General features: G+C 45.4%; 4 protein-coding genes and 4 pseudogenes across 8 annotated transcripts; all 8 read left to right on the forward strand.

Annotated features, from left to right (window-relative positions):
- Positions 1-4653: 4653 nt before the first annotated feature.
- On the forward strand, positions 4654-15718 carry LOC311428760 (zinc finger CCCH domain-containing protein 11A-like; annotated as a pseudogene). The gene is made up of 15 exons: positions 4654-4706; positions 5094-5268; positions 5469-5588; positions 6368-6491; positions 6922-7124; positions 7673-7792; positions 8298-8356; positions 9839-9941; positions 10145-10210; positions 10730-11221; positions 11445-11521; positions 12233-12425; positions 13066-13235; positions 13650-13711; positions 14256-15718. The product of its transcript is annotated as a zinc finger CCCH domain-containing protein 11A-like (transcript).
- An 8231-nt stretch (positions 15719-23949) lies between these two features.
- On the forward strand, positions 23950-35014 carry LOC311428761 (zinc finger CCCH domain-containing protein 11A-like; annotated as a pseudogene). Its single transcript has 15 exons — positions 23950-24002; positions 24390-24564; positions 24765-24884; positions 25664-25787; positions 26218-26420; positions 26969-27088; positions 27594-27652; positions 29135-29237; positions 29441-29506; positions 30026-30517; positions 30741-30817; positions 31529-31721; positions 32362-32531; positions 32946-33007; positions 33552-35014. The product of its transcript is annotated as a zinc finger CCCH domain-containing protein 11A-like (transcript).
- Positions 35015-43245: 8231 nt separating this feature from the next.
- LOC311428762 (zinc finger CCCH domain-containing protein 11A-like) lies at positions 43246-60160 on the forward strand (annotated as a pseudogene). The gene is made up of 17 exons: positions 43246-43298; positions 43686-43860; positions 44061-44180; positions 44960-45083; positions 45514-45716; positions 46265-46384; positions 46890-46948; positions 48431-48533; positions 48737-48802; positions 49322-49813; positions 50037-50113; positions 50825-51017; positions 51658-51827; positions 52242-52303; positions 52848-54624; positions 55235-55297; positions 60046-60160. The product of its transcript is annotated as a zinc finger CCCH domain-containing protein 11A-like (transcript).
- Positions 59123-66344, forward strand: LOC311428768 (zinc finger CCCH domain-containing protein 11A-like). Its single transcript, XM_084540058.1, has 8 exons — positions 59123-59177; positions 62533-62585; positions 62973-63147; positions 63348-63467; positions 64247-64370; positions 64801-65003; positions 65686-65805; positions 66311-66344. The coding sequence occupies exons 3-6, from the start codon at positions 63094-63096 to the stop codon at positions 64914-64916; spliced, it is 414 nt and encodes a 137-aa protein (XP_084396184.1). The 5' UTR covers positions 59123-59177; positions 62533-62585; positions 62973-63093; the 3' UTR covers positions 64917-65003; positions 65686-65805; positions 66311-66344.
- A 2303-nt stretch (positions 66345-68647) lies between these two features.
- Positions 68648-73730, forward strand: LOC311428769 (zinc finger CCCH domain-containing protein 11A-like). Its single transcript, XM_084540059.1, has 6 exons — positions 68648-69234; positions 69458-69534; positions 70246-70438; positions 71079-71248; positions 71663-71724; positions 72269-73730. The coding sequence occupies exons 1-6, from the start codon at positions 68733-68735 to the stop codon at positions 72534-72536; spliced, it is 1272 nt and encodes a 423-aa protein (XP_084396185.1). The 5' UTR covers positions 68648-68732; the 3' UTR covers positions 72537-73730.
- Positions 73731-78542: 4812 nt separating this feature from the next.
- Positions 78543-85639, forward strand: LOC311428758 (zinc finger CCCH domain-containing protein 11A-like). The gene is made up of 8 exons (XM_084540054.1): positions 78543-78598; positions 81957-82009; positions 82397-82571; positions 82771-82890; positions 83670-83793; positions 84224-84426; positions 84971-85090; positions 85596-85639. Exons 3-6 carry the CDS (start codon positions 82518-82520, stop codon positions 84337-84339), a joined length of 414 nt encoding a protein of 137 aa, XP_084396180.1. The 5' UTR covers positions 78543-78598; positions 81957-82009; positions 82397-82517; the 3' UTR covers positions 84340-84426; positions 84971-85090; positions 85596-85639.
- A 4456-nt stretch (positions 85640-90095) lies between these two features.
- LOC311428763 (zinc finger CCCH domain-containing protein 11A pseudogene) lies at positions 90096-91819 on the forward strand (annotated as a pseudogene). The gene is made up of 3 exons: positions 90096-90531; positions 90946-91007; positions 91552-91819. The product of its transcript is annotated as a zinc finger CCCH domain-containing protein 11A pseudogene (transcript).
- A 9434-nt stretch (positions 91820-101253) lies between these two features.
- Positions 101254-104978, forward strand: LOC311428765 (zinc finger CCCH domain-containing protein 11A-like; the record flags this gene model as incomplete). Its single annotated transcript, XM_084540055.1, is given in 8 exon segments — positions 101254-101306; positions 101694-101868; positions 102069-102188; positions 102968-103091; positions 103522-103632; positions 103635-103724; positions 104273-104392; positions 104898-104978. Coding segments are annotated over 7 exon segments (700 nt in total), but the record flags the coding sequence as incomplete, so codon positions are not given.
- Between the last annotated feature and the right edge of the window lie 37283 nt (positions 104979-142261).

The raw sequence follows: 142261 nt of genomic DNA on the forward strand, positions 1-142261 counted from the left end.
TCCATCCGTAACGTGTGACTGTACAGTGCTGTAAAAGAACTATTTTTTCACAGCTTTGGAGAAAGTGAAGCAGAGAAAACCACGCATAACCACTGATACCTGGACCCCAAACTGCCACAGGCTGACGGTGATGCCCACTGGATATCTCCTGATACCCTGCTGCCTTCTGACTGCTCCAGCAGAAGTCCTGTTTTAATTAGCCAGCAGGTCCCTCTGAGGGAGGGACTTTGCTAAAACTCCTGCCGTAGGAAGTATCCTACGGGAGCCAAGTTGCTAAACTGATGTGTGGTTTTCCCTTAACCCCCTCACCCCTGACTTTCCAGCTCCTGACAGCACTGCCAACGTGTGCAGTGTCACCGTGTGCCATCTAGGTGCCAGCTGCCATGGTTTATATATTGTAAAATTAGTGATTTGGGACTCGTGAGCACTGAGGAGAGGCTAGCAATTGCTTAAGAGCTTTCCTTGTGTCGCTCTGGGGCAGGGAGATGGGTGAAACATCTTAGGCTTGAAAGTGATTCCCTGCAGAGTGACGTGCTCAGATCTGCACAACAGATCTGTCGTTTTGGTCACCTTATTAGATCCCTGCTTGAGAGGTTGCTTGCAAGAATCGATTCCTCTTCACCTTGATGTGTCAAGCTAAAGACAAATCTGTGCCGAAGCACTGTTTGATCAGACGAGTGCCTCAGTTCAGGATTGTTCTTTGACAGCTACAGAAACAGCAGGACGATCAGCGCCTTCAGGAACAGATGAATTTGATCTTGAGGCTGTCGTAAAACAGGTCCCTGAAGTCTGAAGACTGTTCAAATAGTTTGGGCCAGCAAGGAGCAGCTGTACGTGGCGGCTGCGGTAACTCGGGGCTCCGAGTCTCAGAGAGCGTGGTGAAAGGTGACCCCCAGCTGGCTGCTGGAGGAAGCTGAGGCAGCGTTCAGCTCTAACCTTTGCCTTCTTGGCTGGCATCTTTGCACTCCTGCTGTCAGTGGGTGTTGAGTGTCCTTCCCGGCAGCCTCAGAACGTGCCCTCAGATGTAGGCAGCATTTAGCAGCTAGAATTCCCTCAAATAGAAAGAGTACAAATGATGCGTTTTCTGCTTTTGCTTTGGAACTCTTAGCTTGAGGTTTTCCTGCAGGCCTTAGGGTTTCTTGCAGCAGCAGGGATGAGTTGTGTTAGCAAGAGGCTGTTCTGTGCTTCGACTGTGGGAAGATGAATGGTTACGTGTGCACCGTTAAATATAACTTGACACCTAGCACACCGCACTTGCAGCCTGTGGGGTGCTTTAACAAGCAGGTAAATCAGCAGAGGCTGTTTTGCAGCCGGGGTGATGCTGGGTGATTAAAAAGCAGGGGCAGAACAAGGAGTTTCTAGTGTTTGTTCTTGCTTGTCATCCGACTCTCCACTTCCACTGTTCTTTAAAAAAAACAAAAACAAACAAACAAACAAATAAAAAAAAAAAAAAAACAAGCAAGGGGTAAGCATCTTAATATCTTTATTATAAATGGAAGGCACAAAAGAGGCCAGCAACAGAGACTGTCCAAGAGAAATGCTTTGTGCTTTATAAACAAACAAGGAAGTACCCTTAGGTGGGTGTGATAATCCTCCTCTAATGCGTTTTTGGGGTGCAAAAATAGATTTGTTCCTTTCTTGCTCTTCTCTGCAGGACAAAGGCAGAATAGGCACTGCAAAGTTAGACCAGGGAGGTCAGTTTGTTCCGTACTGAGAAAGACAAGCCTGTAAAACAAACTAGACAGATTTTCTTTGTAGTATTCATCTTCCTTCAGCAAAGGCAAAGCTTATGACACTTGTTGGTGTGTATTTCCAGACCCCCAGCTACTGGCACTGTAGCGCATCTCTAATTCTTTGGTACAAAAGGTTCAAAATCTCTTAATGCAAAAATTTTACCAGCACCCTGGAGCAAAAAAAAAAGAAATCTAAAACCCTTACCAACTTCTATTACAGACCTGCTGAGTGCACCAGAGTTACTCATTTTTATTCAGGCTTTCAGGGGCAACTTCAGTTGGTTTAGCGCTTGGATTGCTATGTTGGCAGATGTCAGTTTAAAAAAAAAAAAAGCTTTTGAGGTCCTTTTTAAAATGAGACTGCTTTTTTGGAATTTGGAATACTGCAAGGTATCGTTGGTTTTGCTTTCTTCCCATTCCTTAGACCAGATCCATTCAGATTCTGAACAGCGTTCCCGGTGTGTTCAGGAAAATGGAAGGCAACAAGCAAAATGATGAGCTCCTTGGGCAGTCAAAAGAGCTAAATCTGGAGAGTGTTTTGAGTCAAACTTCCATGCTAAGGAGCACCAGTAATTGTTAGAAGTAGCTGCAGAGGAACCTGCATGGCACTGGGTGTGTTTCTGAAGGTGCTAAAGGTCCGAAGTGACGATTCCTACCCATACTAAAGAAGAGAAGGAAACCTTGCACTTAACTACTGTTTTTATTCCCTTTGTCCAGCAGTCAAAAGCAGTAACTAATATGAGAACCCAACTTTTCCTCTCTTTATTTTAGATTTGGGAAAATTCCCTGCCAAAACAATATTTCCTGGAAAATTCACTAGTGTTTGTGTGAGTAAAAGCTTCCAACCTTTTATTATTAATTTGTAAGAACTATTTCATCCACTTTTGTCCAGAAGAGTCAGAAATAATTTGCACAGAAATGTGCAGCGTTTTAATGAAAGGATTCAGAATCACTCTGAATTGAACTTTATCTGGTCTGGTTGCAGGTTTTGTGACATTTAGTGTCTTTAAAAAAAAAAAAAATCAAAATTTCTGACTTCATATCAGAAAAAAAGAAAAAAAAATGCTTGTGGCGAAATAAAATCTGTTGCAGCTCTGCTCATCGAAAACTCATTGGCTGTTAAATTGGACCTAAGTCGTCTTCTCTAACCTTTCATGATCCTGCAGCAATGGCTGATGATGGATATATGGATTAGGGAACAGCACGTGATGGCAAACCTGTGGTATTTGCTACTGTACTGGGTCTGGCTGGAATGTTTACTTTCCCTGCAGCAGCCCATACAGTGCCGTACTCTGTACTTGTAGCAGGAACAGCAGTGTTATCACACCAGTGTTGTGTGTACTGCTGAGCAGCAGTGGCACAGCATTGGGCCTTTCTCTAACCCTCCTAGGGGGTGGGCAAAAAGGTGAGGAGAGAAACATCACTAGGGCAGCTGACCTAAACCAATCAAAGGGATATTCCATACCATGTGATGTCCCACTCAGCAATAAAAGGTGGAAACAGGAAGAAGAGGGGAGGGGTGGGCTCTCGTTGGGAAAACGTCGGTCCTCCTCTCGAACACCGGCTGCGTGCGTTGAGGCCTTGCTTCAAGGACGTGGTCAATCATGGCTCATTTGTGGGAAGTAGAGAGTAATTTCTTTCCTCTGCACTTCCATATAGCCTTCATTTATTTTGTTTGTTTGTTTTCCTCCCTTCTTTTTATTTTTCCTTTTCCCCTCCCCTTTCCCTTTTTATTTCCCCTTAGTTAAATTGTTTAGTTCATGGTAGTCTTTATTTAATTATTATAATTTTTTCCCTTTAATTAAATTATCCTTATCTCAACCCGTGAGTTGTTCTTTGCTTTACTTCTCCCCCTCCTCATCTAAAGGAGGGGGAGTGAGAGAGCGGTTGTGGGGTTTAGCTGCCCAGCACGGTAAAACCACCACAGCTACAGCGCAGAAAGAAAAACCAAATTGCTTCCAAAAAATCAAAGTAATTCAAAATCCTTGGTATCATGCAGCCGTGCCACTGGCAAAGTGAGCATTCCCCTGCCTCTCAAAGCTTGCTGTACCCTTGATCTGCTGTCTTGCTGCTGTTAATTGATTGCAACTCTACATGTCTGATCAGGGCTACGAGTTGTTCTCGATATGGAGATCATACAACATATACTGTGCACGCTTGTGTGTATAGATATGTTTATCCTGTATGCATGTACATCCGTATGCATATTTGTGTGCTGGCCCCCAGATCCCTCATGTTACAAAGCATCGGCCTCGAAGGCATACTCATCAAAATCTTTTGCAGAGCCTCCATTTTTTTCTAGTTCCCTCAAAATGAGAGAATTTTTACGCGCTCTCTGTGTCGAAAAGGCAAAAATTCTGATTTTCAGTGTCGCTCTCGCTAACTTTCTCTCACTCCCTCCTCGTGTGTGTATAAACACAGATGTGTGTATGCGTATGCACATCTGTGGATTTAGATGCACTGGTATGTTTTTTGCTGTACAGGTAATAAAGACGGGGAAAGGTTTTTGTGTTTTCTTAATAGGTGAAGAAATCTTGAAGACCAGAGATTGGAACATGCTGAATTTTAAATTAAAAAAAAAAAAAAAAAAAAAGTTAAATTGTCCGGCTGTGGAAGATGGAGCCTCATTTTTGCAGCCACTTTGAATCACGAGTTCATCTCTAAATGCGCTGGTTTTTTTTTTGTTTTTGTTTTGTTTTGGTTTTTGTTTTTTATTTTTTTGAAGAGCTAACTAACCGTGGCTGCATCCAGTCTGAGAGAGCATTCAAATGGACTTGCTTCCTCTCTTAGTTATAAGCTGTTTAAAAGCGCATCCTTTGTTTGAATTGTGGATGAGAGGTTCCCTTGGCAAAGTGAGGAGGAAAATTCTTCCTACCCCTTTATTATTAATTCACGGATTCAGTCTTGGTTCGGCCTACAGGAGCAGTTAACTGGAAGCCTTTGAAGATCGATAACTTTGCTGAGGTTGTCCAGGTAGGTGAAATCGAAGACCCACAGGGCCTGGAACGTGCTGTTTAATGCGTCCTTACTGTGTTCTAGAGAAGTTATTTGTAGCCATAGTTGATTATTGACTTGCATGTATCATCAGGTGGTTTTTTAAGGAGTGACTCCGTTTTCAGGCTTCCAGATGTGCTCCAGGTCATATTATTGAGGATGTGGAAGAGAACGCTTGCTGACAAAGCTCCTGGCAGCTTTACAGAACTTTAATATTTAGTTAGTTCATGTAACAGCTGATTTCAAGGCTTTGCTCTCTTTGAGAGACTGATAACTTGATTTGATTAACTGAAGAAAGCTGGAAAAATGTTTGTTCCTCATTATTTTTCACTTGTTACTTTCTTTCGGGTTACTTTTAAAAAGAAGATTTCACTGATCACAAGCCAGTAGAAGACTTTCAGCCCAAGCAAGGGTGAAGACAGCTCTCTCCAAGAGCAGAGGAAGTCCCTGTGGAGAGAACCCGAGCTTGTTAGCAGAACTCGTCGGCATGTCTAAACAAGGAGACGATTGCTACTTCTATTTCTATTCTACCTGTAGCAAGGTATGGCTGGCTTTCCTTTGCTTTGCTTTTTTTTTCCCCTTTTTTCAGGAAGGAGTAGATTAGGAGGAGGAAGCACACTGGTCTTTGGTTAACTTGAGAACCAGATAGATTGTGAATTCAGTTGTAGCACCATTAGGCAGCAGCATGGCCATTTTTGAGGCTGTACTCTATTTTCCTTGTTGGTTTCCTTTTGGTTCCAGGGAGACAAATGTGCCTACCGCCACTGCGAAGCTGCTCTGGGCAATGAGACGGTCTGCAAGCTGTGGCAGGAGGGTCGTTGTTTCAGGAATGTCTGCCGATTCAGACACATGGAAATTGACGTGAGTGCCTAACAATGTGTTCTCAAAATAAATCCACAAAAGCATTTTTCAGTGCCGTAGGTGTACTGATTGCGCTTTTGCAGGATAGATTTGTTTGCTTCAAAATCATACTGGTTTCTGTTACCAAGAGAGGGGGTGGGAGGAAGCAGAGGGAAATAAAATCAATGCCTTAGGTATGTCTTAGCAAGATATTTGTTTATTTTTTTTTATTAGATGCTGACAGTTTTCTCAAGAGATGCAGAATAGCTGTTAAATAGACTGCTAAAACGTGCTGGAGCAGGGGGGTAATAAACAGGCTGTTCTATCCTCATGGGAGCAGGCTTGATAATGAACTATCAGGTGTCTTCTGACCCACAGTCCTTCAGATAACGCTGTTGTAGCTGCCTGGGGTAGGAAGTGGGGAAAGTTAAAGGTGCAGCAGAACTAAGTCTCCAAGAAGTAGTTCTAGACAGGGTTAACCTAGGCAATTTCAGATGTTCTTTTTCCCTCTGAATAATCCTAGTATAATCCTAGGTGTATTAGTTTAAGCCACCCTCAAGTGATGTCTGAGAGTGCCTGTCTTCTCAAACTGAGTGATGACCAAACTAAATGTGCATAGTGGTTACAGCTTATGCAAACTTTGTGAATATGCCCAGAAATACTACACTTAACTGAGAAACTGACCTTTGGAATGCTGTTTCAGCACTGTGTTGTGACAGCTGTCACGATCTGGAGCTGTGCATCTCTTTGCAAGCCTCAGGTGCATGTTATCACGAGCTTTTCTTTCTTTCTGTCTTCAGAAAAAGCGCAGTGAGATTCCTTGCTACTGGGAGAACCAGCCGGGAGGCTGTCAGAAAGCCAACTGTGCTTTTCATCATGCAAAGGGACGTTACATCGATGGACAATTCTTACCACCAAGCAAGAGTGAGTTTAGGTCCTTTTTCTTTAAGCGCTGAAGAATTAATTTTGAGTATTACTTAGTGGGTGCCAATCCTGTAGGGGGCGTCAGGTAACTGTTCATTTGTGAGGGCAGGAAAAGGTCTGCAGTCATAGGTGTACTGCACCGAGTGTACTGCTGGTGTTTGTTTTCTGCTTTCGTGCTCAGCTTCTCTTTGCTTTGTGTGATGTTTGCCTTGCAGTTTGCTTCCTGTTGTTTCCGCTTTTGCTGGGTGGTAGGGAGATGTGTTGTTGTTGGAAGGGAAATCATTGTTCACGGTGTAAGCAGTGATGGGATGGGCAAAAGGAGATGCTGAATTCGTTGTCTGTGCGGGTTATCTGCCTTTGCTACCATCTCTTTGCATTGTGGTCAAAGTTTTAAACTGCCATATTACCGATGATCCTCCTCTTCCTCTAGCTACACTGCCAAGTCCGCCTGAGTGCGCGGACGATGATCTGAAAGTGGCTCAGATGTCACTGCAGCAAAACAAACTTTCTGTCCAGTCAAATCCCTCTCCACAGCTAAGGGGGTGACGAAAGTGGAAAACTCTGAAAATGTCCCAAGCCCTACACACCCTCCAGTTGTAATCAATGCTGCAGATGATGATGAAGATGATGATGGTGAGCATGTTTTGGTTCTTGGAAGGAATTTGTGCTGTAAATGAATGTGTTAAATCTTTGGTTCTTGGAAGGAATCTGTGCTGTAAATGAGTGTATAAATCACAGATGACCTGAGGTCTGACTAGCGATAGGGCAGGCAGTCTGGCCAGGTCCCTGGTGGCTTTGTCTGGCAGTCAGTGGACAGAAGCTGAAACGTTGGAGGAAAGCTTAGAACCACTCCTGGCTTTAGCTGGTCTTTTGTGTAAAGTTCTATGTGAAACTAGGAAGGAAATTTCTTTTTTCTGTCTGAAGAGCAATGTGTTGTGTAGTAGTTAAAGCTGCAGAGAGAATCTAGAGTCCTAGATGTTTTGTCCTAGTGTATTCTACTTAGGAGTTCATCAGGTCAGTGTAGCTGTTTAAAAACAAACAAACAAACAAACAAACAAACAAACAAAACAAAACAGCAACAAAGTTTTTTATATGAACCATGGGCTGAAGTGTCACTGCATGAGCTACGTAATCATGACCAACCTGGTCTATGCATAACTGAATCGATTTTTCCCCTTCAGACCAACTTTCTGAGGAAGGAGAAGAAACTAAAACTCCCGTCCAGCATCCAGCTGCGGAAGGCAAAAATGGATTACGGGTGATTTCCACTCGGAAAGGCAGTTCTATTACTACTAAACAAGGTATGCCAGCACCTTAGTAGGATAAATCAGAAGAACTTGACAGTTAAGTCAAAAGCAGCGTGGTGTAAAAACACAACAAAATGTAGGGGTGCTGAATGGAGTCGGTTATTTCCATGATCTCATTTCTGCCATTAATACCATCATGTGCCCATTGGGTCAGAAAGGTGAACTCCTTTTCTTTACTTTTGGAGAACAAAACAGGGCCACAGCATGGAGTTTAAATGGCTGCACGTGCAGCCTTGCAACCACTGTTGATAAGCCATATCTAACGATAGAGGGATCTAATATTGTGTAAATGGATTAAAATTAAAACTACATTTTGAACCCTGAAGGATGAAAGGAGGGGCAAAATGCCATTGGTTCTATGGCTCTTTCACTTGTGAGGAGTGTTGACAGGCTTTATTCGAAATACTTCAGAAAGTTCCTGAGCGCTAAGAAGCCTGAGGACCTGTGGTCCTCAGTGAGTGCCTCTAAGCCTGTCTCATGAACTGTTTCCTGTTTTCAGAGGGCAATCTGAATTTTGGAATAAAAACACTTGAGGAAATCAAATGGCAGAAGATGAAGGAAAAAAATAAGAGACACGGTGGTGAGTTAATATTGCCTACTTTCTTATCCTGTTCACGGCAGGTGATGGTGACTGGGAGCTGCTTGAGGGACAGACTTCCATTTTTAGCTGGGGGCATAAAGCAACCTGATTCTCAGCCAGCTGGTATTCTAAATGGGAGTCCAAAGGGCAACCAGAGGCAAATTAGTCACCTCTCTTCTTTACATGCTCTGCTTGCTGTATTTTTGACAGTAACAAATCATTTAAAGTTTTTTGTTCTTTGTGATAGTTTTTTACGTTGGGTAAACTTCCTTATGTTTTGGTTGCTCTGAACAGAAGGTTCTTCAAGATCTTCTCTTCGTCCCGTTGATTCTATGATTTTTCCTGCTCCAGAAGAGGAAAATGTCCGGACAGTGGTGAGAACTGTGACAGTGTCTTCCAAGAAAGGTAATAATGAATGCTTTTGTTTTGATTTCATTACTCCTAAACTGGAGGGTTAAGCAATAATTAAAACAATTCACCCATGTTAGCCTTCTGGTGCTGCCTTCTGTTCAAAACGTGCTTTTATGCTTAAAGTCCCTGGTTGTACTGGAAAGATTTGGTGCTCAGGTTAAGTGCAGTGGCAGGAGAAAAAAAAAAGTGTCAGTATGCCAATAGGGGGGTAACTGAAAAACAGAAGAGTAACGAGAAGAGCGAGCTGTAGAAGCCAGTGCTATATAAGAAGCAATTTCTGAAGCATTAAAGAGGCGTACAGTGGCAGGTGTGGACACAGTATGACAGGTGTTTGTGTATAAATTGTTTAGAGCTGTGCAAATGCCTTTTAAAGGGAAAAAAGTGTGGAAGTACTTTTACTCGTAGACATTCACCTTAGAAAGGAATATTTCTCAGCATTTGCACCTAAGAATATTCTGCTTGCTTATGCAGCTTTGTTCTGCACAAAGTATAGGTGTCAAGCAGACTCAGATTCACTCTCTACTATCTCAGCTGGAATTTGAAGCAAGCACTGAGACTATTAATATTTTTTTTCCATGTTAATTATAGTTAAAATATGAGTTTGTGTGGTCTAGCTGTCAAAACAGTGTCTGACTAGGGTTTTTTGGACATGGGCTAACAGGATAATATTTCTGTTGGCTACTGGTTTCTGTGAAATAGAAAAAAAAATTCCCTTTTGTTTTAGGGGAGGAACCTGTGGTTCGAGTAGATCTTGCTGATAGACAAGGAAAACGGAAAGCCTCCGCGGGTGAGAACTTTTTACGAGCTGTTACGTAGGTGCTGCCTTCTATATATGACTGCATTAAAGAGTATTTGTGATGTATGAAAGGAAAATACATTGCAGTGGAGATCTGTGTTGACGGCAGAAATGGAAAAAAAAAAAAAAAAATCATTTAGCAGCTGAAAGGCAATTCTATGAAAATATGCTTGAAAAAGAGAAGCTTATTGTTGACTGTTCTCAAACCTTCCTGCAAAGAAAAGTTCTTACAATATTCCTTGTTTTCTCTGAAGATGATGTAGGCAGCCTTCCAGTGAAGCGCAGCCTTGCTGAAAGGCTGGGGAAGAAGGTAGAGGCTCCGGGAAATGCTGACAAAGCACCCAAGAGAGAGACAGGTACTAAACGGGCATCTGGATTGGATTCCTGGGTTTCGTATTTAGTCTTTCTGTTTGTCCTTTTCCAGTGATGTTTCTTTTTGCATGTTGGCTGAGGTCGTAATCACTGGGATTCAAAGCTACCTTTCCTGTCTTGTTTTGAAATGTGAACCTGAAGTTGACATTATGCAGCCTCCCTAATTCGTTCTTTTTCTGTTTTGCAGTTCGAGTTCCCAAGTCTCTGAAGGACAGGCTGGGATTACCTCCTAAACAGACCAGTACTGAGAGAGGTAACAGCTAGATCTTAAATATGCTTTCTCCTCCGTCCTTTCCACGAACTTGGACTGCTTTCATACATCCCTACAAACTAATTTAAACGAAAACAAAGAACTGACGCCTCTTGGTTGAGTGCTGAAGCTCTTCTGACAGCCACTATCAGAACTCTGGCTCTAGGTGTGTGTTTATTTTCTACTTGTGCCTTGTCGAGGTTTTTAGCTGCTTCTGTGAACCGTTACGTACAATTAGAATAGAACCACTGCCAGGAGCAGGAATTTGAAATGCAGTCTGAAAAAGTAATAAAGTAAAGCAGCATTTCTGTGTAGCAGTTCTCTCTGGATAGGGCTGGTCTTCAAAATACAAGTGGCTCAGAGGAGGAGGAGAATGTTGTTCTAAGGATATTGTTCTAAGATGCATTATTGGGAACGCTCAAGATGAGTTTTCCTTAGTGCTCTGACAAATTTTGGAGACTTAAAATATTGCTGGACTCTCTTTAAATGTTGGTGCTTCTCCTCATTTCTTGATGATGACAGGGAAGGCTGCTAAGCCGATGGGAGAGATCCATGTGAAAACACTGGAGGAAATCCGTCGTGAGAAAGCTCTTCAGAGACGCGAACCTCAAGCCAAAGCCGAGGCTGAAGGGCACGGTAAAACTGAAGATTCCAGCGCAGGGGCAAGAGCTGCTCGTGCAGGTCGCATGCAAACTTTCTCTGAAGCCTTGTCTGAAAAAAAGAATAATCGCTTGGTAGAAGAGAAGAAAAAAGCAGGAGAATGCCATAGCAAGAGCAAAATTCAGGGTGAGTCCAAGAAGCAGCTCGCTCTGTCCGGGCCCAGCAAAGGGCAGGCGAAGGAGCCGGCAGGAAAAGTCAAGCCAGAAGGAGAAGTGCGTGTTAAAACCTTGGAAGAAATAAAGCGTGAGAAAGCTCTGCGGATGCAGCAGAGTGAAGGAGATGTGCCAGCTCCCTCAGCACAACCCGGACCTGCCCCAGCAGAGCAGAAATCTTTATGGAGCACAAAACTAACAGGTAATAAGATGCTTTAATGCCTGCCCCAGTGAGGTGCTTCCCATATTGAGCAAGTTCAGTTTGCTCAGGATCTGCTTCATGGATAAATGCTGAATGGCTTGCACATTGTAGCCTTTCTCTCTCTCTCTCATGGGACACAAGGAAATAAATGCACAAAGGAAACAAGTACCCAGCTTTCTTTATTTCTGCCGTTGACAACACTTTTTTTTGTCTTTTTTTAAAGCACCTGAAAAAGAAGAAAAGAAGGCAGTGGAATTGAACCGGCCTTTTCCTAAACTTTCCTCTGGACCTGATGTACAGGTGAGTCCTCTGTGAAGACACACATACATTCGTACAATTTCTGATAATTCTGACAAGTTTTGTTACTCACCGTGTGCCACCCTCTTGAGTGTGTTCTTACCCTTCAGCAGCTGGTAGGAGCTGCAGTGCAGTCTAAATCCTATCGCCAGCAGCATTTCCAGACAACTCTGTAATCCTCAAACTTGGAATCAGTCTGTTTATACCACAGCAAGAAAGAAACCCTGTTAGCACCAGCTGAAATCTACACAGTTAACGTGGAGGGAATTCTTTTTGTTCTTACTGACTTGATCTGTCAGACATGAAGGATTTAATACAGAAGGCCAGAGTTCTGTGTTCAAGGAAATCAATCTGTCAGTGGATACTGTATAGGGGAACTTGTATGACTTTCTGCTGCTTAAAAAGAATGTGATAAATAGATGTACAGCAGAACACCCTAGCTGTTTAAAGAAGCTTGCCATAGTGGATATTGCAGATATGTGAGACTGCGTCCATAGTAAAGCATGGCTCTTGTTACAGGCAGAATTTTATGGGAAAACAAACAAACAAACAAACAAACAAAAAAAAAACAACAGTAACCTGAACGAGATTAATATGCTGTTCCACATCAAGACCATTTTGGAGGGATTGCTGATCAGATTTTCTTAACGAAATCTCCACGGATTTTATTTATTTTTTTTGTCCTACTCATGCACTACTTTTCTTTCCTTCTAGCCCACTCAGCAGAGTGGAACTCGTAAATGTCCAGAGAAGAGCTTTGAAGAGAGACGGTGGGAGAAGTGGCAACAGAGAGAACAACAAGAGAAGCTTCGGCAGGAGGAAGCTGCTGTCAAATCTACTGCTGGCTTCTTTAATACTGAACCAGCAGGGAAAGTGGCAGCTCAATTTCAGGGCCAGGAAGCTAAAAGTAAGTGTTGAAGGTTAAGAGTTACTTAGGTTGTCTTCTGAAATACAGACAGAAGATGACAATTCTCATGCTGTAACTCTGGCTGGGTGCATTTTGCCACGCAGTGCTACGAAGCGAAGGGTGTACTTTCTTTTTCTTAGTTTGCTTCTTTTCCTGCCAGCCAGATGTTAGGTAAGGAACGGGAGACTAGAAAATGACACTACAAATGTGGACTTTGTAGAACAACTTAACTGTGGGACATCACTGCAAGGGAGAGGAAGCTGGTACAAGAGTTGCATACACTCTTGTCCTACTATAACTGCTGCTTTTTCCTTTCCTAGCGGGAGCGGGACTTTAAATATAAAAGCTGTCTATATTTGTGAACCTAGCTTGCACTTAGGATTGCTATGTGTCTGAGGTTTCCCTTGTCCTGGATTATTATTTACTGTAGCTCTTCGGTTTCTTTGTTCCTTTGTATGGCTTGTTGGTAGACAGAGTTTACTATGTGGAAAAGATTCCTGAGAATCCAGGCAATGGCGGTGTAATTGTGCTGGCCAAATGCATTTAAGTGTGTAGAAGGACTGTGGAAATGATTAAGAGAACCTGGATTTTTCCTGAGGCAGAGCAAGACTGTATCAGTTCTCTCTTCCTTTTACTCTAGCCAACTTTATGACATCTGCGAAGCCTTCGCGTGGGAAAGTCACTTTCCCCAAGAAGAAGGCACTGAAACGTAAGGCACCTGGGAGTTACCCGTCTGCCATAGCAGCTGTGGAACTACAGACTGCCTTTGATGCTGACATGATGGGACCTCCAGCCAGAAAAGCAGCCATGGTAAGGCCAGGGGCTAATGCAGCGATGGATCCCTTGTTAAATTTCTACCCTCCTCTATTTGAAAAGGTGGAAAACTCAAACGTTCTGCAGGCCTTCTGTTTCCTTAGAAATCCAGTAGCTGTCTCCAGGATGCTTGTAGAACCCTTCTGTATTTATGAGATGAATGGCACTCTTTAACCGGTACTCTGATGCTGTGATTTCTCTGGTGTGGGGGATTTTGTCCATTAATGCCATGTTCTTAAAAGACACCAGATCGTGAGTAACCTCCAGGTGAATGTGAACTTTCTTCAGGAGCACCTTGGTTTTGTATTTTGGCCACGGCTCCGCAATGCCAGAGGAGAAGCAGTGTGGAGGAAAAAGCTATTAAGGAATCTTTTACCCATGTGTCATAAATACTGTTTTGCTGCTTTCTAGGGTGTTTCAGACGTGCCGGAGCACGTCCCAGCCATCAGACTTGAAGAAAATCCCCAAAACAGGTGACAACCCCAACTTGTTCTTTTTCTTAATCAGTGTATATCCCCAGGGAAACATAAGTTCTGTCACATGTGGGAAAAAATGAGGGTTCTGAGATAATTGAAGCCAAAATCCATCAAAGGAATAAGTCACCTGAAACCACTTTCTAGCAGCTAGCAGGATTGCTTAATTAGGCTTTCTTGAAATGCTGCAAGTCAGCACAGCTTTCCGGTGACTTCTTGGGTTGTCTGAATACCTGAACGAGGATGAGGTGAAGTTCTACTTCCTCGTGAGGTGATAGATGATGAGTAGTGTCCTCTGCCTTTTGGTCCTCAAGAATGCCACCTCAACTCCAGGTGCCCTGGCTTCACAGATAAACCCCCAGACTGAAAAATGTACCTGGTAACACATCGGGCTCTAAATGTAGCCCTGGGTTGATTGATAACAATCCCTGTGTAAGATTGAAGCATAGGAGGGCTTGCCTACAGTTTTAAGAGCCGGTTTGCAGGAAAAGGATTTCCCGTTAAGAAATGGCATATCCTGATTGTTCTTTCTTGCTCTCCCAAGACCTGAAGTGCGTCTTGGAAGCCCGGAAAGATTTGAGGAGCAGATGGAGATGGATCTCGAGACCTCGACCTCAGCTTCTTCCCAGCCAGAAGAGGCACGGACACGCTGGCTGAGTTCCACAGGGAACGTGCCCTTATCTGCGGATGAAGATTTTGAGAAGCTACTTTGGGAAATCTCAGGAGGCAGACTGGAAGCCGAAATCGACTTAGACCCAGGGAAGGACGAGGATGACCTCCTCCTTGAACTCTCCGAGATGATTGACAGTTGAACTGCGTAGTCCTAGGGTATAATTAAAAAAAAAAAAAAAAATTAAAACTGTTCTTCTTGTTGGATACCCCGAGGTGATCCTTTTTCTAACTGAGGCTTTGCAATGAGACTTAAAGCACAGTCCGAAGTGGTAGAAATTGGCAGGATCTGCCCTCAGTTGTCCTAAATTTCCCTGCTGGTCAGAGTTAAGGTCTTGTGCATCCATTCTGTAACTATAGGTGGTTACCTTCGATATCGAGAGGACAAAGCACTTCTTTTGGCACAGAAAGATCTCCATTGGCACGCCATGGTGGCTGCAAATCGATCTTCTGATGGAGCGATGCTCTGAAGGCTTAAATGTAAAGCTTCTTCCTTCCTCCGCCCTTGGCACAACTCGATGTTGGGCACATTGTGAAGCTTCGGTGTTCTGATTTCTCGGACAGTTGATAGCCAAATCCTGGAGTTACTATGTCAACTCTTGACTTTTACTCGTGTATGCCATTGTTTTGACTGTACCCGTGTCAGATGATGAAGCTGTAGGGGTGGGAGGGAGCAGAATCGTTGTTCCAGTGTGTTGTGGACCAAACTTGCTGCCAGGAATGGGGGTGGGGGTCAGCCCACCCAGCCTTCCTTTCAATTATCAGGGAGGATCAAATGGTGAAAAGCAGCAGCTCTGCCATGCGGCTCCACTACCCCCACTCCCTTCTCTTGTGCTATACCAAAGTTCCCCCAGGCTTTGGTTGGTGCTTTTTGCCTGTGTGAGGACTCCGGGGCGAGCAGTCGGGACTCTGCCGCAGTCACAGGGTCGATGAAGGGTTGTTTAAGTGCCTCTTGGTTTTAAAAGTTGCTCCCCTGAGCTGCTGGCTCTGCTGCCTGCTACAGCAAATGTTCGGGTGCCATCAGCATCGCACTTGGGCGTGGGCACTGACCCTGCGGAGGACAGAGCTGAGATTCGGGTGTATTGTGTACCCTGCCACCAGCCATCGTTTTTTTTCCCCTAGCAGATCAATTTTGAATTATTTTCCGAACTTTTCGCGGCACGGTAGGCACTTCCCGCTATGATTTGTGAAGCTGTGGGGGCCCTCAGGCATTTGCTGCTGGCAGAGGAAAAGCGCTTGTCGAATTTGTTGTAAATACTTAATGTTTGGACAAAACCACGCGTCTCTGTGTGTGTGTGTGTGTGTGTGCTGTGACGCCCCGGCCCCACCAGGGAAAACCTCCGCCGACGAAACTGCTGCTGGAGCTCACGCAGGCCTTCATCGTGCCGAAGGACTTCACGGGGACTTCTGGCGGCTCAGAAATGGGGGAGAAAAAGCAAACTCAGGAGGAGGAGAGCTCAGAGACTGCGCCCACCTGCCCTCGCTTTCCCTTCACCCCAAGAAGCCCTGTTCTACCATCAGCCTTCGCCTCTTCTGGCTGCGGTGCTGGGAGCGGGAGCGGCGAGGCGGCAGCAGCCATGGCGTACCGCGGGCAGGGCCAGAAGGTGCAGAAGGTGATGGTGCAGCCCATCGTATCCTTCCTGCGGCTGGGGGGTGCCGGGGAGGTGGGTGGGGGGCGGCTCGGACCTCAGGGGGCTCGGCCCGGGCCTTGAGGCCTTGTCGCGGGGCCCTGAGGCCTCGCTGTGGGGTTTGGGGCCTTGTCCCGAGCCCGGAACTGTCGTCCCCGTGCTGAGCCCTTAACGCAGCGCCCCAGAACCTCATCTTCCGCTACCTGCAGAACGTGAGTACCGCGGGGAGGGGGCGGGGATGGGGATTTGGGGAGTGTGGGGGGAGTGGGGAGGGTCTGGGGATTCCCCTCGGTGAGTTTTCGGCTCCTGGCTGTGTCCCGGGACGGGTTTGTGGGGGATGGAGAGCTGTGCGGTGTGCTGGTGGGCACAAGGAGCCCGGCATTTCCCCCTCGTGTAGCCGGGCGTGCAGGGGTGTTCCCTTGTGACTGGAAACGTGTTCTTCACCAAACGTGTAGTATTCACCCGATGGTATAACGCTCAAATGTCAGATTGCACATTGGAACTGCCCCTGAGAGTTGCTCCTCGGAGCGTTTGGGAGCTGTCGTGGCTGTGGCTAGCAGGTATTTCTGAACACATGAGAGAACAAAAGTGCTCAGTGTTTGTGGCCCGACTTACTCTCCTCCTTCGTTCTGCAGAGGTCGAGGATCCAGGTGTGGCTCTATGAGCAGGTGAACATGCGGATAGAAGGCTGCATCATCGTGAGTATCCGCACGTCCCCATGTTACATCTTTCATTTTGCCTCATTCACAATCGTGTTTTTTGGTCAAGAAAAGTTATCACAAGGAAAAAGAGATTTGTACTTCTCTGCCTTTCCCCTCGCCCTGCCCTTCCCTCCCGCTCCTGAGCTCTTCGTCAGGCCTTGCTGGGCCCTCTGTCCGGCTGTCTGTCCGTCCATCCGAACCTCTGGCCATCTGTCCCACCACCCTGCCCCGTCCCTGCCCTCTCCCTAAGGAAGCAAAGAGTCCCCGGTCTGCCTTCATGGGGGGGTTGGGGGGGGGGGAGGGAGAGGGGAGGTTCTGCTGAGAAAAAAATGAAAGATTTCCCCCTTAACGGGCGCCTTGCTAGTTCTTTCGAGTTCCAACCTTCTGCCTTCCTTCCGTAGCAGTGCCTCTAAGGGGTGCGCTGTAAGGCAGCCCTCATCTGGCGCGTTGCTCCTCCGTTCCCCCAAGGAACTGCCTTCAGGATCTGACTAACTCTGGATGCACCCGGTTGTCGCCTTAATTTCTCCTTTAGCTTGCTGAAAACAAGCCGGTTGGGTGACCTTTTGCGTTTCTCGCTTAAAATTTGGATCGAGGAGGTCTGTGTTTCCTTACGCTGATGTCCACGCTGAAGGTGCAGAAGGGTTCCGTGCTGTTGCTTGGGTCAGCCTTGTTGCCAGGTTTGGAATGTTTAGCCTACCGGTGCTTCGGTGCTGTTGGGCTGCACTCAGAGTGTGAGCTCTGGGCGTTATTTCTCAAATACTGCGTTATTTGAGCGTACAGACCCGAGATATTCTGCGGAGAGGTGATTTAAGGCACGTCAGAACCACCGCTGCGGCGTGTGCCAGCGTCGGACGCCCGTTCGAGTGATCGGGCGGAGCAGGTGAATTGAATTTGGTGCTGGGTGGCGAGGTGGTGTTGGGGGAAGAGCTAGGCTAAGGAGAGCTTCCTCTTGCTCTGCCCCTTCCCATCTCAAATGGCCGCTTCCTGGGGAGATGGGTTCGTTGGGAGGTTAACTACAACGTTACAGTGGGGATGAGGAATCACCTTTAGTCCCGTAGGTATTTGCTGCCAGGCCGCAGCGTTGATTTCAGAAATTGTATTTAAAAAAGGGAAAAGAAAGGAAAGATGTATTCTTTAACATACTCTCTTTTCTCGGAGAGTAGATGGAGGAGCTTCAGCCGTGCCCTTCCTCCGGAAACGATTCCCAGTGTCTGCTCAGACACTGAGGAGGAAAATGGAGGAGAGCCACCCGATAGAAATAAAGGAAAGAAGGGGTCATGGATTAAGGAAAAGCACTACTTAAAAAATTGGTGCTCTCTAAAAACGGGTTAAGGGTTTGGGACCTGCAGGTGCTGCCTACACCTGTGTGCGTTGCAGTCGTGCCTGTTGCCACTGAGCAAAACGGGGAGAGCTGCTTTGTCGAACGCGGCGTGTTAAAGCACGTGCCACTGCCTGGAAGAAAAGCACGGACTTCCCTCGTGTGGGCCTTCTTCCCTAGCGATCTGTGGTTTACCTGATGGTTTCCCATAAGCTGAGAATGTTTAAAAGAAAAAAAAAAAAAAACAAAAATCAAAAACCAACACCAACGTTGAGAGTGGTGAAGCAGATCCTCACGTGGGGACTCAGAATCAGCGGTGACATCACCATGCGAAGCATTGTGTGTGCTTCGGGTTGGGGCTGCTGCGAGCCTCGCAGCGGGGAGGGAGAGCGGATCCGGGGTGCCTCTGTGTCAGCCCTCTGCCCTGGTGGCTTTGTGAGCACTGAGAGTTTGACTCCTGTGTTCCCAGCTTTCGCTTCCGCACCTGCGGTGTGGCAGAGCCAGCGAGCTGCTTGCTCAGCTGGAGGAGGAAGAGGAGTGACCTCAACATTGCCGAGGTAAAGCACAATTATTGAAAAGATTTGGCAAAGATGTGGGTTGTACCAGCGCGGCTCCTGCAGGTGCAGCAGATCCTGGAGCATTGGAGAAGATAGAGAGGGTTTTCTTCATGAAAAGAATGCTGTTAAAAGTGTTTTCATGCCAGAAATTAGGATAAACGCCTCTGTTGTTTGACATCCTCTATTGAGCTGGCACATTGGCATTACAGCGTACCTGGCACGCTGTTTGTATTAAAAAAAAAAAGGTATTTTATTCAGGGCAGGCCAGAAACCTGCCTTGGCACTTGCACATCGCAGCAATGCTTACAGACCCTGCATCCTGGCTGCCAGGCCAGGATCTAAATCCGATGGTGCTGTTGGTAAACTGAAGCTCAGGAAGCGCTTCTGGGTTTTTTTGTCCTTCCATGTGAATTTTTACCCTGTGAAGATGGTGTATTAAGCTATTTTCGTAACAACAAATAGGTTTAAAAGCAGTTTCAGTTTAACATCTACACGCTTGGGTGTTATTAACAGAGCTTTGTATACTGAGCTGGTGCTTGGTAGGAGAAAAAACATCAATCTTACCTGGGAAACCTGGACCCCCTCAGCTACATACTGCTATGAGGAAACTCAGATGTAAGAACACACTTAAATAACACCTCACCAGAGCTGTTGTGCTCCTGACCACCAAAGGCACCTTTTTCCAACACCGTCGTACTGGAAGTTGATGCAGCTGGTTCCATCCGTAACGTGTGACTGTACAGTGCTGTAAAAGAACTATTTTTTCACAGCTTTGGAGAAAGTGAAGCAGAGAAAACCACGCATAACCACTGATACCTGGACCCCAAACTGCCACAGGCTGACGGTGATGCCCACTGGATATCTCCTGATACCCTGCTGCCTTCTGACTGCTCCAGCAGAAGTCCTGTTTTAATTAGCCAGCAGGTCCCTCTGAGGGAGGGACTTTGCTAAAACTCCTGCCGTAGGAAGTATCCTACGGGAGCCAAGTTGCTAAACTGATGTGTGGTTTTCCCTTAACCCCCTCACCCCTGACTTTCCAGCTCCTGACAGCACTGCCAACGTGTGCAGTGTCACCGTGTGCCATCTAGGTGCCAGCTGCCATGGTTTATATATTGTAAAATTAGTGATTTGGGACTCGTGAGCACTGAGGAGAGGCTAGCAATTGCTTAAGAGCTTTCCTTGTGTCGCTCTGGGGCAGGGAGATGGGTGAAACATCTTAGGCTTGAAAGTGATTCCCTGCAGAGTGACGTGCTCAGATCTGCACAACAGATCTGTCGTTTTGGTCACCTTATTAGATCCCTGCTTGAGAGGTTGCTTGCAAGAATCGATTCCTCTTCACCTTGATGTGTCAAGCTAAAGACAAATCTGTGCCGAAGCACTGTTTGATCAGACGAGTGCCTCAGTTCAGGATTGTTCTTTGACAGCTACAGAAACAGCAGGACGATCAGCGCCTTCAGGAACAGATGAATTTGATCTTGAGGCTGTCGTAAAACAGGTCCCTGAAGTCTGAAGACTGTTCAAATAGTTTGGGCCAGCAAGGAGCAGCTGTACGTGGCGGCTGCGGTAACTCGGGGCTCCGAGTCTCAGAGAGCGTGGTGAAAGGTGACCCCCAGCTGGCTGCTGGAGGAAGCTGAGGCAGCGTTCAGCTCTAACCTTTGCCTTCTTGGCTGGCATCTTTGCACTCCTGCTGTCAGTGGGTGTTGAGTGTCCTTCCCGGCAGCCTCAGAACGTGCCCTCAGATGTAGGCAGCATTTAGCAGCTAGAATTCCCTCAAATAGAAAGAGTACAAATGATGCGTTTTCTGCTTTTGCTTTGGAACTCTTAGCTTGAGGTTTTCCTGCAGGCCATGAGGTTTCTTGCAGCAGCAGGGATGAGTTGTGTTAGCAAGAGGCTGTTCTGTGCTTCGACTGTGGGAAGATGAATGGTTACGTGTGCACCGTTAAATATAACTTGACACCTAGCACACCGCACTTGCAGCCTGTGGGGTGCTTTAACAAGCAGGTAAATCAGCAGAGGCTGTTTTGCAGCCGGGGTGATGCTGGGTGATTAAAAAGCAGGGGCAGAACAAGGAGTTTCTAGTGTTTGTTCTTGCTTGTCATCCGACTCTCCACTTCCACTGTTCTTTAAAAAAAACAAAAACAAACAAACAAATAAAAAAAAAAAACAAGCAAGGGGTAAGCATCTTAATATCTTTATTATAAATGGAAGGCACAAAAGAGGCCAGCAACAGAGACTGTCCAAGAGAAATGCTTTGTGCTTTATAAACAAACAAGGAAGTACCCTTAGGTGGGTGTGATAATCCTCCTCTAATGCGTTTTTGGGGTGCAAAAATAGATTTGTTCCTTTCTTGCTCTTCTCTGCAGGACAAAGGCAGAATAGGCACTGCAAAGTTAGACCAGGGAGGTCAGTTTGTTCCGTACTGAGAAAGACAAGCCTGTAAAACAAACTAGACAGATTTTCTTTGTAGTATTCATCTTCCTTCAGCAAAGGCAAAGCTTATGACACTTGTTGGTGTGTATTTCCAGACCCCCAGCTACTGGCACTGTAGCGCATCTCTAATTCTTTGGTACAAAAGGTTCAAAATCTCTTAATGCAAAAATTTTACCAGCACCCTGGAGCAAAAAAAAAGAAATCTAAAACCCTTACCAACTTCTATTACAGACCTGCTGAGTGCACCAGAGTTACTCATTTTTATTCAGGCTTTCAGGGGCAACTTCAGTTGGTTTAGCGCTTGGATTGCTATGTTGGCAGATGTCAGTTTAAAAAAAAAAAAAGCTTTTGAGGTCCTTTTTAAAATGAGACTGCTTTTTTGGAATTTGGAATACTGCAAGGTATCGTTGGTTTTGCTTTCTTCCCATTCCTTAGACCAGATCCATTCAGATTCTGAACAGCGTTCCCGGTGTGTTCAGGAAAATGGAAGGCAACAAGCAAAATGATGAGCTCCTTGGGCAGTCAAAAGAGCTAAATCTGGAGAGTGTTTTGAGTCAAACTTCCATGCTAAGGAGCACCAGTAATTGTTAGAAGTAGCTGCAGAGGAACCTGCATGGCACTGGGTGTGTTTCTGAAGGTGCTAAAGGTCCGAAGTGACGATTCCTATCCATACTAAAGAAGAGAAGGAAACCTTGCACTTAACTACTGTTTTTATTCCCTTTGTCCAGCAGTCAAAAGCAGTAACTAATATGAGAACCCAACTTTTCCTCTCTTTATTTTAGATTTGGGAAAATTCCCTGCCAAAACAATATTTCCTGGAAAATTCACTAGTGTTTGTGTGAGTAAAAGCTTCCAACCTTTTATTATTAATTTGTAAGAACTATTTCATCCACTTTTGTCCAGAAGAGTCAGAAATAATTTGCACAGAAATGTGCAGCGTTTTAATGAAAGGATTCAGAATCACTCTGAATTGAACTTTATCTGGTCTGGTTGCAGGTTTTGTGACATTTAGTGTCTTTAAAAAAAAAAAAAATCAAAATTTCTGACTTCATATCAGAAAAAAAGAAAAAAAAATGCTTGTGGCGAAATAAAATCTGTTGCAGCTCTGCTCATCGAAAACTCATTGGCTGTTAAATTGGACCTAAGTCGTCTTCTCTAACCTTTCATGATCCTGCAGCAATGGCTGATGATGGATATATGGATTAGGGAACAGCACGTGATGGCAAACCTGTGGTATTTGCTACTGTACTGGGTCTGGCTGGAATGTTTACTTTCCCTGCAGCAGCCCATACAGTGCCGTACTCTGTACTTGTAGCAGGAACAGCAGTGTTATCACACCAGTGTTGTGTGTACTGCTGAGCAGCAGTGGCACAGCATTGGGCCTTTCTCTAACCCTCCTAGGGGGTGGGCAAAAAGGTGAGGAGAGAAACATCACTAGGGCAGCTGACCTAAACCAATCAAAGGGATATTCCATACCATGTGATGTCCCACTCAGCAATAAAAGGTGGAAACAGGAAGAAGAGGGGAGGGGTGGGCTCTCGTTGGGAAAACGTCGGTCCTCCTCTCGAACACCGGCTGCGTGCGTTGAGGCCTTGCTTCAAGGACGTGGTCAATCATGGCTCATTTGTGGGAAGTAGAGAGTAATTTCTTTCCTCTGCACTTCCATATAGCCTTCATTTATTTTGTTTGTTTGTTTTCCTCCCTTCTTTTTATTTTTCCTTTTCCCCTCCCCTTTCCCTTTTTATTTCCCCTTAGTTAAATTGTTTAGTTCATGGTAGTCTTTATTTAATTATTATAATTTTTTCCCTTTAATTAAATTATCCTTATCTCAACCCGTGAGTTGTTCTTTGCTTTACTTCTCCCCCTCCTCATCTAAAGGAGGGGGAGTGAGAGAGCGGTTGTGGGGTTTAGCTGCCCAGCACGGTAAAACCACCACAGCTACAGCGCAGAAAGAAAAACCAAATTGCTTCCAAAAAATCAAAGTAATTCAAAATCCTTGGTATCATGCAGCCGTGCCACTGGCAAAGTGAGCATTCCCCTGCCTCTCAAAGCTTGCTGTACCCTTGATCTGCTGTCTTGCTGCTGTTAATTGATTGCAACTCTACATGTCTGATCAGGGCTACGAGTTGTTCTCGATATGGAGATCATACAACATCTACTGTGCACGCTTGTGTGTATAGATATGTTTATCCTGTATGCATGTACATCCGTATGCATATTTGTGTGCTGGCCCCCAGATCCCTCATGTTACAAAGCATCGGCCTCGAAGGCATACTCATCAAAATCTTTTGCAGAGCCTCCATTTTTTTCTAGTTCCCTCAAAATGAGAGAATTTTTACGCGCTCTCTGTGTCGAAAAGGCAAAAATTCTGATTTTCAGTGTCGCTCTCGCTAACTTTCTCTCACTCCCTCCTCGTGTGTGTATAAACACAGATGTGTGTATGCGTATGCACATCTGTGGATTTAGATGCACTGGTATGTTTTTTGCTGTACAGGTAATAAAGACGGGGAAAGGTTTTTGTGTTTTCTTAATAGGTGAAGAAATCTTGAAGACCAGAGATTGGAACATGCTGAATTTTAAATTAAAAAAAAAAAAAAAAAAAAAAAAGTTAAATTGTCCGGCTGTGGAAGATGGAGCCTCATTTTTGCAGCCACTTTGAATCACGAGTTCATCTCTAAATGCGCTGTTTTTTTTTTTTGTTTTTGTTTTGTTTTGGTTTTTGTTTTTTATTTTTTTGAAGAGCTAACTAACCGTGGCTGCATCCAGTCTGAGAGAGCATTCAAATGGACTTGCTTCCTCTCTTAGTTATAAGCTGTTTAAAAGCGCATCCTATGTTTGAATTGTGGATGAGAGGTTCCCTTGGCAAAGTGAGGAGGAAAATTCTTCCTACCCCTTTATTATTAATTCACGGATTCAGTCTTGGTTCGGCCTACAGGAGCAGTTAACTGGAAGCCTTTGAAGATCGATAACTTTGCTGAGGTTGTCCAGGTAGGTGAAATCGAAGACCCACAGGGCCTGGAACGTGCTGTTTAATGCGTCCTAACTGTGTTCTAGAGAAGTTATTTGTAGCCATAGTTGATTATTGACTTGCATGTATCATCAGGTGGTTTTTTAAGGAGTGACTCCGTTTTCAGGCTTCCAGATGTGCTCCAGGTCATATTATTGAGGATGTGGAAGAGAACGCTTGCTGACAAAGCTCCTGGCAGCTTTACAGAACTTTAATATTTAGTTAGTTCATGTAACAGCTGATTTCAAGGCTTTGCTCTCTTTGAGAGACTGATAACTTGATTTGATTAACTGAAGAAAGCTGGAAAAATGTTTGTTCCTCATTATTTTTCACTTGTTACTTTCTTTCGGGTTACTTTTAAAAAGAAGATTTCACTGATCACAAGCCAGTAGAAGACTTTCAGCCCAAGCAAGGGTGAAGACAGCTCTCTCCAAGAGCAGAGGAAGTCCCTGTGGAGAGAACCCGAGCTTGTTAGCAGAACTCGTCGGCATGTCTAAACAAGGAGACGATTGCTACTTCTATTTCTATTCTACCTGTAGCAAGGTATGGCTGGCTTTCCTTTGCTTTGCTTTTTTTCCCCCTTTTTTTCAGGAAGGAGTAGATTAGGAGGAGGAAGCACACTGGTCTTTGGTTAACTTGAGAACCAGATAGATTGTGAATTCAGTTGTAGCACCATTAGGCAGCAGCATGGCCATTTTTGAGGCTGTACTCTATTTTCCTTGTTGGTTTCCTTTTGGTTCCAGGGAGACAAATGTGCCTACCGCCACTGCGAAGCTGCTCTGGGCAATGAGACGGTCTGCAAGCTGTGGCAGGAGGGTCGTTGTTTCAGGAATGTCTGCCGATTCAGACACATGGAAATTGACGTGAGTGCCTAACAATGTGTTCTCAAAATAAATCCACAAAAGCATTTTTCAGTGCCGTAGGTGTACTGATTGCGCTTTTGCAGGATAGATTTGTTTGCTTCAAAATCATACTGGTTTCTGTTACCAAGAGAGGGGGTGGGAGGAAGCAGAGGGAAATAAAATCAATGCCTTAGGTATGTCTTAGCAAGATATTTGTTTATTTTTTTTTATTAGATGCTGACAGTTTTCTCAAGAGATGCAGAATAGCTGTTAAATAGACTGCTAAAACGTGCTGGAGCAGGGGGGTAATAAACAGGCTGTTCTATCCTCATGGGAGCAGGCTTGATAATGAACTATCAGGTGTCTTCTGACCCACAGTCCTTCAGATAACGCTGTTGTAGCTGCCTGGGGTAGGAAGTGGGGAAAGTTAAAGGTGCAGCAGAACTAAGTCTCCAAGAAGTAGTTCTAGACAGGGTTAACCTAGGCAATTTCAGATGTTCTTTTTCCCTCTGAATAATCCTAGTATAATCCTAGGTGTATTAGTTTAAGCCACCCTCAAGTGATGTCTGAGAGTGCCTGTCTTCTCAAACTGAGTGATGACCAAACTAAATGTGCATAGTGGTTACAGCTTATGCAAACTTTGTGAATATGCCCAGAAATACTACACTTAACTGAGAAACTGACCTTTGGAATGCTGTTTCAGCACTGTGTTGTGACAGCTGTCACGATCTGGAGCTGTGCATCTCTTTGCAAGCCTCAGGTGCATGTTATCACGAGCTTTTCTTTCTTTCTGTCTTCAGAAAAAGCGCAGTGAGATTCCTTGCTACTGGGAGAACCAGCCGGGAGGCTGTCAGAAAGCCAACTGTGCTTTTCATCATGCAAAGGGACGTTACATCGATGGACAATTCTTACCACCAAGCAAGAGTGAGTTTAGGTCCTTTTTCTTTAAGCGCTGAAGAATTAATTTTGAGTATTACTTAGTGGGTGCCAATCCTGTAGGGGGCGTCAGGTAACTGTTCATTTGTGAGGGCAGGAAAAGGTCTGCAGTCATAGGTGTACTGCACCGAGTGTACTGCTGGTGTTTGTTTTCTGCTTTCGTGCTCAGCTTCTCTTTGCTTTGTGTGATGTTTGCCTTGCAGTTTGCTTCCTGTTGTTTCCGCTTTTGCTGGGTGGTAGGGAGATGTGTTGTTGTTGGAAGGGAAATCATTGTTCACGGTGTAAGCAGTGATGGGATGGGCAAAAGGAGATGCTGAATTCGTTGTCTGTGCGGGTTATCTGCCTTTGCTACCATCTCTTTGCATTGTGGTCAAAGTTTTAAACTGCCATATTACCGATGATCCTCCTCTTCCTCTAGCTACACTGCCAAGTCCGCCTGAGTGCGCGGACGATGATCTGAAAGTGGCTCAGATGTCACTGCAGCAAAACAAACTTTCTGTCCAGTCAAATCCCTCTCCACAGCTAAGGGGGTGACGAAAGTGGAAAACTCTGAAAATGTCCCAAGCCCTACACACCCTCCAGTTGTAATCAATGCTGCAGATGATGATGAAGATGATGATGGTGAGCATGTTTTGGTTCTTGGAAGGAATTTGTGCTGTAAATGAATGTGTTAAATCTTTGGTTCTTGGAAGGAATCTGTGCTGTAAATGAGTGTATAAATCACAGATGACCTGAGGTCTGACTAGCGATAGGGCAGGCAGTCTGGCCAGGTCCCTGGTGGCTTTGTCTGGCAGTCAGTGGACAGAAGCTGAAACGTTGGAGGAAAGCTTAGAACCACTCCTGGCTTTAGCTGGTCTTTTGTGTAAAGTTCTATGTGAAACTAGGAAGGAAATTTCTTTTTTCTGTCTGAAGAGCAATGTGTTGTGTAGTAGTTAAAGCTGCAGAGAGAATCTAGAGTCCTAGATGTTTTGTCCTAGTGTATTCTACTTAGGAGTTCATCAGGTCAGTGTAGCTGTTTAAAAACAAACAAACAAACAAACAAACAAACAAACAAAACAAAACAGCAACAAAGTTTTTTATATGAACCATGGGCTGAAGTGTCACTGCATGAGCTACGTAATCATGACCAACCTGGTCTATGCATAACTGAATCGATTTTTCCCCTTCAGACCAACTTTCTGAGGAAGGAGAAGAAACTAAAACTCCCGTCCAGCATCCAGCTGCGGAAGGCAAAAATGGATTACGGGTGATTTCCACTCGGAAAGGCAGTTCTATTACTACTAAACAAGGTATGCCAGCACCTTAGTAGGATAAATCAGAAGAACTTGACAGTTAAGTCAAAAGCAGCGTGGTGTAAAAACACAACAAAATGTAGGGGTGCTGAATGGAGTCGGTTATTTCCATGATCTCATTTCTGCCATTAATACCATCATGTGCCCATTGGGTCAGAAAGGTGAACTCCTTTTCTTTACTTTTGGAGAACAAAACAGGGCCACAGCATGGAGTTTAAATGGCTGCACGTGCAGCCTTGCAACCACTGTTGATAAGCCATATCTAACGATAGAGGGATCTAATATTGTGTAAATGGATTAAAATTAAAACTACATTTTGAACCCTGAAGGATGAAAGGAGGGGCAAAATGCCATTGGTTCTATGGCTCTTTCACTTGTGAGGAGTGTTGACAGGCTTTATTCGAAATACTTCAGAAAGTTCCTGAGCGCTAAGAAGCCTGAGGACCTGTGGTCCTCAGTGAGTGCCTCTAAGCCTGTCTCATGAACTGTTTCCTGTTTTCAGAGGGCAATCTGAATTTTGGAATAAAAACACTTGAGGAAATCAAATGGCAGAAGATGAAGGAAAAAAATAAGAGACACGGTGGTGAGTTAATATTGCCTACTTTCTTATCCTGTTCACGGCAGGTGATGGTGACTGGGAGCTGCTTGAGGGACAGACTTCCATTTTTAGCTGGGGGCATAAAGCAACCTGATTCTCAGCCAGCTGGTATTCTAAATGGGAGTCCAAAGGGCAACCAGAGGCAAATTAGTCACCTCTCTTCTTTACATGCTCTGCTTGCTGTATTTTTGACAGTAACAAATCATTTAAAGTTTTTTGTTCTTTGTGATAGTTTTTTACGTTGGGTAAACTTCCTTATGTTTTGGTTGCTCTGAACAGAAGGTTCTTCAAGATCTTCTCTTCGTCCCGTTGATTCTATGATTTTTCCTGCTCCAGAAGAGGAAAATGTCCGGACAGTGGTGAGAACTGTGACAGTGTCTTCCAAGAAAGGTAATAATGAATGCTTTTGTTTTGATTTCATTACTCCTAAACTGGAGGGTTAAGCAATAATTAAAACAATTCACCCATGTTAGCCTTCTGGTGCTGCCTTCTGTTCAAAACGTGCTTTTATGCTTAAAGTCCCTGGTTGTACTGGAAAGATTTGGTGCTCAGGTTAAGTGCAGTGGCAGGAGAAAAAAAAAAGTGTCAGTATGCCAATAGGGGGGTAACTGAAAAACAGAAGAGTAACGAGAAGAGCGAGCTGTAGAAGCCAGTGCTATATAAGAAGCAATTTCTGAAGCATTAAAGAGGCGTACAGTGGCAGGTGTGGACACAGTATGACAGGTGTTTGTGTATAAATTGTTTAGAGCTGTGCAAATGCCTTTTAAAGGGAAAAAAGTGTGGAAGTACTTTTACTCGTAGACATTCACCTTAGAAAGGAATATTTCTCAGCATTTGCACCTAAGAATATTCTGCTTGCTTATGCAGCTTTGTTCTGCACAAAGTATAGGTGTCAAGCAGACTCAGATTCACTCTCTACTATCTCAGCTGGAATTTGAAGCAAGCACTGAGACTATTAATATTTTTTTTCCATGTTAATTATAGTTAAAATATGAGTTTGTGTGGTCTAGCTGTCAAAACAGTGTCTGACTAGGGTTTTTTGGACATGGGCTAACAGGATAATATTTCTGTTGGCTACTGGTTTCTGTGAAATAGAAAAAAAAATTCCCTTTTGTTTTAGGGGAGGAACCTGTGGTTCGAGTAGATCTTGCTGATAGACAAGGAAAACGGAAAGCCTCCGCGGGTGAGAACTTTTTACGAGCTGTTACGTAGGTGCTGCCTTCTATATATGACTGCATTAAAGAGTATTTGTGATGTATGAAAGGAAAATACATTGCAGTGGAGATCTGTGTTGACGGCAGAAATGGAAAAAAAAAAAAAAAAATCATTTAGCAGCTGAAAGGCAATTCTATGAAAATATGCTTGAAAAAGAGAAGCTTATTGTTGACTGTTCTCAAACCTTCCTGCAAAGAAAAGTTCTTACAATATTCCTTGTTTTCTCTGAAGATGATGTAGGCAGCCTTCCAGTGAAGCGCAGCCTTGCTGAAAGGCTGGGGAAGAAGGTAGAGGCTCCGGGAAATGCTGACAAAGCACCCAAGAGAGAGACAGGTACTAAACGGGCATCTGGATTGGATTCCTGGGTTTCGTATTTAGTCTTTCTGTTTGTCCTTTTCCAGTGATGTTTCTTTTTGCATGTTGGCTGAGGTCGTAATCACTGGGATTCAAAGCTACCTTTCCTGTCTTGTTTTGAAATGTGAACCTGAAGTTGACATTATGCAGCCTCCCTAATTCGTTCTTTTTCTGTTTTGCAGTTCGAGTTCCCAAGTCTCTGAAGGACAGGCTGGGATTACCTCCTAAACAGACCAGTACTGAGAGAGGTAACAGCTAGATCTTAAATATGCTTTCTCCTCCGTCCTTTCCACGAACTTGGACTGCTTTCATACATCCCTACAAACTAATTTAAACGAAAACAAAGAACTGACGCCTCTTGGTTGAGTGCTGAAGCTCTTCTGACAGCCACTATCAGAACTCTGGCTCTAGGTGTGTGTTTATTTTCTACTTGTGCCTTGTCGAGGTTTTTAGCTGCTTCTGTGAACCGTTACGTACAATTAGAATAGAACCACTGCCAGGAGCAGGAATTTGAAATGCAGTCTGAAAAAGTAATAAAGTAAAGCAGCATTTCTGTGTAGCAGTTCTCTCTGGATAGGGCTGGTCTTCAAAATACAAGTGGCTCAGAGGAGGAGGAGAATGTTGTTCTAAGGATATTGTTCTAAGATGCATTATTGGGAACGCTCAAGATGAGTTTTCCTTAGTGCTCTGACAAATTTTGGAGACTTAAAATATTGCTGGACTCTCTTTAAATGTTGGTGCTTCTCCTCATTTCTTGATGATGACAGGGAAGGCTGCTAAGCCGATGGGAGAGATCCATGTGAAAACACTGGAGGAAATCCGTCGTGAGAAAGCTCTTCAGAGACGCGAACCTCAAGCCAAAGCCGAGGCTGAAGGGCACGGTAAAACTGAAGATTCCAGCGCAGGGGCAAGAGCTGCTCGTGCAGGTCGCATGCAAACTTTCTCTGAAGCCTTGTCTGAAAAAAAGAATAATCGCTTGGTAGAAGAGAAGAAAAAAGCAGGAGAATGCCATAGCAAGAGCAAAATTCAGGGTGAGTCCAAGAAGCAGCTCGCTCTGTCCGGGCCCAGCAAAGGGCAGGCGAAGGAGCCGGCAGGAAAAGTCAAGCCAGAAGGAGAAGTGCGTGTTAAAACCTTGGAAGAAATAAAGCGTGAGAAAGCTCTGCGGATGCAGCAGAGTGAAGGAGATGTGCCAGCTCCCTCAGCACAACCCGGACCTGCCCCAGCAGAGCAGAAATCTTTATGGAGCACAAAACTAACAGGTAATAAGATGCTTTAATGCCTGCCCCAGTGAGGTGCTTCCCATATTGAGCAAGTTCAGTTTGCTCAGGATCTGCTTCATGGATAAATGCTGAATGGCTTGCACATTGTAGCCTTTCTCTCTCTCTCTCATGGGACACAAGGAAATAAATGCACAAAGGAAACAAGTACCCAGCTTTCTTTATTTCTGCCGTTGACAACACTTTTTTTTGTCTTTTTTTAAAGCACCTGAAAAAGAAGAAAAGAAGGCAGTGGAATTGAACCGGCCTTTTCCTAAACTTTCCTCTGGACCTGATGTACAGGTGAGTCCTCTGTGAAGACACACATACATTCGTACAATTTCTGATAATTCTGACAAGTTTTGTTACTCACCGTGTGCCACCCTCTTGAGTGTGTTCTTACCCTTCAGCAGCTGGTAGGAGCTGCAGTGCAGTCTAAATCCTATCGCCAGCAGCATTTCCAGACAACTCTGTAATCCTCAAACTTGGAATCAGTCTGTTTATACCACAGCAAGAAAGAAACCCTGTTAGCACCAGCTGAAATCTACACAGTTAACGTGGAGGGAATTCTTTTTGTTCTTACTGACTTGATCTGTCAGACATGAAGGATTTAATACAGAAGGCCAGAGTTCTGTGTTCAAGGAAATCAATCTGTCAGTGGATACTGTATAGGGGAACTTGTATGACTTTCTGCTGCTTAAAAAGAATGTGATAAATAGATGTACAGCAGAACACCCTAGCTGTTTAAAGAAGCTTGCCATAGTGGATATTGCAGATATGTGAGACTGCGTCCATAGTAAAGCATGGCTCTTGTTACAGGCAGAATTTTATGGGAAAACAAACAAACAAACAAACAAAAAAAAAAAAAACAACAGTAACCTGAACGAGATTAATATGCTGTTCCACATCAAGACCATTTTGGAGGGATTGCTGATCAGATTTTCTTAACGAAATCTCCACGGATTTTATTTATTTTTTTTGTCCTACTCATGCACTACTTTTCTTTCCTTCTAGCCCACTCAGCAGAGTGGAACTCGTAAATGTCCAGAGAAGAGCTTTGAAGAGAGACGGTGGGAGAAGTGGCAACAGAGAGAACAACAAGAGAAGCTTCGGCAGGAGGAAGCTGCTGTCAAATCTACTGCTGGCTTCTTTAATACTGAACCAGCAGGGAAAGTGGCAGCTCAATTTCAGGGCCAGGAAGCTAAAAGTAAGTGTTGAAGGTTAAGAGTTACTTAGGTTGTCTTCTGAAATACAGACAGAAGATGACAATTCTCATGCTGTAACTCTGGCTGGGTGCATTTTGCCACGCAGTGCTACGAAGCAAAGGGTGTACTTTCTTTTTCTTAGTTTGCTTCTTTTCCTGCCAGCCAGATGTTAGGTAAGGAACGGGAGACTAGAAAATGACACTACAAATGTGGACTTTGTAGAACAACTTAACTGTGGGACATCACTGCAAGGGAGAGGAAGCTGGTACAAGAGTTGCATACACTCTTGTCCTACTATAACTGCTGCTTTTTCCTTTCCTAGCGGGAGCGGGACTTTAAATATAAAAGCTGTCTATATTTGTGAACCTAGCTTGCACTTAGGATTGCTATGTGTCTGAGGTTTCCCTTGTCCTGGATTATTATTTACTGTAGCTCTTCGGTTTCTTTGTTCCTTTGTATGGCTTGTTGGTAGACAGAGTTTACTATGTGGAAAAGATTCCTGAGAATCCAGGCAATGGCGGTGTAATTGTGCTGGCCAAATGCATTTAAGTGTGTAGAAGGACTGTGGAAATGATTAAGAGAACCTGGATTTTTCCTGAGGCAGAGCAAGACTGTATCAGTTCTCTCTTCCTTTTACTCTAGCCAACTTTATGACATCTGCGAAGCCTTCGCGTGGGAAAGTCACTTTCCCCAAGAAGAAGGCACTGAAACGTAAGGCACCTGGGAGTTACCCGTCTGCCATAGCAGCTGTGGAACTACAGACTGCCTTTGATGCTGACATGATGGGACCTCCAGCCAGAAAAGCAGCCATGGTAAGGCCAGGGGCTAATGCAGCGATGGATCCCTTGTTAAATTTCTACCCTCCTCTATTTGAAAAGGTGGAAAACTCAAACGTTCTGCAGGCCTTCTGTTTCCTTAGAAATCCAGTAGCTGTCTCCAGGATGCTTGTAGAACCCTTCTGTATTTATGAGATGAATGGCACTCTTTAACCGGTACTCTGATGCTGTGATTTCTCTGGTGTGGGGGATTTTGTCCATTAATGCCATGTTCTTAAAAGACACCAGATCGTGAGTAACCTCCAGGTGAATGTGAACTTTCTTCAGGAGCACCTTGGTTTTGTATTTTGGCCACGGCTCCGCAATGCCAGAGGAGAAGCAGTGTGGAGGAAAAAGCTATTAAGGAATCTTTTACCCATGTGTCATAAATACTGTTTTGCTGCTTTCTAGGGTGTTTCAGACGTGCCGGAGCACGTCCCAGCCATCAGACTTGAAGAAAATCCCCAAAACAGGTGACAACCCCAACTTGTTCTTTTTCTTAATCAGTGTATATCCCCAGGGAAACATAAGTTCTGTCACATGTGGGAAAAAATGAGGGTTCTGAGATAATTGAAGCCAAAATCCATCAAAGGAATAAGTCACCTGAAACCACTTTCTAGCAGCTAGCAGGATTGCTTAATTAGGCTTTCTTGAAATGCTGCAAGTCAGCACAGCTTTCCGGTGACTTCTTGGGTTGTCTGAATACCTGAACGAGGATGAGGTGAAGTTCTACTTCCTCGTGAGGTGATAGATGATGAGTAGTGTCCTCTGCCTTTTGGTCCTCAAGAATGCCACCTCAACTCCAGGTGCCCTGGCTTCACAGATAAACCCCCAGACTGAAAAATGTACCTGGTAACACATCGGGCTCTAAATGTAGCCCTGGGTTGATTGATAACAATCCCTGTGTAAGATTGAAGCATAGGAGGGCTTGCCTACAGTTTTAAGAGCCGGTTTGCAGGAAAAGGATTTCCCGTTAAGAAATGGCATATCCTGATTGTTCTTTCTTGCTCTCCCAAGACCTGAAGTGCGTCTTGGAAGCCCGGAAAGATTTGAGGAGCAGATGGAGATGGATCTCGAGACCTCGACCTCAGCTTCTTCCCAGCCAGAAGAGGCACGGACACGCTGGCTGAGTTCCACAGGGAACGTGCCCTTATCTGCGGATGAAGATTTTGAGAAGCTACTTTGGGAAATCTCAGGAGGCAGACTGGAAGCCGAAATCGACTTAGACCCAGGGAAGGACGAGGATGACCTCCTCCTTGAACTCTCCGAGATGATTGACAGTTGAACTGCGTAGTCCTAGGGTATAATTAAAAAAAAAAAAAAAAATTAAAACTGTTCTTCTTGTTGGATACCCCGAGGTGATCCTTTTTCTAACTGAGGCTTTGCAATGAGACTTAAAGCACAGTCCGAAGTGGTAGAAATTGGCAGGATCTGCCCTCAGTTGTCCTAAATTTCCCTGCTGGTCAGAGTTAAGGTCTTGTGCATCCATTCTGTAACTATAGGTGGTTACCTTCGATATCGAGAGGACAAAGCACTTCTTTTGGCACAGAAAGATCTCCATTGGCACGCCATGGTGGCTGCAAATCGATCTTCTGATGGAGCGATGCTCTGAAGGCTTAAATGTAAAGCTTCTTCCTTCCTCCGCCCTTGGCACAACTCGATGTTGGGCACATTGTGAAGCTTCGGTGTTCTGATTTCTCGGACAGTTGATAGCCAAATCCTGGAGTTACTATGTCAACTCTTGACTTTTACTCGTGTATGCCATTGTTTTGACTGTACCCGTGTCAGATGATGAAGCTGTAGGGGTGGGAGGGAGCAGAATCGTTGTTCCAGTGTGTTGTGGACCAAACTTGCTGCCAGGAATGGGGGTGGGGGTCAGCCCACCCAGCCTTCCTTTCAATTATCAGGGAGGATCAAATGGTGAAAAGCAGCAGCTCTGCCATGCGGCTCCACTACCCCCACTCCCTTCTCTTGTGCTATACCAAAGTTCCCCCAGGCTTTGGTTGGTGCTTTTTGCCTGTGTGAGGACTCCGGGGCGAGCAGTCGGGACTCTGCCGCAGTCACAGGGTCGATGAAGGGTTGTTTAAGTGCCTCTTGGTTTTAAAAGTTGCTCCCCTGAGCTGCTGGCTCTGCTGCCTGCTACAGCAAATGTTCGGGTGCCATCAGCATCGCACTTGGGCGTGGGCACTGACCCTGCGGAGGACAGAGCTGAGATTCGGGTGTATTGTGTACCCTGCCACCAGCCATCGTTTTTTTTCCCCTAGCAGATCAATTTTGAATTATTTTCCGAACTTTTCGCGGCACGGTAGGCACTTCCCGCTATGATTTGTGAAGCTGTGGGGGCCCTCAGGCATTTGCTGCTGGCAGAGGAAAAGCGCTTGTCGAATTTGTTGTAAATACTTAATGTTTGGACAAAACCACGCGTCTCTGTGTGTGTGTGTGTGTGTGTGCTGTGACGCCCCGGCCCCACCAGGGAAAACCTCCGCCGACGAAACTGCTGCTGGAGCTCACGCAGGCCTTCATCGTGCCGAAGGACTTCACGGGGACTTCTGGCGGCTCAGAAATGGGGGAGAAAAAGCAAACTCAGGAGGAGGAGAGCTCAGAGACTGCGCCCACCTGCCCTCGCTTTCCCTTCACCCCAAGAAGCCCTGTTCTACCATCAGCCTTCGCCTCTTCTGGCTGCGGTGCTGGGAGCGGGAGCGGCGAGGCGGCAGCAGCCATGGCGTACCGCGGGCAGGGCCAGAAGGTGCAGAAGGTGATGGTGCAGCCCATCGTATCCTTCCTGCGGCTGGGGGGTGCCGGGGAGGTGGGTGGGGGGCGGCTCGGACCTCAGGGGGCTCGGCCCGGGCCTTGAGGCCTTGTCGCGGGGCCCTGAGGCCTCGCTGTGGGGTTTGGGGCCTTGTCCCGAGCCCGGAACTGTCGTCCCCGTGCTGAGCCCTTAACGCAGCGCCCCAGAACCTCATCTTCCGCTACCTGCAGAACGTGAGTACCGCGGGGAGGGGGCGGGGATGGGGATTTGGGGAGTGTGGGGGGAGTGGGGAGGGTCTGGGGATTCCCCTCGGTGAGTTTTCGGCTCCTGGCTGTGTCCCGGGACGGGTTTGTGGGGGATGGAGAGCTGTGCGGTGTGCTGGTGGGCACAAGGAGCCCGGCATTTCCCCCTCGTGTAGCCGGGCGTGCAGGGGTGTTCCCTTGTGACTGGAAACGTGTTCTTCACCAAACGTGTAGTATTCACCCGATGGTATAACGCTCAAATGTCAGATTGCACATTGGAACTGCCCCTGAGAGTTGCTCCTCGGAGCGTTTGGGAGCTGTCGTGGCTGTGGCTAGCAGGTATTTCTGAACACATGAGAGAACAAAAGTGCTCAGTGTTTGTGGCCCGACTTACTCTCCTCCTTCGTTCTGCAGAGGTCGAGGATCCAGGTGTGGCTCTATGAGCAGGTGAACATGCGGATAGAAGGCTGCATCATCGTGAGTATCCGCACGTCCCCATGTTACATCTTTCATTTTGCCTCATTCACAATCGTGTTTTTTGGTCAAGAAAAGTTATCACAAGGAAAAAGAGATTTGTACTTCTCTGCCTTTCCCCTCGCCCTGCCCTTCCCTCCCGCTCCTGAGCTCTTCGTCAGGCCTTGCTGGGCCCTCTGTCCGGCTGTCTGTCCGTCCATCCGAACCTCTGGCCATCTGTCCCACCACCCTGCCCCGTCCCTGCCCTCTCCCTAAGGAAGCAAAGAGTCCCCGGTCTGCCTTCATGGGGGGGTTGGGGGGGGGGGAGGGAGAGGGGAGGTTCTGCTGAGAAAAAAATGAAAGATTTCCCCCTTAACGGGCGCCTTGCTAGTTCTTTCGAGTTCCAACCTTCTGCCTTCCTTCCGTAGCAGTGCCTCTAAGGGGTGCGCTGTAAGGCAGCCCTCATCTGGCGCGTTGCTCCTCCGTTCCCCCAAGGAACTGCCTTCAGGATCTGACTAACTCTGGATGCACCCGGTTGTCGCCTTAATTTCTCCTTTAGCTTGCTGAAAACAAGCCGGTTGGGTGACCTTTTGCGTTTCTCGCTTAAAATTTGGATCGAGGAGGTCTGTGTTTCCTTACGCTGATGTCCACGCTGAAGGTGCAGAAGGGTTCCGTGCTGTTGCTTGGGTCAGCCTTGTTGCCAGGTTTGGAATGTTTAGCCTACCGGTGCTTCGGTGCTGTTGGGCTGCACTCAGAGTGTGAGCTCTGGGCGTTATTTCTCAAATACTGCGTTATTTGAGCGTACAGACCCGAGATATTCTGCGGAGAGGTGATTTAAGGCACGTCAGAACCACCGCTGCGGCGTGTGCCAGCGTCGGACGCCCGTTCGAGTGATCGGGCGGAGCAGGTGAATTGAATTTGGTGCTGGGTGGCGAGGTGGTGTTGGGGGAAGAGCTAGGCTAAGGAGAGCTTCCTCTTGCTCTGCCCCTTCCCATCTCAAATGGCCGCTTCCTGGGGAGATGGGTTCGTTGGGAGGTTAACTACAACGTTACAGTGGGGATGAGGAATCACCTTTAGTCCCGTAGGTATTTGCTGCCAGGCCGCAGCGTTGATTTCAGAAATTGTATTTAAAAAAGGGAAAAGAAAGGAAAGATGTATTCTTTAACATACTCTCTTTTCTCGGAGAGTAGATGGAGGAGCTTCAGCCGTGCCCTTCCTCCGGAAATGATTCCCAGTGTCTGCTCAGACACTGAGGAGGAAAATGGAGGAGAGCCACCCGATAGAAATAAAGGAAAGAAGGGGTCATGGATTAAGGGAAAAGCACTACTTAAAAAATTGGTGCTCTCTAAAAACGGGTTAAGGGTTTGGGACCTGCAGGTGCTGCCTACACCTGTGTGCGTTGCAGTCGTGCCTGTTGCCACTGAGCAAAACGGGGAGAGCTGCTTTGTCGAACGCGGCGTGTTAAAGCACGTGCCACTGCCTGGAAGAAAAGCACGGACTTCCCTCGTGTGGGCCTTCTTCCCTAGCGATCTGTGGTTTACCTGATGGTTTCCCATAAGCTGAGAATGTTTAAAAGAAAAAAAAAAAAAACAAAAATCAAAAACCAACACCAACGTTGAGAGTGGTGAAGCAGATCCTCACGTGGGGACTCAGAATCAGCGGTGACATCACCATGCGAAGCATTGTGTGTGCTTCGGGTTGGGGCTGCTGCGAGCCTCGCAGCGGGGAGGGAGAGCGGATCCGGGGTGCCTCTGTGTCAGCCCTCTGCCCTGGTGGCTTTGTGAGCACTGAGAGTTTGACTCCTGTGTTCCCAGCTTTCGCTTCCGCACCTGCGGTGTGGCAGAGCCAGCGAGCTGCTTGCTCAGCTGGAGGAGGAAGAGGAGTGACCTCAACATTGCCGAGGTAAAGCACAATTATTGAAAAGATTTGGCAAAGATGTGGGTTGTACCAGCGCGGCTCCTGCAGGTGCAGCAGATCCTGGAGCATTGGAGAAGATAGAGAGGGTTTTCTTCATGAAAAGAATGCTGTTAAAAGTGTTTTCATGCCAGAAATTAGGATAAACGCCTCTGTTGTTTGACATCCTCTATTGAGCTGGCACATTGGCATTACAGCGTACCTGGCACGCTGTTTGTATTAAAAAAAAAAAGGTATTTTATTCAGGGCAGGCCAGAAACCTGCCTTGGCACTTGCACATCGCAGCAATGCTTACAGACCCTGCATCCTGGCTGCCAGGCCAGGATCTAAATCCGATGGTGCTGTTGGTAAACTGAAGCTCAGGAAGCGCTTCTGGGTTTTTTTGTCCTTCCATGTGAATTTTTACCCTGTGAAGATGGTGTATTAAGCTATTTTCGTAACAACAAATAGGTTTAAAAGCAGTTTCAGTTTAACATCTACACGCTTGGGTGTTATTAACAGAGCTTTGTATACTGAGCTGGTGCTTGGTAGGAGAAAAAACATCAATCTTACCTGGGAAACCTGGACCCCCTCAGCTACATACTGCTATGAGGAAACTCAGATGTAAGAACACACTTAAATAACACCTCACCAGAGCTGTTGTGCTCCTGACCACCAAAGGCACCTTTTTCCAACACCGTCGTACTGGAAGTTGATGCAGCTGGTTCCATCCGTAACGTGTGACTGTACAGTGCTGTAAAAGAACTATTTTTTCACAGCTTTGGAGAAAGTGAAGCAGAGAAAACCACGCATAACCACTGATACCTGGACCCCAAACTGCCACAGGCTGACGGTGATGCCCACTGGATATCTCCTGATACCCTGCTGCCTTCTGACTGCTCCAGCAGAAGTCCTGTTTTAATTAGCCAGCAGGTCCCTCTGAGGGAGGGACTTTGCTAAAACTCCTGCCGTAGGAAGTATCCTACGGGAGCCAAGTTGCTAAACTGATGTGTGGTTTTCCCTTAACCCCCTCACCCCTGACTTTCCAGCTCCTGACAGCACTGCCAACGTGTGCAGTGTCACCGTGTGCCATCTAGGTGCCAGCTGCCATGGTTTATATATTGTAAAATTAGTGATTTGGGACTCGTGAGCACTGAGGAGAGGCTAGCAATTGCTTAAGAGCTTTCCTTGTGTCGCTCTGGGGCAGGGAGATGGGTGAAACATCTTAGGCTTGAAAGTGATTCCCTGCAGAGTGACGTGCTCAGATCTGCACAACAGATCTGTCGTTTTGGTCACCTTATTAGATCCCTGCTTGAGAGGTTGCTTGCAAGAATCGATTCCTCTTCACCTTGATGTGTCAAGCTAAAGACAAATCTGTGCCGAAGCACTGTTTGATCAGACGAGTGCCTCAGTTCAGGATTGTTCTTTGACAGCTACAGAAACAGCAGGACGATCAGCGCCTTCAGGAACAGATGAATTTGATCTTGAGGCTGTCGTAAAACAGGTCCCTGAAGTCTGAAGACTGTTCAAATAGTTTGGGCCAGCAAGGAGCAGCTGTACGTGGCGGCTGCGGTAACTCGGGGCTCCGAGTCTCAGAGAGCGTGGTGAAAGGTGACCCCCAGCTGGCTGCTGGAGGAAGCTGAGGCAGCGTTCAGCTCTAACCTTTGCCTTCTTGGCTGGCATCTTTGCACTCCTGCTGTCAGTGGGTGTTGAGTGTCCTTCCCGGCAGCCTCAGAACGTGCCCTCAGATGTAGGCAGCATTTAGCAGCTAGAATTCCCTCAAATAGAAAGAGTACAAATGATGCGTTTTCTGCTTTTGCTTTGGAACTCTTAGCTTGAGGTTTTCCTGCAGGCCATGAGGTTTCTTGCAGCAGCAGGGATGAGTTGTGTTAGCAAGAGGCTGTTCTGTGCTTCGACTGTGGGAAGATGAATGGTTACGTGTGCACCGTTAAATATAACTTGACACCTAGCACACCGCACTTGCAGCCTGTGGGGTGCTTTAACAAGCAGGTAAATCAGCAGAGGCTGTTTTGCAGCCGGGGTGATGCTGGGTGATTAAAAAGCAGGGGCAGAACAAGGAGTTTCTAGTGTTTGTTCTTGCTTGTCATCCGACTCTCCACTTCCACTGTTCTTTAAAAAAAACAAAAACAAACAAACAAATAAAAAAAAAAAACAAGCAAGGGGTAAGCATCTTAATATCTTTATTATAAATGGAAGGCACAAAAGAGGCCAGCAACAGAGACTGTCCAAGAGAAATGCTTTGTGCTTTATAAACAAACAAGGAAGTACCCTTAGGTGGGTGTGATAATCCTCCTCTAATGCGTTTTTGGGGTGCAAAAATAGATTTGTTCCTTTCTTGCTCTTCTCTGCAGGACAAAGGCAGAATAGGCACTGCAAAGTTAGACCAGGGAGGTCAGTTTGTTCCGTACTGAGAAAGACAAGCCTGTAAAACAAACTAGACAGATTTTCTTTGTACTATTCATCTTCCTTCAGCAAAGGCAAAGCTTATGACACTTGTTGGTGTGTATTTCCAGACCCCCAGCTACTGGCACTGTAGCGCATCTCTAATTCTTTGGTACAAAAGGTTCAAAATCTCTTAATGCAAAAATTTTACCAGCACCCTGGAGCAAAAAAAAAGAAATCTAAAACCCTTACCAACTTCTATTACAGACCTGCTGAGTGCACCAGAGTTACTCATTTTTATTCAGGCTTTCAGGGGCAACTTCAGTTGGTTTAGCGCTTGGATTGCTATGTTGGCAGATGTCAGTTTAAAAAAAAAAAAAGCTTTTGAGGTCCTTTTTAAAATGAGACTGCTTTTTTGGAATTTGGAATACTGCAAGGTATCGTTGGTTTTGCTTTCTTCCCATTCCTTAGACCAGATCCATTCAGATTCTGAACAGCGTTCCCGGTGTGTTCAGGAAAATGGAAGGCAACAAGCAAAATGATGAGCTCCTTGGGCAGTCAAAAGAGCTAAATCTGGAGAGTGTTTTGAGTCAAACTTCCATGCTAAGGAGCACCAGTAATTGTTAGAAGTAGCTGCAGAGGAACCTGCATGGCACTGGGTGTGTTTCTGAAGGTGCTAAAGGTCCGAAGTGACGATTCCTATCCATACTAAAGAAGAGAAGGAAACCTTGCACTTAACTACTGTTTTTATTCCCTTTGTCCAGCAGTCAAAAGCAGTAACTAATATGAGAACCCAACTTTTCCTCTCTTTATTTTAGATTTGGGAAAATTCCCTGCCAAAACAATATTTCCTGGAAAATTCACTAGTGTTTGTGTGAGTAAAAGCTTCCAACCTTTTATTATTAATTTGTAAGAACTATTTCATCCACTTTTGTCCAGAAGAGTCAGAAATAATTTGCACAGAAATGTGCAGCGTTTTAATGAAAGGATTCAGAATCACTCTGAATTGAACTTTATCTGGTCTGGTTGCAGGTTTTGTGACATTTAGTGTCTTTAAAAAAAAAAAAAATCAAAATTTCTGACTTCATATCAGAAAAAAAGAAAAAAAAATGCTTGTGGCGAAATAAAATCTGTTGCAGCTCTGCTCATCGAAAACTCATTGGCTGTTAAATTGGACCTAAGTCGTCTTCTCTAACCTTTCATGATCCTGCAGCAATGGCTGATGATGGATATATGGATTAGGGAACAGCACGTGATGGCAAACCTGTGGTATTTGCTACTGTACTGGGTCTGGCTGGAATGTTTACTTTCCCTGCAGCAGCCCATACAGTGCCGTACTCTGTACTTGTAGCAGGAACAGCAGTGTTATCACACCAGTGTTGTGTGTACTGCTGAGCAGCAGTGGCACAGCATTGGGCCTTTCTCTAACCCTCCTAGGGGGTGGGCAAAAAGGTGAGGAGAGAAACATCACTAGGGCAGCTGACCTAAACCAATCAAAGGGATATTCCATACCATGTGATGTCCCACTCAGCAATAAAAGGTGGAAACAGGAAGAAGAGGGGAGGGGTGGGCTCTCGTTGGGAAAACGTCGGTCCTCCTCTCGAACACCGGCTGCGTGCGTTGAGGCCTTGCTTCAAGGACGTGGTCAATCATGGCTCATTTGTGGGAAGTAGAGAGTAATTTCTTTCCTCTGCACTTCCATATAGCCTTCATTTATTTTGTTTGTTTGTTTTCCTCCCTTCTTTTTATTTTTCCTTTTCCCCTCCCCTTTCCCTTTTTATTTCCCCTTAGTTAAATTGTTTAGTTCATGGTAGTCTTTATTTAATTATTATAATTTTTTCCCTTTAATTAAATTATCCTTATCTCAACCCGTGAGTTGTTCTTTGCTTTACTTCTCCCCCTCCTCATCTAAAGGAGGGGGAGTGAGAGAGCGGTTGTGGGGTTTAGCTGCCCAGCACGGTAAAACCACCACAGCTACAGCGCAGAAAGAAAAACCAAATTGCTTCCAAAAAATCAAAGTAATTCAAAATCCTTGGTATCATGCAGCCGTGCCACTGGCAAAGTGAGCATTCCCCTGCCTCTCAAAGCTTGCTGTACCCTTGATCTGCTGTCTTGCTGCTGTTAATTGATTGCAACTCTACATGTCTGATCAGGGCTACGAGTTGTTCTCGATATGGAGATCATACAACATCTACTGTGCACGCTTGTGTGTATAGATATGTTTATCCTGTATGCATGTACATCCGTATGCATATTTGTGTGCTGGCCCCCAGATCCCTCATGTTACAAAGCATCGGCCTCGAAGGCATACTCATCAAAATCTTTTGCAGAGCCTCCATTTTTTTCTAGTTCCCTCAAAATGAGAGAATTTTTACGCGCTCTCTGTGTCGAAAAGGCAAAAATTCTGATTTTCAGTGTCGCTCTCGCTAACTTTCTCTCACTCCCTCCTCGTGTGTGTATAAACACAGATGTGTGTATGCGTATGCACATCTGTGGATTTAGATGCACTGGTATGTTTTTTGCTGTACAGGTAATAAAGACGGGGAAAGGTTTTTGTGTTTTCTTAATAGGTGAAGAAATCTTGAAGACCAGAGATTGGAACATGCTGAATTTTAAATTAAAAAAAAAAAAAAAAAAAAAAAAGTTAAATTGTCCGGCTGTGGAAGATGGAGCCTCATTTTTGCAGCCACTTTGAATCACGAGTTCATCTCTAAATGCGCTGTTTTTTTTTTTTGTTTTTGTTTTGTTTTGGTTTTTGTTTTTTATTTTTTTGAAGAGCTAACTAACCGTGGCTGCATCCAGTCTGAGAGAGCATTCAAATGGACTTGCTTCCTCTCTTAGTTATAAGCTGTTTAAAAGCGCATCCTATGTTTGAATTGTGGATGAGAGGTTCCCTTGGCAAAGTGAGGAGGAAAATTCTTCCTACCCCTTTATTATTAATTCACGGATTCAGTCTTGGTTCGGCCTACAGGAGCAGTTAACTGGAAGCCTTTGAAGATCGATAACTTTGCTGAGGTTGTCCAGGTAGGTGAAATCGAAGACCCACAGGGCCTGGAACGTGCTGTTTAATGCGTCCTAACTGTGTTCTAGAGAAGTTATTTGTAGCCATAGTTGATTATTGACTTGCATGTATCATCAGGTGGTTTTTTAAGGAGTGACTCCGTTTTCAGGCTTCCAGATGTGCTCCAGGTCATATTATTGAGGATGTGGAAGAGAACGCTTGCTGACAAAGCTCCTGGCAGCTTTACAGAACTTTAATATTTAGTTAGTTCATGTAACAGCTGATTTCAAGGCTTTGCTCTCTTTGAGAGACTGATAACTTGATTTGATTAACTGAAGAAAGCTGGAAAAATGTTTGTTCCTCATTATTTTTCACTTGTTACTTTCTTTCGGGTTACTTTTAAAAAGAAGATTTCACTGATCACAAGCCAGTAGAAGACTTTCAGCCCAAGCAAGGGTGAAGACAGCTCTCTCCAAGAGCAGAGGAAGTCCCTGTGGAGAGAACCCGAGCTTGTTAGCAGAACTCGTCGGCATGTCTAAACAAGGAGACGATTGCTACTTCTATTTCTATTCTACCTGTAGCAAGGTATGGCTGGCTTTCCTTTGCTTTGCTTTTTTTCCCCCTTTTTTTCAGGAAGGAGTAGATTAGGAGGAGGAAGCACACTGGTCTTTGGTTAACTTGAGAACCAGATAGATTGTGAATTCAGTTGTAGCACCATTAGGCAGCAGCATGGCCATTTTTGAGGCTGTACTCTATTTTCCTTGTTGGTTTCCTTTTGGTTCCAGGGAGACAAATGTGCCTACCGCCACTGCGAAGCTGCTCTGGGCAATGAGACGGTCTGCAAGCTGTGGCAGGAGGGTCGTTGTTTCAGGAATGTCTGCCGATTCAGACACATGGAAATTGACGTGAGTGCCTAACAATGTGTTCTCAAAATAAATCCACAAAAGCATTTTTCAGTGCCGTAGGTGTACTGATTGCGCTTTTGCAGGATAGATTTGTTTGCTTCAAAATCATACTGGTTTCTGTTACCAAGAGAGGGGGTGGGAGGAAGCAGAGGGAAATAAAATCAATGCCTTAGGTATGTCTTAGCAAGATATTTGTTTATTTTTTTTTATTAGATGCTGACAGTTTTCTCAAGAGATGCAGAATAGCTGTTAAATAGACTGCTAAAACGTGCTGGAGCAGGGGGGTAATAAACAGGCTGTTCTATCCTCATGGGAGCAGGCTTGATAATGAACTATCAGGTGTCTTCTGACCCACAGTCCTTCAGATAACGCTGTTGTAGCTGCCTGGGGTAGGAAGTGGGGAAAGTTAAAGGTGCAGCAGAACTAAGTCTCCAAGAAGTAGTTCTAGACAGGGTTAACCTAGGCAATTTCAGATGTTCTTTTTCCCTCTGAATAATCCTAGTATAATCCTAGGTGTATTAGTTTAAGCCACCCTCAAGTGATGTCTGAGAGTGCCTGTCTTCTCAAACTGAGTGATGACCAAACTAAATGTGCATAGTGGTTACAGCTTATGCAAACTTTGTGAATATGCCCAGAAATACTACACTTAACTGAGAAACTGACCTTTGGAATGCTGTTTCAGCACTGTGTTGTGACAGCTGTCACGATCTGGAGCTGTGCATCTCTTTGCAAGCCTCAGGTGCATGTTATCACGAGCTTTTCTTTCTTTCTGTCTTCAGAAAAAGCGCAGTGAGATTCCTTGCTACTGGGAGAACCAGCCGGGAGGCTGTCAGAAAGCCAACTGTGCTTTTCATCATGCAAAGGGACGTTACATCGATGGACAATTCTTACCACCAAGCAAGAGTGAGTTTAGGTCCTTTTTCTTTAAGCGCTGAAGAATTAATTTTGAGTATTACTTAGTGGGTGCCAATCCTGTAGGGGGCGTCAGGTAACTGTTCATTTGTGAGGGCAGGAAAAGGTCTGCAGTCATAGGTGTACTGCACCGAGTGTACTGCTGGTGTTTGTTTTCTGCTTTCGTGCTCAGCTTCTCTTTGCTTTGTGTGATGTTTGCCTTGCAGTTTGCTTCCTGTTGTTTCCGCTTTTGCTGGGTGGTAGGGAGATGTGTTGTTGTTGGAAGGGAAATCATTGTTCACGGTGTAAGCAGTGATGGGATGGGCAAAAGGAGATGCTGAATTCGTTGTCTGTGCGGGTTATCTGCCTTTGCTACCATCTCTTTGCATTGTGGTCAAAGTTTTAAACTGCCATATTACCGATGATCCTCCTCTTCCTCTAGCTACACTGCCAAGTCCGCCTGAGTGCGCGGACGATGATCTGAAAGTGGCTCAGATGTCACTGCAGCAAAACAAACTTTCTGTCCAGTCAAATCCCTCTCCACAGCTAAGGGGGTGACGAAAGTGGAAAACTCTGAAAATGTCCCAAGCCCTACACACCCTCCAGTTGTAATCAATGCTGCAGATGATGATGAAGATGATGATGGTGAGCATGTTTTGGTTCTTGGAAGGAATTTGTGCTGTAAATGAATGTGTTAAATCTTTGGTTCTTGGAAGGAATCTGTGCTGTAAATGAGTGTATAAATCACAGATGACCTGAGGTCTGACTAGCGATAGGGCAGGCAGTCTGGCCAGGTCCCTGGTGGCTTTGTCTGGCAGTCAGTGGACAGAAGCTGAAACGTTGGAGGAAAGCTTAGAACCACTCCTGGCTTTAGCTGGTCTTTTGTGTAAAGTTCTATGTGAAACTAGGAAGGAAATTTCTTTTTTCTGTCTGAAGAGCAATGTGTTGTGTAGTAGTTAAAGCTGCAGAGAGAATCTAGAGTCCTAGATGTTTTGTCCTAGTGTATTCTACTTAGGAGTTCATCAGGTCAGTGTAGCTGTTTAAAAACAAACAAACAAACAAACAAACAAACAAACAAAACAAAACAGCAACAAAGTTTTTTATATGAACCATGGGCTGAAGTGTCACTGCATGAGCTACGTAATCATGACCAACCTGGTCTATGCATAACTGAATCGATTTTTCCCCTTCAGACCAACTTTCTGAGGAAGGAGAAGAAACTAAAACTCCCGTCCAGCATCCAGCTGCGGAAGGCAAAAATGGATTACGGGTGATTTCCACTCGGAAAGGCAGTTCTATTACTACTAAACAAGGTATGCCAGCACCTTAGTAGGATAAATCAGAAGAACTTGACAGTTAAGTCAAAAGCAGCGTGGTGTAAAAACACAACAAAATGTAGGGGTGCTGAATGGAGTCGGTTATTTCCATGATCTCATTTCTGCCATTAATACCATCATGTGCCCATTGGGTCAGAAAGGTGAACTCCTTTTCTTTACTTTTGGAGAACAAAACAGGGCCACAGCATGGAGTTTAAATGGCTGCACGTGCAGCCTTGCAACCACTGTTGATAAGCCATATCTAACGATAGAGGGATCTAATATTGTGTAAATGGATTAAAATTAAAACTACATTTTGAACCCTGAAGGATGAAAGGAGGGGCAAAATGCCATTGGTTCTATGGCTCTTTCACTTGTGAGGAGTGTTGACAGGCTTTATTCGAAATACTTCAGAAAGTTCCTGAGCGCTAAGAAGCCTGAGGACCTGTGGTCCTCAGTGAGTGCCTCTAAGCCTGTCTCATGAACTGTTTCCTGTTTTCAGAGGGCAATCTGAATTTTGGAATAAAAACACTTGAGGAAATCAAATGGCAGAAGATGAAGGAAAAAAATAAGAGACACGGTGGTGAGTTAATATTGCCTACTTTCTTATCCTGTTCACGGCAGGTGATGGTGACTGGGAGCTGCTTGAGGGACAGACTTCCATTTTTAGCTGGGGGCATAAAGCAACCTGATTCTCAGCCAGCTGGTATTCTAAATGGGAGTCCAAAGGGCAACCAGAGGCAAATTAGTCACCTCTCTTCTTTACATGCTCTGCTTGCTGTATTTTTGACAGTAACAAATCATTTAAAGTTTTTTGTTCTTTGTGATAGTTTTTTACGTTGGGTAAACTTCCTTATGTTTTGGTTGCTCTGAACAGAAGGTTCTTCAAGATCTTCTCTTCGTCCCGTTGATTCTATGATTTTTCCTGCTCCAGAAGAGGAAAATGTCCGGACAGTGGTGAGAACTGTGACAGTGTCTTCCAAGAAAGGTAATAATGAATGCTTTTGTTTTGATTTCATTACTCCTAAACTGGAGGGTTAAGCAATAATTAAAACAATTCACCCATGTTAGCCTTCTGGTGCTGCCTTCTGTTCAAAACGTGCTTTTATGCTTAAAGTCCCTGGTTGTACTGGAAAGATTTGGTGCTCAGGTTAAGTGCAGTGGCAGGAGAAAAAAAAAAGTGTCAGTATGCCAATAGGGGGGTAACTGAAAAACAGAAGAGTAACGAGAAGAGCGAGCTGTAGAAGCCAGTGCTATATAAGAAGCAATTTCTGAAGCATTAAAGAGGCGTACAGTGGCAGGTGTGGACACAGTATGACAGGTGTTTGTGTATAAATTGTTTAGAGCTGTGCAAATGCCTTTTAAAGGGAAAAAAGTGTGGAAGTACTTTTACTCGTAGACATTCACCTTAGAAAGGAATATTTCTCAGCATTTGCACCTAAGAATATTCTGCTTGCTTATGCAGCTTTGTTCTGCACAAAGTATAGGTGTCAAGCAGACTCAGATTCACTCTCTACTATCTCAGCTGGAATTTGAAGCAAGCACTGAGACTATTAATATTTTTTTTCCATGTTAATTATAGTTAAAATATGAGTTTGTGTGGTCTAGCTGTCAAAACAGTGTCTGACTAGGGTTTTTTGGACATGGGCTAACAGGATAATATTTCTGTTGGCTACTGGTTTCTGTGAAATAGAAAAAAAAATTCCCTTTTGTTTTAGGGGAGGAACCTGTGGTTCGAGTAGATCTTGCTGATAGACAAGGAAAACGGAAAGCCTCCGCGGGTGAGAACTTTTTACGAGCTGTTACGTAGGTGCTGCCTTCTATATATGACTGCATTAAAGAGTATTTGTGATGTATGAAAGGAAAATACATTGCAGTGGAGATCTGTGTTGACGGCAGAAATGGAAAAAAAAAAAAAAAAATCATTTAGCAGCTGAAAGGCAATTCTATGAAAATATGCTTGAAAAAGAGAAGCTTATTGTTGACTGTTCTCAAACCTTCCTGCAAAGAAAAGTTCTTACAATATTCCTTGTTTTCTCTGAAGATGATGTAGGCAGCCTTCCAGTGAAGCGCAGCCTTGCTGAAAGGCTGGGGAAGAAGGTAGAGGCTCCGGGAAATGCTGACAAAGCACCCAAGAGAGAGACAGGTACTAAACGGGCATCTGGATTGGATTCCTGGGTTTCGTATTTAGTCTTTCTGTTTGTCCTTTTCCAGTGATGTTTCTTTTTGCATGTTGGCTGAGGTCGTAATCACTGGGATTCAAAGCTACCTTTCCTGTCTTGTTTTGAAATGTGAACCTGAAGTTGACATTATGCAGCCTCCCTAATTCGTTCTTTTTCTGTTTTGCAGTTCGAGTTCCCAAGTCTCTGAAGGACAGGCTGGGATTACCTCCTAAACAGACCAGTACTGAGAGAGGTAACAGCTAGATCTTAAATATGCTTTCTCCTCCGTCCTTTCCACGAACTTGGACTGCTTTCATACATCCCTACAAACTAATTTAAACGAAAACAAAGAACTGACGCCTCTTGGTTGAGTGCTGAAGCTCTTCTGACAGCCACTATCAGAACTCTGGCTCTAGGTGTGTGTTTATTTTCTACTTGTGCCTTGTCGAGGTTTTTAGCTGCTTCTGTGAACCGTTACGTACAATTAGAATAGAACCACTGCCAGGAGCAGGAATTTGAAATGCAGTCTGAAAAAGTAATAAAGTAAAGCAGCATTTCTGTGTAGCAGTTCTCTCTGGATAGGGCTGGTCTTCAAAATACAAGTGGCTCAGAGGAGGAGGAGAATGTTGTTCTAAGGATATTGTTCTAAGATGCATTATTGGGAACGCTCAAGATGAGTTTTCCTTAGTGCTCTGACAAATTTTGGAGACTTAAAATATTGCTGGACTCTCTTTAAATGTTGGTGCTTCTCCTCATTTCTTGATGATGACAGGGAAGGCTGCTAAGCCGATGGGAGAGATCCATGTGAAAACACTGGAGGAAATCCGTCGTGAGAAAGCTCTTCAGAGACGCGAACCTCAAGCCAAAGCCGAGGCTGAAGGGCACGGTAAAACTGAAGATTCCAGCGCAGGGGCAAGAGCTGCTCGTGCAGGTCGCATGCAAACTTTCTCTGAAGCCTTGTCTGAAAAAAAGAATAATCGCTTGGTAGAAGAGAAGAAAAAAGCAGGAGAATGCCATAGCAAGAGCAAAATTCAGGGTGAGTCCAAGAAGCAGCTCGCTCTGTCCGGGCCCAGCAAAGGGCAGGCGAAGGAGCCGGCAGGAAAAGTCAAGCCAGAAGGAGAAGTGCGTGTTAAAACCTTGGAAGAAATAAAGCGTGAGAAAGCTCTGCGGATGCAGCAGAGTGAAGGAGATGTGCCAGCTCCCTCAGCACAACCCGGACCTGCCCCAGCAGAGCAGAAATCTTTATGGAGCACAAAACTAACAGGTAATAAGATGCTTTAATGCCTGCCCCAGTGAGGTGCTTCCCATATTGAGCAAGTTCAGTTTGCTCAGGATCTGCTTCATGGATAAATGCTGAATGGCTTGCACATTGTAGCCTTTCTCTCTCTCTCTCATGGGACACAAGGAAATAAATGCACAAAGGAAACAAGTACCCAGCTTTCTTTATTTCTGCCGTTGACAACACTTTTTTTTGTCTTTTTTTAAAGCACCTGAAAAAGAAGAAAAGAAGGCAGTGGAATTGAACCGGCCTTTTCCTAAACTTTCCTCTGGACCTGATGTACAGGTGAGTCCTCTGTGAAGACACACATACATTCGTACAATTTCTGATAATTCTGACAAGTTTTGTTACTCACCGTGTGCCACCCTCTTGAGTGTGTTCTTACCCTTCAGCAGCTGGTAGGAGCTGCAGTGCAGTCTAAATCCTATCGCCAGCAGCATTTCCAGACAACTCTGTAATCCTCAAACTTGGAATCAGTCTGTTTATACCACAGCAAGAAAGAAACCCTGTTAGCACCAGCTGAAATCTACACAGTTAACGTGGAGGGAATTCTTTTTGTTCTTACTGACTTGATCTGTCAGACATGAAGGATTTAATACAGAAGGCCAGAGTTCTGTGTTCAAGGAAATCAATCTGTCAGTGGATACTGTATAGGGGAACTTGTATGACTTTCTGCTGCTTAAAAAGAATGTGATAAATAGATGTACAGCAGAACACCCTAGCTGTTTAAAGAAGCTTGCCATAGTGGATATTGCAGATATGTGAGACTGCGTCCATAGTAAAGCATGGCTCTTGTTACAGGCAGAATTTTATGGGAAAACAAACAAACAAACAAACAAACAAAAAAAAAACAACAGTAACCTGAACGAGATTAATATGCTGTTCCACATCAAGACCATTTTGGAGGGATTGCTGATCAGATTTTCTTAACGAAATCTCCACGGATTTTATTTATTTTTTTTGTCCTACTCATGCACTACTTTTCTTTCCTTCTAGCCCACTCAGCAGAGTGGAACTCGTAAATGTCCAGAGAAGAGCTTTGAAGAGAGACGGTGGGAGAAGTGGCAACAGAGAGAACAACAAGAGAAGCTTCGGCAGGAGGAAGCTGCTGTCAAATCTACTGCTGGCTTCTTTAATACTGAACCAGCAGGGAAAGTGGCAGCTCAATTTCAGGGCCAGGAAGCTAAAAGTAAGTGTTGAAGGTTAAGAGTTACTTAGGTTGTCTTCTGAAATACAGACAGAAGATGACAATTCTCATGCTGTAACTCTGGCTGGGTGCATTTTGCCACGCAGTGCTACGAAGCAAAGGGTGTACTTTCTTTTTCTTAGTTTGCTTCTTTTCCTGCCAGCCAGATGTTAGGTAAGGAACGGGAGACTAGAAAATGACACTACAAATGTGGACTTTGTAGAACAACTTAACTGTGGGACATCACTGCAAGGGAGAGGAAGCTGGTACAAGAGTTGCATACACTCTTGTCCTACTATAACTGCTGCTTTTTCCTTTCCTAGCGGGAGCGGGACTTTAAATATAAAAGCTGTCTATATTTGTGAACCTAGCTTGCACTTAGGATTGCTATGTGTCTGAGGTTTCCCTTGTCCTGGATTATTATTTACTGTAGCTCTTCGGTTTCTTTGTTCCTTTGTATGGCTTGTTGGTAGACAGAGTTTACTATGTGGAAAAGATTCCTGAGAATCCAGGCAATGGCGGTGTAATTGTGCTGGCCAAATGCATTTAAGTGTGTAGAAGGACTGTGGAAATGATTAAGAGAACCTGGATTTTTCCTGAGGCAGAGCAAGACTGTATCAGTTCTCTCTTCCTTTTACTCTAGCCAACTTTATGACATCTGCGAAGCCTTCGCGTGGGAAAGTCACTTTCCCCAAGAAGAAGGCACTGAAACGTAAGGCACCTGGGAGTTACCCGTCTGCCATAGCAGCTGTGGAACTACAGACTGCCTTTGATGCTGACATGATGGGACCTCCAGCCAGAAAAGCAGCCATGGTAAGGCCAGGGGCTAATGCAGCGATGGATCCCTTGTTAAATTTCTACCCTCCTCTATTTGAAAAGGTGGAAAACTCAAACGTTCTGCAGGCCTTCTGTTTCCTTAGAAATCCAGTAGCTGTCTCCAGGATGCTTGTAGAACCCTTCTGTATTTATGAGATGAATGGCACTCTTTAACCGGTACTCTGATGCTGTGATTTCTCTGGTGTGGGGGATTTTGTCCATTAATGCCATGTTCTTAAAAGACACCAGATCGTGAGTAACCTCCAGGTGAATGTGAACTTTCTTCAGGAGCACCTTGGTTTTGTATTTTGGCCACGGCTCCGCAATGCCAGAGGAGAAGCAGTGTGGAGGAAAAAGCTATTAAGGAATCTTTTACCCATGTGTCATAAATACTGTTTTGCTGCTTTCTAGGGTGTTTCAGACGTGCCGGAGCACGTCCCAGCCATCAGACTTGAAGAAAATCCCCAAAACAGGTGACAACCCCAACTTGTTCTTTTTCTTAATCAGTGTATATCCCCAGGGAAACATAAGTTCTGTCACATGTGGGAAAAAATGAGGGTTCTGAGATAATTGAAGCCAAAATCCATCAAAGGAATAAGTCACCTGAAACCACTTTCTAGCAGCTAGCAGGATTGCTTAATTAGGCTTTCTTGAAATGCTGCAAGTCAGCACAGCTTTCCGGTGACTTCTTGGGTTGTCTGAATACCTGAACGAGGATGAGGTGAAGTTCTACTTCCTCGTGAGGTGATAGATGATGAGTAGTGTCCTCTGCCTTTTGGTCCTCAAGAATGCCACCTCAACTCCAGGTGCCCTGGCTTCACAGATAAACCCCCAGACTGAAAAATGTACCTGGTAACACATCGGGCTCTAAATGTAGCCCTGGGTTGATTGATAACAATCCCTGTGTAAGATTGAAGCATAGGAGGGCTTGCCTACAGTTTTAAGAGCCGGTTTGCAGGAAAAGGATTTCCCGTTAAGAAATGGCATATCCTGATTGTTCTTTCTTGCTCTCCCAAGACCTGAAGTGCGTCTTGGAAGCCCGGAAAGATTTGAGGAGCAGATGGAGATGGATCTCGAGACCTCGACCTCAGCTTCTTCCCAGCCAGAAGAGGCACGGACACGCTGGCTGAGTTCCACAGGGAACGTGCCCTTATCTGCGGATGAAGATTTTGAGAAGCTACTTTGGGAAATCTCAGGAGGCAGACTGGAAGCCGAAATCGACTTAGACCCAGGGAAGGACGAGGATGACCTCCTCCTTGAACTCTCCGAGATGATTGACAGTTGAACTGCGTAGTCCTAGGGTATAATTAAAAAAAAAAAAAAAATTAAAACTGTTCTTCTTGTTGGATACCCCGAGGTGATCCTTTTTCTAACTGAGGCTTTGCAATGAGACTTAAAGCACAGTCCGAAGTGGTAGAAATTGGCAGGATCTGCCCTCAGTTGTCCTAAATTTCCCTGCTGGTCAGAGTTAAGGTCTTGTGCATCCATTCTGTAACTATAGGTGGTTACCTTCGATATCGAGAGGACAAAGCACTTCTTTTGGCACAGAAAGATCTCCATTGGCACGCCATGGTGGCTGCAAATCGATCTTCTGATGGAGCGATGCTCTGAAGGCTTAAATGTAAAGCTTCTTCCTTCCTCCGCCCTTGGCACAACTCGATGTTGGGCACATTGTGAAGCTTCGGTGTTCTGATTTCTCGGACAGTTGATAGCCAAATCCTGGAGTTACTATGTCAACTCTTGACTTTTACTCGTGTATGCCATTGTTTTGACTGTACCCGTGTCAGATGATGAAGCTGTAGGGGTGGGAGGGAGCAGAATCGTTGTTCCAGTGTGTTGTGGACCAAACTTGCTGCCAGGAATGGGGGTGGGGGTCAGCCCACCCAGCCTTCCTTTCAATTATCAGGGAGGATCAAATGGTGAAAAGCAGCAGCTCTGCCATGCGGCTCCACTACCCCCACTCCCTTCTCTTGTGCTATACCAAAGTTCCCCCAGGCTTTGGTTGGTGCTTTTTGCCTGTGTGAGGACTCCGGGGCGAGCAGTCGGGACTCTGCCGCAGTCACAGGGTCGATGAAGGGTTGTTTAAGTGCCTCTTGGTTTTAAAAGTTGCTCCCCTGAGCTGCTGGCTCTGCTGCCTGCTACAGCAAATGTTCGGGTGCCATCAGCATCGCACTTGGGCGTGGGCACTGACCCTGCGGAGGACAGAGCTGAGATTCGGGTGTATTGTGTACCCTGCCACCAGCCATCGTTTTTTTTCCCCTAGCAGATCAATTTTGAATTATTTTCCGAACTTTTCGCGGCACGGTAGGCACTTCCCGCTATGATTTGTGAAGCTGTGGGGGCCCTCAGGCATTTGCTGCTGGCAGAGGAAAAGCGCTTGTCGAATTTGTTGTAAATACTTAATGTTTGGACAAAACCACGCGTCTCTGTGTGTGTGTGTGTGTGTGTGCTGTGACGCCCCGGCCCCACCAGGGAAAACCTCCGCCGACGAAACTGCTGCTGGAGCTCACGCAGGCCTTCATCGTGCCGAAGGACTTCACGGGGACTTCTGGCGGCTCAGAAATGGGGGAGAAAAAGCAAACTCAGGAGGAGGAGAGCTCAGAGACTGCGCCCACCTGCCCTCGCTTTCCCTTCACCCCAAGAAGCCCTGTTCTACCATCAGCCTTCGCCTCTTCTGCCTGCGGTGCTGGGAGCGGGAGCGGCGAGGCGGCAGCAGCCATGGCGTACCGCGGGCAGGGCCAGAAGGTGCAGAAGGTGATGGTGCAGCCCATCGTATCCTTCCTGCGGCTGGGGGGTGCCGGGGAGGTGGGTGGGGGGCGGCTCGGACCTCAGGGGGCTCGGCCCGGGCCTTGAGGCCTTGTCGCGGGGCCCTGAGGCCTCGCTGTGGGGTTTGGGGCCTTGTCCCGAGCCCGGAACTGTCGTCCCCGTGCTGAGCCCTTAACGCAGCGCCCCAGAACCTCATCTTCCGCTACCTGCAGAACGTGAGTACCGCGGGGAGGGGGCGGGGATGGGGATTTGGGGAGTGTGGGGGGAGTGGGGAGGGTCTGGGGATTCCCCTCGGTGAGTTTTCGGCTCCTGGCTGTGTCCCGGGACGGGTTTGTGGGGGATGGAGAGCTGTGCGGTGTGCTGGTGGGCACAAGGAGCCCGGCATTTCCCCCTCGTGTAGCCGGGCGTGCAGGGGTGTTCCCTTGTGACTGGAAACGTGTTCTTCACCAAACGTGTAGTATTCACCCGATGGTATAACGCTCAAATGTCAGATTGCACATTGGAACTGCCCCTGAGAGTTGCTCCTCGGAGCGTTTGGGAGCTGTCGTGGCTGTGGCTAGCAGGTATTTCTGAACACATGAGAGAACAAAAGTGCTCAGTGTTTGTGGCCCGACTTACTCTCCTCCTTCGTTCTGCAGAGGTCGAGGATCCAGGTGTGGCTCTATGAGCAGGTGAACATGCGGATAGAAGGCTGCATCATCGTGAGTATCCGCACGTCCCCATGTTACATCTTTCATTTTGCCTCATTCACAATCGTGTTTTTTGGTCAAGAAAAGTTATCACAAGGAAAAAGAGATTTGTACTTCTCTGCCTTTCCCCTCGCCCTGCCCTTCCCTCCCGCTCCTGAGCTCTTCGTCAGGCCTTGCTGGGCCCTCTGTCCGGCTGTCTGTCCGTCCATCCGAACCTCTGGCCATCTGTCCCACCACCCTGCCCCGTCCCTGCCCTCTCCCTAAGGAAGCAAAGAGTCCCCGGTCTGCCTTCATGGGGGGGTTGGGGGGGGGGGGGAGGGAGAGGGGAGGTTCTGCTGAGAAAAAAATGAAAGATTTCCCCCTTAACGGGCGCCTTGCGAGTTCTTTCGAGTTCCAACCTTCTGCCTTCCTTCCGTAGCAGTGCCTCTAAGGGGTGCGCTGTAAGGCAGCCCTCATCTGGCGCGTTGCTCCTCCGTTCCCCCAAGGAACTGCCTTCAGGATCTGACTAACTCTGGATGCACCCGGTTGTCGCCTTAATTTCTCCTTTAGCTTGCTGAAAACAAGCCGGTTGGGTGACCTTTTGCGTTTCTCGCTTAAAATTTGGATCGAGGAGGTCTGTGTTTCCTTATGCTGATGTCCACGCTGAAGGTGCAGAAGGGTTCCATGCTGTTGCTTGGGTCAGCCTTATTGCCAGGTTTGGAATGTTTAGCCTACCGGTGCTTCGGTGCTGTTGGGCTGCACTCAGAGTGTGAGCTCTGGGCGTTATTTCTCAAATACTGCGTTATTTGAGCGTACAGACCCGAGATATTCTGCGGAGAGGTGATTTAAGGCACGTCAGAACCACCGCTGCGGCGTGTGCCAGCGTCGGACGCCCGTTCGAGTGATCGGGCGGAGCAGGTGAATTGAATTTGGTGCTGGGTGGCGAGGTGGTGTTGGGGGAAGAGCTAGGCTAAGGAGAGCTTCCTCTTGCTCTGCCCCTTCCCATCTCAAATGGCCGCTTCCTGGGGAGATGGGTTCGTTGGGAGGTTAACTACAACGTTACAGTGGGGATGAGGAATCACCTTTAGTCCCGTAGGTATTTGCTGCCAGGCCGCAGCATTGATTTCAGAAATTGTATTTAAAAAAGGGAAAAGAAAGGAAAGATGTATTCTTTAACATACTCTCTTTTCTCGGAGAGTAGATGGAGGAGCTTCAGCCGTGCCCTTCCTCCGGAAACGATTCCCAGTGTCTGCTCAGACACTGAGGAGGAAAATGGAGGAGAGCCACCCGATAGAAATAAAGGAAAGAAGGGGTCATGGATTAAGGGAAAAGCACTACTTAAAAAATTGGTGCTCTCTAAAAACGGGTTAAGGGTTTGGGACCTGCAGGTGCTGCCTACACCTGTGTGCGTTGCAGTCGTGCCTGTTGCCACTGAGCAAAACGGGGAGAGCTGCTTTGTCGAACGCGGCGTGTTAAAGCACGTGCCACTGCCTGGAAGAAAAGCACGGACTTCCCTCGTGTGGGCCTTCTTCCCTAGCGATCTGTGGTTTACCTGATGGTTTCCCATAAGCTGAGAATGTTTAAAAGAAAAAAAAAAAAAACAAAAATCAAAAACCAACACCAACGTTGAGAGTGGTGAAGCAGATCCTCACGTGGGGACTCAGAATCAGCGGTGACATCACCATGCGAAGCATTGTGTGTGCTTCGGGTTGGGGCTGCTGCGAGCCTCGCAGCGGGGAGGGAGAGCGGATCCGGGGTGCCTCTGTGTCAGCCCTCTGCCCTGGTGGCTTTGTGAGCACTGAGAGTTTGACTCCTGTGTTCCCAGCTTTCGCTTCCGCACCTGCGGTGTGGCAGAGCCAGCGAGCTGCTTGCTCAGCTGGAGGAGGAAGAGGAGTGACCTCAACATTGCCGAGGTAAAGCACAATTATTGAAAAGATTTGGCAAAGATGTGGGTTGTACCAGCGCGGCTCCTGCAGGTGCAGCAGATCCTGGAGCATTCGAGAAGATAGAGAGGGTTTTCTTCATGAAAAGAATGCTGTTAAAAGTGTTTTCATGCCAGAAATTAGGATAAACGCCTCTGTTGTTTGACATCCTCTATTGAGCTGGCACATTGGCATTACAGCGTACCTGGCACGCTGTTTGTATTAAAAAAAAAAGGTATTTTATTCAGGGCAGGCCAGAAACCTGCCTTGGCACTTGCACATCGCAGCAATGCTTACAGACCCTGCATCCTGGCTGCCAGGCCAGGATCTAAATCCGATGGTGCTGTTGGTAAACTGAAGCTCAGGAAGCGCTTCTGGGTTTTTTTGTCCTTCCATGTGAATTTTTACCCTGTGAAGATGGTGTATTAAGCTATTTTCGTAACAACAAATAGGTTTAAAAGCAGTTTCAGTTTAACATCTACACGCTTGGGTGTTATTAACAGAGCTTTGTATACTGAGCTGGTGCTTGGTAGGAGAAAAAACATCAATCTTACCTGGGAAACCTGGACCCCCTCAGCTACATACTGCTATGAGGAAACTCAGATGTAAGAACACACTTAAATAACACCTCACCAGAGCTGTTGTGCTCCTGACCACCAAAGGCACCTTTTTCCAACACCGTCGTACTGGAAGTTGATGCAGCTGGTTCCATCCGTAACATGTGACTGTACAGTGCTGTAAAAGAACTATTTTTTCACAGCTTTGGAGAAAGTGAAGCAGAGAAAACCACGCATAACCACTGATACCTGGACCCCAAACTGCCACAGGCTGACGGTGATGCCCACTGGATATCTCCTGATACCCTGCTGCCTTCTGACTGCTCCAGCAGAAGTCCTGTTTTAATTAGCCAGCAGGTCCCTCTGAGGGAGGGACTTTGCTAAAACTCCTGCCGTAGGAAGTATCCTACGGGAGCCAAGTTGCTAAACTGATGTGTGGTTTTCCCTTAACCCCCTCACCCCTGACTTTCCAGCTCCTGACAGCACTGCCAACGTGTGCAGTGTCACCGTGTGCCATCTAGGTGCCAGCTGCCATGGTTTATATATTGTAAAATTAGTGATTTGGGACTCGTGAGCACTGAGGAGAGGCTAGCAATTGCTTAAGAGCTTTCCTTGTGTCGCTCTGGGGCAGGGAGATGGGTGAAACATCTTAGGCTTGAAAGTGATTCCCTGCAGAGTGACGTGCTCAGATCTGCACAACAGATCTGTCGTTTTGGTCACCTTATTAGATCCCTGCTTGAGAGGTTGCTTGCAAGAATCGATTCCTCTTCACCTTGATGTGTCAAGCTAAAGACAAATCTGTGCCGAAGCACTGTTTGATCAGACGAGTGCCTCAGTTCAGGATTGTTCTTTGACAGCTACAGAAACAGCAGGACGATCAGCGCCTTCAGGAACAGATGAATTTGATCTTGAGGCTGTCGTAAAACAGGTCCCTGAAGTCTGAAGACTGTTCAAATAGTTTGGGCCAGCAAGGAGCAGCTGTACGTGGCGGCTGCGGTAACTCGGGGCTCCGAGTCTCAGAGAGCGTGGTGAAAGGTGACCCCCAGCTGGCTGCTGGAGGAAGCTGAGGCAGCGTTCAGCTCTAACCTTTGCCTTCTTGGCTGGCATCTTTGCACTCCTGCTGTCAGTGGGTGTTGAGTGTCCTTCCCGGCAGCCTCAGAACGTGCCCTCAGATGTAGGCAGCATTTAGCAGCTAGAATTCCCTCAAATAGAAAGAGTACAAATGATGCGTTTTCTGCTTTTGCTTTGGAACTCTTAGCTTGAGGTTTTCCTGCAGGCCATGAGGTTTCTTGCAGCAGCAGGGATGAGTTGTGTTAGCAAGAGGCTGTTCTGTGCTTCGACTGTGGGAAGATGAATGGTTACGTGTGCACCGTTAAATATAACTTGACACCTAGCACACCGCACTTGCAGCCTGTGGGGTGCTTTAACAAGCAGGTAAATCAGCAGAGGCTGTTTTGCAGCCGGGGTGATGCTGGGTGATTAAAAAGCAGGGGCAGAACAAGGAGTTTCTAGTGTTTGTTCTTGCTTGTCATCCGACTCTCCACTTCCACTGTTCTTTAAAAAAAACAAAAACAAACAAACAAACAAATAAAAAAAAAAAACAAGCAAGGGGTAAGCATCTTAATATCTTTATTATAAATGGAAGGCACAAAAGAGGCCAGCAACAGAGACTGTCCAAGAGAAATGCTTTGTGCTTTATAAACAAACAAGGAAGTACCCTTAGGTGGGTGTGATAATCCTCCTCTAATGCGTTTTTGGGGTGCAAAAATAGATTTGTTCCTTTCTTGCTCTTCTCTGCAGGACAAAGGCAGAATAGGCACTGCAAAGTTAGACCAGGGAGGTCAGTTTGTTCCGTACTGAGAAAGACAAGCCTGTAAAACAAACTAGACAGATTTTCTTTGTACTATTCATCTTCCTTCAGCAAAGGCAAAGCTTATGACACTTGTTGGTGTGTATTTCCAGACCCCCAGCTACTGGCACTGTAGCGCATCTCTAATTCTTTGGTACAAAAGGTTCAAAATCTCTTAATGCAAAAATTTTACCAGCACCCTGGAGCAAAAAAAAAGAAATCTAAAACCCTTACCAACTTCTATTACAGACCTGCTGAGTGCACCAGAGTTACTCATTTTTATTCAGGCTTTCAGGGGCAACTTCAGTTGGTTTAGCGCTTGGATTGCTATGTTGGCAGATGTCAGTTTAAAAAAAAAAAAAGCTTTTGAGGTCCTTTTTAAAATGAGACTGCTTTTTTGGAATTTGGAATACTGCAAGGTATCGTTGGTTTTGCTTTCTTCCCATTCCTTAGACCAGATCCATTCAGATTCTGAACAGCGTTCCCGGTGTGTTCAGGAAAATGGAAGGCAACAAGCAAAATGATGAGCTCCTTGGGCAGTCAAAAGAGCTAAATCTGGAGAGTGTTTTGAGTCAAACTTCCATGCTAAGGAGCACCAGTAATTGTTAGAAGTAGCTGCAGAGGAACCTGCATGGCACTGGGTGTGTTTCTGAAGGTGCTAAAGGTCCGAAGTGACGATTCCTATCCATACTAAAGAAGAGAAGGAAACCTTGCACTTAACTACTGTTTTTATTCCCTTTGTCCAGCAGTCAAAAGCAGTAACTAATATGAGAACCCAACTTTTCCTCTCTTTATTTTAGATTTGGGAAAATTCCCTGCCAAAACAATATTTCCTGGAAAATTCACTAGTGTTTGTGTGAGTAAAAGCTTCCAACCTTTTATTATTAATTTGTAAGAACTATTTCATCCACTTTTGTCCAGAAGAGTCAGAAATAATTTGCACAGAAATGTGCAGCGTTTTAATGAAAGGATTCAGAATCACTCTAATTTGAACTGGTTGCAGGTTTTGTGACATTTAGTGTCTTTAAAAAAAAAAAAATCAAAATTTCTGACTTCATATCAGAAAAAAAGAAAAAAAAATGCTTGTGGCGAAATAAAATCTGTTGCAGCTCTGCTCATCGAAAACTCATTGGCTGTTAAATTGGACCTAAGTCGTCTTCTCTAACCTTTCATGATCCTGCAGCAATGGCTGATGATGGATATATGGATTAGGGAACAGCACGTGATGGCAAACCTGTGGTATTTGCTACTGTACTGGGTCTGGCTGGAATGTTTACTTTCCCTGCAGCAGCCCATACAGTGCTGTACTCTGTACTTGTAGCTGGAACAGCAGTGTTATCACACCAGTGTTGTGTGTACTGCTGAGCAGCAGTGGCACAGCATTGGGCCTTTCTCTAACCCTCCTAGGGGGTGGGCAAAAAGGTGAGGAGAGAAACATCACTAGGGCAGCTGACCTAAACCAATCAAAGGGATATTCCATACCATGTGATGTCCCACTCAGCAATAAAAGGTGGAAACAGGAAGAAGAGGGGAGGGGTGGGCTCTCGTTGGGAAAACGTCGGTCCTCCTCTCGAACACCGGCTGCGTGCGTTGAGGCCTTGCTTCAAGGACGTGGTCAATCATGGCTCATTTGTGGGAAGTAGAGAGTAATTTCTTTCCTCTGCACTTCCATATAGCCTTCATTTATTTTGTTTGTTTGTTTTCCTCCCTTCTTTTTATTTTTCCTTTTCCCCTCCCCTTTCCCTTTTTATTTCCCCTTAGTTAAATTGTTTAGTTCATGGTAGTCTTTATTTAATTATTATAATTTTTTCCCTTTAATTAAATTATCCTTATCTCAACCCGTGAGTTGTTCTTTGCTTTACTTCTCCCCCTCCTCATCTAAAGGAGGGGGAGTGAGAGAGCGGTTGTGGGGTTTAGCTGCCCAGCACGGTAAAACCACCACAGCTACAGCGCAGAAAGAAAAACCAAATTGCTTCCAAAAAATCAAAGTAATTCAAAATCCTTGGTATCATGCAGCCGTGCCACTGGCAAAGTGAGCATTCCCCTGCCTCTCAAAGCTTGCTGTACCCTTGATCTGCTGTCTTGCTGCTGTTAATTGATTGCAACTCTACATGTCTGATCAGGGCTACGAGTTGTTCTCGATATGGAGATCATACAACATCTACTGTGCACGCTTGTGTGTATAGATATGTTTATCCTGTATGCATGTACATCCGTATGCATATTTGTGTGCTGGCCCCCAGATCCCTCATGTTACAAAGCATCGGCCTCGAAGGCATACTCATCAAAATCTTTTGCAGAGCCTCCATTTTTTTCTAGTTCCCTCAAAATGAGAGAATTTTTACGCGCTCTCTGTGTCGAAAAGGCAAAAATTCTGATTTTCAGTGTCGCTCTCGCTAACTTTCTCTCACTCCCTCCTCGTGTGTGTATAAACACAGATGTGTGTATGCGTATGCACATCTGTGGATTTAGATGCACTGGTATGTTTTTTGCTGTACAGGTAATAAAGACGGGGAAAGGTTTTTGTGTTTTCTTAATAGGTGAAGAAATCTTGAAGACCAGAGATTGGAACATGCTGAATTTTAAATTAAAAAAAAAAAAAAGAAAAAAAAAGTTAAATTGTCCGGCTGTGGAAGATGGAGCCTCATTTTTGCAGCCACTTTGAATCACGAGTTCATCTCTAAATGCGCTGTTTTTTTTTTTGTTTTTGTTTTGTTTTGGTTTTTGTTTTTTATTTTTTTGAAGAGCTAACTAACCGTGGCTGCATCCAGTCTGAGAGAGCATTCAAATGGACTTGCTTCCTCTCTTAGTTATAAGCTGTTTAAAAGCGCATCCTATGTTTGAATTGTGGATGAGAGGTTCCCTTGGCAAAGTGAGGAGGAAAATTCTTCCTACCCCTTTATTATTAATTCACGGATTCAGTCTTGGTTCGGCCTACAGGAGCAGTTAACTGGAAGCCTTTGAAGATCGATAACTTTGCTGAGGTTGTCCAGGTAGGTGAAATCGAAGACCCACAGGGCCTGGAACGTGCTGTTTAATGCGTCCTAACTGTGTTCTAGAGAAGTTATTTGTAGCCATAGTTGATTATTGACTTGCATGTATCATCAGGTGTTTTTTTAAGGAGTGACTCCGTTTTCAGGCTTCCAGATGTGCTCCAGGTCATATTATTGAGGATGTGGAAGAGAACGCTTGCTGACAAAGCTCCTGGCAGCTTTACAGAACTTTAATATTTAGTTAGTTCATGTAACAGCTGATTTCAAGGCTTTGCTCTCTTTGAGAGACTGATAACTTGATTTGATTAACTGAAGAAAGCTGGAAAAATGTTTGTTCCTCATTATTTTTCACTTGTTACTTTCTTTCGGGTTACTTTTAAAAAGAAGATTTCACTGATCACAAGCCAGTAGAAGACTTTCAGCCCAAGCAAGGGTGAAGACAGCTCTCTCCAAGAGCAGAGGAAGTCCCTGTGGAGAGAACCCGAGCTTGTTAGCAGAACTCGTCGGCATGTCTAAACAAGGAGACGATTGCTACTTCTATTTCTATTCTACCTGTAGCAAGGTATGGCTGGCTTTCCTTTGCTTTGCTTTTTTTTTCCCCTTTTTTCAGGAAGGAGTAGATTAGGAGGAGGAAGCACACTGGTCTTTGGTTAACTTGAGAACCAGATAGATTGTGAATTCAGTTGTAGCACCATTAGGCAGCAGCATGGCCATTTTTGAGGCTGTACTCTATTTTCCTTGTTGGTTTCCTTTTGGTTCCAGGGAGACAAATGTGCCTACCGCCACTGCGAAGCTGCTCTGGGCAATGAGACGGTCTGCAAGCTGTGGCAGGAGGGTCGTTGTTTCAGGAATGTCTGCCGATTCAGACACATGGAAATTGACGTGAGTGCCTAACAATGTGTTCTCAAAATAAATCCACAAAAGCATTTTTCAGTGCCGTAGGTGTACTGATTGCGCTTTTGCAGGATAGATTTGTTTGCTTCAAAATCATACTGGTTTCTGTTACCAAGAGAGGGGGTGGGAGGAAGCAGAGGGAAATAAAATCAATGCCTTAGGTATGTCTTAGCAAGATATTTGTTTATTTTTTTTTATTAGATGCTGACAGTTTTCTCAAGAGATGCAGAATAGCTGTTAAATAGACTGCTAAAACGTGCTGGAGCAGGGGGGTAATAAACAGGCTGTTCTATCCTCATGGGAGCAGGCTTGATAATGAACTATCAGGTGTCTTCTGACCCACAGTCCTTCAGATAACGCTGTTGTAGCTGCCTGGGGTAGGAAGTGGGGAAAGTTAAAGGTGCAGCAGAACTAAGTCTCCAAGAAGTAGTTCTAGACAGGGTTAACCTAGGCAATTTCAGATGTTCTTTTTCCCTCTGAATAATCCTAGTATAATCCTAGGTGTATTAGTTTAAGCCACCCTCAAGTGATGTCTGAGAGTGCCTGTCTTCTCAAACTGAGTGATGACCAAACTAAATGTGCATAGTGGTTACAGCTTATGCAAACTTTGTGAATATGCCCAGAAATACTACACTTAACTGAGAAACTGACCTTTGGAATGCTGTTTCAGCACTGTGTTGTGACAGCTGTCACGATCTGGAGCTGTGCATCTCTTTGCAAGCCTCAGGTGCATGTTATCACGAGCTTTTCTTTCTTTCTGTCTTCAGAAAAAGCGCAGTGAGATTCCTTGCTACTGGGAGAACCAGCCGGGAGGCTGTCAGAAAGCCAACTGTGCTTTTCATCATGCAAAGGGACGTTACATCGATGGACAATTCTTACCACCAAGCAAGAGTGAGTTTAGGTCCTTTTTCTTTAAGCGCTGAAGAATTAATTTTGAGTATTACTTAGTGGGTGCCAATCCTGTAGGGGGCGTCAGGTAACTGTTCATTTGTGAGGGCAGGAAAAGGTCTGCAGTCATAGGTGTACTGCACCGAGTGTACTGCTGGTGTTTGTTTTCTGCTTTCGTGCTCAGCTTCTCTTTGCTTTGTGTGATGTTTGCCTTGCAGTTTGCTTCCTGTTGTTTCCGCTTTTGCTGGGTGGTAGGGAGATGTGTTGTTGTTGGAAGGGAAATCATTGTTCACGGTGTAAGCAGTGATGGGATGGGCAAAAGGAGATGCTGAATTCGTTGTCTGTGCGGGTTATCTGCCTTTGCTACCATCTCTTTGCATTGTGGTCAAAGTTTTAAACTGCCATATTACCGATGATCCTCCTCTTCCTCTAGCTACACTGCCAAGTCCGCCTGAGTGCGCGGACGATGATCTGAAAGTGGCTCAGATGTCACTGCAGCAAAACAAACTTTCTGTCCAGTCAAATCCCTCTCCACAGCTAAGGGGGTGACGAAAGTGGAAAACTCTGAAAATGTCCCAAGCCCTACACACCCTCCAGTGTTAATCAATGCTGCAGATGATGATGAAGATGATGATGGTGAGCATGTTTTGGTTCTTGGAAGGAATTTGTGCTGTAAATGATTGTGTAAATCTTTGTTTCTTGAAGGAATTTGTGCTGTAAATGAATGTGTTAAATCCTTGGTTCTTGAAGGAATTTGTGCTGTAAATGAATGTGTTAAATCTTTGGTTCTTGAAGGAATTTGTGCTGTAAATGAATGTGTTAAATCTTTGGTTCTTGGAAGGAATCTGTGCTGTAAATGAGTGTATAAATCACAGATGACCTGAGGTCTGACTAGCGATAGGGCAGGCAGTCTGGCCAGGTCCCTGGTGGCTTTGTCTGGCAGTCAGTGGACAGAAGCTGAAACGTTGGAGGAAAGCTTAGAACCACTCCTGGCTTTAGCTGGTCTTTTGTGTAAAGTTCTATGTGAAACTAGGAAGGAAATTTCTTTTTTCTGTCTGAAGAGCAATGTGTTGTGTAGTAGTTAAAGCTGCAGAGAGAATCTAGAGTCCTAGATGTTTTGTCCTAGTGTATTCTACTTAGGAGTTCATCAGGTCAGTGTAGCTGTTTAAAAACAAACAAACAAACAAACAAACAAACAAACAAAACAAAACAGCAACAAAGTTTTTTATATGAACCATGGGCTGAAGTGTCACTGCATGAGCTACGTAATCATGACCAACCTGGTCTATGCATAACTGAATCGATTTTTCCCCTTCAGACCAACTTTCTGAGGAAGGAGAAGAAACTAAAACTCCCGTCCAGCATCCAGCTGCGGAAGGCAAAAATGGATTACGGGTGATTTCCACTCGGAAAGGCAGTTCTATTACTACTAAACAAGGTATGCCAGCACCTTAGTAGGATAAATCAGAAGAACTTGACAGTTAAGTCAAAAGCAGCGTGGTGTAAAAACACAACAAAATGTAGGGGTGCTGAATGGAGTCGGTTATTTCCATGATCTCATTTCTGCCATTAATACCATCATGTGCCCATTGGGTCAGAAAGGTGAACTCCTTTTCTTTACTTTTGGAGAACAAAACAGGGCCACAGCATGGAGTTTAAATGGCTGCACGTGCAGCCTTGCAACCACTGTTGATAAGCCATATCTAACGATAGAGGGATCTAATATTGTGTAAATGGATTAAAATTAAAACTACATTTTGAACCCTGAAGGATGAAAGGAGGGGCAAAATGCCATTGGTTCTATGGCTCTTTCACTTGTGAGGAGTGTTGACAGGCTTTATTCGAAATACTTCAGAAAGTTCCTGAGCGCTAAGAAGCCTGAGGACCTGTGGTCCTCAGTGAGTGCCTCTAAGCCTGTCTCATGAACTGTTTCCTGTTTTCAGAGGGCAATCTGAATTTTGGAATAAAAACACTTGAGGAAATCAAATGGCAGAAGATGAAGGAAAAAAATAAGAGACACGGTGGTGAGTTAATATTGCCTACTTTCTTATCCTGTTCACGGCAGGTGATGGTGACTGGGAGCTGCTTGAGGGACAGACTTCCATTTTTAGCTGGGGGCATAAAGCAACCTGATTCTCAGCCAGCTGGTATTCTAAATGGGAGTCCAAAGGGCAACCAGAGGCAAATTAGTCACCTCTCTTCTTTACATGCTCTGCTTGCTGTATTTTTGACAGTAACAAATCATTTAAAGTTTTTTGTTCTTTGTGATAGTTTTTTACGTTGGGTAAACTTCCTTATGTTTTGGTTGCTCTGAACAGAAGGTTCTTCAAGATCTTCTCTTCGTCCCGTTGATTCTATGATTTTTCCTGCTCCAGAAGAGGAAAATGTCCGGACAGTGGTGAGAACTGTGACAGTGTCTTCCAAGAAAGGTAATAATGAATGCTTTTGTTTTGATTTCATTACTCCTAAACTGGAGGGTTAAGCAATAATTAAAACAATTCACCCATGTTAGCCTTCTGGTGCTGCCTTCTGTTCAAAACGTGCTTTTATGCTTAAAGTCCCTGGTTGTACTGGAAAGATTTGGTGCTCAGGTTAAGTGCAGTGGCAGGAGAAAAAAAAAAGTGTCAGTATGCCAATAGGGGGGTAACTGAAAAACAGAAGAGTAACGAGAAGAGCGAGCTGTAGAAGCCAGTGCTATATAAGAAGCAATTTCTGAAGCATTAAAGAGGCGTACAGTGGCAGGTGTGGACACAGTATGACAGGAGTTTGTGTATAAATTGTTTAGAGCTGTGCAAATGCCTTTTAAAGGGAAAAAAGTGTGGAAGTACTTTTACTCGTAGACATTCACCTTAGAAAGGAATATTTCTCAGCATTTGCACCTAAGAATATTCTGCTTGCTTATGCAGCTTTGTTCTGCACAAAGTATAGGTGTCAAGCAGACTCAGATTCACTCTCTACTATCTCAGCTGGAATTTGAAGCAAGCACTGAGACTATTAATATTTTTTTTCCATGTTAATTATAGTTAAAATATGAGTTTGTGTGGTCTAGCTGTCAAAACAGTGTCTGACTAGGGTTTTTTGGACATGGGCTAACAGGATAATATTTCTGTTGGCTACTGGTTTCTGTGAAATAGAAAAAAAAATTCCCTTTTGTTTTAGGGGAGGAAGCTGTGGTTCGAGTAGATCTTGCTGATAGACAAGGAAAACGGAAAGCCTCCGCGGGTGAGAACTTTTTACGAGCTGTTACGTAGGTGCTGCCTTCTATATATGACTGCATTAAAGAGTATTTGTGATGTATGAAGGGAAAATACATTGCAGTGGAGATCTGTGTTGACGGCAGAAATGGAAAAAAAAAAAAAAAAATCATTTAGCAGCTGAAAGGCAATTCTATGAAAATATGCTTGAAAAAGAGAAGCTTATTGTTGACTGTTCTCAAACCTTCCTGCAAAGAAAAGTTCTTACAATATTCCTTGTTTTCTCTGAAGATGATGTAGGCAGCCTTCCAGTGAAGCGCAGCCTTGCTGAAAGGCTGGGGAAGAAGGTAGAGGCTCCGGGAAATGCTGACAAAGCACCCAAGAGAGAGACAGGTACTAAACGGGCATCTGGATTGGATTCCTGGGTTTCGTATTTAGTCTTTCTGTTTGTCCTTTTCCAGTGATGTTTCTTTTTGCATGTTGGCTGAGGTCGTAATCACTGGGATTCAAAGCTACCTTTCCTGTCTTGTTTTGAAATGTGAACCTGAAGTTGACATTATGCAGCCTCCCTAATTCGTTCTTTTTCTGTTTTGCAGTTCGAGTTCCCAAGTCTCTGAAGGACAGGCTGGGATTACCTCCTAAACAGACCAGTACTGAGAGAGGTAACAGCTAGATCTTAAATATGCTTTCTCCTCCGTCCTTTCCACGAACTTGGACTGCTTTCATACATCCCTACAAACTAATTTAAACGAAAACAAAGAACTGACGCCTCTTGGTTGAGTGCTGAAGCTCTTCTGACAGCCACTATCAGAACTCTGGCTCTAGGTGTGTGTTTATTTTCTACTTGTGCCTTGTCGAGGTTTTTAGCTGCTTCTGTGAACCGTTACGTACAATTAGAATAGAACCACTGCCAGGAGCAGGAATTTGAAATGCAGTCTGAAAAAGTAATAAAGTAAAGCAGCATTTCTGTGTAGCAGTTCTCTCTGGATAGGGCTGGTCTTCAAAATACAAGTGGCTCAGAGGAGGAGGAGAATGTTGTTCTAAGGATATTGTTCTAAGATGCATTATTGGGAACGCTCAAGATGAGTTTTCCTTAGTGCTCTGACAAATTTTGGAGACTTAAAATATTGCTGGACTCTCTTTAAATGTTGGTGCTTCTCCTCATTTCTTGATGATGACAGGGAAGGCTGCTAAGCCGATGGGAGAGATCCATGTGAAAACACTGGAGGAAATCCGTCGTGAGAAAGCTCTTCAGAGACGCGAACCTCAAGCCAAAGCCGAGGCTGAAGGGCACGGTAAAACTGAAGATTCCAGCGCAGGGGCAAGAGCTGCTCGTGCAGGTCGCATGCAAACTTTCTCTGAAGCCTTGTCTGAAAAAAAGAATAATCGCTTGGTAGAAGAGAAGAAAAAAGCAGGAGAATGCCATAGCAAGAGCAAAATTCAGGGTGAGTCCAAGAAGCAGCTCGCTCTGTCCGGGCCCAGCAAAGGGCAGGCGAAGGAGCCGGCAGGAAAAGTCAAGCCAGAAGGAGAAGTGCGTGTTAAAACCTTGGAAGAAATAAAGCGTGAGAAAGCTCTGCGGATGCAGCAGAGTGAAGGAGATGTGCCAGCTCCCTCAGCACAACCCGGACCTGCCCCAGCAGAGCAGAAATCTTTATGGAGCACAAAACTAACAGGTAATAAGATGCTTTAATGCCTGCCCCAGTGAGGTGCTTCCCATATTGAGCAAGTTCAGTTTGCTCAGGATCTGCTTCATGGATAAATGCTGAATGGCTTGCACATTGTAGCCTTTCTCTCTCTCTCTCATGGGACACAAGGAAATAAATGCACAAAGGAAACAAGTACCCAGCTTTCTTTATTTCTGCCGTTGACAACACTTTTTTTTGTCTTTTTTTAAAGCACCTGAAAAAGAAGAAAAGAAGGCAGTGGAATTGAACCGGCCTTTTCCTAAACTTTCCTCTGGACCTGATGTACAGGTGAGTCCTCTGTGAAGACACACATACATTCGTACAATTTCTGATAATTCTGACAAGTTTTGTTACTCACCGTGTGCCACCCTCTTGAGTGTGTTCTTACCCTTCAGCAGCTGGTAGGAGCTGCAGTGCAGTCTAAATCCTATCGCCAGCAGCATTTCCAGACAACTCTGTAATCCTCAAACTTGGAATCAGTCTGTTTATACCACAGCAAGAAAGAAACCCTGTTAGCACCAGCTGAAATCTACACAGTTAACGTGGAGGGAATTCTTTTTGTTCTTACTGACTTGATCTGTCAGACATGAAGGATTTAATACAGAAGGCCAGAGTTCTGTGTTCAAGGAAATCAATCTGTCAGTGGATACTGTATAGGGGAACTTGTATGACTTTCTGCTGCTTAAAAAGAATGTGATAAATAGATGTACAGCAGAACACCCTAGCTGTTTAAAGAAGCTTGCCATAGTGGATATTGCAGATATGTGAGACTGCGTCCATAGTAAAGCATGGCTCTTGTTACAGGCAGAATTTTATGGGAAAACAAACAAACAAACAAACAAACAAAAAAAAAACAACAGTAACCTGAACGAGATTAATATGCTGTTCCACATCAAGACCATTTTGGAGGGATTGCTGATCAGATTTTCTTAACGAAATCTCCACGGATTTTATTTATTTTTTTTGTCCTACTCATGCACTACTTTTCTTTCCTTCTAGCCCACTCAGCAGAGTGGAACTCGTAAATGTCCAGAGAAGAGCTTTGAAGAGAGACGGTGGGAGAAGTGGCAACAGAGAGAACAACAAGAGAAGCTTCGGCAGGAGGAAGCTGCTGTCAAATCTACTGCTGGCTTCTTTAATACTGAACCAGCAGGGAAAGTGGCAGCTCAATTTCAGGGCCAGGAAGCTAAAAGTAAGTGTTGAAGGTTAAGAGTTACTTAGGTTGTCTTCTGAAATACAGACAGAAGATGACAATTCTCATGCTGTAACTCTGGCTGGGTGCATTTTGCCACGCAGTGCTACGAAGCAAAGGGTGTACTTTCTTTTTCTTAGTTTGCTTCTTTTCCTGCCAGCCAGATGTTAGGTAAGGAACGGGAGACTAGAAAATGACACTACAAATGTGGACTTTGTAGAACAACTTAACTGTGGGACATCACTGCAAGGGAGAGGAAGCTGGTACAAGAGTTGCATACACTCTTGTCCTACTATAACTGCTGCTTTTTCCTTTCCTAGCGGGAGCGGGACTTTAAATATAAAAGCTGTCTATATTTGTGAACCTAGCTTGCACTTAGGATTGCTATGTGTCTGAGGTTTCCCTTGTCCTGGATTATTATTTACTGTAGCTCTTCGGTTTCTTTGTTCCTTTGTATGGCTTGTTGGTAGACAGAGTTTACTATGTGGAAAAGATTCCTGAGAATCCAGGCAATGGCGGTGTAATTGTGCTGGCCAAATGCATTTAAGTGTGTAGAAGGACTGTGGAAATGATTAAGAGAACCTGGATTTTTCCTGAGGCAGAGCAAGACTGTATCAGTTCTCTCTTCCTTTTACTCTAGCCAACTTTATGACATCTGCGAAGCCTTCGCGTGGGAAAGTCACTTTCCCCAAGAAGAAGGCACTGAAACGTAAGGCACCTGGGAGTTACCCGTCTGCCATAGCAGCTGTGGAACTACAGACTGCCTTTGATGCTGACATGATGGGACCTCCAGCCAGAAAAGCAGCCATGGTAAGGCCAGGGGCTAATGCAGCGATGGATCCCTTGTTAAATTTCTACCCTCCTCTATTTGAAAAGGTGGAAAACTCAAACGTTCTGCAGGCCTTCTGTTTCCTTAGAAATCCAGTAGCTGTCTCCAGGATGCTTGTAGAACCCTTCTGTATTTATGAGATGAATGGCACTCTTTAACCGGTACTCTGATGCTGTGATTTCTCTGGTGTGGGGGATTTTGTCCATTAATGCCATGTTCTTAAAAGACACCAGATCGTGAGTAACCTCCAGGTGAATGTGAACTTTCTTCAGGAGCACCTTGGTTTTGTATTTTGGCCACGGCTCCGCAATGCCAGAGGAGAAGCAGTGTGGAGGAAAAAGCTATTAAGGAATCTTTTACCCATGTGTCATAAATACTGTTTTGCTGCTTTCTAGGGTGTTTCAGACGTGCCGGAGCACGTCCCAGCCATCAGACTTGAAGAAAATCCCCAAAACAGGTGACAACCCCAACTTGTTCTTTTTCTTAATCAGTGTATATCCCCAGGGAAACATAAGTTCTGTCACATGTGGGAAAAAATGAGGGTTCTGAGATAATTGAAGCCAAAATCCATCAAAGGAATAAGTCACCTGAAACCACTTTCTAGCAGCTAGCAGGATTGCTTAATTAGGCTTTCTTGAAATGCTGCAAGTCAGCACAGCTTTCCGGTGACTTCTTGGGTTGTCTGAATACCTGAACGAGGATGAGGTGAAGTTCTACTTCCTCGTGAGGTGATAGATGATGAGTAGTGTCCTCTGCCTTTTGGTCCTCAAGAATGCCACCTCAACTCCAGGTGCCCTGGCTTCACAGATAAACCCCCAGACTGAAAAATGTACCTGGTAACACATCGGGCTCTAAATGTAGCCCTGGGTTGATTGATAACAATCCCTGTGTAAGATTGAAGCATAGGAGGGCTTGCCTACAGTTTTAAGAGCCGGTTTGCAGGAAAAGGATTTCCCGTTAAGAAATGGCATATCCTGATTGTTCTTTCTTGCTCTCCCAAGACCTGAAGTGCGTCTTGGAAGCCCGGAAAGATTTGAGGAGCAGATGGAGATGGATCTCGAGACCTCGACCTCAGCTTCTTCCCAGCCAGAAGAGGCACGGACACGCTGGCTGAGTTCCACAGGGAACGTGCCCTTATCTGCGGATGAAGATTTTGAGAAGCTACTTTGGGAAATCTCAGGAGGCAGACTGGAAGCCGAAATCGACTTAGACCCAGGGAAGGACGAGGATGACCTCCTCCTTGAACTCTCCGAGATGATTGACAGTTGAACTGCGTAGTCCTAGGGTATAATTAAAAAAAAAATAAAAATTAAAACTGTTCTTCTTGTTGGATACCCCGAGGTGATCCTTTTTCTAACTGAGGCTTTGCAATGAGACTTAAAGCACAGTCCGAAGTGGTAGAAATTGGCAGGATCTGCCCTCAGTTGTCCTAAATTTCCCTGCTGGTCAGAGTTAAGGTCTTGTGCATCCATTCTGTAACTATAGGTGGTTACCTTCGATATCGAGAGGACAAAGCACTTCTTTTGGCACAGAAAGATCTCCATTGGCACGCCATGGTGGCTGCAAATCGATCTTCTGATGGAGCGATGCTCTGAAGGCTTAAATGTAAAGCTTCTTCCTTCCTCCGCCCTTGGCACAACTCGATGTTGGGCACATTGTGAAGCTTCGGTGTTCTGATTTCTCGGACAGTTGATAGCCAAATCCTGGAGTTACTATGTCAACTCTTGACTTTTACTCGTGTATGCCATTGTTTTGACTGTACCCGTGTCAGATGATGAAGCTGTAGGGGTGGGAGGGAGCAGAATCGTTGTTCCAGTGTGTTGTGGACCAAACTTGCTGCCAGGAATGGGGGTGGGGGTCAGCCCACCCAGCCTTCCTTTCAATTATCAGGGAGGATCAAATGGTGAAAAGCAGCAGCTCTGCCATGCGGCTCCACTACCCCCACTCCCTTCTCTTGTGCTATACCAAAGTTCCCCCAGGCTTTGGTTGGTGCTTTTTGCCTGTGTGAGGACTCCGGGGCGAGCAGTCGGGACTCTGCCGCAGTCACAGGGTCGATGAAGGGTTGTTTAAGTGCCTCTTGGTTTTAAAAGTTGCTCCCCTGAGCTGCTGGCTCTGCTGCCTGCTACAGCAAATGTTCGGGTGCCATCAGCATCGCACTTGGGCGTGGGCACTGACCCTGCGGAGGACAGAGCTGAGATTCGGGTGTATTGTGTACCCTGCCACCAGCCATCGTTTTTTTTCCCCTAGCAGATCAATTTTGAATTATTTTCCGAACTTTTCGCGGCACGGTAGGCACTTCCCGCTATGATTTGTGAAGCTGTGGGGGCCCTCAGGCATTTGCTGCTGGCAGAGGAAAAGCGCTTGTCGAATTTGTTGTAAATACTTAATGTTTGGACAAAACCACGCGTCTCTGTGTGTGTGTGTGTGTGTGTGCTGTGACGCCCCGGCCCCACCAGGGAAAACCTCCGCCGACGAAACTGCTGCTGGAGCTCACGCAGGCCTTCATCGTGCCGAAGGACTTCACGGGGACTTCTGGCAGCTCAGAAATGGGGGAGAAAAAGCAAACTCAGGAGGAGGAGAGCTCAGAGACTGCGCCCACCTGCCCTCGCTTTCCCTTCACCCCAAGAAGCCCTGTTCTACCATCAGCCTTCGCCTCTTCTGGCTGCGGTGCTGGGAGCGGGAGCGGCGAGGCGGCAGCAGCCATGGCGTACCGCGGGCAGGGCCAGAAGGTGCAGAAGGTGATGGTGCAGCCCATCGTATCCTTCCTGCGGCTGGGGGGTGCCGGGGAGGTGGGTGGGGGGCGGCTCGGACCTCAGGGGGCTCGGCCCGGGCCTTGAGGCCTTGTCGCGGGGCCCTGAGGCCTCGCTGTGGGGTTTGGGGCCTTGTCCCGAGCCCGGAACTGTCGTCCCCGTGCTGAGCCCTTAACGCAGCGCCCCAGAACCTCATCTTCCGCTACCTGCAGAACGTGAGTACCGCGGGGAGGGGGCGGGGATGGGGATTTGGGGAGTGTGGGGGGAGTGGGGAGGGTCTGGGGATTCCCCTCGGTGAGTTTTCGGCTCCTGGCTGTGTCCCGGGACGGGTTTGTGGGGGATGGAGAGCTGTGCGGTGTGCTGGTGGGCACAAGGAGCCCGGCATTTCCCCCTCGTGTAGCCGGGCGTGCAGGGGTGTTCCCTTGTGACTGGAAACGTGTTCTTCACCAAACGTGTAGTATTCACCCGATGGTATAACGCTCAAATGTCAGATTGCACATTGGAACTGCCCCTGAGAGTTGCTCCTCGGAGCGTTTGGGAGCTGTCGTGGCTGTGGCTAGCAGGTATTTCTGAACACATGAGAGAACAAAAGTGCTCAGTGTTTGTGGCCCGACTTACTCTCCTCCTTCGTTCTGCAGAGGTCGAGGATCCAGGTGTGGCTCTATGAGCAGGTGAACATGCGGATAGAAGGCTGCATCATCGTGAGTATCCGCACGTCCCCATGTTACATCTTTCATTTTGCCTCATTCACAATCGTGTTTTTTGGTCAAGAAAAGTTATCACAAGGAAAAAGAGATTTGTACTTCTCTGCCTTTCCCCTCGCCCTGCCCTTCCCTCCCGCTCCTGAGCTCTTCGTCAGGCCTTGCTGGGCCCTCTGTCCGGCTGTCTGTCCGTCCATCCGAACCTCTGGCCATCTGTCCCACCACCCTGCCCCGTCCCTGCCCTCTCCCTAAGGAAGCAAAGAGTCCCCGGTCTGCCTTCATGGGGGGGTTGGGGGGGGGGGGGAGGGAGAGGGGAGGTTCTGCTGAGAAAAAAATGAAAGATTTCCCCCTTAACGGGCGCCTTGCTAGTTCTTTCGAGTTCCAACCTTCTGCCTTCCTTCCGTAGCAGTGCCTCTAAGGGGTGCGCTGTAAGGCAGCCCTCATCTGGCGCGTTGCTCCTCCGTTCCCCCAAGGAACTGCCTTCAGGATCTGACTAACTCTGGATGCACCCGGTTGTCGCCTTAATTTCTCCTTTAGCTTGCTGAAAACAAGCCGGTTGGGTGACCTTTTGCGTTTCTCGCTTAAAATTTGGATCGAGGAGGTCTGTGTTTCCTTACGCTGATGTCCACGCTGAAGGTGCAGAAGGGTTCCGTGCTGTTGCTTGGGTCAGCCTTGTTGCCAGGTTTGGAATGTTTAGCCTACCGGTGCTTCGGTGCTGTTGGGCTGCACTCAGAGTGTGAGCTCTGGGCGTTATTTCTCAAATACTGCGTTATTTGAGCGTACAGACCCGAGATATTCTGCGGAGAGGTGATTTAAGGCACGTCAGAACCACCGCTGCGGCGTGTGCCAGCGTCGGACGCCCGTTCGAGTGATCGGGCGGAGCAGGTGAATTGAATTTGGTGCTGGGTGGCGAGGTGGTGTTGGGGGAAGAGCTAGGCTAAGGAGAGCTTCCTCTTGCTCTGCCCCTTCCCATCTCAAATGGCCGCTTCCTGGGGAGATGGGTTCGTTGGGAGGTTAACTACAACGTTACAGTGGGGATGAGGAATCACCTTTAGTCCCGTAGGTATTTGCTGCCAGGCCGCAGCATTGATTTCAGAAATTGTATTTAAAAAAGGGAAAAGAAAGGAAAGATGTATTCTTTAACATACTCTCTTTTCTCGGAGAGTAGATGGAGGAGCTTCAGCCGTGCCCTTCCTCCGGAAACGATTCCCAGTGTCTGCTCAGACACTGAGGAGGAAAATGGAGGAGAGCCACCCGATAGAAATAAAGGAAAGAAGGGGTCATGGATTAAGGGAAAAGCACTACTTAAAAAATTGGTGCTCTCTAAAAACGGGTTAAGGGTTTGGGACCTGCAGGTGCTGCCTACACCTGTGTGCGTTGCAGTCGTGCCTGTTGCCACTGAGCAAAACGGGGAGAGCTGCTTTGTCGAACGCGGCGTGTTAAAGCACGTGCCACTGCCTGGAAGAAAAGCACGGACTTCCCTCGTGTGGGCCTTCTTCCCTAGCGATCTGTGGTTTACCTGATGGTTTCCCATAAGCTGAGAATGTTTAAAAGAAAAAAAAAAAAAACAAAAATCAAAAACCAACACCAACGTTGAGAGTGGTGAAGCAGATCCTCACGTGGGGACTCAGAATCAGCGGTGACATCACCATGCGAAGCATTGTGTGTGCTTCGGGTTGGGGCTGCTGCGAGCCTCGCAGCGGGGAGGGAGAGCGGATCCGGGGTGCCTCTGTGTCAGCCCTCTGCCCTGGTGGCTTTGTGAGCACTGAGAGTTTGACTCCTGTGTTCCCAGCTTTCGCTTCCGCACCTGCGGTGTGGCAGAGCCAGCGAGCTGCTTGCTCAGCTGGAGGAGGAAGAGGAGTGACCTCAACATTGCCGAGGTAAAGCACAATTATTGAAAAGATTTGGCAAAGATGTGGGTTGTACCAGCGCGGCTGCTGCAGCTGCAGCAGATCCTGGAGCATTGGAGAAGATAGAGAGGGTTTTCTTCATGAAAAGAATGCTGTTAAAAGTGTTTTCATTCCAGAAATTAGGATAAACGCCTCTGTTGTTTGACATCCTCTATTGAGCTGGCACATTGGCATTACAGCGTACCTGGCACGCTGTTTGTATTAAAAAAAAAAGGTATTTTATTCAGGGCAGGCCAGAAACCTGCCTTGGCACTTGCACATCGCAGCAATGCTTACAGACCCTGCATCCTGGCTGCCAGGCCAGGATCTAAATCCGATGGTGCTGTTGGTAAACTGAAGCTCAGGAAGCGCTTCTGGGTTTTTTTGTCCTTCCATGTGAATTTTTACCCTGTGAAGATGGTGTATTAAGCTATTTTCGTAACAACAAATAGGTTTAAAAGCAGTTTCAGTTTAACATCTACACGCTTGGGTGTTATTAACAGAGCTTTGTATACTGAGCTGGTGCTTGGTAGGAGAAAAAACATCAATCTTACCTGGGAAACCTGGACCCCCTCAGCTACATACTGCTATGAGGAAACTCAGATGTAAGAACACACTTAAATAACACCTCACCAGAGCTGTTGTGCTCCTGACCACCAAAGGCACCTTTTTCCAACACCGTCGTACTGGAAGTTGATGCAGCTGGTTCCATCCGTAACGTGTGACTGTACAGTGCTGTAAAAGAACTATTTTTTCACAGCTTTGGAGAAAGTGAAGCAGAGAAAACCACGCATAACCACTGATACCTGGACCCCAAACTGCCACAGGCTGACGGTGATGCCCACTGGATATCTCCTGATACCCTGCTGCCTTCTGACTGCTCCAGCAGAAGTCCTGTTTTAATTAGCCAGCAGGTCCCTCTGAGGGAGGGACTTTGCTAAAACTCCTGCCGTAGGAAGTATCCTACGGGAGCCAAGTTGCTAAACTGATGTGTGGTTTTCCCTTAACCCCCTCACCCCTGACTTTCCAGCTCCTGACAGCACTGCCAACGTGTGCAGTGTCACCGTGTGCCATCTAGGTGCCAGCTGCCATGGTTTATATATTGTAAAATTAGTGATTTGGGACTCGTGAGCACTGAGGAGAGGCTAGCAATTGCTTAAGAGCTTTCCTTGTGTCGCTCTGGGGCAGGGAGATGGGTGAAACATCTTAGGCTTGAAAGTGATTCCCTGCAGAGTGACGTGCTCAGATCTGCACAACAGATCTGTCGTTTTGGTCACCTTATTAGATCCCTGCTTGAGAGGTTGCTTGCAAGAATCGATTCCTCTTCACCTTGATGTGTCAAGCTAAAGACAAATCTGTGCCGAAGCACTGTTTGATCAGACGAGTGCCTCAGTTCAGGATTGTTCTTTGACAGCTACAGAAACAGCAGGACGATCAGCGCCTTCAGGAACAGATGAATTTGATCTTGAGGCTGTCGTAAAACAGGTCCCTGAAGTCTGAAGACTGTTCAAATAGTTTGGGCCAGCAAGGAGCAGCTGTACGTGGCGGCTGCGGTAACTCGGGGCTCCGAGTCTCAGAGAGCGTGGTGAAAGGTGACCCCCAGCTGGCTGCTGGAGGAAGCTGAGGCAGCGTTCAGCTCTAACCTTTGCCTTCTTGGCTGGCATCTTTGCACTCCTGCTGTCAGTGGGTGTTGAGTGTCCTTCCCGGCAGCCTCAGAACGTGCCCTCAGATGTAGGCAGCATTTAGCAGCTAGAATTCCCTCAAATAGAAAGAGTACAAATGATGCGTTTTCTGCTTTTGCTTTGGAACTCTTAGCTTGAGGTTTTCCTGCAGGCCATGAGGTTTCTTGCAGCAGCAGGGATGAGTTGTGTTAGCAAGAGGCTGTTCTGTGCTTCGACTGTGGGAAGATGAATGGTTACGTGTGCACCGTTAAATATAACTTGACACCTAGCACACCGCACTTGCAGCCTGTGGGGTGCTTTAACAAGCAGGTAAATCAGCAGAGGCTGTTTTGCAGCCGGGGTGATGCTGGGTGATTAAAAAGCAGGGGCAGAACAAGGAGTTTCTAGTGTTTGTTCTTGCTTGTCATCCGACTCTCCACTTCCACTGTTCTTTAAAAAAAACAAAAACAAACAAACAAACAAATAAAAAAAAAAAAAAAACAAGCAAGGGGTAAGCATCTTAATATCTTTATTATAAATGGAAGGCACAAAAGAGGCCAGCAACAGAGACTGTCCAAGAGAAATGCTTTGTGCTTTATAAACAAACAAGGAAGTACCCTTAGGTGGGTGTGATAATCCTCCTCTAATGCGTTTTTGGGGTGCAAAAATAGATTTGTTCCTTTCTTGCTCTTCTCTGCAGGACAAAGGCAGAATAGGCACTGCAAAGTTAGACCAGGGAGGTCAGTTTGTTCCGTACTGAGAAAGACAAGCCTGTAAAACAAACTAGACAGATTTTCTTTGTAGTATTCATCTTCCTTCAGCAAAGGCAAAGCTTATGACACTTGTTGGTGTGTATTTCCAGACCCCCAGCTACTGGCACTGTAGCGCATCTCTAATTCTTTGGTACAAAAGGTTCAAAATCTCTTAATGCAAAAATTTTACCAGCACCCTGGAGCAAAAAAAAAAGAAATCTAAAACCCTTACCAACTTCTATTACAGACCTGCTGAGTGCACCAGAGTTACTCATTTTTATTCAGGCTTTCAGGGGCAACTTCAGTTGGTTTAGCGCTTGGATTGCTATGTTGGCAGATGTCAGTTTAAAAAAAAAAAAAGCTTTTGAGGTCCTTTTTAAAATGAGACTGCTTTTTTGGAATTTGGAATACTGCAAGGTATCGTTGGTTTTGCTTTCTTCCCATTCCTTAGACCAGATCCATTCAGATTCTGAACAGCGTTCCCGGTGTGTTCAGGAAAATGGAAGGCAACAAGCAAAATGATGAGCTCCTTGGGCAGTCAAAAGAGCTAAATCTGGAGAGTGTTTTGAGTCAAACTTCCATGCTAAGGAGCACCAGTAATTGTTAGAAGTAGCTGCAGAGGAACCTGCATGGCACTGGGTGTGTTTCTGAAGGTGCTAAAGGTCCGAAGTGACGATTCCTATCCATACTAAAGAAGAGAAGGAAACCTTGCACTTAACTACTGTTTTTATTCCCTTTGTCCAGCAGTCAAAAGCAGTAACTAATATGAGAACCCAACTTTTCCTCTCTTTATTTTAGATTTGGGAAAATTCCCTGCCAAAACAATATTTCCTGGAAAATTCACTAGTGTTTGTGTGAGTAAAAGCTTCCAACCTTTTATTATTAATTTGTAAGAACTATTTCATCCACTTTTGTCCAGAAGAGTCAGAAATAATTTGCACAGAAATGTGCAGCGTTTTAATGAAAGGATTCAGAATCACTCTAATTTGAACTGGTTGCAGGTTTTGTGACATTTAGTGTCTTTAAAAAAAAAAAAATCAAAATTTCTGACTTCATATCAGAAAAAAAGAAAAAAAAATGCTTGTGGCGAAATAAAATCTGTTGCAGCTCTGCTCATCGAAAACTCATTGGCTGTTAAATTGGACCTAAGTCGTCTTCTCTAACCTTTCATGATCCTGCAGCAATGGCTGATGATGGATATATGGATTAGGGAACAGCACGTGATGGCAAACCTGTGGTATTTGCTACTGTACTGGGTCTGGCTGGAATGTTTACTTTCCCTGCAGCAGCCCATACAGTGCCGTACTCTGTACTTGTAGCTGGAACAGCAGTGTTATCACACCAGTGTTGTGTGTACTGCTGAGCAGCAGTGGCACAGCATTGGGCCTTTCTCTAACCCTCCTAGGGGGTGGGCAAAAAGGTGAGGAGAGAAACATCACTAGGGCAGCTGACCTAAACCAATCAAAGGGATATTCCATACCATGTGATGTCCCACTCAGCAATAAAAGGTGGAAACAGGAAGAAGAGGGGAGGGGTGGGCTCTCGTTGGGAAAACGTCGGTCCTCCTCTCGAACACCGGCTGCGTGCGTTGAGGCCTTGCTTCAAGGACGTGGTCAATCATGGCTCATTTGTGGGAAGTAGAGAGTAATTTCTTTCCTCTGCACTTCCATATAGCCTTCATTTATTTTGTTTGTTTGTTTTCCTCCCTTCTTTTTATTTTTCCTTTTCCCCTCCCCTTTCCCTTTTTATTTCCCCTTAGTTAAATTGTTTAGTTCATGGTAGTCTTTATTTAATTATTATAATTTTTTCCCTTTAATTAAATTATCCTTATCTCAACCCGTGAGTTGTTCTTTGCTTTACTTCTCCCCCTCCTCATCTAAAGGAGGGGGAGTGAGAGAGCGGTTGTGGGGTTTAGCTGCCCAGCACGGTAAAACCACCACAGCTACAGCGCAGAAAGAAAAACCAAATTGCTTCCAAAAAATCAAAGTAATTCAAAATCCTTGGTATCATGCAGCCGTGCCACTGGCAAAGTGAGCATTCCCCTGCCTCTCAAAGCTTGCTGTACCCTTGATCTGCTGTCTTGCTGCTGTTAATTGATTGCAACTCTACATGTCTGATCAGGGCTACGAGTTGTTCTCGATATGGAGATCATACAACATCTACTGTGCACGCTTGTGTGTATAGATATGTTTATCCTGTATGCATGTACATCCGTATGCATATTTGTGTGCTGGCCCCCAGATCCCTCATGTTACAAAGCATCGGCCTCGAAGGCATACTCATCAAAATCTTTTGCAGAGCCTCCATTTTTTTCTAGTTCCCTCAAAATGAGAGAATTTTTACGCGCTCTCTGTGTCGAAAAGGCAAAAATTCTGATTTTCAGTGTCGCTCTCGCTAACTTTCTCTCACTCCCTCCTCGTGTGTGTATAAACACAGATGTGTGTATGCGTATGCACATCTGTGGATTTAGATGCACTGGTATGTTTTTTGCTGTACAGGTAATAAAGACGGGGAAAGGTTTTTGTGTTTTCTTAATAGGTGAAGAAATCTTGAAGACCAGAGATTGGAACATGCTGAATTTTAAATTAAAAAAAAAAAAAGAAAAAAAAAGTTAAATTGTCCGGCTGTGGAAGATGGAGCCTCATTTTTGCAGCCACTTTGAATCACGAGTTCATCTCTAAATGCGCTGTTTTTTTTTTGTTTTTGTTTTGTTTTGGTTTTTGTTTTTTATTTTTTTGAAGAGCTAACTAACCGTGGCTGCATCCAGTCTGAGAGAGCATTCAAATGGACTTGCTTCCTCTCTTAGTTATAAGCTGTTTAAAAGCGCATCCTATGTTTGAATTGTGGATGAGAGGTTCCCTTGGCAAAGTGAGGAGGAAAATTCTTCCTACCCCTTTATTATTAATTCACGGATTCAGTCTTGGTTCGGCCTACAGGAGCAGTTAACTGGAAGCCTTTGAAGATCGATAACTTTGCTGAGGTTGTCCAGGTAGGTGAAATCGAAGACCCACAGGGCCTGGAACGTGCTGTTTAATGCGTCCTAACTGTGTTCTAGAGAAGTTATTTGTAGCCATAGTTGATTATTGACTTGCATGTATCATCAGGTGGTTTTTTAAGGAGTGACTCCGTTTTCAGGCTTCCAGATGTGCTCCAGGTCATATTATTGAGGATGTGGAAGAGAACGCTTGCTGACAAAGCTCCTGGCAGCTTTACAGAACTTTAATATTTAGTTAGTTCATGTAACAGCTGATTTCAAGGCTTTGCTCTCTTTGAGAGACTGATAACTTGATTTGATTAACTGAAGAAAGCTGGAAAAATGTTTGTTCCTCATTATTTTTCACTTGTTACTTTCTTTCGGGTTACTTTTAAAAAGAAGATTTCACTGATCACAAGCCAGTAGAAGACTTTCAGCCCAAGCAAGGGTGAAGACAGCTCTCTCCAAGAGCAGAGGAAGTCCCTGTGGAGAGAACCCGAGCTTGTTAGCAGAACTCGTCGGCATGTCTAAACAAGGAGACGATTGCTACTTCTATTTCTATTCTACCTGTAGCAAGGTATGGCTGGCTTTCCTTTGCTTTGCTTTTTTCTCCCCTTTTTTCAGGAAGGAGTAGATTAGGAGGAGGAAGCACACTGGTCTTTGGTTAACTTGAGAACCAGATAGATTGTGAATTCAGTTGTAGCACCATTAGGCAGCAGCATGGCCATTTTTGAGGCTGTACTCTATTTTCCTTGTTGGTTTCCTTTTGGTTCCAGGGAGACAAATGTGCCTACCGCCACTGCGAAGCTGCTCTGGGCAATGAGACGGTCTGCAAGCTGTGGCAGGAGGGTCGTTGTTTCAGGAATGTCTGCCGATTCAGACACATGGAAATTGACGTGAGTGCCTAACAATGTGTTCTCAAAATAAATCCACAAAAGCATTTTTCAGTGCCGTAGGTGTACTGATTGCGCTTTTGCAGGATAGATTTGTTTGCTTCAAAATCATACTGGTTTCTGTTACCAAGAGAGGGGGTGGGAGGAAGCAGAGGGAAATAAAATCAATGCCTTAGGTATGTCTTAGCAAGATATTTGTTTATTTTTTTTTATTAGATGCTGACAGTTTTCTCAAGAGATGCAGAATAGCTGTTAAATAGACTGCTAAAACGTGCTGGAGCAGGGGGGTAATAAACAGGCTGTTCTATCCTCATGGGAGCAGGCTTGATAATGAACTATCAGGTGTCTTCTGACCCACAGTCCTTCAGATAACGCTGTTGTAGCTGCCTGGGGTAGGAAGTGGGGAAAGTTAAAGGTGCAGCAGAACTAAGTCTCCAAGAAGTAGTTCTAGACAGGGTTAACCTAGGCAATTTCAGATGTTCTTTTTCCCTCTGAATAATCCTAGTATAATCCTAGGTGTATTAGTTTAAGCCACCCTCAAGTGATGTCTGAGAGTGCCTGTCTTCTCAAACTGAGTGATGACCAAACTAAATGTGCATAGTGGTTACAGCTTATGCAAACTTTGTGAATATGCCCAGAAATACTACACTTAACTGAGAAACTGACCTTTGGAATGCTGTTTCAGCACTGTGTTGTGACAGCTGTCACGATCTGGAGCTGTGCATCTCTTTGCAAGCCTCAGGTGCATGTTATCACGAGCTTTTCTTTCTTTCTGTCTTCAGAAAAAGCGCAGTGAGATTCCTTGCTACTGGGAGAACCAGCCGGGAGGCTGTCAGAAAGCCAACTGTGCTTTTCATCATGCAAAGGGACGTTACATCGATGGACAATTCTTACCACCAAGCAAGAGTGAGTTTAGGTCCTTTTTCTTTAAGCGCTGAAGAATTAATTTTGAGTATTACTTAGTGGGTGCCAATCCTGTAGGGGGCGTCAGGTAACTGTTCATTTGTGAGGGCAGGAAAAGGTCTGCAGTCATAGGTGTACTGCACCGAGTGTACTGCTGGTGTTTGTTTTCTGCTTTCGTGCTCAGCTTCTCTTTGCTTTGTGTGATGTTTGCCTTGCAGTTTGCTTCCTGTTGTTTCCGCTTTTGCTGGGTGGTAGGGAGATGTGTTGTTGTTGGAAGGGAAATCATTGTTCACGGTGTAAGCAGTGATGGGATGGGCAAAAGGAGATGCTGAATTCGTTGTCTGTGCGGGTTATCTGCCTTTGCTACCATCTCTTTGCATTGTGGTCAAAGTTTTAAACTGCCATATTACCGATGATCCTCCTCTTCCTCTAGCTACACTGCCAAGTCCGCCTGAGTGCGCGGACGATGATCTGAAAGTGGCTCAGATGTCACTGCAGCAAAACAAACTTTCTGTCCAGTCAAATCCCTCTCCACAGCTAAGGGGGTGACGAAAGTGGAAAACTCTGAAAATGTCCCAAGCCGTACACACCCTCCAGTTGTAATCAATGCTGCAGATGATGATGAAGATGATGATGGTGAGCATGTTTTGGTTCTTGGAAGGAATTTGTGCTGTAAATGAATGTGTTAAATCTTTGGTTCTTGGAAGGAATCTGTGCTGTAAATGAGTGTATAAATCACAGATGACCTGAGGTCTGACTAGCGATAGGGCAGGCAGTCTGGCCAGGTCCCTGGTGGCTTTGTCTGGCAGTCAGTGGACAGAAGCTGAAACGTTGGAGGAAAGCTTAGAACCACTCCTGGCTTTAGCTGGTCTTTTGTGTAAAGTTCTATGTGAAACTAGGAAGGAAATTTCTTTTTTCTGTCTGAAGAGCAATGTGTTGTGTAGTAGTTAAAGCTGCAGAGAGAATCTAGAGTCCTAGATGTTTTGTCCTAGTGTATTCTACTTAGGAGTTCATCAGGTCAGTGTAGCTGTTTAAAAACAATCAATCAAACAAACAAACAAACAAAACAAAACAGCAACAAAGTTTTTTATATGAACCATGGGCTGAAGTGTCACTGCATGAGCTACGTAATCATGACCAACCTGGTCTATGCATAACTGAATCGATTTTTCCCCTTCAGACCAACTTTCTGAGGAAGGAGAAGAAACTAAAACTCCCGTCCAGCATCCAGCTGCGGAAGGCAAAAATGGATTACGGGTGATTTCCACTCGGAAAGGCAGTTCTATTACTACTAAACAAGGTATGCCAGCACCTTAGTAGGATAAATCAGAAGAACTTGACAGTTAAGTCAAAAGCAGCGTGGTGTAAAAACACAACAAAATGTAGGGGTGCTGAATGGAGTCGGTTATTTCCATGATCTCATTTCTGCCATTAATACCATCATGTGCCCATTGGGTCAGAAAGGTGAACTCCTTTTCTTTACTTTTGGAGAACAAAACAGGGCCACAGCATGGAGTTTAAATGGCTGCACGTGCAGCCTTGCAACCACTGCTGATAAGCCATATCTAACGATAGAGGGATCTAATATTGTGTAAATGGATTAAAATTAAAACTACATTTTGAACCCTGAAGGATGAAAGGAGGGGCAAAATGCCATTGGTTCTATGGCTCTTTCACTTGTGAGGAGTGTTGACAGGCTTTATTCGAAATACTTCAGAAAGTTCCTGAGCGCTAAGAAGCCTGAGGACCTGTGGTCCTCAGTGAGTGCCTCTAAGCCTGTCTCATGAACTGTTTCCTGTTTTCAGAGGGCAATCTGAATTTTGGAATAAAAACACTTGAGGAAATCAAATGGCAGAAGATGAAGGAAAAAAATAAGAGACACGGTGGTGAGTTAATATTGCCTACTTTCTTATCCTGTTCACGGCAGGTGATGGTGACTGGGAGCTGCTTGAGGGACAGACTTCCATTTTTAGCTGGGGGCATAAAGCAACCTGATTCTCAGCCAGCTGGTATTCTAAATGGGAGTCCAAAGGGCAACCAGAGGCAAATTAGTCACCTCTCTTCTTTACATGCTCTGCTTGCTGTATTTTTGACAGTAACAAATCATTTAAAGTTTTTTGTTCTTTGTGATAGTTTTTTACGTTGGGTAAACTTCCTTATGTTTTGGTTGCTCTGAACAGAAGGTTCTTCAAGATCTTCTCTTCGTCCCGTTGATTCTATGATTTTTCCTGCTCCAGAAGAGGAAAATGTCCGGACAGTGGTGAGAACTGTGACAGTGTCTTCCAAGAAAGGTAATAATGAATGCTTTTGTTTTGATTTCATTACTCCTAAACTGGAGGGTTAAGCAATAATTAAAACAATTCACCCATGTTAGCCTTCTGGTGCTGCCTTCTGTTCAAAACGTGCTTTTATGCTTAAAGTCCCTGGTTGTACTGGAAAGATTTGGTGCTCAGGTTAAGTGCAGTGGCAGGAGAAAAAAAAAAGTGTCAGTATGCCAATAGGGGGGTAACTGAAAAACAGAAGAGTAACGAGAAGAGCGAGCTGTAGAAGCCAGTGCTATATAAGAAGCAATTTCTGAAGCATTAAAGAGGCGTACAGTGGCAGGTGTGGACACAGTATGACAGGAGTTTGTGTATAAATTGTTTAGAGCTGTGCAAATGCCTTTTAAAGGGAAAAAAGTGTGGAAGTACTTTTACTTGTAGACATTCACCTTAGAAAGGAATATTTCTCAGCATTTGCACCTAAGAATATTCTGCTTGCTTATGCAGCTTTGTTCTGCACAAAGTATAGGTGTCAAGCAGACTCAGATTCACTCTCTACTATCTCAGCTGGAATTTGAAGCAAGCACTGAGACTATTAATATTTTTTTTCCATGTTAATTATAGTTAAAATATGAGTTTGTGTGGTCTAGCTGTCAAAACAGTGTCTGACTAGGGTTTTTTGGACATGGGCTAACAGGATAATATTTCTGTTGGCTACTGGTTTCTGTGAAATAGAAAAAAAAATTCCCTTTTGTTTTAGGGGAGGAACCTGTGGTTCGAGTAGATCTTGCTGATAGACAAGGAAAACGGAAAGCCTCCGCGGGTGAGAACTTTTTACGAGCTGTTACGTAGGTGCTGCCTTCTATATATGACTGCATTAAAGAGTATTTGTGATGTATGAAGGGAAAATACATTGCAGTGGAGATCTGTGTTGACGGCAGAAATGGAAAAAAAAAAAAAAAAATCATTTAGCAGCTGAAAGGCAATTCTATGAAAATATGCTTGAAAAAGAGAAGCTTATTGTTGACTGTTCTCAAACCTTCCTGCAAAGAAAAGTTCTTACAATATTCCTTGTTTTCTCTGAAGATGATGTAGGCAGCCTTCCAGTGAAGCGCAGCCTTGCTGAAAGGCTGGGGAAGAAGGTAGAGGCTCCGGGAAATGCTGACAAAGCACCCAAGAGAGAGACAGGTACTAAACGGGCATCTGGATTGGATTCCTGGGTTTCGTATTTAGTCTTTCTGTTTGTCCTTTTCCAGTGATGTTTCTTTTTGCATGTTGGCTGAGGTCGTAATCACTGGGATTCAAAGCTACCTTTCCTGTCTTGTTTTGAAATGTGAACCTGAAGTTGACATTATGCAGCCTCCCTAATTCGTTCTTTTTCTGTTTTGCAGTTCGAGTTCCCAAGTCTCTGAAGGACAGGCTGGGATTACCTCCTAAACAGACCAGTACTGAGAGAGGTAACAGCTAGATCTTAAATATGCTTTCTCCTCCGTCCTTTCCACGAACTTGGACTGCTTTCATACATCCCTACAAACTAATTTAAACGAAAACAAAGAACTGACGCCTCTTGGTTGAGTGCTGAAGCTCTTCTGACAGCCACTATCAGAACTCTGGCTCTAGGTGTGTGTTTATTTTCTACTTGTGCCTTGTCGAGGTTTTTAGCTGCTTCTGTGAACCGTTACGTACAATTAGAATAGAACCACTGCCAGGAGCAGGAATTTGAAATGCAGTCTGAAAAAGTAATAAAGTAAAGCAGCATTTCTGTGTAGCAGTTCTCTCTGGATAGGGCTGGTCTTCAAAATACAAGTGGCTCAGAGGAGGAGGAGAATGTTGTTCTAAGGATATTGTTCTAAGATGCATTATTGGGAACGCTCAAGATGAGTTTTCCTTAGTGCTCTGACAAATTTTGGAGACTTAAAATATTGCTGGACTCTCTTTAAATGTTGGTGCTTCTCCTCATTTCTTGATGATGACAGGGAAGGCTGCTAAGCCGATGGGAGAGATCCATGTGAAAACACTGGAGGAAATCCGTCGTGAGAAAGCTCTTCAGAGACGCGAACCTCAAGCCAAAGCCGAGGCTGAAGGGCACGGTAAAACTGAAGATTCCAGCGCAGGGGCAAGAGCTGCTCGTGCAGGTCGCATGCAAACTTTCTCTGAAGCCTTGTCTGAAAAAAAGAATAATCGCTTGGTAGAAGAGAAGAAAAAAGCAGGAGAATGCCATAGCAAGAGCAAAATTCAGGGTGAGTCCAAGAAGCAGCTCGCTCTGTCCGGGCCCAGCAAAGGGCAGGCGAAGGAGCCGGCAGGAAAAGTCAAGCCAGAAGGAGAAGTGCGTGTTAAAACCTTGGAAGAAATAAAGCGTGAGAAAGCTCTGCGGATGCAGCAGAGTGAAGGAGATGTGCCAGCTCCCTCAGCACAACCCGGACCTGCCCCAGCAGAGCAGAAATCTTTATGGAGCACAAAACTAACAGGTAATAAGATGCTTTAATGCCTGCCCCAGTGAGGTGCTTCCCATATTGAGCAAGTTCAGTTTGCTCAGGATCTGCTTCATGGATAAATGCTGAATGGCTTGCACATTGTAGCCTTTCTCTCTCTCTCTCATGGGACACAAGGAAATAAATGCACAAAGGAAACAAGTACCCAGCTTTCTTTATTTCTGCCGTTGACAACACTTTTTTTTGTCTTTTTTTAAAGCACCTGAAAAAGAAGAAAAGAAGGCAGTGGAATTGAACCGGCCTTTTCCTAAACTTTCCTCTGGACCTGATGTACAGGTGAGTCCTCTGTGAAGACACACATACATTCGTACAATTTCTGATAATTCTGACAAGTTTTGTTACTCACCGTGTGCCACCCTCTTGAGTGTGTTCTTACCCTTCAGCAGCTGGTAGGAGCTGCAGTGCAGTCTAAATCCTATCGCCAGCAGCATTTCCAGACAACTCTGTAATCCTCAAACTTGGAATCAGTCTGTTTATACCACAGCAAGAAAGAAACCCTGTTAGCACCAGCTGAAATCTACACAGTTAACGTGGAGGGAATTCTTTTTGTTCTTACTGACTTGATCTGTCAGACATGAAGGATTTAATACAGAAGGCCAGAGTTCTGTGTTCAAGGAAATCAATCTGTCAGTGGATACTGTATAGGGGAACTTGTATGACTTTCTGCTGCTTAAAAAGAATGTGATAAATAGATGTACAGCAGAACACCCTAGCTGTTTAAAGAAGCTTGCCATAGTGGATATTGCAGATATGTGAGACTGCGTCCATAGTAAAGCATGGCTCTTGTTACAGGCAGAATTTTATGGGAAAACAAACAAACAAACAAACAAAAAAAAAAAACAACAGTAACCTGAACGAGATTAATATGCTGTTCCACATCAAGACCATTTTGGAGGGATTGCTGATCAGATTTTCTTAACGAAATCTCCACGGATTTTATTTATTTTTTTTGTCCTATTCATGCACTACTTTTCTTTCCTTCTAGCCCACTCGGCAGAGTGGAACTCGTAAATGTCCAGAGAAGAGCTTTGAAGAGAGACGGTGGGAGAAGTGGCAACAGAGAGAACAACAAGAGAAGCTTCGGCAGGAGGAAGCTGCTGTCAAATCTACTGCTGGCTTCTTTAATACTGAACCAGCAGGGAAAGTGGCAGCTCAATTTCAGGGCCAGGAAGCTAAAAGTAAGTGTTGAAGGTTAAGAGTTACTTAGGTTGTCTTCTGAAATACAGACAGAAGATGACAATTCTCATGCTGTAACTCTGGCTGGGTGCATTTTGCCACGCAGTGCTACGAAGCGAAGGGTGTACTTTCTTTTTCTTAGTTTGTTTCTTTTCCTGCCAGCCAGATGTTAGGTAAGGAACGGGAGACTAGAAAATGACACTACAAATGTGGACTTTGTAGAACAACTTAACTGTGGGACATCACTGCAAGGGAGAGGAAGCTGGTACAAGAGTTGCATACACTCTTGTCCTACTATAACTGCTGCTTTTTCCTTTCCTAGCGGGAGCGGGACTTTAAATATAAAAGCTGTCTATATTTGTGAACCTAGCTTGCACTTAGGATTGCTATGTGTCTGAGGTTTCCCTTGTCCTGGATTATTATTTACTGTAGCTCTTCGGTTTCTTTGTTCCTTTGTATGGCTTGTTGGTAGACAGAGTTTACTATGTGGAAAAGATTCCTGAGAATCCAGGCAATGGCGGTGTAATTGTGCTGGCCAAATGCATTTAAGTGTGTAGAAGGACTGTGGAAATGATTAAGAGAACCTGGATTTTTCCTGAGGCAGAGCAAGACTGTATCAGTTCTCTCTTCCTTTTACTCTAGCCAACTTTATGACATCTGCGAAGCCTTCGCGTGGGAAAGTCACTTTCCCCAAGAAGAAGGCACTGAAACGTAAGGCACCTGGGAGTTACCCGTCTGCCATAGCAGCTGTGGAACTACAGACTGCCTTTGATGCTGACATGATGGGACCTCCAGCCAGAAAAGCAGCCATGGTAAGGCCAGGGGCTAATGCAGCGATGGATCCCTTGTTAAATTTCTACCCTCCTCTATTTGAAAAGGTGGAAAACTCAAACGTTCTGCAGGCCTTCTGTTTCCTTAGAAATCCAGTAGCTGTCTCCAGGATGCTTGTAGAACCCTTCTGTATTTATGAGATGAATGGCACTCTTTAACCGGTACTCTGATGCTGTGATTTCTCTGGTGTGGGGGATTTTGTCCATTAATGCCATGTTCTTAAAAGACACCAGATCGTGAGTAACCTCCAGGTGAATGTGAACTTTCTTCAGGAGCACCTTGGTTTTGTATTTTGGCCACGGCTCCGCAATGCCAGAGGAGAAGCAGTGTGGAGGAAAAAGCTATTAAGGAATCTTTTACCCATGTGTCATAAATACTGTTTTGCTGCTTTCTAGGGTGTTTCAGACGTGCCGGAGCACGTCCCAGCCATCAGACTTGAAGAAAATCCCCAAAACAGGTGACAACCCCAACTTGTTCTTTTTCTTAATCAGTGTATATCCCCAGGGAAACATAAGTTCTGTCACATGTGGGAAAAAATGAGGGTTCTGAGATAATTGAAGCCAAAATCCATCAAAGGAATAAGTCACCTGAAACCACTTTCTAGCAGCTAGCAGGATTGCTTAATTAGGCTTTCTTGAAATGCTGCAAGTCAGCACAGCTTTCCGGTGACTTCTTGGGTTGTCTGAATACCTGAACGAGGATGAGGTGAAGTTCTACTTCCTCGTGAGGTGATAGATGATGAGTAGTGTCCTCTGCCTTTTGGTCCTCAAGAATGCCACCTCAACTCCAGGTGCCCTGGCTTCACAGATAAACCCCCAGACTGAAAAATGTACCTGGTAACACATCGGGCTCTAAATGTAGCCCTGGGTTGATTGATAACAATCCCTGTGTAAGATTGAAGCATAGGAGGGCTTGCCTACAGTTTTAAGAGCCGGTTTGCAGGAAAAGGATTTCCCGTTAAGAAATGGCATATCCTGATTGTTCTTTCTTGCTCTCCCAAGACCTGAAGTGCGTCTTGGAAGCCCGGAAAGATTTGAGGAGCAGATGGAGATGGATCTCGAGACCTCGACCTCAGCTTCTTCCCAGCCAGAAGAGGCACGGACACGCTGGCTGAGTTCCACAGGGAACGTGCCCTTATCTGCGGATGAAGATTTTGAGAAGCTACTTTGGGAAATCTCAGGAGGCAGACTGGAAGCCGAAATCGACTTAGACCCAGGGAAGGACGAGGATGACCTCCTCCTTGAACTCTCCGAGATGATTGACAGCTGAACTGCGTAGTCCTAGGGTATAATTAAAAAAAAAATAAAAATTAAAACTGTTCTTCATGTTGGATACCCCGAGGTGATCCTTTTTCTAACTGAGGCTTTGCAATGAGACTTAAAGCACAGTCCGAAGTGGTAGAAATTGGCAGGATCTGCCCTCAGTTGTCCTAAATTTCCCTGCTGGTCAGAGTTAAGGTCTTGTGCATCCATTCTGTAACTATAGGTGGTTACCTTCGATATCGAGAGGACAAAGCACTTCTTTTGGCACAGAAAGATCTCCATTGGCACGCCATGGTGGCTGCAAATCGATCTTCTGATGGAGCGATGCTCTGAAGGCTTAAATGTAAAGCTTCTTCCTTCCTCCGCCCTTGGCACAACTCGATGTTGGGCACATTGTGAAGCTTCGGTGTTCTGATTTCTCGGACAGTTGATAGCCAAATCCTGGAGTTACTATGTCAACTCTTGACTTTTACTCGTGTATGCCATTGTTTTGACTGTACCCGTGTCAGATGATGAAGCTGTAGGGGTGGGAGGGAGCAGAATCGTTGTTCCAGTGTGTTGTGGACCAAACTTGCTGCCAGGAATGGGGGTGGGGGTCAGCCCACCCAGCCTTCCTTTCAATTATCAGGGAGGATCAAATGGTGAAAAGCAGCAGCTCTGCCATGCGGCTCCACTACCCCCACTCCCTTCTCTTGTGCTATACCAAAGTTCCCCCAGGCTTTGGTTGGTGCTTTTTGCCTGTGTGAGGACTCCGGGGCGAGCAGTCGGGACTCTGCCGCAGTCACAGGGTCGATGAAGGGTTGTTTAAGTGCCTCTTGGTTTTAAAAGTTGCTCCCCTGAGCTGCTGGCTCTGCTGCCTGCTACAGCAAATGTTCGGGTGCCATCAGCATCGCACTTGGGCGTGGGCACTGACCCTGCGGAGGACAGAGCTGAGATTCGGGTGTATTGTGTACCCTGCCACCAGCCATCGTTTTTTTTCCCCTAGCAGATCAATTTTGAATTATTTTCCGAACTTTTCGCGGCACGGTAGGCACTTCCCGCTATGATTTGTGAAGCTGTGGGGGCCCTCAGGCATTTGCTGCTGGCAGAGGAAAAGCGCTTGTCGAATTTGTTGTAAATACTTAATGTTTGGACAAAACCACGCGTCTCTGTGTGTGTGTGTGTGTGTGTGCTGTGACGCCCCGGCCCCACCAGGGAAAACCTCCGCCGACGAAACTGCTGCTGGAGCTCACGCAGGCCTTCATCGTGCCGAAGGACTTCACGGGGACTTCTGGCGGCTCAGAAATGGGGGAGAAAAAGCAAACTCAGGAGGAGGAGAGCTCAGAGACTGCGCCCACCTGCCCTCGCTTTCCCTTCACCCCAAGAAGCCCTGTTCTACCATCAGCCTTCGCCTCTTCTGGCTGCGGTGCTGGGAGCGGGAGCGGCGAGGCGGCAGCAGCCATGGCGTACCGCGGGCAGGGCCAGAAGGTGCAGAAGGTGATGGTGCAGCCCATCGTATCCTTCCTGCGGCTGGGGGGTGCCGGGGAGGTGGGTGGGGGGCGGCTCGGACCTCAGGGGGCTCGGCCCGGGCCTTGAGGCCTTGTCGCGGGGCCCTGAGGCCTCGCTGTGGGGTTTGGGGCCTTGTCCCGAGCCCGGAACTGTCGTCCCCGTGCTGAGCCCTTAACGCAGCGCCCCAGAACCTCATCTTCCGCTACCTGCAGAACGTGAGTACCGCGGGGAGGGGGCGGGGATGGGGATTTGGGGAGTGTGGGGGGAGTGGGGAGGGTCTGGGGATTCCCCTCGGTGAGTTTTCGGCTCCTGGCTGTGTCCCGGGACGGGTTTGTGGGGGATGGAGAGCTGTGCGGTGTGCTGGTGGGCACAAGGAGCCCGGCATTTCCCCCTCGTGTAGCCGGGCGTGCAGGGGTGTTCCCTTGTGACTGGAAACGTGTTCTTCACCAAACGTGTAGTATTCACCCGATGGTATAACGCTCAAATGTCAGATTGCACATTGGAACTGCCCCTGAGAGTTGCTCCTCGGAGCGTTTGGGAGCTGTCGTGGCTGTGGCTAGCAGGTATTTCTGAACACATGAGAGAACAAAAGTGCTCAGTGTTTGTGGCCCGACTTACTCTCCTCCTTCGTTCTGCAGAGGTCGAGGATCCAGGTGTGGCTCTATGAGCAGGTGAACATGCGGATAGAAGGCTGCATCATCGTGAGTATCCGCACGTCCCCATGTTACATCTTTCATTTTGCCTCATTCACAATCGTGTTTTTTGGTCAAGAAAAGTTATCACAAGGAAAAAGAGATTTGTACTTCTCTGCCTTTCCCCTCGCCCTGCCCTTCCCTCCCGCTCCTGAGCCCTTCGTCAGGCCTTGCTGGGCCCTCTGTCCGGCTGTCTGTCCGTCCATCCGAACCTCTGGCCATCTGTCCCACCACCCTGCCCCGTCCCTGCCCTCTCCCTAAGGAAGCAAAGAGTCCCCGGTCTGCCTTCATGGGGGGGGGGGGGGGGGGGGGGGGGAGGGAGAGGGGAGGTTCTGCTGATAAAAAAAATGAAAGATTTCCCCCTTAACGGGCGCCTTGCTAGTTCTTTCGAGTTCCAACCTTCTGCCTTCCTTCCGTAGCAGTGCCTCTAAGGGGTGCGCTGTAAGGCAGCCCTCATCTGGCGCGTTGCTCCTCCGTTCCCCCAAGGAACTGCCTTCAGGATCTGACTAACTCTGGATGCACCCGGTTGTCGCCTTAATTTCTCCTTTAGCTTGCTGAAAACAAGCCGGTTGGGTGACCTTTTGCGTTTCTCGCTTAAAATTTGGATCGAGGAGGTCTGTGTTTCCTTACGCTGATGTCCACGCTGAAGGTGCAGAAGGGTTCCGTGCTGTTGCTTGGGTCAGCCTTGTTGCCAGGTTTGGAATGTTTAGCCTACCGGTGCTTCGGTGCTGTTGGGCTGCACTCAGAGTGTGAGCTCTGGGCGTTATTTCTCAAATACTGCGTTATTTGAGCGTACAGACCCGAGATATTCTGCGGAGAGGTGATTTAAGGCACGTCAGAACCACCGCTGCGGCGTGTGCCAGCGTCGGACGCCCGTTCGAGTGATCGGGCGGAGCAGGTGAATTGAATTTGGTGCTGGGTGGCGAGGTGGTGTTGGGGGAAGAGCTAGGCTAAGGAGAGCTTCCTCTTGCTCTGCCCCTTCCCATCTCAAATGGCCGCTTCCTGGGGAGATGGGTTCGTTGGGAGGTTAACTACAACGTTACAGTGGGGATGAGGAATCACCTTTAGTCCCGTAGGTATTTGCTGCCAGGCCGCAGCGTTGATTTCAGAAATTGTATTTAAAAAAGGGAAAAGAAAGGAAAGATGTATTCTTTAACATACTCTCTTTTCTCGGAGAGTAGATGGAGGAGCTTCAGCCGTGCCCTTCCTCCGGAAACGATTCCCAGTGTCTGCTCAGACACTGAGGAGGAAAATGGAGGAGAGCCACCCGATAGAAATAAAGGAAAGAAGGGGTCATGGATTAAGGGAAAAGCACTACTTAAAAAATTGGTGCTCTCTAAAAACGGGTTAAGGGTTTGGGACCTGCAGGTGCTGCCTACACCTGTGTGCGTTGCAGTCGTGCCTGTTGCCACTGAGCAAAACGGGGAGAGCTGCTTTGTCGAACGCGGCGTGTTAAAGCACGTGCCACTGCCTGGAAGAAAAGCACGGACTTCCCTCGTGTGGGCCTTCTTCCCTAGCGATCTGTGGTTTACCTGATGGTTTCCCATAAGCTGAGAATGTTTAAAAGAAAAAAAAAAAAAACAAAAATCAAAAACCAACACCAACGTTGAGAGTGGTGAAGCAGATCCTCACGTGGGGACTCAGAATCAGCGGTGACATCACCATGCGAAGCATTGTGTGTGCTTCGGGTTGGGGCTGCTGCGAGCCTCGCAGCGGGGAGGGAGAGCGGATCCGGGGTGCCTCTGTGTCAGCCCTCTGCCCTGGTGGCTTTGTGAGCACTGAGAGTTTGACTCCTGTGTTCCCAGCTTTCGCTTCCGCACCTGCGGTGTGGCAGAGCCAGCGAGCTGCTTGCTCAGCTGGAGGAGGAAGAGGAGTGACCTCAACATTGCCGAGGTAAAGCACAATTATTGAAAAGATTTGGCAAAGATGTGGGTTGTACCAGCGCGGCTGCTGCAGCTGCAGCAGATCCTGGAGCATTGGAGAAGATAGAGAGGGTTTTCTTCATGAAAAGAATGCTGTTAAAAGTGTTTTCATTCCAGAAATTAGGATAAACGCCTCTGTTGTTTGACATCCTCTATTGAGCTGGCACATTGGCATTACAGCGTACCTGGCACGCTGTTTGTATTAAAAAAAAAAGGTATTTTATTCAGGGCAGGCCAGAAACCTGCCTTGGCACTTGCACATCGCAGCAATGCTTACAGACCCTGCATCCTGGCTGCCAGGCCAGGATCTAAATCCGATGGTGCTGTTGGTAAACTGAAGCTCAGGAAGCGCTTCTGGGTTTTTTTGTCCTTCCATGTGAATTTTTACCCTGTGAAGATGGTGTATTAAGCTATTTTCGTAACAACAAATAGGTTTAAAAGCAGTTTCAGTTTAACATCTACACGCTTGGGTGTTATTAACAGAGCTTTGTATACTGAGCTGGTGCTTGGTAGGAGAAAAAACATCAATCTTACCTGGGAAACCTGGACCCCCTCAGCTACATACTGCTATGAGGAAACTCAGATGTAAGAACACACTTAAATAACACCTCACCAGAGCTGTTGTGCTCCTGACCACCAAAGGCACCTTTTTCCAACACCGTCGTACTGGAAGTTGATGCAGCTGGTTCCATCCGTAACGTGTGACTGTACAGTGCTGTAAAAGAACTATTTTTTCACAGCTTTGGAGAAAGTGAAGCAGAGAAAACCACGCATAACCACTGATACCTGGACCCCAAACTGCCACAGGCTGACGGTGATGCCCACTGGATATCTCCTGATACCCTGCTGCCTTCTGACTGCTCCAGCAGAAGTCCTGTTTTAATTAGCCAGCAGGTCCCTCTGAGGGAGGGACTTTGCTAAAACTCCTGCCGTAGGAAGTATCCTACGGGAGCCAAGTTGCTAAACTGATGTGTGGTTTTCCCTTAACCCCCTCACCCCTGACTTTCCAGCTCCTGACAGCACTGCCAACGTGTGCAGTGTCACCGTGTGCCATCTAGGTGCCAGCTGCCATGGTTTATATATTGTAAAATTAGTGATTTGGGACTCGTGAGCACTGAGGAGAGGCTAGCAATTGCTTAAGAGCTTTCCTTGTGTCGCTCTGGGGCAGGGAGATGGGTGAAACATCTTAGGCTTGAAAGTGATTCCCTGCAGAGTGACGTGCTCAGATCTGCACAACAGATCTGTCGTTTTGGTCACCTTATTAGATCCCTGCTTGAGAGGTTGCTTGCAAGAATCGATTCCTCTTCACCTTGATGTGTCAAGCTAAAGACAAATCTGTGCCGAAGCACTGTTTGATCAGACGAGTGCCTCAGTTCAGGATTGTTCTTTGACAGCTACAGAAACAGCAGGACGATCAGCGCCTTCAGGAACAGATGAATTTGATCTTGAGGCTGTCGTAAAACAGGTCCCTGAAGTCTGAAGACTGTTCAAATAGTTTGGGCCAGCAAGGAGCAGCTGTACGTGGCGGCTGCGGTAACTCGGGGCTCCGAGTCTCAGAGAGCGTGGTGAAAGGTGACCCCCAGCTGGCTGCTGGAGGAAGCTGAGGCAGCGTTCAGCTCTAACCTTTGCCTTCTTGGCTGGCATCTTTGCACTCCTGCTGTCAGTGGGTGTTGAGTGTCCTTCCCGGCAGCCTCAGAACGTGCCCTCAGATGTAGGCAGCATTTAGCAGCTAGAATTCCCTCAAATAGAAAGAGTACAAATGATGCGTTTTCTGCTTTTGCTTTGGAACTCTTAGCTTGAGGTTTTCCTGCAGGCCATGAGGTTTCTTGCAGCAGCAGGGATGAGTTGTGTTAGCAAGAGGCTGTTCTGTGCTTCGACTGTGGGAAGATGAATGGTTACGTGTGCACCGTTAAATATAACTTGACACCTAGCACACCGCACTTGCAGCCTGTGGGGTGCTTTAACAAGCAGGTAAATCAGCAGAGGCTGTTTTGCAGCCGGGGTGATGCTGGGTGATTAAAAAGCAGGGGCAGAACAAGGAGTTTCTAGTGTTTGTTCTTGCTTGTCATCCGACTCTCCACTTCCACTGTTCTTTAAAAAAAACAAAAACAAACAAACAAATAAAAAAAAAAAAAAACAAGCAAGGGGTAAGCATCTTAATATCTTTATTATAAATGGAAGGCACAAAAGAGGCCAGCAACAGAGACTGTCCAAGAGAAATGCTTTGTGCTTTATAAACAAACAAGGAAGTACCCTTAGGTGGGTGTGATAATCCTCCTCTAATGCGTTTTTGGGGTGCAAAAATAGATTTGTTCCTTTCTTGCTCTTCTCTGCAGGACAAAGGCAGAATAGGCACTGCAAAGTTAGACCAGGGAGGTCAGTTTGTTCCGTACTGAGAAAGACAAGCCTGTAAAACAAACTAGACAGATTTTCTTTGTACTATTCATCTTCCTTCAGCAAAGGCAAAGCTTATGACACTTGTTGGTGTGTATTTCCAGACCCCCAGCTACTGGCACTGTAGCGCATCTCTAATTCTTTGGTACAAAAGGTTCAAAATCTCTTAATGCAAAAATTTTACCAGCACCCTGGAGCAAAAAAAAAAGAAATCTAAAACCCTTACCAACTTCTATTACAGACCTGCTGAGTGCACCAGAGTTACTCATTTTTATTCAGGCTTTCAGGGGCAACTTCAGTTGGTTTAGCGCTTGGATTGCTATGTTGGCAGATGTCAGTTTAAAAAAAAAAAAAAAGCTTTTGAGGTCCTTTTTAAAATGAGACTGCTTTTTTGGAATTTGGAATACTGCAAGGTATCGTTGGTTTTGCTTTCTTCCCATTCCTTAGACCAGATCCATTCAGATTCTGAACAGCGTTCCCGGTGTGTTCAGGAAAATGGAAGGCAACAAGCAAAATGATGAGCTCCTTGGGCAGTCAAAAGAGCTAAATCTGGAGAGTGTTTTGAGTCAAACTTCCATGCTAAGGAGCACCAGTAATTGTTAGAAGTAGCTGCAGAGGAACCTGCATGGCACTGGGTGTGTTTCTGAAGGTGCTAAAGGTCCGAAGTGACGATTCCTACCCATACTAAAGAAGAGAAGGAAACCTTGCACTTAACTACTGTTTTTATTCCCTTTGTCCAGCAGTCAAAAGCAGTAACTAATATGAGAACCCAACTTTTCCTCTCTTTATTTTAGATTTGGGAAAATTCCCTGCCAAAACAATATTTCCTGGAAAATTCACTAGTGTTTGTGTGAGTAAAAGCTTCCAACCTTTTATTATTAATTTGTAAGAACTATTTCATCCACTTTTGTCCAGAAGAGTCAGAAATAATTTGCACAGAAATGTGCAGCGTTTTAATGAAAGGATTCAGAATCACTCTGAATTGAACTTTATCTGGTCTGGTTGCAGGTTTTGTGACATTTAGTGTCTTTAAAAAAAAAAAAAATCAAAATTTCTGACTTCATATCAGAAAAAAAGAAAAAAAAATGCTTGTGGCGAAATAAAATCTGTTGCAGCTCTGCTCATCGAAAACTCATTGGCTGTTAAATTGGACCTAAGTCGTCTTCTCTAACCTTTCATGATCCTGCAGCAATGGCTGATGATGGATATATGGATTAGGGAACAGCACGTGATGGCAAACCTGTGGTATTTGCTACTGTACTGGGTCTGGCTGGAATGTTTACTTTCCCTGCAGCAGCCCATACAGTGCCGTACTCTGTACTTGTAGCTGGAACAGCAGTGTTATCACACCAGTGTTGTGTGTACTGCTGAGCAGCAGTGGCACAGCATTGGGCCTTTCTCTAACCCTCCTAGGGGGTGGGCAAAAAGGTGAGGAGAGAAACATCACTAGGGCAGCTGACCTAAACCAATCAAAGGGATATTCCATACCATGTGATGTCCCACTCAGCAATAAAAGGTGGAAACAGGAAGAAGAGGGGAGGGGTGGGCTCTCGTTGGGAAAACGTCGGTCCTCCTCTCGAACACCGGCTGCGTGCGTTGAGGCCTTGCTTCAAGGACGTGGTCAATCATGGCTCATTTGTGGGAAGTAGAGAGTAATTTCTTTCCTCTGCACTTCCATATAGCCTTCATTTATTTTGTTTGTTTGTTTTCCTCCCTTCTTTTTATTTTTCCTTTTCCCCTCCCCTTTCCCTTTTTATTTCCCCTTAGTTAAATTGTTTAGTTCATGGTAGTCTTTATTTAATTATTATAATTTTTTCCCTTTAATTAAATTATCCTTATCTCAACCCGTGAGTTGTTCTTTGCTTTACTTCTCCCCCTCCTCATCTAAAGGAGGGGGAGTGAGAGAGCGGTTGTGGGGTTTAGCTGCCCAGCACGGTAAAACCACCACAGCTACAGCGCAGAAAGAAAAACCAAATTGCTTCCAAAAAATCAAAGTAATTCAAAATCCTTGGTATCATGCAGCCGTGCCACTGGCAAAGTGAGCATTCCCCTGCCTCTCAAAGCTTGCTGTACCCTTGATCTGCTGTCTTGCTGCTGTTAATTGATTGCAACTCTACATGTCTGATCAGGGCTACGAGTTGTTCTCGATATGGAGATCATACAACATCTACTGTGCACGCTTGTGTGTATAGATATGTTTATCCTGTATGCATGTACATCCGTATGCATATTTGTGTGCTGGCCCCCAGATCCCTCATGTTACAAAGCATCGGCCTCGAAGGCATACTCATCAAAATCTTTTGCAGAGCCTCCATTTTTTTCTAGTTCCCTCAAAATGAGAGAATTTTTACGCGCTCTCTGTGTCGAAAAGGCAAAAATTCTGATTTTCAGTGTCGCTCTCGCTAACTTTCTCTCACTCCCTCCTCGTGTGTGTATAAACACAGATGTGTGTATGCGTATGCACATCTGTGGATTTAGATGCACTGGTATGTTTTTTGCTGTACAGGTAATAAAGACGGGGAAAGGTTTTTGTGTTTTCTTAATAGGTGAAGAAATCTTGAAGACCAGAGATTGGAACATGCTGAATTTTAAATTAAAAAAAAAAAAAAGAAAAAAAAAGTTAAATTGTCCGGCTGTGGAAGATGGAGCCTCATTTTTGCAGCCACTTTGAATCACGAGTTCATCTCTAAATGCGCTGTTTTTTTTTTGTTTTTGTTTTGTTTTGGTTTTTGTTTTTTATTTTTTTGAAGAGCTAACTAACCGTGGCTGCATCCAGTCTGAGAAAGCATTCAAATGGACTTGCTTCCTCTCTTAGTTATAAGCTGTTTAAAAGCGCATCCTATGTTTGAATTGTGGATGAGAGGTTCCCTTGGCAAAGTGAGGAGGAAAATTCTTCCTACCCCTTTATTATTAATTCACGGATTCAGTCTTGGTTCGGCCTACAGGAGCAGTTAACTGGAAGCCTTTGAAGATCGATAACTTTGCTGAGGTTGTCCAGGTAGGTGAAATCGAAGACCCACAGGGCCTGGAACGTGCTGTTTAATGCGTCCTAACTGTGTTCTAGAGAAGTTATTTGTAGCCATAGTTGATTATTGACTTGCATGTATCATCAGGTGGTTTTTTAAGGAGTGACTCCGTTTTCAGGCTTCCAGATGTGCTCCAGGTCATATTATTGAGGATGTGGAAGAGAACGCTTGCTGACAAAGCTCCTGGCAGCTTTACAGAACTTTAATATTTAGTTAGTTCATGTAACAGCTGATTTCAAGGCTTTGCTCTCTTTGAGAGACTGATAACTTGATTTGATTAACTGAAGAAAGCTGGAAAAATGTTTGTTCCTCATTATTTTTCACTTGTTACTTTCTTTCGGGTTACTTTTAAAAAGAAGATTTCACTGATCACAAGCCAGTAGAAGACTTTCAGCCCAAGCAAGGGTGAAGACAGCTCTCTCCAAGAGCAGAGGAAGTCCCTGTGGAGAGAACCCGAGCTTGTTAGCAGAACTCGTCGGCATGTCTAAACAAGGAGACGATTGCTACTTCTATTTCTATTCTACCTGTAGCAAGGTATGGCTGGCTTTCCTTTGCTTTGCTTTTTTTCCCCCTTTTTTTCAGGAAGGAGTAGATTAGGAGGAGGAAGCACACTGGTCTTTGGTTAACTTGAGAACCAGATAGATTGTGAATTCAGTTGTAGCACCATTAGGCAGCAGCATGGCCATTTTTGAGGCTGTACTCTATTTTCCTTGTTGGTTTCCTTTTGGTTCCAGGGAGACAAATGTGCCTACCGCCACTGCGAAGCTGCTCTGGGCAATGAGACGGTCTGCAAGCTGTGGCAGGAGGGTCGTTGTTTCAGGAATGTCTGCCGATTCAGACACATGGAAATTGACGTGAGTGCCTAACAATGTGTTCTCAAAATAAATCCACAAAAGCATTTTTCAGTGCCGTAGGTGTACTGATTGCGCTTTTGCAGGATAGATTTGTTTGCTTCAAAATCATACTGGTTTCTGTTACCAAGAGAGGGGGTGGGAGGAAGCAGAGGGAAATAAAATCAATGCCTTAGGTATGTCTTAGCAAGATATTTGTTTATTTTTTTTTATTAGATGCTGACAGTTTTCTCAAGAGATGCAGAATAGCTGTTAAATAGACTGCTAAAACGTGCTGGAGCAGGGGGGTAATAAACAGGCTGTTCTATCCTCATGGGAGCAGGCTTGATAATGAACTATCAGGTGTCTTCTGACCCACAGTCCTTCAGATAACGCTGTTGTAGCTGCCTGGGGTAGGAAGTGGGGAAAGTTAAAGGTGCAGCAGAACTAAGTCTCCAAGAAGTAGTTCTAGACAGGGTTAACCTAGGCAATTTCAGATGTTCTTTTTCCCTCTGAATAATCCTAGTATAATCCTAGGTGTATTAGTTTAAGCCACCCTCAAGTGATGTCTGAGAGTGCCTGTCTTCTCAAACTGAGTGATGACCAAACTAAATGTGCATAGTGGTTACAGCTTATGCAAACTTTGTGAATATGCCCAGAAATACTACACTTAACTGAGAAACTGACCTTTGGAATGCTGTTTCAGCACTGTGTTGTGACAGCTGTCACGATCTGGAGCTGTGCATCTCTTTGCAAGCCTCAGGTGCATGTTATCACGAGCTTTTCTTTCTTTCTGTCTTCAGAAAAAGCGCAGTGAGATTCCTTGCTACTGGGAGAACCAGCCGGGAGGCTGTCAGAAAGCCAACTGTGCTTTTCATCATGCAAAGGGACGTTACATCGATGGACAATTCTTACCACCAAGCAAGAGTGAGTTTAGGTCCTTTTTCTTTAAGCGCTGAAGAATTAATTTTGAGTATTACTTAGTGGGTGCCAATCCTGTAGGGGGCGTCAGGTAACTGTTCATTTGTGAGGGCAGGAAAAGGTCTGCAGTCATAGGTGTACTGCACCGAGTGTACTGCTGGTGTTTGTTTTCTGCTTTCGTGCTCAGCTTCTCTTTGCTTTGTGTGATGTTTGCCTTGCAGTTTGCTTCCTGTTGTTTCCGCTTTTGCTGGGTGGTAGGGAGATGTGTTGTTGTTGGAAGGGAAATCATTGTTCACGGTGTAAGCAGTGATGGGATGGGCAAAAGGAGATGCTGAATTCGTTGTCTGTGCGGGTTATCTGCCTTTGCTACCATCTCTTTGCATTGTGGTCAAAGTTTTAAACTGCCATATTACCGATGATCCTCCTCTTCCTCTAGCTACACTGCCAAGTCCGCCTGAGTGCGCGGACGATGATCTGAAAGTGGCTCAGATGTCACTGCAGCAAAACAAACTTTCTGTCCAGTCAAATCCCTCTCCACAGCTAAGGGGGTGACGAAAGTGGAAAACTCTGAAAATGTCCCAAGCCCTACACACCCTCCAGTTGTAATCAATGCTGCAGATGATGATGAAGATGATGATGGTGAGCATGTTTTGGTTCTTGGAAGGAATTTGTGCTGTAAATGAATGTGTTAAATCTTTGGTTCTTGGAAGGAATCTGTGCTGTAAATGAGTGTATAAATCACAGATGACCTGAGGTCTGACTAGCGATAGGGCAGGCAGTCTGGCCAGGTCCCTGGTGGCTTTGTCTGGCAGTCAGTGGACAGAAGCTGAAACGTTGGAGGAAAGCTTAGAACCACTCCTGGCTTTAGCTGGTCTTTTGTGTAAAGTTCTATGTGAAACTAGGAAGGAAATTTCTTTTTTCTGTCTGAAGAGCAATGTGTTGTGTAGTAGTTAAAGCTGCAGAGAGAATCTAGAGTCCTAGATGTTTTGTCCTAGTGTATTCTACTTAGGAGTTCATCAGGTCAGTGTAGCTGTTTAAAAACAAACAAACAAACAAACAAACAAACAAACAAAACAAAACAGCAACAAAGTTTTTTATATGAACCATGGGCTGAAGTGTCACTGCATGAGCTACGTAATCATGACCAACCTGGTCTATGCATAACTGAATCGATTTTTCCCCTTCAGACCAACTTTCTGAGGAAGGAGAAGAAACTAAAACTCCCGTCCAGCATCCAGCTGCGGAAGGCAAAAATGGATTACGGGTGATTTCCACTCGGAAAGGCAGTTCTATTACTACTAAACAAGGTATGCCAGCACCTTAGTAGGATAAATCAGAAGAACTTGACAGTTAAGTCAAAAGCAGCGTGGTGTAAAAACACAACAAAATGTAGGGGTGCTGAATGGAGTCGGTTATTTCCATGATCTCATTTCTGCCATTAATACCATCATGTGCCCATTGGGTCAGAAAGGTGAACTCCTTTTCTTTACTTTTGGAGAACAAAACAGGGCCACAGCATGGAGTTTAAATGGCTGCACGTGCAGCCTTGCAACCACTGTTGATAAGCCATATCTAACGATAGAGGGATCTAATATTGTGTAAATGGATTAAAATTAAAACTACATTTTGAACCCTGAAGGATGAAAGGAGGGGCAAAATGCCATTGGTTCTATGGCTCTTTCACTTGTGAGGAGTGTTGACAGGCTTTATTCGAAATACTTCAGAAAGTTCCTGAGCGCTAAGAAGCCTGAGGACCTGTGGTCCTCAGTGAGTGCCTCTAAGCCTGTCTCATGAACTGTTTCCTGTTTTCAGAGGGCAATCTGAATTTTGGAATAAAAACACTTGAGGAAATCAAATGGCAGAAGATGAAGGAAAAAAATAAGAGACACGGTGGTGAGTTAATATTGCCTACTTTCTTATCCTGTTCACGGCAGGTGATGGTGACTGGGAGCTGCTTGAGGGACAGACTTCCATTTTTAGCTGGGGGCATAAAGCAACCTGATTCTCAGCCAGCTGGTATTCTAAATGGGAGTCCAAAGGGCAACCAGAGGCAAATTAGTCACCTCTCTTCTTTACATGCTCTGCTTGCTGTATTTTTGACAGTAACAAATCATTTAAAGTTTTTTGTTCTTTGTGATAGTTTTTTACGTTGGGTAAACTTCCTTATGTTTTGGTTGCTCTGAACAGAAGGTTCTTCAAGATCTTCTCTTCGTCCCGTTGATTCTATGATTTTTCCTGCTCCAGAAGAGGAAAATGTCCGGACAGTGGTGAGAACTGTGACAGTGTCTTCCAAGAAAGGTAATAATGAATGCTTTTGTTTTGATTTCATTACTCCTAAACTGGAGGGTTAAGCAATAATTAAAACAATTCACCCATGTTAGCCTTCTGGTGCTGCCTTCTGTTCAAAACGTGCTTTTATGCTTAAAGTCCCTGGTTGTACTGGAAAGATTTGGTGCTCAGGTTAAGTGCAGTGGCAGGAGAAAAAAAAAAGTGTCAGTATGCCAATAGGGGGGTAACTGAAAAACAGAAGAGTAACGAGAAGAGCGAGCTGTAGAAGCCAGTGCTATATAAGAAGCAATTTCTGAAGCATTAAAGAGGCGTACAGTGGCAGGTGTGGACACAGTATGACAGGTGTTTGTGTATAAATTGTTTAGAGCTGTGCAAATGCCTTTTAAAGGGAAAAAAGTGTGGAAGTACTTTTACTCGTAGACATTCACCTTAGAAAGGAATATTTCTCAGCATTTGCACCTAAGAATATTCTGCTTGCTTATGCAGCTTTGTTCTGCACAAAGTATAGGTGTCAAGCAGACTCAGATTCACTCTCTACTATCTCAGCTGGAATTTGAAGCAAGCACTGAGACTATTAATATTTTTTTTCCATGTTAATTATAGTTAAAATATGAGTTTGTGTGGTCTAGCTGTCAAAACAGTGTCTGACTAGGGTTTTTTGGACATGGGCTAACAGGATAATATTTCTGTTGGCTACTGGTTTCTGTGAAATAGAAAAAAAAATTCCCTTTTGTTTTAGGGGAGGAACCTGTGGTTCGAGTAGATCTTGCTGATAGACAAGGAAAACGGAAAGCCTCCGCGGGTGAGAACTTTTTACGAGCTGTTACGTAGGTGCTGCCTTCTATATATGACTGCATTAAAGAGTATTTGTGATGTATGAAAGGAAAATACATTGCAGTGGAGATCTGTGTTGACGGCAGAAATGGAAAAAAAAAAAAAAAATCATTTAGCAGCTGAAAGGCAATTCTATGAAAATATGCTTGAAAAAGAGAAGCTTATTGTTGACTGTTCTCAAACCTTCCTGCAAAGAAAAGTTCTTACAATATTCCTTGTTTTCTCTGAAGATGATGTAGGCAGCCTTCCAGTGAAGCGCAGCCTTGCTGAAAGGCTGGGGAAGAAGGTAGAGGCTCCGGGAAATGCTGACAAAGCACCCAAGAGAGAGACAGGTACTAAACGGGCATCTGGATTGGATTCCTGGGTTTCGTATTTAGTCTTTCTGTTTGTCCTTTTCCAGTGATGTTTCTTTTTGCATGTTGGCTGAGGTCGTAATCACTGGGATTCAAAGCTACCTTTCCTGTCTTGTTTTGAAATGTGAACCTGAAGTTGACATTATGCAGCCTCCCTAATTCGTTCTTTTTCTGTTTTGCAGTTCGAGTTCCCAAGTCTCTGAAGGACAGGCTGGGATTACCTCCTAAACAGACCAGTACTGAGAGAGGTAACAGCTAGATCTTAAATATGCTTTCTCCTCCGTCCTTTCCACGAACTTGGACTGCTTTCATACATCCCTACAAACTAATTTAAACGAAAACAAAGAACTGACGCCTCTTGGTTGAGTGCTGAAGCTCTTCTGACAGCCACTATCAGAACTCTGTCTCTAGGTGTGTGTTTATTTTCTACTTGTGCCTTGTCGAGGTTTTTAGCTGCTTCTGTGAACCGTTACGTACAATTAGAATAGAACCACTGCCAGGAGCAGGAATTTGAAATGCAGTCTGAAAAAGTAATAAAGTAAAGCAGCATTTCTGTGTAGCAGTTCTCTCTGGATAGGGCTGGTCTTCAAAATACAAGTGGCTCAGAGGAGGAGGAGAATGTTGTTCTAAGGATATTGTTCTAAGATGCATTATTGGGAACGCTCAAGATGAGTTTTCCTTAGTGCTCTGACAAATTTTGGAGACTTAAAATATTGCTGGACTCTCTTTAAATGTTGGTGCTTCTCCTCATTTCTTGATGATGACAGGGAAGGCTGCTAAGCCGATGGGAGAGATCCATGTGAAAACACTGGAGGAAATCCGTCGTGAGAAAGCTCTTCAGAGACGCGAACCTCAAGCCAAAGCCGAGGCTGAAGGGCACGGTAAAACTGAAGATTCCAGCGCAGGGGCAAGAGCTGCTCGTGCAGGTCGCATGCAAACTTTCTCTGAAGCCTTGTCTGAAAAAAAGAATAATCGCTTGGTAGAAGAGAAGAAAAAAGCAGGAGAATGCCATAGCAAGAGCAAAATTCAGGGTGAGTCCAAGAAGCAGCTCGCTCTGTCCAGGCCCAGCAAAGGGCAGGCGAAGGAGCCGGCAGGAAAAGTCAAGCCAGAAGGAGAAGTGCGTGTTAAAACCTTGGAAGAAATAAAGCGTGAGAAAGCTCTGCGGATGCAGCAGAGTGAAGGAGATGTGCCAGCTCCCTCAGCACAACCCGGACCTGCCCCAGCAGAGCAGAAATCTTTATGGAGCACAAAACTAACAGGTAATAAGATGCTTTAATGCCTGCCCCAGTGAGGTGCTTCCCATATTGAGCAAGTTCAGTTTGCTCAGGATCTGCTTCATGGATAAATGCTGAATGGCTTGCACATTGTAGCCTTTCTCTCTCTCTCTCATGGGACACAAGGAAATAAATGCACAAAGGAAACAAGTACCCAGCTTTCTTTATTTCTGCCGTTGACAACACTTTTTTTTGTCTTTTTTTAAAGCACCTGAAAAAGAAGAAAAGAAGGCAGTGGAATTGAACCGGCCTTTTCCTAAACTTTCCTCTGGACCTGATGTACAGGTGAGTCCTCTGTGAAGACACACATACATTCGTACAATTTCTGATAATTCTGACAAGTTTTGTTACTCACCGTGTGCCACCCTCTTGAGTGTGTTCTTACCCTTCAGCAGCTGGTAGGAGCTGCAGTGCAGTCTAAATCCTATCGCCAGCAGCATTTCCAGACAACTCTGTAATCCTCAAACTTGGAATCAGTCTGTTTATACCACAGCAAGAAAGAAACCCTGTTAGCACCAGCTGAAATCTACACAGTTAACGTGGAGGGAATTCTTTTTGTTCTTACTGACTTGATCTGTCAGACATGAAGGATTTAATACAGAAGGCCAGAGTTCTGTGTTCAAGGAAATCAATCTGTCAGTGGATACTGTATAGGGGAACTTGTATGACTTTCTGCTGCTTAAAAAGAATGTGATAAATAGATGTACAGCAGAACACCCTAGCTGTTTAAAGAAGCTTGCCATAGTGGATATTGCAGATATGTGAGACTGCGTCCATAGTAAAGCATGGCTCTTGTTACAGGCAGAATTTTATGGGAAAACAAACAAACAAACAAACAAACAAAAAAAAAACAACAGTAACCTGAACGAGATTAATATGCTGTTCCACATCAAGACCATTTTGGAGGGATTGCTGATCAGATTTTCTTAACGAAATCTCCACGGATTTTATTTATTTTTTTTGTCCTACTCATGCACTACTTTTCTTTCCTTCTAGCCCACTCGGCAGAGTGGAACTCGTAAATGTCCAGAGAAGAGCTTTGAAGAGAGACGGTGGGAGAAGTGGCAACAGAGAGAACAACAAGAGAAGCTTCGGCAGGAGGAAGCTGCTGTCAAATCTACTGCTGGCTTCTTTAATACTGAACCAGCAGGGAAAGTGGCAGCTCAATTTCAGGGCCAGGAAGCTAAAAGTAAGTGTTGAAGGTTAAGAGTTACTTAGGTTGTCTTCTGAAATACAGACAGAAGATGACAATTCTCATGCTGTAACTCTGGCTGGGTGCATTTTGCCACGCAGTGCTACGAAGCAAAGGGTGTACTTTCTTTTTCTTAGTTTGCTTCTTTTCCTGCCAGCCAGATGTTAGGTAAGGAACGGGAGACTAGAAAATGACACTACAAATGTGGACTTTGTAGAACAACTTAACTGTGGGACATCACTGCAAGGGAGAGGAAGCTGGTACAAGAGTTGCATACACTCTTGTCCTACTATAACTGCTGCTTTTTCCTTTCCTAGCGGGAGCGGGACTTTAAATATAAAAGCTGTCTATATTTGTGAACCTAGCTTGCACTTAGGATTGCTGTGTGTCTGAGGTTTCCCTTGTCCTGGATTATTATTTACTGTAGCTCTTCGGTTTCTTTGTTCCTTTGTATGGCTTGTTGGTAGACAGAGTTTACTATGTGGAAAAGATTCCTGAGAATCCAGGCAATGGCGGTGTAATTGTGCTGGCCAAATGCATTTAAGTGTGTAGAAGGACTGTGGAAATGATTAAGAGAACCTGGATTTTTCCTGAGGCAGAGCAAGACTGTATCAGTTCTCTCTTCCTTTTACTCTAGCCAACTTTATGACATCTGCGAAGCCTTCGCGTGGGAAAGTCACTTTCCCCAAGAAGAAGGCACTGAAACGTAAGGCACCTGGGAGTTACCCGTCTGCCATAGCAGCTGTGGAACTACAGACTGCCTTTGATGCTGACATGATGGAACCTCCAGCCAGAAAAGCAGCCATGGTAAGGCCAGGGGCTAATGCAGCGATGGATCCCTTGTTAAATTTCTACCCTCCTCTATTTGAAAAGGTGGAAAACTCAAACGTTCTGCAGGCCTTCTGTTTCCTTAGAAATCCAGTAGCTGTCTCCAGGATGCTTGTAGAACCCTTCTGTATTTATGAGATGAATGGCACTCTTTAACCGGTACTCTGATGCTGTGATTTCTCTGGTGTGGGGGATTTTGTCCATTAATGCCATGTTCTTAAAAGACACCAGATCGTGAGTAACCTCCAGGTGAATGTGAACTTTCTTCAGGAGCACCTTGGTTTTGTATTTTGGCCACGGCTCCGCAATGCCAGAGGAGAAGCAGTGTGGAGGAAAAAGCTATTAAGGAATCTTTTACCCATGTGTCATAAATACTGTTTTGCTGCTTTCTAGGGTGTTTCAGACGTGCCGGAGCACGTCCCAGCCATCAGACTTGAAGAAAATCCCCAAAACAGGTGACAACCCCAACTTGTTCTTTTTCTTAATCAGTGTATATCCCCAGGGAAACATAAGTTCTGTCACATGTGGGAAAAAATGAGGGTTCTGAGATAATTGAAGCCAAAATCCATCAAAGGAATAAGTCACCTGAAACCACTTTCTAGCAGCTAGCAGGATTGCTTAATTAGGCTTTCTTGAAATGCTGCAAGTCAGCACAGCTTTCCGGTGACTTCTTGGGTTGTCTGAATACCTGAACGAGGATGAGGTGAAGTTCTACTTCCTCGTGAGGTGATAGATGATGAGTAGTGTCCTCTGCCTTTTGGTCCTCAAGAATGCCACCTCAACTCCAGGTGCCCTGGCTTCACAGATAAACCCCCAGACTGAAAAATGTACCTGGTAACACATCGGGCTCTAAATGTAGCCCTGGGTTGATTGATAACAATCCCTGTGTAAGATTGAAGCATAGGAGGGCTTGCCTACAGTTTTAAGAGCCGGTTTGCAGGAAAAGGATTTCCCGTTAAGAAATGGCATATCCTGATTGTTCTTTCTTGCTCTCCCAAGACCTGAAGTGCGTCTTGGAAGCCCGGAAAGATTTGAGGAGCAGATGGAGATGGATCTCGAGACCTCGACCTCAGCTTCTTCCCAGCCAGAAGAGGCACGGACACGCTGGCTGAGTTCCACAGGGAACGTGCCCTTATCTGCGGATGAAGATTTTGAGAAGCTACTTTGGGAAATCTCAGGAGGCAGACTGGAAGCCGAAATCGACTTAGACCCAGGGAAGGACGAGGATGACCTCCTCCTTGAACTCTCCGAGATGATTGACAGTTGAACTGCGTAGTCCTAGGGTATAATTAAAAAAAAAAAAAAAATAAAACTGTTCTTCTTGTTGGATACCCCGAGGTGATCCTTTTTCTAACTGAGGCTTTGCAATGAGACTTAAAGCACAGTCCGAAGTGGTAGAAATTGGCAGGATCTGCCCTCAGTTGTCCTAAATTTCCCTGCTGGTCAGAGTTAAGGTCTTGTGCATCCATTCTGTAACTATAGGTGGTTACCTTCGATATCGAGAGGACAAAGCACTTCTTTTGGCACAGAAAGATCTCCATTGGCACGCCATGGTGGCTGCAAATCGATCTTCTGATGGAGCGATGCTCTGAAGGCTTAAATGTAAAGCTTCTTCCTTCCTCCGCCCTTGGCACAACTCGATGTTGGGCACATTGTGAAGCTTCGGTGTTCTGATTTCTCGGACAGTTGATAGCCAAATCCTGGAGTTACTATGTCAACTCTTGACTTTTACTCGTGTATGCCATTGTTTTGACTGTACCCGTGTCAGATGATGAAGCTGTAGGGGTGGGAGGGAGCAGAATCGTTGTTCCAGTGTGTTGTGGACCAAACTTGCTGCCAGGAATGGGGGTGGGGGTCAGCCCACCCAGCCTTCCTTTCAATTATCAGGGAGGATCAAATGGTGAAAAGCAGCAGCTCTGCCATGCGGCTCCACTACCCCCACTCCCTTCTCTTGTGCTATACCAAAGTTCCCCCAGGCTTTGGTTGGTGCTTTTTGCCTGTGTGAGGACTCCGGGGCAAGCAGTCGGGACTCTGCCGCAGTCACAGGGTCGATGAAGGGTTGTTTAAGTGCCTCTTGGTTTTAAAAGTTGCTCCCCTGAGCTGCTGGCTCTGCTGCCTGCTACAGCAAATGTTCGGGTGCCATCAGCATCGCACTTGGGCGTGGGCACTGACCCTGCGGAGGACAGAGCTGAGATTCGGGTGTATTGTGTACCCTGCCACCAGCCATCGTTTTTTTTCCCCTAGCAGATCAATTTTGAATTATTTTCCGAACTTTTCGCGGCACGGTAGGCACTTCCCGCTATGATTTGTGAAGCTGTGGGGGCCCTCAGGCATTTGCTGCTGGCAGAGGAAAAGCGCTTGTCGAATTTGTTGTAAATACTTAATGTTTGGACAAAACCACGCGTCTCTGTGTGTGTGTGTGTGTGTGTGCTGTGACGCCCCGGCCCCACCAGGGAAAACCTCCGCCGACGAAACTGCTGCTGGAGCTCACGCAGGCCTTCATCGTGCCGAAGGACTTCACGGGGACTTCTGGCGGCTCAGAAATGGGGGAGAAAAAGCAAACTCAGGAGGAGGAGAGCTCAGAGACTGCGCCCACCTGCCCTCGCTTTCCCTTCACCCCAAGAAGCCCTGTTCTACCATCAGCCTTCGCCTCTTCTGGCTGCGGTGCTGGGAGCGGGAGCGGCGAGGCGGCAGCAGCCATGGCGTACCGCGGGCAGGGCCAGAAGGTGCAGAAGGTGATGGTGCAGCCCATCGTATCCTTCCTGCGGCTGGGGGGTGCCGGGGAGGTGGGTGGGGGGCGGCTCGGACCTCAGGGGGCTCGGCCCGGGCCTTGAGGCCTTGTCGCGGGGCCCTGAGGCCTCGCTGTGGGGTTTGGGGCCTTGTCCCGAGCCCGGAACTGTCGTCCCCGTGCTGAGCCCTTAACGCAGCGCCCCAGAACCTCATCTTCCGCTACCTGCAGAACGTGAGTACCGCGGGGAGGGGGCGGGGATGGGGATTTGGGGAGTGTGGGGGGAGTGGGGAGGGTCTGGGGATTCCCCTCGGTGAGTTTTCGGCTCCTGGCTGTGTCCCGGGACGGGTTTGTGGGGGATGGAGAGCTGTGCGGTGTGCTGGTGGGCACAAGGAGCCCGGCATTTCCCCCTCGTGTAGCCGGGCGTGCAGGGGTGTTCCCTTGTGACTGGAAACGTGTTCTTCACCAAACGTGTAGTATTCACCCGATGGTATAACGCTCAAATGTCAGATTGCACATTGGAACTGCCCCTGAGAGTTGCTCCTCGGAGTGTTTGGGAGCTGAACAAAAGTGCTCAGTGTTTGTGGCCCGACTTACTCTCCTCCTTCGTTCTGCAGAGGTCGAGGATCCAGGTGTGGCTCTATGAGCAGGTGAACATGCGGATAGAAGGCTGCATCATCGTGAGTATCCGCACGTCCCCATGTTACATCTTTCATTTTGCCTCATTCACAGTCGTGTTTTTTGGTCAAGAAAAGTTATCACAAGGAAAAAGAGATTTGTACTTCTCTGCCTTTCCCCTCGCCCTGCCCTTCCCTCCCGCTCCTGAGCCCTTCGTCAGGCCTTGCTGGGCCCTCTGTCCGGCTGTCTGTCCGTCCATCCGAACCTCTGGCCATCTGTCCCACCACCCTGCCCCGTCCCTGCCCTCTCCCTAAGGAAGCAAAGAGTCCCCGGTCTGCCTTCATGGGGGGGTTGGGGGGGGGGGGAGGGAGAGGGGAGGTTCTGCTGAGAAAAAAATGAAAGATTTCCCCCTTAACGGGCGCCTTGCTAGTTCTTTCGAGTTCCAACCTTCTGCCTTCCTTCCGTAGCAGTGCCTCTAAGGGGTGCGCTGTAAGGCAGCCCTCATCTGGCACGTTGCTCCTCCGTTCCCCCAAGGAACTGCCTTCAGGATCTGACTAACTCTGGATGCACCCGGTTGTCGCCTTAATTTCTCCTTTAGCTTGCTGAAAACAAGCCGGTTGGGTGACCTTTTGCGTTTCTCGCTTAAAATTTGGATCGAGGAGGTCTGTGTTTCCTTACGCTGATGAATTTAAGAAGATCTTGCATCTAAGAAAGGGAACAAAAGCTGCTGCCCAGCAGCGTCTGGCTCAGGGAGGAGTGAGAAAGCTCTGTGCAGTCCCCAAGGTCCGTGCAGCAGGAGGCAGGAGGTGCTCCAGGCTCACAGCAGCGGTTCCCCTGCGGCCTGTGCAGGGAAAAAACAGAATCAACCCAAAAAACAGAATAAAGGCCCAAATTCCATAGATGCACCCCAAAACCACCCTAAACCTACCTGATCTTCTCCAAAACCCGCAATTGACACTTTTCCAACATGATGACCAAGGAAAACCCAACGAAACACAACAGAGACCCCAAAACATGTCAAAAACACCCCAAACAAAAACGGGATCACCCCCAAAACTGGAAGAATATCCCCAAAAAGCACGGATCCAACCCCCAAACCACTCTAAACTCACCTGATCTTCTCCAAAACCCACAATCCACACCCATTTAAATTAACGATCAACGAGAAGCCAAGGAAACCCAACGGAGACCCCAAAACACGTCAAAAACACCGCAAACAAGAACGGGATCACCCCCAAATCTGGAAGAAAACCCCTCAAAACTATAGATGCACCTCAAAACCACCCCAAACCTACCTGATGTTCTCCAAAACCCACAATTTACACTTTTCCACCATGATGACCACTGAAAACCCAACGAAACCCAACGGAGACCCCAAAACACGTCTAAAACACCCCAAAAAAGAACGGGATCAGAAGAAAAAACACCAAAAACTATGAATTGCCCCCCAAAACCACACTAAACTCACATGATCTTCTCCAAAACCCACAATCCGCTCCCATTTACTTTAACGTCAAACAAGAACCCAATGAAACCCAACAAAGACCGCAAAACACGTCAAAAACACCCCAAAAAAGAAAGGGATCACCCCAAAACAACAGAAGTAAACCCCAAATACCAAGAATCCACCCCCAAAGTCCCCCCAAACCTACCTGATGTTCTCCAAAACCCGCAACTTACACTTTTCCACCATGATGACCAGGGAAAACCAAACGAAACCCAACGGAGACCCCAAAACATGTCAAAATAACCGCAAACACGAATGGGATCACCCAAAAACTGGAAGAAAATCTCCCAAAACCATAGATCCACCCCAAAACCATCCTAAACCTACCTGATGTTCTCCAAAACCCACCATTTATGCATTTCCACCATGATGACCACGGAAAACCCAACAAAACCCAATGGAGACCCCAAAACACGTCAAAAACACCCCAAACAAGAAAGGGATCACCCCAAAACAACAGAAGTAAACCCCAAATACCAATAATCCACCCCCAAAGTCCCCCCAAACCTACCTGATGTTCTCCAAAACCCGCAACTTACCCTTTTTCACCATGATGACCAGGGAAAACCAAACGAAACCCAACGGAGACCCCAAAACATGTCAAAATAACCGCAAACACGAATGGGATCACCCAAAAACTGGAAGAAAATCTCCCAAAACCATAGATCCACCCCAAAACCATCCTAAACCTACCTGATGTTCTCCAAAACCCACCATTTATGCATTTCCACCATGATGACCACGGAAAACCCAACAAAACCCAATGGAGACCCCAAAACACGTCAAAAACACCCCAAACAAGAACGGGATCACCGCCAAATCTGGAAGAAAATCCCCCAAAAGTACGGATCCAACCCCCAAACCACTCTAAACTCACCTGATCTTCTGCAAAACCCACCATCCACTCCCATTTAACTTAACGACCAACGAGAACCCAACGAAACCAAACGGAGACCCCAAAACATGTCAAAAACACCGCAAACAAGAACAGGATCACACCCAAAAACGAAAGAAAACCCCCAAAGCCATAGATCCACCCCAAAACCACCCTAAACCTACCTGATCTTCTCCAAAACCCACAATTTACCGTTTTCCACCATGATGACCAAGGAAAACCCAACAAAACACAACAGAGACCCCAAAACACGTCAAAAACACCCCAGAAAGGAACAGGATCACCCCCCAAAACGAAATAAAACCCCCAAAACCATAGATCCAACCCAAAACCACCCTAAACCTACCTGATGTTCTCCAAAACCCACAATTTACCCTTTTCCACCATGATGACCACGGAAAACCCAACAAAACCCAACGGAGACCCCAAAACATGTCAAAATCACCCCAAACACGAACAGGATCACCCAAAAACTGGAAGAAAATCCCCCCAAACCATAGATCCACCCCAAAACCATCCTAAACCTACCTGATGTTCTGCAAAACCCACAATTTACACTTTTCCACCATGATGACCACGGAAAACCCAACGAAACAAAACAAAGACCCCAAAACACGTCAAAAACACCGCAAAGAAGAACAGGATCAACCCAAAAAACAGAATAAAGGCCCAAATTCCATAGATGCACCCCAAAACCACCCTAAACCTACCTGATCTTCTCCAAAACCCACAATTGACACTTTTCCAACATGATGACCAAGGAAAACCCAACGAAACACAACAGAGACCCCAAAACACGTCAAAAACACCCCAAACAAAAACGGGATCACCCCCAAAACTGGAAGAATATCCCCAAAAAGCACGGATCCAACCCCCAAACCACTCTAAACTCACCTGATCTTCTCCAAAACCCACAATCCACACCCATTTAAATTAACGATCAACGAGAAGCCAAGGAAACCCAACGGAGACCCCAAAACACGTCAAAAACACCGCAAACAAGAACGGGATCACCCCCAAATCTGGAAGAAAACCCCTCAAAACTATAGATGCACCTCAAAACCACCCCAAACCTACCTGATGTTCTCCAAAACCCACAATTTACACTTTTCCACCATGATGACCACTGAAAACCCAACGAAACCCAACGGAGACCCCAAAACACGTCTAAAACACCCCAAAAAAGAACCGGATCAGAAGAAAAAACACCAAAAACTATGAATTGCCCCCCAAAACCACACTAAACTCACATGATCTTCTCCAAAACCCACAATCCGCTCCCATTTACTTTAACGTCAAACAAGAACCCAATGAAACCCAACAAAGACCGCAAAACACGTCAAAAACACCCCAAAAAAGAAAGGGATCACCCCAAAACAACAGAAGTAAACCCCAAATACCAAGAATCCACCCCCAAAGTCCCCCCAAACCTACCTGATGTTCTCCAAAACCCGCAACTTACACTTTTCCACCATGATGACCAGGGAAAACCAAACGAAACCCAACGGAGACCCCAAAACATGTCAAAATAACCGCAAACACGAATGGGATCACCCAAAAACTGGAAGAAAATCTCCCAAAACCATAGATCCACCCCAAAACCATCCTAAACCTACCTGATGTTCTCCAAAACCCACCATTTATGCATTTCCACCATGATGACCACGGAAAACCCAACAAAACCCAATGGAGACCCCAAAACACGTCAAAAACACCCCAAACAAGAAAGGGATCACCCCAAAACAACAGAAGTAAACCCCAAATACCAAGAATCCACCCCCAAAGTCCCCCCAAACCTACCTGATGTTCTCCAAAACCCGCAACTTACACTTTTCCACCATGATGACCAGGGAAAACCAAACGAAACCCAACGGAGACCCCAAAACATGTCAAAATAACCGCAAACACGAATGGGATCACCCAAAAACTGGAAGAAAATCTCCCAAAACCATAGATCCACCCCAAAACCATCCTAAACCTACCTGATGTTCTCCAAAACCCACCATTTATGCATTTCCACCATGATGACCACGGAAAACCCAACAAAACCCAATGGAGACCCCAAAACACGTCAAAAACACCCCAAACAAGAATGGGATCACAGCCAAATCTGGAAGAAAATCCCCCAAAAGTACGGATCCAACCCCCAAACCACTCTAAACTCACCTGATCTTCTGCAAAACCCACCATCCACTCCCATTTAACTTAACGACCAATGAGAACCCAACGAAACCAAACGGAGACCCCAAAACATGTCAAAAACACCGCAAACAAGAACAGGATCACACCCAAAAACGAAAGAAAACCCCCAAAGCCATAGATCCACCCCAAAACCACCCTAAACCTACCTGATCTTCTCCAAAACCCACAATTTACCGTTTTCCACCATGATGACCAAGGAAAACCCAACAAAACACAACAGAGACCCCAAAACACGTCAAAAACACCCCAGAAAGGAACAGGATCACCCCCCAAAACGAAATAAAACCCCCAAAACCATAGATCCAACCCAAAACCACCCTAAACCTACCTGATGTTCTCCAAAACCCACAATTTACCCTTTTCCACCATGATGACCACGGAAAACCCAACGAAACCCAACGGAGACCCCAAAACATGTCTAAAACACCCCAAAAAAGAACGGGATCAGAAGAAAAAACACCAAAAACTATGAATTGCCCCCCAAAACCACACTAAACTCACATGATCTTCTCCAAAACCCACAATCCGCTCCCATTTACCTTAACGTCAAACGAGAACCCAATGAAACCCAACAAAGACCGCAAAACACGTCAAAAACACCCCAAAAAAGAAAGGGATCACCCCAAAACAACAGAAGTAAACCCCAAATACCAAGAATCCACCCCCAAAGTCCCCCGAAACCTACCTGATGTTCTCCAAATCCCGCAACTTACCCTTTTCCACCATGATGACCATGGAAAACCCAACAAAACCCAACGGAGACCCCAAAACACGTCAAAAACACCCCAAACAAGAACGGGATCACCCCCAAAACTGGAAGAAAATCCCCCAAAAGTACGGATCCAACCCCCAAACCACTCTAAACTCACCTGATCTTCTGCAAAACCCACCATCCACTCCCATTTAACTTAACGACCAACGAGAACCCAACGAAACCCAACGGAGACCCCAAAACACGTCAAAAACACCCTAAACAAGAACAGGATCATCCCAAAAAACAGAATAAAGGCCCAAATTCCATAGATCCACCCCAAAACCACCCTAAACCTACCTGATCTTCTCCAAAACCCACAATTGACCCTTTTCCAACATGATGACCAAGGAAAACCCAACGAAACACAACAGAGACCCCAAAACACGTCAAAAACACCCCAGAAAGGAAGAGGATCACCCCCAAAAACGAAAAAAAACACCCCAAAACCATAGATCCACCCCAAAAAAGCCCTAAACCTACCTGATCTTTTCCAAAACCCACAATTTACCCTTTTCCACCATGATGACCACGGAAAACCCAACAAAACCCAACGGAGACCCCAAAACATGTCAAAATCACCCCAAACACGAACGGGATCACCCAAAAACTGGAAGAAAATCCCCCCAAACCATAGATCCACCCCAAAACCATCCTAAACCTACCTGATGTTCTGCAAAACCCACAATTTACACTTTTCCACCATGATGACCACGGAAAACCCAACGAAACAAAACAAAGACCCCAAAACACGTCAAAAACACCGCAAAGAAGAACAGGATCAACCCAAAAAACAGAATAAAGGCCCAAATTCCATAGATGCACCCCAAAACCACCCTAAACCTACCTGATCTTCTCCAAAACCCACAATTGACACTTTTCCAACATGATGACCAAGGAAAACCCAACGAAACACAACAGAGACCCCAAAACACGTCAAAAACACCCCAAACAAAAACGGGATCACCCCCAAAACTGGAAGAATATCCCCAAAAAGCACGGATCCAACCCCCAAACCACTCTAAACTCACCTGATCTTCTCCAAAACCCACAATCCACACCCATTTAAATTAACGATCAACGAGAAGCCAAGGAAACCCAACGGAGACCCCAAAACACGTCAAAAACACCGCAAACAAGAACGGGATCACCCCCAAATCTGGAAGAAAACCCCTCAAAACTATAGATGCACCTCAAAACCACCCCAAACCTACCTGATGTTCTCCAAAACCCACAATTTACACTTTTCCACCATGATGACCACTGAAAACCCAACGAAACCCAACGGAGACCCCAAAACACGTCTAAAACACCCCAAAAAAGAACCGGATCAGAAGAAAAAACACCAAAAACTATGAATTGCCCCCCAAAACCACACTAAACTCACATGATCTTCTCCAAAACCCACAATCCGCTCCCATTTACTTTAACGTCAAACAAGAACCCAATGAAACCCAACAAAGACCGCAAAACACGTCAAAAACACCCCAAAAAAGAAAGGGATCACCCCAAAACAACAGAAGTAAACCCCAAATACCAAGAATCCACCCCCAAAGTCCCCCCAAACCTACCTGATGTTCTCCAAAACCCACCATTTATGCATTTCCACCATGATGACCACGGAAAACCCAACAAAACCCAATGGAGACCCCAAAACACGTCAAAAACACCCCAAACAAGAAAGGGATCACCCCAAAACAACAGAAGTAAACCCCAAATACCAAGAATCCACCCCCAAAGTCCCCCCAAACCTACCTGATGTTCTCCAAAACCCGCAACTTACCCTTTTCCACCATGATGACCAGGGAAAACCAAACGAAACCCAACGGAGACCCCAAAACATGTCAAAATAACCGCAAACACGAATGGGATCACCCAAAAACTGGAAGAAAATCTCCCAAAACCATAGATCCACCCCAAAACCATCCTAAACCTACCTGATGTTCTCCAAAACCCACCATTTATGCATTTCCACCATGATGACCACGGAAAACCCAACAAAACCCAATGGAGACCCCAAAACACGTCAAAAACACCCCAAACAAGAACGGGATCACCGCCAAAACTGGAAGAAAATCCCCCAAAAGTACGGATCCAACCCCCAAACCACTCTAAACTCACCTGATCTTCTGCAAAACCCACCATCCACTCCCATTTAACTTAACGACCAACGAGAACCCAACGAAACCAAACAGAGACCCCAAAACATGTCAAAAACACCGCAAACAAGAACAGGATCACACCCAAAAACGAAAGAAAACCCCCAAAGCCATAGATCCACCCCAAAACCACCCTAAACCTACCTGATCTTCTCCAAAACCCACAATTTACCGTTTTCCACCATGATGACCAAGGAAAACCCAACAAAACAAAACAGAGACCCCAAAACACGTCAAAAACACCCCAGAAAGGAACAGGATCACCCCCCAAAACGAAATAAAACCCCCAAAACCGTAGATCCAACCCAAAACCACCCTAAACCTACCTGATGTTCTCCAAAACCCACAATTTACCCTTTTCCACCATGATGACCACGGAAAACCCAACGAAACCCAACGGAGACCCCAAAACATGTCTAAAACACCCCAAAAAAGAACGGGATCAGAAGAAAAAACACCAAAAACTATGAATTGCCCCCCAAAACCACACTAAACTCACATGATCTTCTCCAAAACCCACAATCCGCTCCCATTTACCTTAACGTCAAACGAGAACCCAATGAAACCCAACAAAGACCGCAAAACACGTCAAAAACACCCCAAAAAAGAAAGGGATCACCCCAAAACAACAGAAGTAAACCCCAAATACCAAGAATCCACCCCCAAAGTCCCCCGAAACCTACCTGATGTTCTCCAAATCCCGCAACTTACCCTTTTCCACCATGATGACCACGGAAAACCAAACGAAACCCAACGGAGACCCCAAAACATGTCAAAATAACCGCAAACACGAATGGGATCACCCAAAAACTGGAAGAAAATCCCCCAAAACCATAGATCCACCCCAAAACCATCCTAAACATACCTGATGTTCTCCAAAACCCACCATTTATGCATTTCCACCATGATGACCATGGAAAACCCAACAAAACCCAATGGAGACCCCAAAACACGTCAAAAACACCCAAAACAAGAACGGGATCACCCCCAAAACTGGAAGAAAATCCCCCAAAAGTACGGATCCAACCCCCAAACCACTCTAAACTCACCTGATCTTCTCCAAAACCCACCATCCACTCCCATTTAACTTAACGACCAACGAGAACCCAACGAAACCCAACGGAGACCCCAAAACACGTCAAAAACACCCTAAACAAGAACAGGATCATCCCAAAAAACAGAATAAAGGCCCAAATTCCATAGATCCACCCCAAAACCACCCTAAACCTACCTGATCTTCTCCAAAACCCACAATTGACCCTTTTCCAACATGATGACCAAGGAAAACCCAACGAAACACAACAGAGACCCCAAAACACGTCAAAAACACCCCAGAAAGGAAGAGGATCACCCCCAAAAACGAAAAAAAACACCCCAAAACCATAGATCCACCACAAAAAAGCCCTAAACCTACCTGATCTTTTCCAAAACCCACAATTTACCCTTTTCCACCATGATGACCACGGAAAACCCAACAAAACCCAACGGAGACCCCAAAACATGTCAAAATCACCCCAAACACGAACGGGATCACCCAAAAACTGGAAGAAAATCCCCCCAAACCATAGATCCACCCCAAAACCATCCTAAACCTACCTGATGTTCTGCAAAAACCACAATTTACACTTTTCCACCATGATGACCACGGAAAACCCAACGAAACAAAACAAAGACCCCAAAACACGTCAAAAACACCGCAAAGAAGAACAGGATCAACCCAAAAAACAGAATAAAGGCCCAAATTCCATAGATCCACCCCAAAACCACCCTAAAGCACCCTGATCTTCTCCAAAACGCACAATTTACCCTTTTCCACCACGATGACCACGGAAAACCCAACGAAACCCAACGGAGACCCCAAAACACGTCAAAAACACCCCAAACAAAAACGGGATCACCCCCAAAACTAGAAGAAAATCCCCAACACCATAGATCCACCCCAAAACCACCCTAAACCTACCTGATGTTCTCCAAAACCCACAATTTACACTTTTCCACCATGATGACGATGGAAAACCCAACGAAACCCAACGGAGACCCCAAAACACGTCAAAAACACCCCAAACAAAAACGGGATCACCCCCAAAACTAGAAGAAAATCTCCAAAAAGCACGGATCCAACCCCCAAACCACTCTAAACTCACCTGATCTTCTGCAAAACCCACAATCCACACCCATTTAAATTAACGACCAACGAGAACCCAACGAAACCCAACGGAGACCCCAAAACACGTCAAAAACACCGCAAACAAGAACAGGATCACACCCAAAAACGAAAGAAAACCCCCAAAACCATAGATCCACCCCAAAACCACCCTAAACCTACCTGATGTTCTCCAAAACCCACAATTGACCCTTTTCCAACATGATGACCATGGAAAACCCAACGAAACCCAACAGAGCCTACAAAACACGTCAAAAACACCCCGGAAAGGAACAGGATCAGCCCCCAAAACGAAAGAAAACCCCCAACACCATAGATCCACCCCAAAACCATCCTAAACCTACCTAATCTTTTCCAAAACCCACAATTTACCCTTTTTCACCATGATGACCACGGAAAACAAAACGAAACCCAACGGAGACCCCAAAACATGTCAAAATAACCGCAAACACGAATGGGATCACCCAAAAACTGGAAGAAAATCCCCCAAAACCATAGATCCACCCCAAAACCATCGTAAACCTACCTGATGTTCTCCAAAACCCACCATTTATGCATTTCCACCATGATGACCACGGAAAACCCAACAAAACCCAACGGAGACCCCAAAACACGTCAAAAACACCCCAAACAAGAACGGGATCACCGCCAAAACTGGAAGAAAATCCCCAAAAAGTACGGATCCAACCCCCAAACCACTCTAAACTCACCTGATCTTCTGCAAAACCCACCATCCACTCCCATTTAACTTAACGACCATCGAGAACCAGCGAAACCAAACGGAGACCCCAAAACACGTCAAAAACACCCTAAACAAGAACAGGATCACCCAAAAAAACAGAATAAAGGCCCGAATTCCATAGATCCACCCCAAAACCACCCTAAACCTACCTGATCTTCTCCAAAACCCACAGTTGACCCTTTTCCAACATGATGACCAAGGAAAACCCAACGAAACACAACAGAGACCCCAAAACACGTCAAAAACACCCCAAACAAAAACGGGATCACCCCCAAAACTGGAAGAATATCCCCAAAAAGCACGGATCCAACCCCCAAACCACTCTAAACTCACCTGATCTTCTCCAAAACCCACAATCCACACCCATTTAAATTAACGATCAACGAGAAGCCAAGGAAACCCAACGGAGACCCCAAAACACGTCAAAAACACCGCAAACAAGAACGGGATCACCCCCAAATCTGGAAGAAAACCCCTCAAAACTATAGATGCACCTCAAAACCACCCCAAACCTACCTGATGTTCTCCAAAACCCACAATTTACACTTTTCCACCATGATGACCACTGAAAACCCAACGAAACCCAACGGAGACCCCAAAACACGTCTAAAACACCCCAAAAAAGAACCGGATCAGAAGAAAAAACACCAAAAACTATGAATTGCCCCCCAAAACCACACTAAACTCACATGATCTTCTCCAAAACCCACAATCCGCTCCCATTTACTTTAACGTCAAACAAGAACCCAATGAAACCCAACAAAGACCGCAAAACACGTCAAAAACACCCCAAAAAAGAAAGGGATCACCCCAAAACAACAGAAGTAAACCCCAAATACCAAGAATCCACCCCCAAAGTCCCCCCAAACCTACCTGATGTTCTCCAAAACCCGCAACTTACACTTTTCCACCATGATGACCAGGGAAAACCAAACGAAACCCAACGGAGACCCCAAAACATGTCAAAATAACCGCAAACACGAATGGGATCACCCAAAAACTGGAAGAAAATCTCCCAAAACCATAGATCCACCCCAAAACCATCCTAAACCTACCTGATGTTCTCCAAAACCCACCATTTATGCATTTCCACCATGATGACCACGGAAAACCCAACAAAACCCAATGGAGACCCCAAAACACGTCAAAAACACCCCAAACAAGAAAGGGATCACCCCAAAACAACAGAAGTAAACCCCAAATACCAAGAATCCACCCCCAAAGTCCCCCCAAACCTACCTGATGTTCTCCAAAACCCGCAACTTACCCTTTTCCACCATGATGACCAGGGAAAACCAAACGAAACCCAACGGAGACCCCAAAACATGTCAAAATAACCGCAAACACGAATGGGATCACCCAAAAACTGGAAGAAAATCCCCCAAAACCATAGATCCACCCCAAAACCATCCTAAACATACCTGATGTTCTCCAAAACCCACCATTTATGCATTTCCACCATGATGACCATGGAAAACCCAACAAAACCCAATGGAGACCCCAAAACACGTCAAAAACACCCCAAACAAGAACGGGATCACCGCCAAAACTGGAAGAAAATCCCCCAAAAGTACGGATCCAACCCCCAAACCACTCTAAACTCACCTGATCTTCTGCAAAACCCACCATCCACTCCCATTTAACTTAACGACCAACGAGAACCCAACGAAACCAACGGAGACCCCAAAACATGTCAAAAACACCGCAAACAAGAACAGGATCACACCCAAAAACGAAAGAAAACCCCCAAAGCCATAGATCCACCCCAAAACCACCCTAAACCTACCTGATCTTCTCCAAAACCCACAATTGACCCTTTTCCACCATGATGACCAAGGAAAACCCAACAAAACACAACAGAGACCCCAAAACACTTCACAAACACCCCAGAAAGGAACAGGATCACCCCCCAAAACGAAATAAAACCCCCAAAACCATAGATCCACCCCAAAACCACCCTAAACCTACCTGATCTTTTCCAAAACCCACAATTTACCCTTTTCCACCATGATGACCACTGAAAACCCAACGAAACCCAACGGAGACCCCAAAACACGTCTAAAACACCCCAAAAAAGAACAGGATCAGAAGAAAAAACACCAAAAACTATGCATTGCCCCCCAAAACCACACTAAACTCACATGATCTTCTCCAAAACCCACAATCCGCTCCCATTTACCTTAACGTCAAACGAGAACCCAATGAAACCCAACAAAGACCGCAAAACACGTCAAAAACATCCCAAAAAAGAAAGGGATCACCCCAAAAAAAGAGAAGAAAACCCCAAATACCAAGAATCCACCCCCAAAGTCCCCCCAAACCTACCTGATGTTCTCCAAAACCCGCAACTTACCCTTTTCCACCATGATGACCACGGAAAACCAAACGAAACCCAACGGAGACCCCAAAACACGTCAAAAACACCCCAAACAAGAACGGGATCACCCCCCAAAATGGAAGAAAATCCCCCAAAACCATAGATCCACCCCAAAAATCACCCTATACCTACCTGATGTTCTCCAAAACCCGCAACTTACCCTTTTCCACCATGATGACCACGGAAAACCAAACGAAACACAACGGAGACCCCAAAACACGTCAAAACCACCGCAAACACAAATGGGATCACCCAAAAACTGGAAGAAAGCCCGTCAAAACCAGAGATCCACCTCAAAACCACCCTAATCCTACCTGATGTTCTTCAAAACCCACAATTTACCCTTTTCCACCATGATGACCACGGAACACCCAACGAAACGCAACGGAGACAGGAAAACACGTCTAAAACACCCCAAAAAAGAACGGGATCAGAAGAAAAAACACAAAAACTATGAATTGCCCCCCAAAACCACACTAAACTCACCTGATCTTCTCCAAAACCCACAATCCACACCCATTTAAATTAACGACCAACGAGAAGCCAACGAAACCCAACGGAGACCCCAAAACACGTCAAAAACACCCCAAACAAAAACGGGATCACCCCCAAATCTGGAAGAAAACCCCTCAAAACTATAGATGCACCTCAAAACCACCCTAAACCTACCTGATGTTCTCCAAAACCCACAATTTACCCTTTTCCACCATGATGACCATGGAAAACCAAACAAAACCCAACGGAGACCCCAAAACACGTCAAAATCACCACAAACATGAATGCGATCACCCAAAAACTGGAAGAAAATCCGCCAAAACCATAGATCCACCCCAAAACCATCCTAAACATACCAGATGTTCTCCAAAACCCACCATTTATGCATTTCCACCATGATGACCATGGAAAACCCAACAAAACCCAATGGAGACCCCAAAACACGTCAAAAACACCCCAAACAAGAACGGGATCACCCCCAAAACTGGAAGAAAATCCCCAAAAAGTACGGATCCAACACCCAAACCACTCTAAACTCACCTGATCTTGGGCAAAACCCACCATCCACTCCCATTTAACTTAACGACCAACGAGAACCCAACGAAACCAAACGGAGACCCCAAAACACGTCAAAAACAACGCAAACAAGAACAGGATCACACCCAAAAACGAAAGAAAACCCCCAAAGCCATAGATCCACCCCAAAACCACCCTAAACCTACCTGATCTTCTCCAAAACCCACAATTTACACTTTTCCACCATGATGACGATGGAAAACCCAACGAAACCCAACGGAGACCCCAAAACACGTCAAAAACACCGCAAAGAAGAACAGGATCAACCCAAAAAACAGAATAAAGGCCCAAATTCCATAGATCCACCCCAAAACCACCCTAAAGCACCCTGATCTTCTCCAAAACGCACAATTTACCCTTTTCCACCACGATGACCACGGAAAACCCAACGAAACCCAACGGAGACCCCAAAACACGTCAAAAACACCCCAAACAAAAACGGGATCACCCCCAAAACTAGAAGAAAATCCCCAACACCATAGATCCACCCCAAAACCACCCTAAACCTACCTGATCTTCTCCAAAACCCACAATTTACACTTTTCCACCATGATGACGATGGAAAACCCAACGAAACCCAACGGAGACCCCAAAACACGTCAAAAACACCCCAAACAAAAACGGGATCACCCCCAAAACTAGAAGAAAATCTCCAAAAAGCACGGATCCAACCCCCAAACCACTCTAAACTCACCTGATCTTCTGCAAAACCCACAATCCACACCCATTTAAATTAACGACCAACGAGAACCCAACGAAACCCAACGGAGACCCCAAAACAAGTCAAAAACACCGCAAACAAGAACAGGATCACACCCAAAAACGAAAGAAAACCCCCAAAACCATAGATCCACCCCAAAACCACCCTAAACCTACCTGATGTTCTCCAAAACCCACAATTGACCCTTTTCCAACATGATGACCATGGAAAACCCAACGAAACCCAACAGAGCCCACAAAACACGTCAAAAACACCCCGGAAAGGAACAGGATCAGCCCCAAAAACGAAAGAAAACCCCCAACACCATAGATCCACCCCAAAACCATCCTAAACCTACCTAATCTTTTCCAAAACCCACAATTTACCCTTTTTCACCATGATGACCACGGAAAACCAAACGAAACCCAACGGAGACCCCAAAACATGTCAAAATAACCGCAAACACGAATGGGATCACCCAAAAACTGGAAGAAAATCCCCCAAAACCATAGATCCACCCCAAAACCATCCTAAACCTACCTGATCTTCTCCAAAACCCACCATTTATGCATTTCCACCATGATGACCATGGAAAACCCAACAAAACCCAACGGAGACCCCAAAACACGTCAAAAACACCCCAAACAAGAACGGGATCACCACCAAAACTGGAAGAAAATCCCCAAAAAGTACGGATCCAACCCCCAAACCACTCTAAACTCACCTGATCTTCTGCAAAACCCACCATCCACTCCCATTTAACTTAACGACCATCGAGAACCAGCGAAACCAAACGGAGACCCCAAAACACGTCAAAAACACCGCAAACAAGAACAGGATCACCCAAAAAAACAGAATAAAGGCCCGAATTCCATAGATCCACCCCAAAACCACCCTAAACCTACCTGATCTTCTCCAAAACCCACAATTTACCGTTTTCCACCATGATGACCAAGGAAAACCCAACAAAACACAACAGAGACCCCAAAACACGTCAAAAACACCCCAGAAAGGAACAGGATCACCCCCCAAAACGAAATAAAACCCCGAAAACCATAGATCCACCCCAAAACCACCCTAAACCTACCTGATGTTCTCCAAAACCCACAATTTACCCTTTTCCACCATGATGACCACGGAAAACCCAACGAAACCCAACGGAGACCCCAAAACACGTCTAAAACACCCCAAAAAAGAACGGGATCAGAAGAAAAAACACCAAAAACTATGAATTGCCCCCCAAAACCACACTAAACTCACATGATCTTCTCCAAAACCCACAATCCGCTCCCATTTACCTTAACGTGAACGAAAACCCAATGAAACCCAACAAAGACCGCAAAACACGTCAAAAACACCCCAAAAAAGAAAGGGATCACCCCAAAACAACAGAAGTAAACCCCAAATACCAAGAATCCACCCCCAAAGTCCCCCCAAACCTACCTGATGTTCTCCAAAACCCGCAACTTACCCTTTTCCACCATGATGACCAGGGAAAACCAAACGAAACCCAACGGAGACCCCAAAACATGTCAAAATAACCGCAAACACGAATGGGATCACCCAAAAACTGGAAGAAAATCTCCCAAAACCATAGATCCACCCCAAAACCATCCTAAACATACCTGATGTTCTCCAAAACCCACCATTTATGCATTTCCACCATGATGACCATGGAAAACCCAACAAAACCCAATGGAGACCCCAAAACACGTCAAAAACACCCCAAACAAGAACGGGATCACCGCCAAAACTGGAAGAAAATCCCCCAAAAGTACGGATCCAACCCCCAAACCACTCTAAACTCACCTGATCTTCTGCAAAACCCACCATCCACTCCCATTTAACTTAACGACCAACGAGAACCCAACGAAACCAACAAAGACCGCAAAACACGTCAAAAACATCCCAAAAAAGAAAGGGATCACCCCAAAAAAAGAGAAGAAAACCCCAAATACCAAGAATCCACCCCCAAAGTCCCCCCAAACCTACCTGATGTTCTCCAAAACCCGCAACTTACCCTTTTCCACCATGATGACCACGGAAAACCAAACGAAACCCAACGGAGACCCCAAAACACGTCAAAAACACCCCAAACAAGAACGGGATCACCCCCCAAAATGGAAGAAAATCCCCCAAAACCATAGATCCACCCCAAAAATCACCCTATACCTACCTGATGTTCTCCAAAACCCGCAACTTACCCTTTTCCACCATGATGACCACGGAAAACCAAACGAAACACAACGGAGACCCCAAAACACGTCAAAACCACCGCAAACACAAATGGGATCACCCAAAAACTGGAAGAAAGCCCGTCAAAACCAGAGATCCACCTCAAAACCACCCTAATCCTACCTGATGTTCTTCAAAACCCACAATTTACCCTTTTCCACCATGATGACCACGGAACACCCAACGAAACGCAACGGAGACAGGAAAACACGTCTAAAACACCCCAAAAAAGAACGGGATCAGAAGAAAAAACACAAAAACTATGAATTGCCCCCCAAAACCACACTAAACTCACCTGATCTTCTCCAAAACCCACAATCCACACCCATTTAAATTAACGACCAACGAGAAGCCAACGAAACCCAACGGAGACCCCAAAACACGTCAAAAACACCCCAAACAAAAACGGGATCACCCCCAAATCTGGAAGAAAACCCCTCAAAACTATAGATGCACCTCAAAACCACCCTAAACCTACCTGATGTTCTCCAAAACCCACAATTTACCCTTTTCCACCATGATGACCATGGAAAACCAAACAAAACCCAACGGAGACCCCAAAACACGTCAAAATCACCACAAACATGAATGCGATCACCCAAAAACTGGAAGAAAATCCCCCAAAACCATAGATCCACCCCAAAACCATCCTAAACATACCAGATGTTCTCCAAAACCCACCATTTATGCATTTCCACCATGATGACCATGGAAAACCCAACAAAACCCAATGGAGACCCCAAAACACGTCAAAAACACCCCAAACAAGAACGGGATCACCGCCAAAACTGGAAGAAAATCCCCAAAAAGTACGGATCCAACACCCAAACCACTCTAAACTCACCTGATCTTGGGCAAAACCCACCATCCACTCCCATTTAACTTAACGACCAACGAGAACCCAACGAAACCAAACGGAGACCCCAAAACACGTCAAAAACAACGCAAACAAGAACAGGATCACACCCAAAAACGAAAGAAAACCCCCAAAGCCATAGATCCACCCCAAAACCACCCTAAACCTACCTGATCTTCTCCAAAACCCACAATTTACACTTTTCCACCATGATGACCATGGAAAACCCAACGAAACCCAACGGAGACCCCAAAACACATCAAAAACACCGCAAAGAAGAACAGGATCAACCCAAAAAACAGAATAAAGGCCCAAATTCCATAGATCCACCCCAAAACCACCCTAAAGCACCCTGATCTTCTCCAAAACGCACAATTTACCCTTTTCCACCACGATGACCACGGAAAACCCAACGAAACCCAACGGAGACCCCAAAACACGTCAAAAACACCCCAAACAAAAACGGGATCACCCCCAAAACTAGAAGAAAATCCCCAACACCATAGATCCACCCCAAAACCACCCTAAACCTACCTGATCTTCTCCAAAACCCACAATTTACACTTTTCCACCATGATGACGATGGAAAACCCAACGAAACCCAACGGAGACCCAAAACACGTCAAAAACACCCCAAACAAAAACGGGATCACCCCCAAAACTAGAAGAAAATCTCCAAAAAGCACGGATCCAACCCCCAAACCACTCTAAACTCACCTGATCTTCTGCAAAACCCACAATCCACACCCATTTAAATTAACGACCAACGAGAACCCAACGAAACCCAACGGAGACCCCAAAACACGTCAAAAACACCGCAAACAAGAACAGGATCACACCAAAAACGAAAGAAAACCCCCAAAACCATAGATCCACCCCAAAACCACCCTAAACCTACCTGATGTTCTCCAAAACCCACAATTGACCCTTTCCAACATGATGACCATGGAAAACCCAACGAAACCCAACAGAGCCCACAAAACACGTCAAAAACACCCCGGAAAGGAACAGGATCAACCCCAAAAACGAAAGAAAACCCCCAACACCATAGATCCACCCCAAAACCATCCTAAACCTACCTAATCTTTTCCAAAACCCACAATTTACCCTTTTTCACCATGATGACCACGGGAAAACCAAACGAAACCCAACGGAGACCCCAAAACATGTCAAAATAACCGCAAACACGAATGGGATCACCCAAAAACTGGAAGAAAATCCTCAAAAAGTACGGATCCAACCCCCAAACCACTCTAAACTCACCTGATCTTCTTCAAAACCCACCATCCACTCCCATTTAACTTAACGACCATCGAGAACCAGCGAAACCAAACGGAGACCCCAAAACACGTCAAAAACACCCTAAACAAGAACAGGATCACCCAAAAAAACAGAATAAAGGCCCGAATTCCATAGATCCACCCCAAAACCACCCTAAACCTACCTGATCTTCTCCAAAACCCACAGTTGACCCTTTTCCAACATGATGACCAAGGAAAACCCAACGAAACACAACAGAGACCCCAAAACACGTCAAAAACACCCCAAACAAAAACGGGATCACCCCCAAAACTGGAAGAATATCCCCAAAAAGCACGGATCCAACCCCCAAACCACTCTAAACTCACCTGATCTTCTCCAAAACCCACAATCCACACCCATTTAAATTAACGATCAACGAGAAGCCAAGGAAAACCCAACGGAGACCCCAAAACACGTCAAAAACACCGCAAACAAGAACGGGATCACCCCCAAATCTGGAAGAAAACCCCTCAAAACTATAGATGCACCTCAAAACCACCCCAAACCTACCTGATGTTCTCCAAAACCCACAATTTACACTTTTCCACCATGATGACCACTGAAAACCCAACGAAACCCAACGGAGACCCCAAAACACGTCTAAAACACCCCAAAAAAAGAACCGGATCAGAAGAAAAAACACCAAAAACTATGAATTGCCCCCCAAAACCACACTAAACTCACATGATCTTCTCCAAAACCCACAATCCGCTCCCATTTACTTTAACGTCAAACAAGAACCCAATGAAACCCAACAAAGACCGCAAAACACGTCAAAAACACCCAAAAAAGAAAGGGAACACCCCAAAACAACAGAAGTAAACCCCAAATACCAAGAATCCACCCCCAAAGTCCCCCCAAACCTACCTGATGTTCTCCAAAACCCGCAACTTACACTTTTCCACCATGATGACCAGGGAAAACCAAACGAAACCCAACGGAGACCCCAAAACATGTCAAAATAACCGCAAACACGAATGGGATCACCCAAAAACTGGAAGAAAATCTCCCAAAACCATAGATCCACCCCAAAACCATCCTAAACCTACCTGATGTTCTCCAAAACCCACCATTTATGCATTTCCACCATGATGACCACGGAAAACCCAACAAAACCCAATGGAGACCCCAAAACACGTCAAAAACACCCCAAACAAGAAAGGGATCACCCCAAAACAACAGAAGTAAACCCAAATACCAAGAATCCACCCCCAAAGTCCCCCCAAACCTACCTGATGTTCTCCAAAACCCGCAACTTACCCTTTTCCACCATGATGACCAGGGAAAACCAAACGAAACCCAACGGAGACCCAAAACATGTCAAAATAACCCGCAAACACGAATGGGATCACCCAAAAACTGGAAGAAAATCCCCCAAAACCATAGATCCACCCCAAAACCATCCTAAACATACCTGATGTTCTCCAAAACCCACCATTTATGCATTTCCACCATGATGACCATGGAAAACCCAACAAAACCCAATGGAGACCCCAAAACACGTCAAAAACACCCCAAACAAGAACGGGATCACCGCCAAAACTGGAAGAAAATCCCCCAAAAGTACGGATCCAACCCCCAAACCACTCTAAACTCACCTGATCTTCTGCAAAACCCACCATCCACTCCCATTTAACTTAACGACCAACGAGAACCCAACGAAACCAACGGAGACCCCAAAACATGTCAAAAACACCGCAAACAAGAACAGGATCACACCCAAAAACGAAAGAAAACCCCCAAAGCCATAGATCCACCCCAAAACCACCCTAAACCTACCTGATCTTCTCCAAAACCCACAATTTACCCTTTTCCAACATGATGACCAAGGAAAACCCAACAAAACACAACAGAGACCCCAAAACACGTCACAAACACCCCAGAAAGGAACAGGATCACCCCCCAAAACGAAATAAAACCCCCAAAACCATAGATCCACCCCAAAACCACCCTAAACCTACCTGATCTTTTCCAAAACCCACAATTTACCCTTTTCCACCATGATGACCACGGAAAACCCAACGAAACCCAACGGAGACCCCAAAACACGTCTAAAACACCCCAAAAAAGAACAGGATCAGAAGAAAAAACACCAAAAACTATGCATTGCCCCCCAAAACCACACTAAACTCACATGATCTTCTCCAAAACCCACAATCCGCTCCCATTTACCTTAACGTCAAACGAGAACCCAATGAAACCCAACAAAGACCGCAAAACACGTCAAAAACATCCCAAAAAAGAAAGGGATCACCCCAAAAAAAGAGAAGAAAACCCCAAATACCAAGAATCCACCCCCAATGTCCCCCCAAACCTACCTGATGTTCTCCAAAACCCGCAACTTACCCTTTTCCACCATGATGACCACGGAAAACCAAACGAAACCCAACGGAGACCCCAAAACACGTCAAAAACACCCCAAACAAGAACGGGATCACCCCCCAAAATGGAAGAAAATCCCCCAAAACCATAGATCCACCCCAAAAATACCCCTATACCTAACTGATGTTCTCCAAAACCCGCAACTTACCCTTTTCCACCATGATGACCACGGAAAACCAAACGAAACACAACGGAGACCCCAAAACACGTCAAAACCACCGCAAACACAAATGGGATCACCCAAAAACTGGAAGAAAGCCCGTCAAAACCAGAGATCCACCTCAAAACCACCCTAATCCTACCTGATGTTCTTCAAAACCCACAATTTACCCTTTTCCACCATGATGACCACAGAACACCCAACGAAACGCAACGGAGACAGGAAAACACGTCTAAAACACCCCAAAAAAGAACGGGATCAGAAGAAAAAACACAAAAACTATGAATTGCCCCCCAAAACCACACTAAACTCACCTGATCTTCTCCAAAACCCACAATCCACACCCATTTAAATTAACGACCAACGAGAAGCCAACGAAACCCAACGGAGACCCCAAAACACGTCAAAAACACCCCAAACAAAAACGGGATCACCCCCAAATCTGGAAGAAAACCCCTCAAAACTATAGATGCACCTCAAAACCACCCTAAACCTACCTGATGTTCTCCAAAACCCACAATTTACCCTTTTCCACCATGATGACCATGGAAAACCAAACAAAACCCAACGGAGACCCCAAAACACGTCAAAATCACCACAAACATGAATGCGATCACCCAAAAACTGGAAGAAAATCCCCCAAAGCCATAGATCCACCCCAAAACCATCCTAAACATACCAGATGTTCTCCAAAACCCACCATTTATGCATTTCCACCATGATGACCATGGAAAACCCAACAAAACCCAACGGAGACCCCAAAACACGTCAAAAACACCGCAAAGAAGAACAGGATCAACCCAAAAAACAGAATAAAGGCCCAAATTCCATAGATCCACCCCAAAACCACCCTAAAGCACCCTGATCTTCTCCAAAACGCACAATTTACCCTTTTCCACCACGATGACCACGGAAAACCCAACGAAACCCAACGGAGACCCCAAAACACGTCAAAAACACCCCAAACAAAAACGGGATCACCCCCAAAACTAGAAGAAAATCCCCAACACCATAGATCCACCCCAAAACCACCCTAAACCTACCTGATCTTCTCCAAAACCCACAATTTACACTTTTCCACCATGATGACGATGGAAAACCCAACGAAACCCAACGGAGACCCCAAAACACGTCAAAAACACCCCAAACAAAAACGGGATCACCCCCAAAACTAGAAGAAAATCTCCAAAAAGCACGGATCCAACCCCCAAACCACTCTAAACTCACCTGATCTTCTGCAAAACCCACAATCCACACCCATTTAAATTAACGACCAACGAGAACCCAACGAAACCCAACGGAGACCCCAAAACACGTCAAAAACACCGCAAACAAGAACAGGATCACACCCAAAAACGAAAGAAAACCCCCAAAACCATAGATCCACCCCAAAACCACCCTAAACCTACCTGATGTTCTCCAAAACCCACAATTGACCCTTTTCCAACATGATGACCATGGAAAACCCAACGAAACCCAACAGAGCCCACAAAACACGTCAAAAACACCCCGGAAAGGAACAGGATCAGCCCCAAAAACGAAAGAAAACCCCCAACACCATAGATCCACCCCAAAACCATCCTAAACCTACCTAATCTTTTCCAAAACCCACAATTTACCCTTTTTCACCATGATGACCACGGAAAACCAAACGAAACCCAACGGAGACCCCAAAACATGTCAAAATAACCGCAAACACGAATGGGATCACCCAAAAACTGGAAGAAAATCCCCCAAAACCATAGATCCACCCCAAAACCATCGTAAACCTACCTGATGTTCTCCAAAACCCACCATTTATGCATTTCCACCATGATGACCACGGAAAACCCAACAAAACCCAACGGAGACCCCAAAACACGTCAAAAACACCCCAAACAAGAACGGGATCACCGCCAAAACTGGAAGAAAATCCCCAAAAAGTACGGATCCAACCCCCAAACCACTCTAAACTCACCTGATCTTCTGCAAAACCCACCATCCACTCCCATTTAACTTAACGACCATCGAGAACCAGCGAAACCAAACGGAGACCCCAAAACACGTCAAAAACACCCTAAACAAGAACAGGATCACCCAAAAAAACAGAATAAAGGCCCGAATTCCATAGATCCACCCCAAAACCACCCTAAACCTACCTGATCTTCTCCAAAACCCACAGTTGACCCTTTTCCAACATGATGACCAAGGAAAACCCAACGAAACACAACAGAGACCCCAAAACACGTCAAAAACACCCCAAACAAAAACGGGATCACCCCCAAAACTGGAAGAATATCCCCAAAAAGCACGGATCCAACCCCCAAACCACTCTAAACTCACCTGATCTTCTCCAAAACCCACAATCCACACCCATTTAAATTAACGATCAACGAGAAGCCAAGGAAACCCAACGGAGACCCCAAAACACGTCAAAAACACCGCAAACAAGAACGGGATCACCCCCAAATCTGGAAGAAAACCCCTCAAAACTATAGATGCACCTCAAAACCACCCCAAACCTACCTGATGTTCTCCAAAACCCACAATTTACACTTTTCCACCATGATGACCACTGAAAACCCAACGAAACCCAACGGAGACCCCAAAACACGTCTAAAACACCCCAAAAAAGAACGGGATCAGAAGAAAAAACACCAAAAACTATGAATTGCCCCCCAAAACCACACTAAACTCACATGATCTTCTCCAAAACCCACAATCCGCTCCCATTTACTTTAACGTCAAACAAGAACCCAATGAAACCCAACAAAGACCGCAAAACACGTCAAAAACACCCCAAAAAAGAAAGGGATCACCCCAAAACAACAGAAGTAAACCCCAAATACCAAGAATCCACCCCCAAAGTCCCCCCAAACCTACCTGATGTTCTCCAAAACCCGCAACTTACACTTTTCCACCATGATGACCAGGGAAAACCAAACGAAACCCAACGGAGACCCCAAAACATGTCAAAATAACCGCAAACACGAATGGGATCACCCAAAAACTGGAAGAAAATCTCCCAAAACCATAGATCCACCCCAAAACCATCCTAAACCTACCTGATGTTCTCCAAAACCCACCATTTATGCATTTCCACCATGATGACCATGGAAAACCCAACGAAACCCAAGAGAGCCCCCAAAACATGTCAAAAACACCCCAGAAAGGAACAGGATCACACCCAAAAACGAAAGAAAACCCCCAACACCATAGATCCACCGCAAAACCACCCTAAACCTACCTGATTTTCTCCAAAACAGACAATTTACACTTTTCCACCATGATGACCAGGGAAAACCAAACGAAACCCAACGGAGCCCCCAAAACACGTCAAAAACACCCCAAACAAAAACGGGATCACCCCCAAAACTGGAAGAAAATCCCTAAAAAGCACGGATCCAACCCCCAAACCACCCTAAACTTACCTGACCTTCTGCAAAACCCACCATCCACTCCCATTTAACTTAACGACCATCGAGAACAAAGCGAAACCCAACGGAGATCCCAAAACACGTCAAAAACACCCCAGAAAGGAACAGGATCACCCCCAAAAACGAAAGAAAACCCCCAAAACTATAGATCCACCTCAAAACCACCCTAAACCTACCTGATGTTCTCCAAAACCCACAATTTACCCTTTTCCACCATGATGACCAGGGAAAACCCAACGAAACCCAACGCAGACCCCAAAACACGTCTAAAACACCCCAAAAAAGAACGGGATCAGAAGAAAAAACACCAAAAACTATGAATTGCCCCACAAAAACCACACTAAACTCACATGATCTTCTCCAAAACCCACAATCCGCTCCCATTTACATTAATGTCAAACCAGAACCCAATGAAACCCAACAAAGACCGCAAAACACGTCAAAAACACCCCAAAAAAGAAAGGGATCACCCCCAAAAAAGAAAAGAAAACCCCAAATACCAAGAATCCACCCCCAAAGTCCCCCCAAACCTACCTGATGTTCTCCAAAACCCGCAACGTACCCTTTTCCACCATGATGACCAGGGAAAACCAAACGAAACCCAACGGAGACCCCAAAACACGTCAAAATCACCGCAAACACGAATGGGATCACTCAAAAACTGAAAGAAAACCCCTCAAAACTATAGATCCACCTCAACACCACCCTAAACCTACCTGATGTTCTCCAAAACCCACAATTTACCCTTTTCCACCATGATGACCACGGAAAACCCAACGAAACCCAACGGAGACCCCCAAACACGTCTAAAACACCCCAAAAAAGAACGGGATCAGAAGAAAAAACACCAAAAACTATGAATTTCCCCCCCAAACCGCCGTAAACTAACCTGATCTTCTCCAAAACCCACAATCCACTCCCATTTACCTTGACGACCAACGAGAACCTAACGAAACCCAACAGAGACCGCAAAACACGCCAAAAACACCCAAAAAAGAACAGAATTAACCCAAAAAATAGAACAAAATGCCAAATACCACATATCCTCCCGAAAAGCACCCTAAACCTACCTGATGTTCTCCAAAACCCACAACTTACTCTTTTCCACTAGGATGACCACGGAAAACCAAACGAAACCCAACGGAGACCCCAAAACACGTCTAAAACACCCAAACAAGAAAGGGATCAACAACAAAACTGGAAGAAAATAACCCAAAACCATAGATCCAACCCCAAACCACCCTAAACCTACCTGATCTTCTCCAAAACCCACAATTTACCATTTTCAACCATGATGACCATGGAAAACCCAACGAAACCCAATGGAGACCACAAAAAACGAAAAAAACACCCCAAAAAAGAACGCATCACCCCCAAAACTGGAAGAAAATCCCCAAAAAGCACGGATCCAACCCCCAAACCACCCTAAACACACCTGATCTTCTGCAAAACCCACCATCCACTCCCATTTAACTTAACGACCAACGAGAACACAACGAAACCCAACGGAGACCCCAAAATACGTCAAAAACAATGCAAACAAGACCAGGATCATCCCAAAAAACAGAATAAAGGCCCAAATTCCATAGATCCACCCCAAAACCACCCTAAACCTACCTGATCTTCTCCAAAACCCACAATTGACCCTTTTCCAACATGATGACCAAGGAAAACCCAGCGAAACACAACAGAGACCCCAAAACACGTCAAAAACACCCCAGAAAGGAACAGGATCACCCCCGAAAACGAAAGAAAACCCCCAACACCATGGATCCACCCCAAAACCACCCTAAACCTACCTGATCTTCTCGAAAACCCACAATTTACCCTTTTCCACCACGATGAACATGGAAAACCCAACAAAACCCAACGGAGACCCCAAAATATGTCAAAAACACACCAAAAAAGAACAGGATCACCCCCAAAACTAGAAGAAAATCCCCAAAAAGCACGGATCCAACCCCCAAACCACTCTAAACTGACATGATCTTCTCCAAAACCCGCAATCCAAACCCATTTAAATTAACGACAAACGAGAAGCCAAGGAAACCCAACGGAGACCCCAAAACACGTCAAAAAAAAACCCCAAACAAGAACGGGATCACCCCCAAAACTGGAAGAAAACCCCTCAAAACCATAGATCCACCTCAAAACCACCCTAAACCTACCTGATCTTCTCCAAAACCCACAATTTACCCTTTTCCACCATGATGACAATGGAATACCCAACTAAACGCAACGGAGACCCCAAAACACGTCAAAAACACCCCAAAAAAGAACGGGATCAGAAGAAAAAACACCAAAAGCTATGAATTTCCCCCCCAAAACACACTAAACTCACATGATCTTCTCCAAAACCCACAATCCACACCCATTTAAATTAACGACCAACGAGAACCCAATGAAACCCAACAAAGACCGCAAAACACGTCAAAAACACCCCGAAAAAGAAAGGGATCACCCCTAAAACTGGAAGTAAACTCCTCAAAACTATAGATCCACCCCAAAACCACCCTAAAACTACCTGATGTTCTCCAAAACCAACAATTTACACTTTTCCACCATGATGACCATGGAAAACCCAACGAAACCCAACGGAGACCCCAAAACACGTCAGAAACACCGCAAAGAAGAACAGGATCAACGCAAAAAACAGAATAAAGGCCCAAATTCCATAGATCCACCCCAAAACCACCCTAAAGCACCCTGATCTTCTCCAAAACCCACAATTTACCCTTTTCCACCATGATGACCATGGGAAACCCAACGAAACCCAACAGAGCCCCCAAAACACGTAAAAAACACCCCAGAAAAGAAACAGGATCACCCCCAAAAACGAAAGAAAACCCCCAAAGCCATAGATCCACCCCCAAACCACCCTACACCTACCTGATCTTCTCCAAAACCCACAATTTACACTTTTCCACCATGATGACCATGGAAAACCAAACGAAACCCAACGGAGACCCCAAAACACGTCAAAAACACCCCAAACAAAAACGGGATCACCCCCAAAACTGGAAGAAAATCGCCAAAAAGCACGGATCCAACCCCCAAACCACTCTAAACTCACCTGATCTTCTGCAAAACCCACAATCCACACCCATTTAAATTAACGACCAACGAGAACCCAACGAAACCCAACAGAGACCCCAAAACACGTCAAAAACACCGCAAACAAGAACGGGATCACCGCCAAAACTGGAAGAAAATCCCCAAAAAGTACGGATCCAACCCCCAAACCACTCTAAACTCACCTGATCTTCTGCAAAACCCACCATCCACTCCCATTTAACTTAACGACCAACAAGAACACAACGAAACCAAACGGAGACCCCAAAACACGTCAAAAACACCGCAAACAAGAACAGGATCACACCCAAAAACGAAAGAAAACCCCCAAAGCCATAGATCCACCCCAAACCACCCTAAACCTACCTGATCTTCTCCAAAACCCACAATTTACCCTTTTCCACCATGATGACCACGGAAAACCCAACGAAACCCAACGGAGACCCCAAAACACGTCTAAAACACCCCAAAAAAGAATGGGATCAGAAGAAAAAACACCAAAAACTATGAATTTCCCCCCCAAACCGCCGGAAACTAACCTGATCTTCTCCAAAACCCACAATCCACTCCCATTTACCTTGACGACAAACGAGAACCTAACGAAACCCAACAGAGACCGCAAAACACGCCAAAAACACCCAAAAAAGAACAGAATTAACCCAAAAAATAGAACAAAATTCCAAATACCACATATCCTCCCGAAAAGCACCCTAAACCTACCTGATGTTCTCCAAAACCCACAACTTACTCTTTTCCACTAGGATGACCACGGAAAACCAAACGAAACCCAACGGAGACCACAAAACACGTCAAAAACACCCAAACAAGAACGGGATCAAAAACAAAACTGGAAGAAAATCCCGCAAAACCACAGATCCACCCCAAAACCACCCTAAACCTACCTGATCTTCTCCAAAACCCACAATTTACACTTTTCCACCATGATGACCATGGAAAACCCAACGAAACCCAACGGAGACCCCAAAAAACGACAAAAACACCCAAAACAAGAACGGGATCACAACCAAAAACGAACGAAAATCCCCAAAAAGCACGGATCCAACCCTCA

This window comes from Aythya ferina (genome assembly GCF_964211825.1).
Source record: "Aythya ferina genome assembly, contig: HAP1_SCAFFOLD_136, whole genome shotgun sequence".
Classification (NCBI taxonomy): domain Eukaryota; kingdom Metazoa; phylum Chordata; class Aves; order Anseriformes; family Anatidae; genus Aythya; species Aythya ferina.

Excerpts from the sequence above, each read along its gene's own strand:
- LOC311428768 (XM_084540058.1), top strand. The coding sequence starts at position 63,094 with ATGTCTAAACAAGGAGACGATTGCTACTTCTATTTCTATTCTACCTGT. Across the intron at positions 63,148-63,347 it reads TCTATTCTACCTGTAGCAAG|GGAGACAAATGTGCCTACCG; the intron begins GTATGGCTGGCT and ends TTTTGGTTCCAG. Across the intron at positions 63,468-64,246 it reads TCAGACACATGGAAATTGAC|AAAAAGCGCAGTGAGATTCC; the intron begins GTGAGTGCCTAA and ends TTCTGTCTTCAG.
- LOC311428769 (XM_084540059.1), top strand. The coding sequence starts at position 68,733 with ATGATGACAGGGAAGGCTGCTAAGCCGATGGGAGAGATCCATGTGAAA. Across the intron at positions 69,535-70,245 it reads CCTCTGGACCTGATGTACAG|CCCACTCAGCAGAGTGGAAC; the intron begins GTGAGTCCTCTG and ends CTTTCCTTCTAG. Across the intron at positions 71,725-72,268 it reads GAAGAAAATCCCCAAAACAG|ACCTGAAGTGCGTCTTGGAA; the intron begins GTGACAACCCCA and ends TGCTCTCCCAAG.
- LOC311428758 (XM_084540054.1), top strand. The coding sequence starts at position 82,518 with ATGTCTAAACAAGGAGACGATTGCTACTTCTATTTCTATTCTACCTGT. Across the intron at positions 82,891-83,669 it reads TCAGACACATGGAAATTGAC|AAAAAGCGCAGTGAGATTCC; the intron begins GTGAGTGCCTAA and ends TTCTGTCTTCAG. Across the intron at positions 83,794-84,223 it reads ATTCTTACCACCAAGCAAGA|CTACACTGCCAAGTCCGCCT; the intron begins GTGAGTTTAGGT and ends CTCTTCCTCTAG.